We start from the raw sequence: 121,896 nt of genomic DNA, 5'->3' as shown, positions 1-121,896 counted from the left end.
GACCGGGAATCAAACCCATGACCTTTCAGTGTCTGGGCCGACGTATGCTCCAACCAAGAGAGCCACAGAGGCCAGGGCAAGCTCTCTTTTCAAATTGCTGCCTGGCAAACCATCATACAGTTCTTCTACATTCTATTTGACGAGTCATTACTTGAAGGATATTGATGTCTAATTGTTTCCTACGATAAGCCATTTTTTTCCTAGCACACCTCTCTGTGTATGCCTCCCGATGCCCACACATCAGTGATGTTTGGGGTGCCAGCCTATTGCCCACTTTCGGTTTTCAAAGCTCTTGCCAAATCACCCTTTAGAGGGTGTGTGTGTGGTGGTGGCGGCCGTGGTGGGGGTAGGTCTCAGTTTCGGTTCTTTGGGGCCCGTCTGGCCCTGGCGTCTGCAGTGACTGCGGAGAGAAGGCAGCCGAGGAGACGCAGGGGGAAGTTTGTCTCCAGGTGTTGCAGGCAGGGAGGCACCACGGGGCCGGGCCTCCCCGTCCATGGGGACTTTGTGCCTGGGTGCATCCCTGAGCAGGATCCAAAAGCAAGATGCACCCAGGAGACAAGAGCAGCCTGGGTCCTCACAGCCTTGACTCAGAGACACTAAGTTTCTAGGGGTCTCACACACGCAAACATAACAGGGGTTTCGGCAGGGGGGGTTGGCAGGCCCTGAAATAATTAGGTTGTAAAAACGGGAGGAAAGCAGGAAAAGAAGCTGACTACTGACTGTAAAGATATAAAGGGAAAAGGCCAAGCCATTTTGCGTCCCAGGAGAAGGGGGCGGTGCAGAGGGGGCGATGGGGTTTGGGGGGAACCCAGGCCCAGAGGAAGGCCCGTGTGGAGGATCAGATCCGGTCAGAGGAGGGGGCGGATGGCAAAGAGGGAAGGCAGGAGGGACAGGAAAAAGCGTGAGGAGGACGACGACGACGAGAAAGTGGCAAGGTAGGAAGAGGAAGGAAAGGCGGGGGAGGGCGGGTGGGGGCGGGGGGAGGCTGCGTCCCTGTCTGTTTGTGATTAGCACGCAGCTCTGTGCAGGACGGAGTAAACAGAAACTTCTCAGCGTCCCCCACACCCCCCTCTGAGGCAAAGCAGAAATCAGATGCTCCGTGATTAATCGCGGAGCGTTTGGGACAGGACCACGAGCGCTGTGCGGACTTGAAACTCGCTGCCTTTTCCCAGTCCCCATGCCAAGATGGGAGTGGGGGGTGGGATGTGAAGGGGTGGGGGCCGCGCCTGCTGGGGGCCAGCGTGGAATTCTCCCTGGCAGAGCTCAGAGTGACACCGACAATCGGCTGCGCCCAGAGCCGCAGGCAGCATCCGGGGAAGCGGGGCCCGCTGGGGGCGCCCCGGGCGGGCTGCGGGCACCCTGACACAGGCCAGATAAGAGCCCAGCTGCACTATCGGAGTCCCCAGCGCGCCACCCCCAAGACACCACAGAGACGGCAGGGGCGGCGGCGGGCTCCTGGGAGGCGATCGCTGGGGTGGCCGCTCTGGACCGGCTTTCCGCAGCCCTGGCTCATCTCCTCGTGTCCTGCGGTGGCTGCAAGCCCGCGCTTGCTTCAGCGAACAGCCAGGCTGCTTCGAGGAGGATTGCGTGACAGGGTCCTAGAAATCCAGACCTGCTGATGGTGAGTGCAGAGCCACGGGTGCGGGCACTGGACGCTAGAGGGAGGTGAGGGGTGAGGAGGGTGGCGGGTCCTCACTCTCCAGCCTGGAGCTCCCAAAGCCAGTGAGGGGCGTCTGTGGGAGCCAGTGAGGGGCGTCTGTGGGAGCTGAGACCGCATGGCAGTACCTTGCTGTGTGGCCTCGGGCAAGTTCTTTTCTCTCTCTGGGCCTCTGTTCACCTCTAAACTGGAGTGGTAGAACGAGGCGATCTTTAAGGGGCTCTGGCTATGACTGCTATTTCTTGTGTGTCTGCTGTGTGCCAGCCGCCTGGCTGGGCAGTGTAAAACTTCAGCCTGGGGGACCCTCACTGGCCCCCTTGGAGTAGGTCTTCTGGTTCTTATTCTTCTCATTGTCCAGGGAGCAAACAGAGTCTCAGAGAGGTGAAGTGACTTCCCCAGGGTCTCCCAGCTGGTCGGGGGCGGAGATGAGAATCGGACCTTGGTTTTTCTGACTTGACTTTCGCTCAACTCTCCAGCCCGAGGAGTCTGCACTTGGGGTTCTTTGAGCCTGTGATGGTCCCAGGAGGCAGGGGTGAAGGAGGAGGGAGCGTTATCTGGAGGAGGGAGGCCGAGAGCTCTGACAGAGGAAGAAGAGACAGGCTGAGCAGCCTTCAGCTGCTTGGATTGTGCATCAGCCCAGCGAGCCGGCGCACCGTCCTGGGCTGGGCAAGGGCTCCTGACTCGGGTGTGGACTGCCCGTGTCCTCCGCTGTGTAGGAAACCCCTGGGTATGAGAGAAGAGGTTTAATTTTAGGTGGGGTTGGGGAGAGCTGCGGGTAGAAAGAGTGGCACATGCCCCCACTCGGTCATGTTCCAGTTTTATTTTGCTGTTTCAAAAATGTGTTTCAAATCACCCTGGGCCCCCAGCGCTCCTCTGGACGCAACGGAATTGTGAAACACATTCAGTGTTTTCCGCACGCCTCTCCCGGGGGATTCACACATGAATATCATCAAGGGCTATTTGCACACACGTCCCTGCAGCTGTGGCCGGCAGCAGCCAAGAGATAAGAAATGCGCCACAGGCCCTCGGCAGGAGGGAAGTCCCTCGGGTGCCTGGCATCTGGGCAGAGCTGGGGGTCCTGGCACCCAGATGTGGCCTCATGTTTTCTCTCCTGGAAAATTCCACTGCACAGCAGCTCGGCACTGACTCACACCTCCTGTCATTTTAGGGATCGGCCCTGCCTTGGGCTCAAGCCGAGACCCGAGTGGTGGTCTCAGCTCTAGGGTGTTTAACTTATCCCAGAAGCCCCCTTAGTCCCGGGGCAAACTGGGACGGTCGGTCACCGTATCCGCATTATCAGTGCTCCGAAGGGCATCGATCTCTGCTGTAGCTGTCTGGTAGAAATACCAGGTCACGGTGTGCTATGGTGCGTCTCTTCCCAATTCCACTTTTAGTGATATGCAGCTGATAGCCCAATATTGGCCACCTTGGAAACATTTACACTTTAGGAATTGGCACACGAGTACAACGCAGGGCGTATTGTTCTGCTTATTGTCTAAATTCGAGACCGTGAGGGAGAAAAAGTTAACTATGGGGATTAAATATAAACGTCTAATCTCTGTTCAGCTGTTACATTATGAACAGCACCCCAAACTGAGGAAGTTGCGCATTTCATTGACAAACAAGTTAAGTTGCAACATGCTCTTCAGGTTGTCCTTACCCCTTCAAGTAAAATGATATATCAACCCACATTCCTGAAGAACTACAGCTGCGTATCCCTCAGAACGATATATGGACCACAGGTGGAAGAGTCGAGGGGAAGGGGAATTAATGAGAACATTGCGTGTGATTCCATCGATGCTACGAAGTTTACAAAAAAGAGCATCATACCTTTTATTTTTATTTGTAAACTGTGTCCTTTACACCAATGCAATCTGTAATACGCCTGAGTGTATGTGTATGTGCACGCATGTGCACACATATGTGCACAGATTTGTACACACACACACACACTTTCTGGTTGTTGACCCTTTCCCAGTGCACCGCTGTCTCCATGGCACTTACAGATGCTTGTGCCCAGGGTCCCGGAAGTCCTCTCACGGACTGTCCTCAGTCCTCACCCAGAAGGACTGAAACGCCGGCCTGGGGCATTTCCCTCAGCTCCCTCCTCTCGGCTGAAACAAGCCAACAACCCAACTGCCCTGCCCTGGGCCCTGGACTAGATGCCAGGGTTGGGGGGATGGGGTAGGAGGTGTCGTCCGCACGGGCAGCAGCATCCTGGCGGCCCGTCCGTGGCCGCTGCCCGCTCATTCCACTCCGTCTCAGGTCTCGCCCCTGCCATCCTGTGTTTTCATGCACGGCAAACAGTTTTCTAATGCAAACGGCATCTTGGCACAAGCGGAAGGAACCACGAAGCCAAAACTATAGGAAAGTTAAGACAAATTTCTATTTTTAGGAACTTTAGGCGCCAGGTGGGCCCTTTCCAGCTCTCCCAAGCCAGCAAGCACGAGAGGAAAATACTTCTCCTTTCCAAGTTCCTCCTCCCCTCCTGTCCAGGCCAAGGAGGAGGCCCAGGTAGGGACTCTGGCTAAGAGGAGTGTGCTGCGACTGCAGGTAGCGGGGAGCTGTGCCACAGCAACTTTAAAAAGAACTAAAAACAGGGTTTATTGTCATTTTATTTTGCATGGGAGCAAGGGCAATCCTGAGTTCAAATCTTCACTCCAGGTAATCAAGAGCCAGGTGTACCTATTTTTCCAGACCATTCATTCGTTCATATTCATAATTTTAAAAAATGAGATCCCTTTCCATTTTGTTCTGTCTCTTCCTTTCGTCTCCTTCTTCTTCTTTAATTCTCATTCTCATTCTCATTCTCTCATATATTTAGAGAGAAACATCAGTGTTAGAGAGAAACATTGATCTGCCATACGTGCTCGGATTGGGGATTGAACCCGCGACCTTGTGGGGCAGGAGATGATGCTCCAACTGATTGCGTTGCCCGGCCAGGGCCGGCTTCTTCCTTTTTTCACTCAACCAAGTGCCCTGGGTGTTTTCCCTGTTAGTCCACGGAGACCTAAACTGTCCCTTCCGATGCTGGTTGACAGAAGTCCCAGGAAGTCGTGGGAAGAAGTCCCTTTGGATAACCACGTCTCTACTTTTTAGCCGGGTCTCAAACCTTCGTGACCCCCAAACACAGGCATGGAGCTCAGCTGCTTCTACTGTTCAGGGAAAAGAAATTGGACTGGCTGTCCCTTCCACTCATAACCGGAGGCTGATCGCTTGCCGTCACCTTCCAGGCACCAGCCTGGTCCAAGTGGCCAGCAGCTTTCTCTGGACCATCGTCGTTGCCTCTCCATTGAGGTCTCTGCTTCTCGTCTTGCCTCTCTGACAGTCTGCTCTCCCCTTCCAATTAAAAGGAAATTGGGCCCTGTCCCTCCTCTGCTTCCCAGTCCTGGCTCCCACCTCACCCAGAGTCAAGGACAAAGTCCTCACCGTGGCCACAAGGTCCCACAGGATCTGGACCTCACCTCTCTCATTCTCCACCCACCCTGTACTTGCTGTCCTCAGTTTTGCCAGGCACAATCCTGCCTCAGGACCTTTGCACTTGCCCTCCCCTCTGTCTGGACCACTCATTGTCCAGATCTCCACGTGGCTCACTCCCCACCACTTACCATTTATCATCCAACAAACTATATATTTTCCTTTCCTTAAATGTCCCCTAAAATGTGAGTTTCCTGAGGGCAGGGACTTTCTTTTCCCCATCTGTTTTATTCAGTGCTGAAATCCAGAGTAGTCACTCAATAAATGCTTATCACCCAGAGTAGGCACTCAGTACATACTTGTGGAAATAATTGCTTTGCTATGTCGCCAAGGGTGACAAGACAGCCAGCCTTTTGGGAAGAACCCTGTGTGAGCCACCAGGCATCTCTGGTTGGCACCCTGGTTCATCGGGCGGATGCCTGTTTTACCTGCCTGTGCTGACTCACCAGGTGGCCTCTCATTTGCATATCAGTGAGAGTCAGCCACACTGTGCACCTTCAGATGCACCTGTCAGACCAGCCTGGGCCCAGGTTCCGGGTCCCTTCATTTGGCCTCTGTCCCAGGTGGGCCCTCCTCAGAGGACCATGCCCAGCATTGCCTTCCTGACTCACCCACAAAGGGGAGGGAAGATCCTGTGGGGTGGAAGCCTGGGGAGGGGGCACGACAGCTCCCTCCGAACACACCACTGGACACCCCCACTCACCAGGGGCCCAATAGGCTTGTTCCTGGTTAACCACAGAGGGCACGGCCTTAGGTCTTTTCTCACTTACCCGGGTGGGGGGGTCCCCACAGGTCCCTGGTCCCCACTTGAGTTCTAGAGAGCTTCCCTCGACATCTGCAAAACGGACCCCAGGTAGGGTTGAGTTCATCATCGCCTTGTCATCAGACACTGAGAGGTGCCTGATGGCCCCTTCCGCTCCCATCCAAGTCTCACTACATCACTTAGGAAATAAAAAACACCTGTGCACCCACCACCCACCGAGAACTAGCGCTCCGACCATTATTTGTGCCCACTTCTGCCCTCCCTCCCCCGGCAGGCGCTGCTGTCTTGAGTTTTGTGCGTGCCCCCCTCTCGGCACCTCTGAAATGCCAGAGCTCTCCCGTCCAGAAGCCTCATTTAGTGTTTTTCTCTCATGTTTGTTATTTCGGGGGGGGGGTTCTGTGCCGGCTCCTGAAATAGCCCCAAAGGACGCTCCTAAGCCTGCTGCGGCTGTGATGGGAGCTGGGGGGCAGGAGGGGGCAGTCAATTCCACCCCAACCGCTATCTGGGGACCCCAGCGCCAACTGCTGCTCCTAGCGGAGGGAGGTGATGCCAGGTGACAGGATAGCCATGCCCACTCCAGGCTGGGCTGGTCTGTCTGCTTGACCTTTGTGACCATGTCAGTGCAAAGGAGGCCGACCTGGTTGAATGGTGACCGGCGGGGGCCACCTTTGGCCTTGTCTGGGCAAGGCTGTCAGCCGCACATGGGTAGCTGCACACCGCCCATCTGGAATACCTATTCTGAAGGGTAATTCCCAGGGATCAAGCGTGTTTGTGCCTTTTTTTTTTTTTGGCAGGGTGGGGGGTGGGGAATTCCATTTCTGTTGCCAATTAGTTGTGCTTGAGAACAGCTTTCCTCGACACCGGCGCACGCTGGCCACCCGGCCTCGAGTTCTGTTGGTGAGCGCAAAGTGGGGAGAAAACCGATTTTTCTTTCCTTCCTCCACCCCCAACCACGAATCCCGGCTGTTAGTGATGAAAGGGGTCCTGCGGATCACTTCGTTTTCCTTGTCATGACTCCAGGAAAGGCTATAAAAATAATCAGTGGGCCCCGCTGGCCGTAACTGACTGGAGAGAGAAGTTGGCTACCACGGCGTCTGAGTTATCGCAATCGGTTTCACACAGGCCTCTTCTAGTGACACCTGCTCCCCCTCCCACACACATACACAGCGCAAGGTGAGGAGTGCGAAAGGTTGGCTGCGTGTTTCTCTTCTTTCCCAGATTCTGGGGGGCTCCTGGTTGAGGGAGATCGGCACGACAGAGAGGCTGGGAGGCCGTGTGGCAGAGTGGCCCCAAGCGTGGCTCTGAGGGCCATTATCTGCCCCAAATCCCAGCTGCACTGTTGTCAGCCATCGACCTGGTGGCACCAGGGACTTGACCTCTCCACGCCTCAGTTTCGTCATTTTTAAGTGATGATCATGGTCCCATCCCCTGACCTGCCCACGTGTAAAGTTCTTCCCAAACATCAGCTTGGTGTCCAGTCTCAACCCTCCCACCCTTCCTCGGCTGACACTTGAGTCGTACACGGCTGTGCCAGGGCCTCTTCATCCAGGCTCCTGTTGATGGACGTGAGATCGGTTCCCGTCTTTTGTGGTCGCAAATAATGCTGCATTGAATGACCCGTGGCTTTGGGTACCCAGCCCTCCCCAAAGGTATGCGAGCCCCGTGATGGCCCTGGCACTGGACCTTCCTTCCTGTAGCCTGCGGAGGGAAGACAGGTGCATAGGGCGAAGGGCCAGCCCCGGCCTGGCATGCAAACGAACCTGTGCGGCAGGGCGGGGCAGGAGGCTGTGCAGATTCCTCCCAAGTCCCCGGGGGGAGTGAGGTGCCAGGGGATAAGTTTCAGAAGGTTGGGGCAGGGGCCCTTCACCTTCAGGTTCCTGGCAAATGCCCAGAGGTGATCTGAAAAGAGGAAATCTGTGCCTCCCAGGTTGTGTCCATGCTTTGTGATCCTCCTCCTCCAGGAAGCTCCCTAGGATCCCCCCCCAACACCCTTGACGATCTCTGAATGGACTTAACACCCAGGCATCCAGTCCCATTTTGAGAGGGTGGGGGCAAAACCTTAGATGTGGAGTCGGGAAGGCTGGGTTTTGGTCCTGGCTCATTAGGGCCACCACCCCTGTCACCCCCCGGGCCTCCACATCCTCACCTGTGTGAACAGGAAAATAATGATGGTAACAATTGCTCGGGAAGGTTTTATGAAGTCTCAGTAGCGTTCCACATATGACTTGTTTGACCCTGCGCCGGTAACTAGAAATACAAGCTCGTGTGAGGAACACCACATTTATAGGAGGATCCGGGTCTCCCCAAAGCTGCCCATGGGGCTGGGGGTGCTCGTGGGCAGTGGCATCTGTTTTGGAAGCCGAGTTTGAAGGGAGTGCAACCTAACCGTGGGGCCCCGAGCAAGCCCTCCCTCCGAACTGCACTTCCTCTGGAAAACGGGGGTTCTAACAATATGCCTCGTGCAGGTTTGTTGTGAGAATTCAACGAGGCAAAGCGCGCACAGCGCTCTTTGGATGTAGCAAAGCCTCCGTAAACGGTGGCTCCCACGGATACTGCTCAGCATCAGCGTTAACGGCTGTAAATAACCTCCCAGAAGCCGGTGTGGTGTCCAGTGGGCGGTCGGTGCTGTGCGAACACCAACAGATTTACCCACAGTCCAAGTGCACGTGTCGTGACACGGGGTCTGGGGGAGGCGCCCACAGAGGCTCAAGCCTCGCGTTGCTAACCCTTAGTGAGGACAGAGAAGAACAGCCCAGGGCGACCTGCGGCTGTCACCCGCTCCAGCTTATGTCTGTGAAGTGATGGACTGGGCATTGTGGCCCCCGGTTTATTGTGAAGGAAACGGGAGCCCAGAGAGGGCGGCCTCGCCTCGCAGCCCATGGCGAGGCTGCTGCCCAGCCGCGGGCGCTGACCCGCTGTCCCGACTCTCCGGGCAGTGGTCTTCACCCTGACCCCTTGGCCTGTGCAGGAAGTGGACTGCGGGGCCAAGATCCAGGATCCCTCAGTGACCGAAGCCCTTGCACATTTCTGACATTTTTGCATCTTTGGACAAAAGGTGAAGGAACTCAGATGAACTGTTCTGGTTTCCTGCTGGAAAAACACTCCTGACCCGGGTTGGGGATCTTGGCTGTTGGGTTGCGCTTTAAGCGTGGTGTTTCCTGTGTCTTGCTGCTTCTCCCCACCCCACCCCCTCCGCCCCTCGCCCCATTCTACTGCTTAGCAGCAGCGATTGCAAAAAACAAAAAACAAAAGCAAAACCAAACAGGGTAAATCTGGGGATGAACTAGACTTGTTGAAGTGCATCGAACGGGCTGGGGGCTCCCTGCACCGTCGATGCTGGCATCGGTCCCCGCCCAGCCCGCTCCTACAGTTGCCCCAGACGAGAGAGCGAATGAACGAGCAGATATTCCCTGCCTTCACAGGCCTTCTGTGTACCCTCCCCTCCTCCGACGGGGGCGCCAGTCATTGGATTTAGGGCTACCCTCATCCAGCATGGCCTCATCTCACTAATTCCATGTGTGAAGGCTCCGTATGCAACGAGAGTCACATTCAAAGACTCTGGGGAGACACGCCTATTCGGGGGACACGGTTCAATTCACGACACCACCTAATAAGTGTCAGCTGCTGCTTACCCGTCTCTGACCTCGGGGACCCCCTGCAGCACATTCCTGGCTCCTTTCTTTTGTTCTCCTATTTGGCCCTCTCCACCACCTGTGAAGTGGGTTCTGTGATCACTTGTTTGAGGCCCAGAGAAGTGGACTGACTTGCCCGAGGTCACACAGCTGGTGCACAGCCAATCTGGGGTTTGGACCCTTTCTTTCTGACTCCAATGCTGGTAAGGTTTCAAGACCCTGCAACCGTGTCCCAAGAGTGTGATGTCACCATACTTTCTGTCCCAGAATCCCAGCTGTCCGAGACAGGCTTCTCCCGNTTCCTGGCTCCTTTCTTTTGTTCTCCTATTTGGCCCTCTCCACCACCTGTGAAGTGGGTTCTGTGATCACTTGTTTGAGGCCCAGAGAAGTGGACTGACTTGCCCGAGGTCACACAGCTGGTGCACAGCCAATCTGGGGTTCGGACCCTTTCTTTCTGACTCCAATGCTGGTAAGGTTTCAAGACCCTGCAGCCGTGTCCCAAGAGTGTGATGTCACCATACTTTCTGTCCCAGAATCCCAGCTGTCCGAGACAGGCTTCTCCCGGCCCACACCTCTCTGTAGACACCCTGCCTCCCCAAAGAGGCTATATAAAGGGTGGGGGGAGGAACGTCTGTTGAGGGGCAAGCACGGAGCTGAGTTCTGCCTCAGATCCCTGGTGCCTGGCTCTCCCGCGGGTAGGAAGCCGTGTGACCCCCGAGTGTGGAAGAGTGTGCCAGAGGCACACAATTCATCCCTGGCAGCTGGTAACATTTTAGGAGTCTTGACTTGGGGCTACAAATTGAAAAAGGGTCCATTAAGGTGTGATTTATTTGACATGGAGACGATGCTATTAAACGCTCACAACGTGCTTCACTGTGTCAGGTCTGCAGGCCCAAACTTCTCGGGCCAGACCCGGCCCAGACCATCCCGGCAGGACAGCAAGCGGGGAGGGGCCTGGTGGGGCCAGAGCAGGGCCTGACAGAGACAAATGAGTTGCCGCCACGTGATATACGGCAGTTTACTTTTTAACGCGCCTGGGTCGCGGCCGTGGAAAGAACTTGCTTTGGCTAATGAGGGACGTGTGCATTTGGAGCCTCTCGGAGCCCTGAGCTCACAGTCAGGAAGGAAGGATTATAATTTCCAACAACTGCGGCTTCGGGGCCAAGAAATAGTCGCTGTGTCAGCAGGGCGAGCCGGGAGCCTGCCCCCAGCCAGCGAGTGGGTTGGAGACCTCTGGGGAGAACAGGAGTCCCCAGAGGACAAAGCCAGCCTGCAGGGCTTTGCTGGGGAGGGGGGTGGGGGTGCCGGCTGGTGTGTAGGAGCCAGGCACAGGGCAGAGAGCACGGCCTCAAGGCTAGACTGCCTGGGTTCGAATCCTGCCTCCTCCACGGACCAGGGGGCCCTGGGCCAGCCCTGTTTCAAATAGGGATTATAGCATAACCTACCTGCAGGGCGGGGGTTCCTGGGGGCCCCTGAGCTAATGGCACAGAGTGAGTTTCAAGGCAGCTGGCCATTGTTGTCATGGTGGTGAGGGGGTGCTGCTGGTGGTGCACAGGAGGGGCGGGAGCTGAGACGAGAGAGAAACCCTNCAGGGCAGAGAGCACGGCCTCAAGGCTAGACTGCCTGGGTTCGAATCCTGCCTCCTCCATGGACCAGGGGGCCCTGGGCCAGCCCTGTTTCAAATAGGGATTATAGCATAACCTACCTGCAGGGCGGGGGTTCCTGGGGGCCCCTGAGCTAATGGCAACAGAGAGAGTTTCAAGGCAGCTGGCCATTGTTGTCATGGTGGTGAGGGGGTGCTGCTGGTGGTGCACAGGAGGGGCGGGAGCTGAGACGAGAGAGAAACCCTTGGCTCTGAGTCAGGGCCCAGGCTCCTAACTCACCCGGTGCACCCTGGGCAGGAGCCTGCTTCTAGCACTTGCCCCTCAGGGCAATTGGGAGGCCAGCACTGATGTTGGTTGTCACCTAGCTTGGGTGGCCCAGCTGCCCAGCATCTGAGAGGCTGTGGGATCAGCTGGGATGGGGGGGGGACTCGAGGGGGCGCTGAAGTTACCCCCAGGCCTCGACCTGCTGTAGGTGAGCTGCCCATGGCTGCCCAGCAGTCTCCATGCCTGTGGGCATCGAGGGTCTGATTCGCATCCCCAACTCAGGAGTGACGCAAGGATGTGCACCTCTACAGGCAGTCAAGCCGGGTTCGGCATGGCGGGTCCAACTGGGGTGCACACAGACCTGGGCAGGGAGGGCTGGGCGGCGTGCTTGCTGGGGCCGCCAGGTCCTGTGATGTATATGCCCAAGCCCAAGTCTCAGGTTATTCTCCCGACTCGGAGTCAGGCATCTGTTACCATGTGAGGCCTGAAGCCTGGCCCCTCCCCTTTGTCGGTGTCACCCGCAGGACTGACGGCCCAGGGGCTGTGGCCAGGTCGTGGCACTCATGCCAGCTGGCAGTCGCAGTCCCACAGGGTCAGTTTCTGGGGCTATCAGATGCTGTGGCTCTCGGCTTGTTTGTCCTTGTGGCGCCAAGCCTGGCCAGCTTTGGGGCCACAGCAGCCCCCTGGGGAGCATAATCTACGAAGAAGGGACAGCAGAACCCAGTGTGGGGGTGGCAAAGATGCTGAGCATCCTGGCAGCTCTGAGCCCTGGTCCTTGGGAGCCCCAGGAGGAGCTGCCTAATGTGGTGAGAAGGGGGCAGGGCTCCCCCCTGGTGAGGGACCCAGCTGAGGGGGGGACACACGGGCTCTTGGCCTGTGCGCCGGCTGCTTGGTGAGAGCTCTTCACAGCTTCATCCCAACCTGCCGTGTGGGTTTTCCTTCCTGAACCTGTGATCGCCTCCCTTCTCCAACCAGGGGTCCCATCCATTCATCCATCCATTCATTCGTTCATTCACTCATTTCGTCGGTCCTTGCAATGCACCTCTGAGGTGGAAGGGTGTGCTTATTGTGCCCCTTTTAGATGAGGACACACACCTAAGTGCTAGGTCACTGGTCCGTGGATGCAGAGCTGCCTGTGTGGTCTGCCGCTGCCTCGCACAGGACCCCAAAACTGAGCAGCTGGAAACAGTATTACGAGCACAAGTGTCTAGGCCAGGGACCTGGGTGTGGCTTGGGTGGGTCCCCTGCTGAGGGGTCTCCCACAGGCCACAGCCAAGCTGTCAGAAGGGCTTTGGCCATCCCAGGGTCCAGCTGGAGCAGGATCCGTTTCCAGGTTTGCTCCATGATGTGGGCAGGAGTTGCTGCCCGTGGCCTGGGGGCCTCAGTTCCCAGCCTCGTGGGCCTCCCCAGCACGGCAGCCTGCTTTGTCGGAGTGAGCAGGCCAGGAAGGTGTGTGTGTGTGTGTGTGTGTGTGTGTGTGTAGAGAGCTGACTCACGGCCCTTTGTTAATCCTCACCAGAGGATATGTGTTTTAATGAATTTTAGAGAGAGGGGGAGAGACAAGCATTGATGACAGAGAGAAACATCGATTGGTTGCCTCCCATACGCACTTTGACCAGGATTTGCACCGACAGCCGTCTGCCGTTCAGGCTGACACTCCAAGCAACTGAACAACCCAGCCAGGGCACGTCACTGTCTTTTACAACCTGATCTTGGAGGTGACATCCCATCACTTTGTCACATTCCATTGATGAGAACTAAGTCACTAGGTCCACTCACACCTAAGAGAATGTGACCACCGGGAGGCTGCCCACCCAAGGGCTAGGCCAGGGTTTGAACCAGGCTGGGCCTGACCCCAAAGCCATGCCCCTGAGGACTGGGAGAAAAGAATTCTCCCTCCCTAGGCCCATGGATCAGAGTCAAAACTGAAATGTGCGTTTGCCTCTCCCATGGATGTTCACTGAACATGGACCACGTTTCCGACACGGTGCTGGATGCACGGTGTGGGTCCCGCCCCCGGGAGCACCCCCCAGCCCCAGTGACTGACATGGGGCCCATGGACAGGCACTGTCACCTGCGTAGGTGCAGAGAGATGTCTTTTCTTTAGCTCCTGACACCAATCTGAGCTTTCTCACAAACCCCAGTGCGAGAGCAACACGGAAAAACACCAGGTGAAGTGTAATCCGGTCAGTTTGATTGGACCCAGTACTTTGGGCCTTTAGGTAATGCTCAGCTCAGGTCCACTCCTGTGCCGCCTCAGCCTCTCCCGACGATGGCATCATCGGGCCTGTGTGCCCAAGGTATGCTGACAATGAGACGCCCCAGTCCGGGGACTAGCCAGGTCCACAGCCAGGTCTGTTGCCCGGTCGCACTCGTCTTTCTGGCTGCAGCTGGCAGCTGGAGGAGCTTGGGGCCTGGAGCCCTGCCTGGCTCCACTGTTTCCACCCTGGCTCAGACTCCCCTCCTCTCTGCTGCTTCTGGCCCCTGCCCCCGGCCGCCACCACCTGCCCCTGCCACAGTCACGGTGCCCCTCGCCCTAGCTATGTGTCCCCACTTAAGCAGGCACTTCTGGAGCCCCATCCTGGCCAATGGGGGGACCTTGTGTAGCCAGGGAAGGCGGAACATCAAAGCTCCCTTCCTTTTAACCTGCTGCATGCCCAGGGCCCCCACCCCGAACTGGTGGCCTCGGATCTCGACACATGACACTCGACACACGCAGCTTCCCTCACAAGCCCCCAGAGGGGCAGTGCAAAGCCCTGCCTTGTATACTCAGCTTATATAAAAACCACGGAGATGTAGAAATAGCACATACACAGAACGCCTATTATCCATTATCCACCCAAGCCCATTCTAAGCACCTCACACACTAACTCATTTAATCCACACAGCGGCTCTGGAAGGGGCTCCTCTCGGTCCTGATGTGCAGATGGGGAGGGTGAGGCACAGAGAGGCAAAGCGACTTGCTCATGGTGACACAGCCAGTAAGTGGCGGGGCAGGGATTTGAACCAGATAGCCCCGTGTGCATGCTTTTCTCCACTACCCTTCTCCGTGCTTCCATCCTTTCCAGGCTGAAGCCAGGAGGGATGGAGGGGGTGTCCTTTTGTCCCCATGTGCGCTGCTGTGCGAGTTCAGAAGGGAAGAGCTGTCTATTCTCTTACCGGTTTGGGGACATACGTGCCTTTCCTCGGTTAATCGGGAGCTAATGGACTTTTTAAAAATGCTCTCTCACCGTGGTGGCTTTTCATCTCCTGTCTCATGGGAAGATTTGTTTTGATCACCAGGACCTGAACATGGCCACAGTGCTGCTCTGTGGTCCCCTGTACATACCTAGATTTCCCTGGCAGGTGGGTGTCCAGGGGCCAAGAGGGGAGGGCTGTTCACCCAGAAAGGCAAAGAGGACAGCACAGAGCTAGTTTCCAGACTATTACCTGTTGCAGACACGGTCACATGCTTAATCGGTCATGGCTGTACCCACGGTGCCGACAGGGGACAGAAAGAGCAATGAGGGTGTGTGATGATCGTTGCATCTGAGTCAGGCCACTGTGACAAAGTCCCAGAGACCCAGTGGTTAGAGTTGCTGCCATAGCTCAGGACCTGCCAACAGGCTCTGGGATCTAGGCCAGAGGCTCAGCCTTCGTTTCCCCTCGTGGGGAAGAAAGAGATCGGATGAAGGATGAAGGAGACCGTTCCCCAGGGGCTGACCCGGCGTGCTGAAAAGGGCGAGTCCCGAACTAGGGCGGCTGGAGAGGTCATGACTGCCCGCCCTCACGGTAGAAAGGCACAGAAGTTCTGAGGTTGTCCCAAACACCCTTCTCTCTCTCCTCCATCCTTCTTCCTTCCCGCCATGGTGATCAAAACAAGAATGACATGACTGTTACTACTATAACTCCCACTTACTAGGTCAGCCATTGTACAAGCAAATACTCAGCATCGGCCCTAAGAGCGGGTAGTCTTATCATCCCCATTTTATGGAGAGGAAAACCGAGGCTCAGTAGGTTAACAACTTGTCTATGATGACACAGCTGGAGTGAGTCAGGCTAGAATTCGTCCCCAGGTCTATCAGACTCCACAGCCTTCCCTGTTCTCCCGCGGTGGCTGTGCCTTTCACATTCCCAGATTGGGAGGAGAGGGAAGGGGCAGAGAAGAATTTGTCCTGGAAAAAATGTCAGAAGCCGAAAGCCAGACATGCCCAGCTCCGTCAGTTCCATGTCACGGCCCCTCACTGTGAAGGAGCCAGGCTGGTAAGCTGAGCTTGGGAGAGGCTGTGCTCAGAACGTAGAGCAGAGCCCCGATTTTGAAACACTCTAAGACTGGGCAGGGTAGGTCCCTCTGGGGGTGAGTGGAGGTTCTGGTCCGTGTAACTGCAGGAGATGGGGGTGCAGGGGTCTTAACTTGGCTGGTTGGTGGTTAATGGTCCCTCTCACGGGTATTTATGATTTATGTCAATGTTTTTAAACAACTTGAACCAAGCTAGATTCAGTGCCCCAGGAAGCTAAGGAAGGAGCATCCTGCAAACTTTGGGGGGAAGAGAAGGAAGTTCCAGACAATGTGCCCCCTTTTCAGCTCTACTCATCCGAAGCAGAGGCCCTCAGAAGGGGTCTCCCAGGCTTCTACCGTTAGAGAAATTAGTGTTTTTCATCTGCGTTCTAGGCCTCTTGACTTGGCTGGGTCGAAAAAAGAAAAAAGAAAAGAAAAGAAAAGAAAGCCCCAGATGTTCTCATTGCCGTATTAGACAACCCTCTTTGGTGCCCATTCTGGGCCTGACTAGGGAAAAAAGCCAATCTGTGCATAACAGCCCTCTTTGAGTGACCAGTGATGAGACTCTGACTCATCCTGGCTTAACAAGAAAGACAATGCACTGACTCCCAGAACTTAGAAGTGCAGAATTAGGTTGAGCTTCAGGTATGGCTGGATCCAGCAGGGTGGCTGGAAGTGTGGGGGGGGGGTCTTAGGGCTGATTTTCAGCAACCAAGCCTGAAGAAGTTTTTCTGGGCTGAGCTTGTCACGGCAGCAGTCTGATCCGGTGGCCCGAGTGGGCCTCTATGCTCTGTGCTGAAGAGTAAGAATAGATCACTGACTGTGAGAAATCTGGGGTGCTATTAGAGAAAAGCTCAAATTGACAGAGACCTCTTCTTAAACTTTGTGTGATACGATGAGCTCTTAAGGATCTGAGCCATTTCAAACCTTGAGGGACCTTACAGAGCTTCCAGGCTGGGGTGGCCGGTATATGGCACCAAACACACGGTTCTTGCCCAGCGTTCAGTGCATGGCAGGCATTGCCTGTCAGTCAGAGCCCCCTTCCCTAGTGAGCAAAACACGGCCTCAGAATCCATCTCAACTCTGCATGAGGCAACCCGTGCCCACCAGCTGCTGTTAGAACATGAGCCAACACCAATTTGTAACATGTGCTCTGAGCCGACAGCGATACAGAAACCAAAGCTCTGGGTGTTGGTGTGATTTGCCCAGTGTCCCTCGGGGGCTCAGTGCCCAGCCCCTCCCAGCGTTCCTGTGGGGGTCTCCCTGGTCGAGCAGAGTCTGCCCCTCAGGGGAGGTTTCCACTGCAGGCAGCTGCTGCCCATGGGTCGGAAACACACTGGAGGTCAGAGGGAAGCCAGAAGGCTCGGCCGCTGACCCGGCTCCTGCCCAAGGCTGAGCACAGCCCGGCAAGTGCACAGGCCAGATGATGCATGGGGAACCCACCCGCAAACCATTTGTCCATCCACAGAGATCTCCGGGGGCTTTGGCTGCCCTGCCCTAAATACAATAAGACCCGGTGACGTGCTCCACCAAACCCACATTCTTTAATAGGGGGTGATGCAGAGGCAAGTCCCTTCTGGGGCTGGGGGCCAGGGCTGTCTCAGAGTGGAGAAGAAATGGCTGGCAATCAGCTGAAGAAGCCAGAAAGCAGAGAGTAAGGCCTTTAGTAGCTCTTACTCTCCCAGCTCAGCCACAGCCCATCAGACCCCAAACAGGTGCCCGGGATCCCGCTGATCATGTGGCAGAAGGAAGGACTGAGGGCTGCCCTGACCTCCAGGAGCCTGTTGTTCTACAGGCTTCGCCACGTGCTGCTCCCAAAACCACGGGCTTTGCCCGCATCATCTCAATTCAAACTCACAAGACGATCCTATGAAGGAGGTGGATTATTTTCTGCAACGGACGCTTAACCGGAGGCTCGGAGAGGCAGTCACAGTGGAGGCAGGACAGACCGACCTCCAAGTGAGGACAGCCCGACCCTCGTTCTGACTGGGCCACACTCACGGCTGACAGCCATTGTGTAGAGAAACAAAGCAGCGAGCATGAGTCACTTACCCAGCAAGCACACTGCACCCAGCAGAAGCAGCTCCAAGCGAGCAGGTGCCAGGTGGGATCAGAAAGGATGGGGTGTCCACCGCACCTCGGAGACGGAATAACATTGCCACATGCCCGTTGTGACTCCGTGTGTTGAGCTCACGGCCCGCAGACAGGTGCAATCAGCAGTGTGAAAACTTCCAGCCGAGCACGAGCCCCCCATTGTATGGGTGAGAAAACTGAGGCTCAGAGAGGAGCATCGACTTACCCCCGAGTCACACAGCCAGAGAACATGGGACCAGGATGCAAATCTGTATCGTGGCTCTGGTTCAGCCGATTCGACTGGGGCCCCCGAGAAACGGCAGGCAGCCGATGGCAGACATAGTGCTGGGTGTCCGAGAGGCGGGTCCTGGGTGCACCTGGGAAGAAGAGCTGCCTACGGGTGCTGGGCCCCTGTGCCTCCAACAGCTCCCCCGGGGACGGCCCTGCAGTGGTTACGGAAGTGCCTATATGGTCACCACCTGGGCTCAAACCCAGGCCCAGAGCGTTGGTTCTGAAGCAGTGCTCAGTTTCACAGATGTGGCCAATCCTTATTGCTTATTTATTTCCTTTTGGAAATTTACTTTTAATTCTTTTTGGCTTTCCCCTTCTTGGGAGATCTGATTCCCCACGAGGCCGCCCTCTCTGACGACTACAGCAGATGCCCCCAGGTGGGCTGGACACACCCACGTGTCCGGTGGGTCTGGCAGAGGCCTGAGGATGAGAGTCAGGTTTGCAGCTCAAATCCCTTCCTTCATCAGCAGTCAGCTCCTTGCGGCCTCTGGGGGACATTGGGAAGATTGGGAAGGGCTGCCGATTGCAAAACCAGTGGGATGGGAAATTCGAGGGCCCATACTGGAAAAGGTGCCACACTTGGAGCCCATCAGATGCTGGTTCAAATCCCAGGGCCACCAGTCACAGACAAGCCACCTCGTCTCGATGGGACTTGGTCAACCCCCGTAGTGCCCTGCACTGGGTCACAGCCTGTCCAGTGAGTGCTATTCGTCCCCACTGTGAACTAAACTCACTGTGGATGACAGCTGGGCTGCTGGGACTCCAGGGAAAGAACAGACGTCCCTGCCCACTCACAGCTCCTTCTCTCCCAGGACCCTGACCTGCCCTTTGGCCTCAGGAGTTCCTGGCTTCACCCTATGTCCAACCTCCGGAGGGACTCTGATAACAGCAGTTCTGCGGTTGAGAAGGGGTCGTCGTGGGGACAGTGTGTTCCTGCAGCAAAGTCCTAACCTCTTGTCCCTCCTCCAAGTGCTTCAGACCAGGAAAGGGGAGCCTGTCACTGGGACGTGCAAGGACACTGCTTTGAATCCTAAACTCTCCCAAAAGGCTTCTGCCTGCATTGGTGTGGTCTGTGGGCCATAAATCTACTCTAATAATCCCAAATAGAAAAGGGATGCTTTGGAAGGGTTTCAAGATTTCCTCTTGGTTATTAAAAGAACACATCAAACCTCAGGGAAAAAAATCTAATAAAATGAGTTTCAGAAGTCCAGCGGTCGGGTAGGTTTCAGGTGAAGTTTGATCCAGCCACTCAACACTGTCACAGCCACCCAGAGTGCCGGCACCGGCCCTCTCCCACATACATCTGTGTGCTTGTGTGCCCAGCATGGACAGTCCACCTCCAAATATCCGTGACCGTCTACTCAGGTATCTGGACCAATTGGAGTGTCTGGTGTCTCTTGATTTGCACTCCTAAGGGAGAAAATATAATGTCTAGGTCTGCCTGTTGGAGCCAAGCACCAGAAGTTGTATGTTTCTGGCCAGTGAGTGAATGGTCTTTCCTGGGTCCAAGGCTTGTTCAGTCCTCAGCGGCCAGACCACAAGGGTCATGTGCCTGCTCCACCTCAGTGGAGGCAGCATGTCTAAGAAGGGCTGTGGACCAGTCAGTCACCCCAATAACTTCCCAGAGGAGTGGGGACTCAGCCCGTGAGTCCCCCAACACCCTGCCATTCCTCCCTGGCTTGGAGGAAATGGCCCATTGCTCCCATTCTCTAATGAGAGTATTTTGTTTTTAATTAGTAATTCTAGGAAAGTTTTACGTTTGGTTGGGGTTAGAGTTTCCCGCCTAGGTATTTCCCGAGGCTCTGTGCCAGGTTCATGCAGGAAGAGAAACTCAGGCTTGGGTTTAGGGAACGGTTGCACCCCCTGTCCCTGACAAATTTGTCCATAGCCACATGTGCCCGCCACCGGCGAGCCAAGGCTCTGTCCAGATGGGCGCAAACACACTGCTTCTCCAAACAAACACCACATTATTTTGTTGCTCTCATACCAGGAAAAGGGTTTGATCTTCAAAACAAGGCACCCACGTCATTGATGAGGCTGGAAGAACTTGTTTGGCCATATTTAGAACCCACAAGCAGTTGAGAAAATAAATTTAGAACTGAACTTTGGGCCTCGAGGGCCAGCAGTTTTGGAGTCTGGCACCAGGTCTCGGCACTCTGCATGCCACCTGACATCTGGTTGAGTTTTCCCTCTGACTCCTGCGCCCACAAATTCTTATACGGCCTGGCAGCTAAACCGGTCTCTACTACTTAGAAGCTGTGTGGCTCTGGGAATGTGCTCCACCTCTCTGAGCTGTAGTTTCATCGTCTTTAACAGAAGAGGGGAGGGTAATAATAACATGTATTTTGTAGCATGGCTTTAAAGGTCAATTCAGATTTTTCTTACCATGGTAAAACATGCATACCATTCAATTGGCCCTTTTAACCACGTCGGAGTGGACGGTTCCGCGGCATCACGCACTTTCACCCTGTTGTGCCGCCGTCATCCCCTTTTTCTGGATCTTTCTATCTCCCCAAGTGGACTCGGTCCCTGTAAAGAATAACGCCCACCCCCCCTTCCCTCAGCCCATGGTAACTCCCCTTCCGATTTCTGTCTCTATGAGTCAGGCTGTTGTGGGAATTTCATACAGGTGGAGTCATGCGACCCTGGTCCTTTTGTGACTGGCTTACTTCACTGAGCACATCTTCCAGGCTCATCCACTCTGTAGCATATGTCAGGATTCATTTCCTTTTCAAAACCGAATGTCATTCCGTTGTAGGTCTATAATTCTGCATTTTCTTTTTTAAAAAAGATCTTATTTATTTATTTGTAGAAAGAGGGGAAGGGAGGGAAAAAGAGAGGAAGTGAAATATCAGTGTGTCATTGCCTCTCACGTGGCCACCACTGGAGACCTGGACCTGGCCTGCAACCCAGGCATATGCCCTGACTGGGAATTGAACCGGTAACCCTTTGGTTGGCAGCCACTGAGCTACACTAGCCAGGGCGATACTGCATTTTCTTTATCCATGCATTTGTTAGCAGGTGCTTGGGTCACTTCACCTTTTACCAATTGTGAATAATCGCTGCCACGGACACAAGTGTGCAAATGCTGTGCAAATGTCTGTTCTGTGTTTTTAAAAAATAATTTAAATATTTATGTTTTAGAGAAAGGGGAAGGGAAGGAGAAAGAGCGGGAGAGAAACATCAATGTGTGTGGTTGCCTCTCATGTGTCCCCTACTGGGGACCTGACCTGCAACCCAGGCATGTGCCCTGACTGAGAATCGAACTGTGATGCTTTGCTTCACAGGCCTGTGCTCAATCCACTGAGCTACACCAACCAGGGTGCAAATGTCTGTTTAAAACCCTTCTTTTACTTCTTACCCCAAGGGTGATTAAAATGGTTTAGCAAGAGCCCTAAGCCCATTCTTGGCATATAGTAAACATGCAACAGATCGTAGCGAATAAAACCAGCATTAGAAAAATGCCAAGTGAAAATTAAAAAAATGCAAATTGAAGAGACGAGATGACACTTTGCCTGCCGAATGAGCAAGGACTGCGAGGTCACAACCCTCAGTGCAGCTGGGACGTCCATGGGCGATCTCTCCAGAAAGAACTGGTAGGGCTAAATGTAATGTGATATACCCAGGTTCTTGGAAGCCTTCCTGCCATTGACCCAATAATTCCACTTCCGAGAATTCCTGCCGCCCACCCTGAAGACAGGCCCTTGAATGCAGACCACGACTGGGGTCTAGAGAACTTGGCCACAGCAGTTTTTGTGAAATCATGGGGGCAGCCTGTATTCCCAACCACGGGGGACAGTTAAAAAATAACGTCGGTGCAGCCCTGCAACGGAAAAATGCTTATGAGAAAAGTGGAATAGGAACAACAAGGCATAATAATTATGTCTATTTATCCTATAAAAATAGGCAGCATTTACTCCCTGCTGGAGATGGCTAAGCTCTGCGTGTCCTTTCTCTTGGTTACCCTTCCCACAACCCCCAGAGGTAGGTACTACCCTTGCCCCATTGCACAGAGGAGGAAACAGTTTCCAAGTGGTGGTGACGTGCCAGTCAAGGGCACGCCGCCAGCACGTGGCAAGGCTGGAATTCAAACCCCTGGGCTCCAAAGTGTGGAAAAGGGATGAAAAAAACTGCACATGATTAGGCTCCTTGGAAGAGGTGTTTTACTTTCTTCCTTATACTTCTCTGTATTTCTTTTTCCCCCAACCTGGGGGTGTGGGGCGGGGAGGAGCATATTAGATAAAAAGGGAAGGAAAGAAGTAATTAATTGCCTCTTGCTAGTGGGCATCTTCCAAGCAGATGAAACACCCAGGCCTTGGGTCCCACGTCATGAACTCAGTCGGTGCCCATTTTTGTCTGGTTAAAGTAGAGCAGAGTGTCCTGGCTGTGTCTTCTGGCCGATTGCTTAAGAATCATGGACACGCACATGCACACACATGCACGCACGCGCATACACACAGCCCACGCCACCGGAGACAGGAGAGGAGACAAAACCCGGCAGTAGCCAAAACTCTGCTAGATCGATGCAGACTGTTACACAGGCGCAGCTTTCCAAAAAGCAGAGCTCGGTGAAATAAATATTTTTCCTCTGAGAAGAGGCTAAAGTCGGCGATCTTAACAACCCCCAATTCATTCCAGATCCACTCCGAGTGGCTGGCGTCCATGCACCCATCTTGATGTACTTAGGACCACTTAGTGAGTGCAGCGTGCCTCACTAAGTCTCACGAAGTCTCTGGCGGGCTTCTCCCACTGGGCAGCATGCCAGGGACGCTGGGCAGGAGGGCCAGGAGGAGTTGGTCCCTGGGGAACGCTCTCCCCACCCCTCTGGCTCCCCACAACTTCTTGAGGTCCCCAACTTTCTTTTCCTGCTAAACCATCACTCTCCAATCTCAACTGGAGGCCTGAGAACTCAACCTCTTTTCTTGGCAAAGGCCCCATGCTTTTAGCCCTGGAGACAATCTGCAGGAAGAATTTAGAGTCGGGGACTTTGAAAACATACACACGCGAGGCCTGGGTTATCTCAAACGTTGGGCGCTTCACTGTCCAGGCAAAAAGTCATCAATCGATTCATTCACTCACTTTCTCACTCCGCCATTGTTTACTGGGTCACCTCCTACAGGCAAGATTTGGTGCAAAGCTAGCGTAAGGTAGTACAGAGTCACAGGAGAGATGAGAGTCATTCATTCGTCCATCCCTTCAGGAGATACGTACAGAAATGCCTTCTAGCTGCCAGGCACTTTCTGGATACCCTGGGCCCGAAGCTGCTCCTTAGAGCTTATGCTGTAGCTGGGGTGACAGACGACAGGAAAATATCGCGTATGGGATAACAGATGGTATTCGATGCTAAAGGAAATATAAGGCAGGAGGTAGACCCACAGAGATGAGGGGCCAGAAGACGCCTCTCGAGGAGGTGATATTTAAGTCACAACCTGCAGGAGACGAGGAGAGATGATTCAGGAGGGGCGGGCGTTAAATCACAGTGACCCTTCTGTCCTGGTTATGCTGTCGAGAATGTCTGTTAATGGCTTTAATGCCTCGTTGAGACTTTCTGATCTGTCCCCCTTGGAAGCCCAGAGGCCTCGCAGGCAGCTGTGCCCACCCGCACTTGAACGTGGGCTTGTGTTCAGTGTGACCGTTTTACAGTCCCTGCTTATGTTATGAGGGACGGCAGATGACCCTGGTCCTTCATTTACAGTCACCATGAAGCTGTCCTCTTAAAACACGCTTAGTTTTTGAAAAGTGAGTTGATTTAAGGAAAAATACTAAGGAGCTTAGGGTACAGCTGGTACTTGAAGGGTGGGGAAAGTGTGGTGGTGATACATGGGCAAAATCTGGGACACACTGACCTTTGACATGACCCTTCTCCTCAAGTCGCTCGGAGACAGCCTGGCTCCGGACAGGAGAGCCCTGGGGTGACTCCGGCTGCTAACAGCGCCTCCCCGTGAGGGCCTCTGGAAAGGACGGCAGGCCCGATGGCTCTGCTGGGGCCAGGGCAGCGGCCCAGAGGAGGGGCTGCTGGGGCGCTTGAAGGCAAGGGCGAGTTTGGACCTGCCAGAGAAGGTCATGCAGGGCATTCCAGGCAGAGGGAACAGTGTTAAGCCAGAACAGAGAGGATAACAAAGGGGGACAACCCACCTGGCAGCATATGGATGGGGGGGTGGACTTGGAGAGAGTACCCCAACATTCTAGTCCCCCAGCGACTAACCCTCCCACAGACTCTAAAACTTCCATTTGTCGGGCACTGGGTTCTTCTGTTTTCTCATGGGACCTCAGCAGCCCCGCGTGGCCACACTGTGGTCATGGTCCCATTCCACAGCAGGGGCGTCAGGGTCTCCAGCCAGGTCATCTCTGCCAGGTCCCGCCACTAGGAACGGTCAGAACTTTTTAAAAGATCAATTTTTAAGAATCGGGATATAACTCACATGCCATAAAATTCACTGCTTTAAAGTGTCCGGTTCAGTGGTGTTTAGCATATTCACAAAGCCGGGCAGCCGTCAGCACCGTCTAAGTCCAGCCCATTTTCATTTTCCCCAGAAGAAACTCCAGACCCACTGCCTGTCACCCCCGTTCTCTCTGCCCTCGGCCCCTGGCAACCATTAGTCCACTTCCTGTCTCCATGGATTTGCCTGTTCTGGATTTTCATGTAAATGGAATCATATACATGTAACCTTTTATGTGTGGTTCCTTCCACTCAGCATAAGGTTTTCAAGATTCATCCATGTTGTGCCCTGGCTGGTGTGGGTCAGTGGATTGAGCACAGGACTGCGAACCAAAGGGTCCCAGGTTTGATCCCCAGTCAGGGCATACCCCTGGGTTGTGGGCCAGGTCCTCAGTAGGGGGCATGTGAGAGGCAACCACACATGGATGTTCCTCTCCCTCTTTTCCCCTCCCTTCCCCTCTCTAAAAATAAATAGAATCTTTAAAAAAAAGTAAGTGCCAAGTTTAAAGAAAAAAGATCCATCCACGTTGTAACATAGATTCGTACTTCCTTCCTTCACATGGCTGAATAATATTCCATTGTATGGACATACCACACTTTGTTTATCCATTCACCAGCTGATGACTTTTGGGTATTTTTTTTTTTTACTTCTTACCTGTTCCAAATAGTGCTGCCAAGAATATTTGTGTGCAGGTTTTGCCGCACACGTTCATTTCTCCTGGGTGGGTACCAAGGAGCAGAATTGCTGGGTCACGTTGTAATTTTACGCTAAGCCACTTACGGAACTGCCGGACCATCTTCCAAAGCAGCTGCACCATCTCGAATCCCCGCCAGCAGTGTCGGAGGCTTCCAGTTTCTCCACAGGCGCACAAGGGCCAGGCCTTGAGCTCAGGCTTCAGACAGAGGCCCAGGAGGAGAACCCTTAAAAAAATGTCCTCCTCAGGGAAGTCAGCGTGGAGAGATCTCAGGGAAGGAAGTACAGGAACCACAGCCAGGCCTGAGCCGGACTCCAAGGGGCAGCTGCGGGCTCTGAGGCCCAGGCTGCGCCCACTAAGAATGTTATGCACCTGCCCCTACTGCCTCCAAAGTTGGGGCTTTCTGTGTAGGCCCCTGACTCTCCAAGTGGCCTGTGACTCCCCAGCCAGGGATCCTTCCCGTGCGATTGTTAGCGGTCAGCTGATTCCAATCACGGACATGACAGTGCTCAGGCGTCTGGAGCGTTTGCCACACGCCCTAGCGATGTACTCTGCTCTAACATTCCACACCCGTTTCATTTCTTTCTTTTATTCCCTCATTCATTATTGTAGTTTTCCATTACCATGCATTTCATTTCCATCCCCATTTTACAGATGAGGAAACCGAGGCTCTGCGAGGTGAGGGAGGCAGGATGGCCAACATCACACATAGTGAGCAGCATAGTCAGGGTTGGGACCTTGTCTCTAACCACTAGGCCACCCCGGGAGGGCAGATTGTGTAGGAGGCTCCCGTGTAAGGCTTCCTTTACAGAGCGGGCATCGGTGGTCTGTTGCAGTGAAATAAATGGCCACAAGCCTCCTAGCGCCCACTAGAGTGCTGGCCTCAGGAGGCTGGGGGCTCTGCAGGGTGTCTCGAGGCTGACCTTCAAGATATCGGTCAGGCCAAGATTTTGTCCATGGGGTCCAGGACAAACCCACACCCAAGATTGTTCTCCTTGGCATCATTCCGCTTCGTGTGGCTGTAGGGCTTGCTGGCAATCAGCCGAGACCACTTTCAGCTTCCAGCGGCCTCCGATTTCCCTGGCCACGCGGCCTTCCATCTGCAAAGCCAGAAAGAGAGAACCTCCCTCACACGGAATCCCTCTCAGGCTTTCAAGCTCTTTTGCCCGGAGGAGCATAATCAGAGGAGTCATAGCTCATTATATTCGCAGCTTCCACCCACACTCAAACAGCAGAGGATAATTCAAGGTCAGAGTCACTGGGGGCTTAACATTCTGCTGCTAGAGGAGGTCTTAGATCCTAAGGACAGTGATAACGCCAGCTACAGTTTGGTCGGTACTTTCTTTCATTTGCTTAGAGCGTCAGTCAGGGTTGGCAGGCTAGTTCCGCCTCTACCAGAGCCCAGCAGCAAAGCTGGGCGGTGTATGCTTTGCTGCCTCCCCCCCACCCCCACCCCCACCGAAAGGGAGAGGGGAACAAACGTCTGGCCGTCTGGGGCTGGAGCCCAGATCTTCCGACCCCCTCCACCCAGGGCTCTTGGCGCCCACAGCACCTGCCCCTGCACCTCCCCACCCCATGAGAACTCTCAGACCTCATTACTGAGTTTGGACGGGGCGAAGCATCTCTTCCCAGCCAGCGCAGCCCTCGGGGAGCACTTCCTTGTAAACTCACCGCATTGGGTCATTGAAACTCTACAGCTTTTCCAGGAATAGCCACTGGGCTCAGTGAACCCCACCTCATTAAGCGGGAAAACCAATAAACATGAGGAACACAGAATGCAAACAGTACGTACGTCTGCAGGAAGGCTCCACTTGGCCGTGGCCCAGCCCCGGGGGGGAGGGGGAGGTGTCTGGCCCAGGCTGTGACTCGCTGGTCCAAAGCGAGGGGCAGTGTGTCAGGTAGCGGCCCCCACTGTTTCGGGCCTCTGTGAGCCGGACATTCTATTTGGGAGTTGACATGGATGTCCAAGGGTCAGCCCCTGGGTGCCCCGATCTTCTGGACCTGTTGTGGGGTACCCCTTCCTTTAACATTTCCGCCAGGCCAAGACCCCAGTGAGAAACCCAGGTCCCCAGTCCCTTCCTCCTCCACCATCCCCAAGGACGGGATAAGGGGCTTCCCATTTTTCGCTACCTTTGTGCCAATAGGTTAGTTTTTATCTTTTCCCCCTTTACCCCATGCTGGTCACTGCTCCAGTCCCTCCTTTCTTCCTGGGACAGCAGACGTCAGAGGTGGCTGCCGTGAGCTGGGGCAAAGGAATCTGGCCCACAGAAGCTGGGAATGAGGCTCGTGGTGGATCCAGGGACCCAGGTCTGGAAATGGGCCTGAACCAAGGGCCTAGAAGCCTGAGGTGGGTTCACGGCAGACCCTCCAATCAGGGTCTCAGGCGTCCAGGGTGGATGCAGTGCAGCATGGCCCATGTCTCGCATCCTGTCTGGGTCCTTTCCCAGGGAGGCTGTGCCTGCCCTGCCTGGCGTGCCTCTCCTTGGAGAGGGGACCGCGGGGCCCTGGGCCAGTCCTGTCAGACCAACAGCAGCAGGCGAGAACTAAATCCTTCAAAGGAAAACGGGGTACTGTCAGGAGTCCACAGAATTTGGGGTCATGGGGACCCAGGGGGAGCGCGCTTGGAAATAAACTCTAGCGTCTCCCAGTTAAAGTTTCACTGCCTGGAGAGTTTCACTTGGCGTCGCCTTGCCTTCCCCAAAGCCCTCCCCTTCTCCAGCTGCCAATCATCACATACACCTTTCTGTGTTTTCTTTTTCTAAAAAATTTTTCTAATTTAGATTATTTTATTGTTGTTCAATTTACAGTTGTCTGCATTTTCTCCCCACCACCTCCAAACCCACCTCCCTCCCTTGCTTCCACCCTCACCTTTGGTTTTGGCGATGCGTCTTCCCCTACCCGCCGATGCTTGGGGCCCACCTTTGCACATCCAAAGCCCGATGAAATCACTGGGCTAAAGAAAGCATCTTCAACCTGTTATGGGTTGAGTTGTACCCCCCAAACTTATGTTGCAGTCCTGCCCTCCCGCACCTGGGAATTTGAAAAAAAACCCGTCTTTGCAGGGATCATTGGGCGAAGATGAGGTCATTAGGGTGAGCCTTCGTCCAGTAGGACAGGTGTCCTCACAGCAAGAGGGAACAGGCTTGTAAAGATGGAGTCTTGCAAGGAGAACAGCGCATAACAACAGAGGCAGAGGTTGGGGTGATGCAGCCGCAAGCCAAGGAGCGATGAGGAGGCAAGGAGGGGCTTCTCCCTCGAGGCTTTACAGGGAGCACGGCCTCCCCCGCAGCTTTGAGACTCCTCACCTCTGTTGTTTCCAGCCCCCCAGGGTGTGGTCCTAGTCACGGCAGCCACAGAATACACCGCCTCTCGTCTGTAACCTGAGCAGGGCAAAGCAGTGGACAAAGCTGTCAATTGCAGTTTGGGTTTTCCTTTGAATGAGGAGAAAAATGCCTATCTTCACACCTGTAAAGTAAGGTAATTTCAATGGCTCCCATTGTATCAGTAAGGAAACTGAGGCTCAGAGGACAAGTGACTTCTCCAAGTCAAATAGTTAGAAAGGGGTAAAGGCTGGACGTGAACTTGGGTGTTTGGACCCCCAAGCCTTACACTTCATGACGCCGTGGGTGCATATCTCATAGGTTACTGCAGAGTCCCCAAATCCTGGTCCCCAGATGTCCCCCCCCCTTTTTTAATTACAAGAGCTCCCACCTTGGCACTACCCTCGTCCTTCTCCCTGCGGACACCACCTGATCCGGCCACGTTTTCTGTAATCTGAACAAGCCCGTTTTCATTACAACATTCTCATTGCAACATTGGAGGTTTTCATTGCAAAACTGGAGATGCGTTCCCACCGAAATCATCTCCCAATAGACCCAAGCAAGAATGTCTGGCAGAGGGGGATTTCATTGACAAACAGCTTGTCGTACACAAACCCGAGTCAGCCTGGAACGCCTTGTGACACTGTTGGAAACTCTGGGATGACATCTCCAGCACCAGCTGTTGGTTCCAGGCTGTGAAGCCACACAGATCCCCAGCGTGCCTGGGGATCCAAGGGCTCAGGGAGCCTGTTTCTCCCTTTCCCGGGCATTCGCAGAGGCTGGCAGAGCGGGGCTGCGATACCTGGGGAGACCAGCAGGGGGGTCTCCTTCTAACAGGAAATGGATTTCAGGCCGGAAGATTCTAGAAATGCAAGGTTTTGGATTCTAGAAAATAAGGGCTGTTCCTTTGGGAGGAAGTCCCCTGTCCTCACAATGTGGGTTGAGCATCTGGCATAAAGAGGTGTGGAAAAAAGCTGTCTCTTCCTGCCTCCCTGTCCCAGGGAGGCGCTGGCTAGGGTGCACGGGGCAGTCGCCCTCTCTCCCCCTCTCTCCGCCCAGTACCCCGAGGAAAGGAAAGACACACTTCCCTGGGTCGAAAACAAAACCAGAACTGCAGGCTGGCTTGATTTATCTCTTGTAAATTGTTTATCTCGGGACGACCAGATGGCTCGTCTCTTGTTGAACCCTTGACCATTTCTTGTGCTAACGGCCTCTCTCAGCAAACAGCCCCCTCTCCTCTGGATCCCGTGCCTGTGCAGATGTCCCAGGGCCTGCTTTTGGGGGAGCCTCGGGCATTCCAGGAGGCTGACTCAGTGGGCCCTGGGTCCTCGCTAGGCAGCCAGCCCTCTGGGTGTCGTTGTCAGGAGGGGGAGCGGCTCCTACTACCCGCTGGGCTCCCCAGGGAGGGCCCTGGCCCCTCACCCACTTACGGGGCTCCTCCAGGGTGGTCCCTGTACACCCACCTCTCACTTGTCACCTCGAAAGTGCTCAAAACACGTCTGAAAGCCAACATGTTCCGCCTGCCCCCTACCCCACCCCCACCTGGCTGTGTGAGGGTGGGAAACCGCTTCCCCTCTCTGAGCCTCAGGGCTGCAGCTATAAAAGGGGTGGGGGTGGGGTGGGTGGGGCACTGACATCTCTTCCTGCCTGCCTCATAGGCTGGGTGGGGGTGGGGTAAGTGGGGTGATCACATAAACTCCCACCCGTCTCCACCACACAGCTGCTCGTCCTATGGCAAGACCCGGCGGTGACTACATTTTGAGGGGTGGGAAGGGGGCACGGATGACGTGCTCTTGCCTTCCTGGGCAGGTCAGGAGATCTTGGCCATCCCTGGGCCCCCGGACTCCAGCCTTAGGCTCCGCTGAAGGAGGCCTCTCTTTCAGGGCAGTCTGGGTGTGGTGTTCGGGGTGAGATTTTAATTCTAAGGCGAGCCCAGAAGCCCCAAGCCTGGGGTAGGGTGTAAGAAAGCTGATGGATGTTTTTCAAAGCTCACTCCATTTTCTGGTGGGGACAGAAGGTGCAAGGTGGAAGCAGGAGACCGGTGAAGGAGGCCTGGACCTGGGGGAGGGGGCAGAGGGCAACGGGGCAGATTCAGGGTGTTTCTGCGGAGCAGGAGGAAAGGACTCCACAGCCTGGCCAGGGAGACAAAACTCTCACCTGGGGAGGGAGGCTTTGGTGGTCAACAGATTAGAATCGCCCTGGTAGAAGCAGGGAGAGTGGGCTCTAAACTCCCAGGAGTGGATGGGAGATGTGGGCAGACCTGGGCTCAGAGATGGGAGAAATATCTGTACACACACACACCTCTCATTGAGGATGAGTTAAAAGGTGAGCGAGAGGCTGGCAGAAAAACAGGAAAGAACTGCCATCTAGGCTTTGTGGATGGCTCCTTAAAATCAATAAGAAAAATCTAGATGAACTGGACCAAGAAATGCGTCACTTGGTAAATCCCCGAAGAGGCGATTCTAGACACCATGGATCTCTAGAGGCATCTCATTAGGAATCAGGAAATGCAAGTGGACCCACAAGGCCCCCTCCCTGTGTCCCCCCTCCCCCCGCCCCCGCCCCCGCAGCCTTCCACCATTGGGGTCAAGGTGGAAAGCAGAGTAGGGGTACACGCAGATGTGAGGGCGGAAACCAGACTCTACGGCACCAGACTTGGGGGGGGGCAGGGGGGGCACTATTGTAACGGTTGGGACAGGATTCCTGTTTGAGGGCCCCAGCCAGCTTCACTGACCTGTCAGCCTGTGCTCACCGGCCTGTGGCTGAGAGCCCGGGGCCAAGGGCCCGGCTGCCTGGACTCGGCCTCCTCAGCCCCAGGGGCCTGAACGGGGCAGGGTGGAAGCCACGCACCCCATCTCCGTGTGGGTTAAACGAGCAAAGTGGGGTCCCACCTGCCTCTCAGTGGCTGGTCTCTGCTTGGCCAGGGGGAGCTGGGAGCAGGGCGAGAGGGAGGTAAGCTGAAACGGGGGGCGGGGGAAGAAGTCCAAAAGGGCTTCCCTGCTAGATTGGCCTGTGAAGACCCCGGTGGGAAGGTGCTGGGCGGGGGTGGGGGTGCGGGAGGACTGGCAGGGAAGGGCTGTTTGTAGGCAGACAGAAGGGGCCAGGGCTGGTAGAGGGCCACGGGCACCTTGGCTTTCATGGGACTCTTCATAAAAAGTATCGAAGACCACCTAGTATGACTGAATTTGTGTAAAGATGGGCATGTGTAAAGAAATACATTCCGTTGATATATAAACATTAATGTATCCAATATTGTATGATAAGATATCCCCTTTAACCTAAAGGCTTATGGTTTCGTCTTCTGAGTGTAGAACCAACCCAAGCATTTTCACAGGCCCTGTGCCCCCGGGCCCCCCGGGCCTGGCTGAGGGGAGCCCGTCAGCAGGAGCGGGTAGGATTCCTTCTCAGTCCTTTCTGGCAGATGTGTAGAGAGACGTGCTTTGCGGTGTGTGTGCGGGGGGTGGAGGAGGCGGGATCCGTGTCCCTGATATTCTGGAGAATGTGGGTGGCTTGTGCAGCCCAGTGTTGGCCAAGGTGGCCTCCGGGCTTAACCCACCTGGGTTTGAACCCTGAACCCGCCCGTGCTGAGCTCCTCACCCCAGGGCGTGGGCTCCTGCTCCGTCAGGCTCTTTTGGAGGAAAAGGGCAGGTCGTCTTTGGGTTGCTCCTTGCTGCCCGGTGGGGGTGACACTGGAGGGGGTCTCACAGAGAACTCACGTTACAGCGAACAGACCCCCAGGAGGAGCCCAGGCCTCTTTGCCAAGTTCAAGTGCCTGGTCTCAGGCCTTCAGACACTTGTCTATGTCCTGTGCATGTGTGTTCTCCTGTGTACATGCATGAGTGTGCAGGGTGGGCGGCAGAGGCCCAGTGTGAGCTGCAGGCCCAGCGCCCCTTCTGCCATGCCAGTCTACAGCCCCCCTGCCTCCCACACCCTGTCCCTGTGAGGGGAGAGCCTGGACAGAACCGGGGGGCAGCTGAGTTAAGTGGCTTCCGTGTGACTTGTGAGAAATACTCTGTGACGCGCGTCAGGACATTCCATGGACCCTCAGTGCAGAGCTGCCTTGGCCCGAGGCTCCCACGGGAGACAGTTCTGGCCCCCAGGGGGCGAATGGCAGTGTCTGCAGACCTTCCTGGCTGTCACAGCCAGAGCTGGGAGAGCTCCTGGCACCCAGTGGGGACACTGCGAAATACAGGAGGACCCAGCAGCGAAGAATTCTCCAGCCCAGTGTCCGTGGAGTGACGCTGCCCCACAGCCGCGAGCGCCGTCGAAGTGTGCGGTGTCATCAACACTCTGACTGGCTTCGGTGTAGGACACCCAACAGAGGCGCCGGACCTGGGACAGCGACCAGGCTGGCCTCACCCTGCCCTCCCTGGGGGGTCTCTCTGCACGGCCCCTCCCGGTCGCCCTCGCTTTCTCCTCCCCTCCTGCCCTGCTCCATTTTTATCCCTGGTCCTACAGACCAGGGTGCGGGGGACGTTTGGGAGGCGATTCTGCTGCCCCCTGTGCATCCCAGAGCCTCAGCTGTGGTCCCCACCCTTGTAATTTTCCATCTGGCACCAGCATCTTCCCCATCCCGCTCCCCACCCATCCCCCGGACCTGCACACACATGCCCCCCCCACTACCCCCCAGGGCAGCTCAGGATGCTCCCTCCCTGCAGAGTAGCTGTCACTTCCAAGTGACGCTCCCCCCCCACCAACCTGGTGGTGGAGGGCAGTAGCTGGTGATCAGGGCAGGGATGGGCCATTTAAATCAAAACACCCCATGGATATTCCCCAGAAACTGTGAGGCACCTGCACCTCATAAAAACCCCGGTAGAGTCAGCTGGGACTGGAGACAATACTTGGGAACCTTAAAAAAAACACTTTTTTTAAAAGGAAAGTTTCTCTTCTGATCCCAGGCTCACCATGAAAAGCAACATTCTCTAGATAAAAGGACCTGCAGAGCCAGCTTCACGGCGCAATACTGTGCAGCCGGGCACGGCTTGATCCACCTCTCTGTTTTCTTCAAATTAACATTTCCTTCCTAATTCTGCACGACGCACGTCCACCGCAGAGCATGGGAAGCAATGTTTCAAAGTTAAAACTGAGATTCCGGTGGCTGTTGTTTACATCTCACTCGTTTTTATACAACGTCTGTTTTGAACATTTTCACACGTCAATGCTCTTCAACGTCATGTTCCTGGTGGCCACACCAGTGTCCCCCGTGTGGCTGAGCCATGGGTTATTCGACCTCTGCCTTGTCTCTGGCCATCTGTGGCTGCACCCTGCATTCTCACCTGTGAAACGGGTGCAGGTGTGCTCTGAATGCAGCACGACAGCCCACCTGTGCCCTCCTGTGGTCGCTCAGGTGACAGGTCCTTAATGCACCTGCAGTTCTGAGTGGGAGCAGGACTCGAACCCCTCCCCAGCGGGCTGCAGGCTAGACTCCACCAGGGGAAGGCAGCCTCCTCTCCGAAGCGGCCTCCCCAGGCCGCCCAGGCCTCATGTCTAAACGCACATTCCTCATCCTGGGCTGTTTTGCCATTTCCTTTCATGCTAAACCAAAGGGGTTATTTTGGAAACTCCTGTAAGCAAACGAAGCCCTGGCTGGCATTTGAGCGGATGTGAAAGGGCCCTAAGTGAGGGGCTCAGGCATAAAAGCTGCCCAGCCCTGGGAGCCCAGTCGTTAAATTTAGAAGCCTTACCTCCAAATGAGGTGAAATTGCAGGTTCCCTCGGCGGGTGGGTGGCTTTGGCCAGCAGTGAGCCGGACAGATTTAGTGGAGTCGGCTCCGGCTCCCTCCAGCCACACCTTGAGGGAGGAGGCCCTGGGCAGTGCCCAGCGTCTGGGGAGCAGCTGGCTGTGTGCAAAGCCCCTGCAGCTGTCAGACTTCCCTGTGCCCACCAGCTGCACCCCAGTGGCATTGCCAGTGAGCACTGCTCGGGTTGCCAGGCCAGACAGTGACGGCGAGGGACACTCGGAGAGAGGCAGTCTGGCCTGCCACCAAAGGTTTGGGACCTGCACAACTTCTGGGCCTCTCGCCTCTCCCAGGGCTCAGCAAGATCTCTGGCTTGGGAAGGTCCCAGGCCATCCCACAACCCGGCGGCTAAATGGTTAATGCCAGCCACAGCAGGGGTGGTGGGAGGAGGGGACCTGCCGGTGAGTGAGTCCCCAGGTTCCTAGCCTTTGTTCTCTGTGGTCAGAGCCCCTGTCCTGTGTCAGTGATTAAACAGGAATATAACCCTGGGCTGAAGGTGACCAGCCTTCATGGGGGCTGGGCAAAGGCTGTCCACTGAGGGCACCTGAGATTCCAGGGGTCTCAGCCTGGCCATCCCATCCCCAGCCCTCCGGCTGGGCAAGACAGCAGCAGAGGCTGACTCAGGCCCACCGGGGGCCCACAGGCACCAGGCCCCACAGGTACCGGGACTCCTAGCCCCTGCAGCCTGCAGGGCAGGGGGCTTGATTTCCCCAGGCCACCCTCCGTGCTGTTTCCAGCCGGGCAGGTCCCCTTCAGAAGCTGGGGCCCTCACCTCCCTGTCAGCCCAGGTCTGGCTCACGGGAACCAGGGTGCATGTCCTCTGCCGGCTCCTGGGAAGCCAGTGCAGCCGGGATGAAGTGGCCAGGCTGTGGAGTCCATTGCACCCAAGTTCAAATCCCAGCTCTGGGGTATCTTACCTGGGTGACCTTGGATGAGTCATTTCCTTTCTCTCTGAGCCTCAGTTTCTTTATTTGCAAAATGAGGATAATAATAGTGCTTGGTTCCTAGAGTGTGGGGAGAATTAAATGAGTTTTTTAAAAAAAAATGGTTTTATTTATTTATTGTTAGGCAGAGGGGAACGGAGGGGTAAAGACGGGGAGTGAGAAACAGCAATGTGGCCTGCAGAGCCCAGAAGACATGCTCTCTGGTTGTCTATGGAAAATGTTTGTCTGCCCTTGGAGTCTGGCACGTTGCAGAAATTTGTTTTTGTTTTTAAATGTTTTTTAAATTGATTTTTCTATTTAGATAGAGAAAGGAAGTGTGGGGCGGGGAGAGAGAGAGAAACATTGATTTGTTGTTCTACTTATTGGTGCATTCATTGGTTGCTGCTTGTATGGGCCCTGACTGGGGATCGAACCCACAACCCTGGGGTATCAGGATGACGATGCCCCCACAAAGCAAGCTACCAGACAGTGCACCTAGTGGAAATGCTTACTTTTCAAATTCCCACCGTTATTCATCCCCTGCTTGCACCTGGGGCTGCACAGCCAGGTGAAGTCTGGGAGGCGGCCTCTGCCTTTCCGTCACTGTCCTCTGTTCCCATAAAGGTGTGTTTCGAATCTACCTCCGCCCCGGTCTGGTTCCAGAGCCCAGGTTCCCACCCCTGACCTTGTCGGGCAGAGGGGAGGGAGGGCCCAGCCGTCTGAGAAGGTTCACCCAGAGCAGGAGCTGACTGTGCTGAGGACAGGCGGTCCTGGTGCGGGTTTACTAATCAGCAGGGAAGCCTAATCTGTAGCGCTTGCTGATGTCGTGGTGTCAGTATTCCTACCATGGCTGCTGTCACGCCACCCAAACTCCTGCAAAGGCAACAATAGACTCTACAGCGCAGGTGGGGGCTGTGGGGGCCTCCCTGCAGGGCTGGGGCACATCCCAGGGTCCGGGACACCTGACCTCGTGCACGAAGAAAGGCCGGCCTTTCTCAATCAGGCTCTGAACCTGGCGCTGCCCCTTTCGAGCTGGGTCTCTGGGCCAACCCTGTCCCCTCGCTGAGCTTCGGTTTCCTCATCCGTTGTTGAATTAGGTTTGCAGCAGCACCTTGGCCTAAGGGGGAGGTGTGGATTTAATAGGATAATTTACATAAGGCATTTAGCCAGGGCTGGCAAAATAATGAGCCCCCAGTAAACGATGCTTCCATTAGCAGATTGCCTCAGCCTCCCCATCTGTACACAGTGCTGTTCTGGTGTCCGTGGACTTACAGGAGGTGTCGGTCCCCAGAGCTGGGGCTTGCCGCACCGTGGGTGCTCAGTACGCGTTCACCGGCTTCCCCCGTCAGGGCTAGAAGTCAGTCACTGGCTGTTCCATTTCGGCCCCTCACCTTTGAGGCAGGGGTCTTGGTCAGAGTAATGGCCCAGAGTCCCAGCCAGCTCCTTCCAAGGGTCTCTCCTGCACTGTGGGATCTCAGCTCATGGGCCCCTCCGTCCTTTTATAACTGTGATCGCTGAGGCCCAGAGCGTGTGGGTGGCAGAGTCGCAGACAGGATTTGAGCCTGGGTCTGGCTTTTCTGCTCTGTGTTGCCTGTGGGGCAGCGGAGTGGGGGATGCACAGGAGGAGGGCAGACTTGTGGGGGCTGCATGGATCTGCTGGATTCAGAGTGAGGGCCCTGCAGCCCCTGGCAAGGACTAACACCCAAAAGGCAGGACTGGCTGGGTGGCTCAGTGGATTGAGCACCAGCCTGCAAACCAAAGGGTCTAGGGTTCGATTCCCAGTCAGGGCACATGCCTGGGCTGTGGGCCAGGTCCCCAGTAGGGGGCACACAAGAGGCAACCACACACTGATGTTTCTCTCCCTCTTTCTCCCTCCTTTTCTCTCTCTACAAAAAAAAAAAAAAGGCAGGACTGGGCACTAGAGAGATGTGGCTTGAAAGGCAAAATTATTCCAGGCCGAGGCCCCCCCAACCCCCGAACAGAGGTGTGGAGACTGGACTCAGCTGGGGGTGAAGGGGACGCGGAGGGGACGCGGAAGCGGGGGGGTGGGGGGGGGCGCCTCAGCAGCAGGAATGTGAGGGAGTCGGCAGGGTGGGGCTTTTCTGTAGGTTTGGCCTGACCCCGCCCTGGTCGGGGAGGAAGGTATGAAACTGTAGCAGCAGAGATGTAGGTTAGATAGGGAGGCCAGCTTTCCGATGGTCCCTGCTGGAAGACAGCGGGCGATGGTCCCGAGGGATGTGCTGGCGTTTCTCCAGTCTAGGGGTGGTTTGGAAAACAGAGAAGACAGCTGGCGTTCTAGGCTGGCCTCGCTGCAGCCTGGGTCAGACACGGGGCGATGGAAGCCTCTGAGGCCAGCAGGCTGGCCTCTTGTGAATTGGGCTTTGTCACCCCCTGCTCGAAACCCTCCCGTGGCTCCCAGATAGCCTGGCCCAGGTGCGAGGCCGAAGTCCTCCCTGGGGCTACCAAGGCCTTCATTCATGACCCAGCTGTGTGGGCCTCTCCCTCCTCCCTAAAATCACCCCACCTCGTAGGTACCTCCAGGCCTTTACCAGGCTGTTCCCTCTGCTCACACACCCTCCCCTGCCCCTCCTCTCCTCCTCAGCCTTTCCTTCTTGGCTCCTGGTTGCCTCCTCCGTGGCTGAGTCAGGGACCCCCGGGTTCCCCCTCCACTTCCCTATCGGCTCCCTACTGTACCTGTCCCCTGGCTCATTGGCCTCCCTGCAGGACTGGGAGCTCTGGAGGGCAAGGCCTCTGCCTGTCTTGCTCAGTGTGTGTCTCCAGCGCCGTGTCTGGCACACAGTAGATGCTCAATGGGGATTCGTGGAAGGGGTGAGGGTTACTGGCAGAGAGGAGCAGCAGAGGGAAGGGGAGAAGAGCTGGGCTCGGGAGGCACTGTCCACCCCCAACACGAGGATGCAGCAATGCTCAGGCATCAGGAGCCTGAGCACAGAGCACAGAGACCTGGGTTTGAATCTCGCTCCTGCAGTTCCTTCCAAGCAGGTTCCCTAACCTCATCGAGCCTCAGTTGTTTCCTCCGTGCACTGGGAACAGTACCAGCTGTCTCCTCTCTGTTGTGAGGACCCTGGAAGCCATGGTGGAGGACAACCAGCCCTCAGTCAGCTCTCACCAGGAGGTAGTGTGAGGCTGACTCTCCTGTCCTCTCCATGTAGGTGACAGCCATGTCGGTGAGGGTGCGGTTCCTGTCCTCCGGGGACACGGGGGCCGTGGGCGTTGTGGGCCGGAGTGCCTCCTTCGCAGGCTTCAGCAGCGCACAGAGCCGCAGGATTGCGTAAGTTCTGCCAGTGGGGTGGGTGGGGGGCTCCTTCCAGGGCTGGGTGGGGACAGCAGGGACATGGTTTTCCCGCTGCCAGTGACACCAAGGCTCACTGTCATGCCAGCCCTACTGCCCAGGATAGAGTATGTGGCATGTGGTGCAGGGTGAGTGTGTGCATGCGCGTGAGAGAGAGTGTCTTAGCGCTGGGAGAAACCTATCGGGCCCACTTTGCAGAACGGAAAACTGAGGCCCAGAGAGGTAGAGCCGCCCTCCAAGTCACACGGCCTGGCCTGACTGACTCAGAGTCGGAACTTAGCTCTGGGGGCGGGGTTAGGTTGGAATGTTCTTCCTGTTTGGGAAAATGGAAAATGGGGCCACCTCTCCCCTCTCTGTGACCTGGGGCAAGTGACTTCACCTGAGTCTCAGTTTCCTCATGTGTGAAATGAGGATCACAAATGTCCCTCCCTCTCATGGGGTTGTCATGAGGGCAGCACGAGGTGACACCTGGCTGGCAGCCAGCACGCGCTGGCTCACAGCAGGTGCTTGTGGGCAGTTTCAAAGGAAGAGGAGAAGCTTCTGGGTGGGACAGAGATGGACTGCAGTCAGTGCTGACCCTCTGGACGTGAGTTCATGGCCGCTCCGCCAGGTGTCTTCTCCAGCTGAAGGCACTCCCCTGGGGGATGGTGTGTGTCTGCTTCGGGGGCCACTGCCCGGGCCCACCTGGGCCCCAACTCCAGGGCTGTGTGTTTCACTGCGTGGACCTCTCTCCCCTCCCGGCCTTTGCACAGGTGTGCCCTCCCCTGGAACTCTCCTCCACTTTTCACCCTGCCAGTTCCCGCGTAATCTGCTTCACTGCTCTGTCCTGGGAGACCCCTGGGCCCCGGACCAGGCCCTCACCCTCGCATCACACTTTCCCTTGGTTTAACAGGTGCTCATTAGGCCCCCGAGATGCCTGGCCTGACAGTCGGGCCCTCCCAGCTCACTCCCCTTGGCCCTGGGCTGCTCAGCTCCGAGGTGTGCCTGGAAGTGTGTCTCAAGGCTGAAATCCTGGGGTGCTCCAGCAGGAGGCGCCCTTAGGAATTCCCAATTCATTCCAAAAATACGTGTGGAGCACACACTCTGGCCCGCCCTAGGCCCAGGCTCCCGGGAAAGGCCCAGGCCCTGCCCTCCTCCAGGGCAGCAAACAGCAAGCCAACCATCCCCAAGAGGGACGCAGCTGCGGCCAGTGCAGGGCGGAACTGAGCAGGCAGTGCAGGAGGGCTGCACGGAGGAGGCCCCCGACCCCCAGCCTCCCAGGGGAGCAAGTGTGGGTGCTGCCGTGAGGAGGCACACTGTAGGGCTCCCTAAACACAGCTGAGAGGTTAAGCGGACACTGACGGGGGAGGATGCTGCTTCTTGGCTGATGAACCGCGTCTCAGCTGTCTCTTCCTGGGCTTCATCCGGGTCCCCCATCCCATGGTCTGTGATCAGGGCTGCTAAGCAGTGACCCTCCCAAGCTATGTGCCCTGGCATGACGATGGTCCCCTCCAGAGGCACCGTGGGGACTTGTCCTCTGACCTGGCAATAGGGAGGGCCCGCAGACTGGCACAGGGCCCCTCGAGGAGATTTAACTCCCTGATGTCACCATGTAGAACTCCTTTAAGTGTGGAGCAGAGGACTCTGGGCTGTCTTGTGCTCTGGGCCTCCTGAATTCTGTGGCTGGTCCGCCTGCACCTCCCCTCCTGTCAGGCCTTTCGGGGCCTCTGGGTTTCCTGCATCCATGGGAAATGTCCCCTCAGGTCCCATGGGAACTCTGGCCAGAGGGTGCCCCCAACCTCTTGCTGACCCTCCTAGATTCCTGGGATTGGCCCTCTGGGAGAGAATAGACGGGGTCCGACCCCAGACACTAGGGCTCATCAGTCAGCAGGGGGGCAACGTCTGCATTCTAGTCCAAGAAAATGGCCCCCATGGCTGTAAATGTCCTGGGGGCTCCCTCTCCTGGGGGTCTGTCCCCTCTTCCGGGATTTCCAGAGGATGTCTGGCCTTGACTGGTTCTGCGGTCCCTGCGTGGGCACCATCTGGCCTCAGCCTCTGCAGTCCCCTCGCCCCTGGGTGAGGAAGGAGCTGCCTGCAACGATAGGGAAGAAGCACATCTGTTTGTAATGTCCTGTCTCTGTCCAGCCCCAGGGGTCCGGTCCCTTGGCTCCAGGGCCGGATGGCCTGGATCGGGTTTCTGGCCTTATTTCCCAGGTAATTCAACCAGGCGGAAACTCAGCCCCACTGCCAAGCACAAGCCGCTGGTGCAGGTCAGGCAAAATAACCTTAAACGCAAGGCTAGAGAGCGGGGCTCCGCTTAGATGGGCGGGCAGATGGCCCCTTGGTCCCCTGTCCTAACCCTGCTCTGGCACCTGAAACCCCTTTGACAGTGGACACGGCTTTTTGTTCCATAATCAAAGAATTCACTTGGGGAAGTCACCTGGTAGGGGAACTTTACACTAAAGTGTGAATGGTTGCTCTAAGGAAGTCATGTATAATAAGGCAGGGACAAGAGGAGGCCAGGCCCCAACATTATCCCATTCTGCCCTGACTGACAGGCATGGCTGCTCTTACCCGCTTCCTGCCACTCCTCCCCCAGACCGTCAGGCAGGCACCCTCCTGAGCCAGGAGCCCCTTCAGTGTCCGGCAGGGGAGGTGGGCGGAGAACTCAGTGGCAGCCCCTGATTATCCAGCAGAGGAGGTTGGAGAGAGAGTTCGCAGTGGAGGTGCCCACACTGTCCCGTGCTTGTGGAGACACAGACTCTGGGGACCCCAGAGAGCACGTCAGGAGAAATGGGCTGGTGCACACAGAGCAGAGTTTGACCTTTGCGAGGGCTGAGTGCATGTTTGCCATCAGCCTGCCCATTTACTACCGCTGGACACAGGAGGAAAGGTTAGCTGACGCTGTTGTCACACCGAGGTACAGGCTAGAGCCCTGCAGCCGCCAGACCAGGACCTCCAGGGGACTCTCTTTCCACGACACCAGGCAGGAGGACTGCCCCTGCAGCCTCACGTGAGGGCCAGGCCAGCGGGTTGCATGTACCCGTCTGGAATCTTGTCTGGCCTGCCAGGGGCTGTTGAATATTTACTGAGTCCTCCCCGAGCTGGTGAAACACCCGCCCCAGAGGGCGCTCCCTGCACCGGCTGTTGTGACCCAGGGCCAGCCTACAGCCTGATTTCACCATCCGGAGGCTGCACTCACATCGCCTTCCCTGGCTGGGCCAGCCCCCAGAGCAGCTGCCGCACCTGCCCTGTCGAGGCTCAGACACTCAGAGAAGAGCCCTGGGCTCAGAGCTTCCCCTGGAGCGGCAGCTTCCAGGCGCAGCCACAGCAGCGAGGTCTCCAGGTAGATGGAAGAGGGGCCTGGCCAACGGCACACACCTGCCAGTGACGGTGGGCCCCTGGGACGGGCAGGTGAGCGTGGCTCCCACTTCACAGCTGCTCGCCCACCCCGCCGGCCCGCCTGCCCACCTGCCGGGGACCCTCGCCTTTCCTGCCCCTTTCGGCTGGCCCCCTTTGGTGGAGGGTCTATTCCAAGAGGTGGGTGAGGCGGCCTCAGGGAGGGCAAGGGAGGAGGGTGAACGGCCCCTTCTTGGCCTTGGGAAACTGTCACTTGTCGCGTGTAATGCATGAATGACGGCCACAGCAGCGCAGGGGTGAGCTCCGGGGATGTAAGAGGCTTTGCGCCCGCGCTCTCTGCAGGTCCCTTTGTGCCAGCTGACCGCGGGAGCCCTCCCTGCTCACCCTGCTCAAACCCATCATCCTGCCTTTAGCTTTTTCCTTACTACTATGCGCTCTCCGGTGTTTGATGTTTAGAAACGTATCTCAGCTTCTACGGATACAGCGTTTACCCTTTCCCCACACTGTTGAAGCCCTTTACACTTACAACCTCATGTGAATGAATGTCACGGCAAAGCTGCCTGCGGCTCCCATTTCACAGATGAGAGAACGGAGGCACAGAGAGTTTCAATGATTGTGCCCAGGGTCACGCAGCTTATAAGTAGGGGAGCTGGAGAGACAGCCTAGTACCTGGCACTTCCTATGGTCTCCCCCAGCTGGCTGGGCAGCTCACAGGGGAGGGGTCTTGCCTGTTTCGGTCACAGTTGTACCCCCATCCCCTAAAATGGTGTCTGGTGCATAGTAGGTGCTTCTTCAAACATTTGATGAATGAATGATTACCTCATAATGCTGCAGGGCGAACATTCTTATCATCCCCCTTTGACAGATGGGGAAACTGAGGCTCCAGGTAACTACGTGTGACCTCTGGGGCTGGGATTTGAACATGGGCAGCTGACCAGGAGCTTGTATCCTACCTACTTGGCCAGTCCACTGGGGGGACCAAGGTGCGATTCCAGACCCTCCCTTGCTGCAGCAGCCTCTAACGTGGCGGTGCAGCCATGGAGGGGAGCTGTGGGGCGTGGGGCCCGCCAGCAGGGGTGGCCAGGATGACCTCGCTCTTTCGAGTCCACCACAGGTGTTTGCGTCTCTGTGTGGAACGTACAGCATCTGCCTGGGCCGGAAATTCNGCTGCAGGGCGAACATTCTTATCATCCCCCTTTGACAGATGGGGAAACTGAGGCTCCAGGTAACTACGTGTGACCTCTGGGGCTGGGATTTGAACATGGGCAGCTGACCAGGAGCTTGTATCCTACCTACTTGGCCAGTCCACTGTGGGGGCCAGGGTGGGATTCCAGACCCTCCCTTGCTGCAGCAGCCTCTAACGTGGCGGTGCAGCCATGGAGGGGAGCTGTGGGGCGTGGAGCCTGCCAGCAGGGGTGGCCAGGATGACCCCTCTCTTTCGAGTCTACCACAGGTGTCTGCGTCTCTGTGTGGAACGTACAGCATCTGCCTGGGCCGGAAATTCGGCCGGGCCGCTCGCTGGGTCTCTGGGGACCAGGGCGTGGCGGTGTGTGGGCACCCCCCAGGGCCCCCCCCGCCAAGGGCCCTTCTCTGAGACCCGCCGAAGGAGCAGGAGCTGTGTCCCCTGGCCCCCTCCGCCCCCACCTGGCTCTCCTGACCGCAGTCCCCCACCCCCCGTGGACTGTGAGCCCTGGAGGGTGGGATGCTGGCTGCTTGGCCTTCTTTGTGGTGCCTGACCCGGGGAGAGCCATGTTCTGTGAGTGTTTGAATGAATGAACTAGTCCCTGTCCCCGATTTTAGACCCTAAAAAAGCAGCAGGCAGACTGCAGAGGCTCCCAGGGAGGCGTGGGGCTGGTTTTCTAAATAGGATGCCCCCCCCGGGTGAAGCAGAAATGGTGACCCCCCCTAAGACCATGCTGCTCAGAGGGTGGTCCCCAAACCAGCAGCGCTGCCAGCGCCTGGTAACACATTAAAATGCAAGTTCTCAGGCCCCACTTTAGACTGATGAATTGGAAACTCTGGTTGGGTGGGGGGGCTGGTCAGCAGCCTGGCTCTAAGTCCTCCAGGCGACTCAGAGGACTCTGGGAATCCTGTACCTGCTCCCGGCTGCCCGGTTAAGGTCCCAGCTGAGGCCCTGCACACATGTGGTCTGGGTCCCGGCTCTGCCACAGGGTCACTGGCCAGAATTGGTCCTCATTGCCTCTCCCTGGGCCAGGGGAGCAGAGCATATTGACTAACCCAGGTCTGGAGTATGGGTTTGCCTCAGAATGCCTGTGTGTGCAGGTGTGTGCATGCGTGTGCCTGTGTGTGAGTGGTGATCTGTCAGCCACTTCCCTCCAAACCACATGTGTAAAGATCGGGGCTGGAGAGATCCCCCAGGGGAAAATCAAGGCACTATTTTCCTCAAGAGGTGGATGGGTGCTCAGCAGGCAAAGCCAGTAGGGGTCCGCCCCCCATGGGTGCTCCACTGGGCTATGACTTGGCCTCCCACGTTGCTTTGCCTGCATCACCAAAACATGCCAAACAGAGAGCACTGGCATTTGGGCTGCTTGACTGTGTTTCTCAGTGTAAGCTAATTTCTCATATCAGGTTGTTATTATAAGTAGTAGTGGTATCCTTTTAATCCTAAAACTCAAGCCTTCATTTTACAGATGAGGAACCTTAGGCCCAGGGAGGCTTAGCAACTTCCCTGAGACTGTGCAGCTCAGTGGCAATAGGGTGGGACTCAGCCCCGGCCGCTGTCCCCAGAGTGCCTGCCCCTGGGAAACACTTTGGATCCCTGCTCTGACCACCCCCATATCTTCTCACAGAAAGTCCATCCAGAGGAACTCAGTGAGGCCCCGAGTACCTGCGAAGCCCTCCAAGATGTACGGCACGCTGCGGAAGGGGTCTGTTTGCCTGGACTCCAAGACGGAGCAAGTGAAGAAGGTCTTCGAAGCTCTGAAGAGAGGCCTCAAGTAAGGACGGCTGCGTGGGGCCTTTCGCGAGTGGACTCCTTGGCCTCTCGCCTGCTTGCCTCCCCCTGCCTTCCCTAGGGAGCGTGGCCAGGTCTGGTCTGGAAGGGCTGCAGAAGGAACTCCTGGTCATTCACTTAGATGGGAAGCGCGTGCCCAGGATTCCACCCAGGAGGCATCCCTCGCTCTCCTCCCATGATGCACCTGGTGCTGGTGCAGAGAGGGAGCTGGGGGGTGAGCCCAGGGTGGGGACAGCTATCTCCAAGGTGCTCACCTTCCGGGGCAGCCCCTGGTGATTCCTGTAGGACCGCCTGCTTGAGATTTGTGTGGAGTCAACAGCATCCTCTTTTCCCTGGGGAGACAAAACTCCGAGTGAGCTGTGCCTCACAGATAGTGGTGTAAATGGGCCCAGAGAGGGTAAGTCACCTTCCTGGAGTGACCCAGCAAATCTATGATGGAACCTTCCCCCCCAGCTCCTGAATCCAGACCTCAGGTTTCTTGTCTGAGTCTCTTTGGCTGGAAAACACAATGTGAGACGTCCCAGGCCATGGCTTTCGCTGTGCTTTCCGTGATGGGTTTTCCAGGCTGCTCGCTGGGGCTTGGCCCCAGGCATCCAGGCAGCAGGACGGCCTGCCCTTGTCTGTGAGGCAGGGCTACTCCTGTGGGCCTCCCCTGGGGCCGGGGGCCGATATTGGTCTTCAGGGGCCACTGCCTGGTTTTAGGCCTGGGTGCAGCCCTTTCCCTGTCAGGTGACCCTGCGCTGGGTTACTTGTGATCTTCGAGGGCCAGTTTGCCCACCTCTAAGATGGGGTTGATAAGAGTAGAACCTGTGCGTGGGCTGTGGGGGGATGACAGATTTTCCCCATGTTTCACAGTGCTGGGCACACGGCCCACAGGGTGTGGGATCTGGGGGCCCAGCGGATGGGGCGAGGCTTCGGGGTGGGCGGGATGGTCTGCCCTCTGCTCTCCACCCTCTGCCCGCCGAGAACCGCAGCTGCTGTCCACTCGGAGGCCGTGGCTGCCAGCAGTCCAGGACACCGGTCATCCGCCCGTTTCCTTTTCTCTTCTTGCTCCTTTTCCAACTCCTTTTCCTCGCGCTCCTCACAGGGAGTACCTGTACGTCCAACAGGCCGAGCTGGACTACCTGTCAGGATGCCACAAGGACACCCACAGGAATTCCAGGCTGGTGAGACCCCTCCCCGCCCCTTCCCCCTGGGGCAGCCTTGGCCGGGGTTCAAAGGTGGACACTCCCCCACCCCCTTCCCTGCATCATGGGGGCGAATCTCTGGAACCCAGAGGCCTAAGGAAAGGCTTGGCTTTATATTGGGATGAATTTAACCTCGGGGACTGATGGGAAGCTCCCCAGCACCCCCAACATGGCACCGGAGTCCACCCTTCTGACAACCCACCCCCACTCTCTCTTTGGTTCTGGAAGCCACTGTGAGGCAGGCGGGTGGGCGGAGGTGCCTGTTTCAGGGGCCTCAGTTTACAGGCCATGGCCAAAGACTTGAGAATTTTCCTCGTTCCTTACCTCTTACGTGGGGTTTAATTCCATAATCCCATGAGTACGGTTCTGCATAAATCCACACACGAGCAAACACGAAATTTGGGGGCGGAGTTCAATCCATTGTTCCTTTCTGCTCGACACCCTCCTGCACGGTGTGTTCGCCACTCTCTTTCACACTAACACATCTTTCCGTGGTTCTCTCTCGGCCACGTGATCACACAAACACCCGCACCGGTGTGTGAAGAGGGCTCCATAGCCGTGCTGCGGAAGTGGGCCCAGAGCCCGCACACTCCCCCGCATCTTGCCCTTCCCCCCCAGCAGATCTCCAACCTTGCGGAACCCCTCCAGGCTCAGGGACCGTGACTCCAGCCTGCCAGGGCAAACTAGGGCCTCTTTCAGAAACACCAGTTTGTCCACACAGGCCACACCCGTCACCTACGTATTTTCTGGGGCCGATTTCATGCCTCCATGGTGGAGGCCACCTGGCCTGCAAAACCTGAAATACTTACTATCTATCGCTTTATACAAAGACGAGCCCATCTGACAATATATGTTTTTCTTTGATCCATCCATGCCGGGGCAGGGATGGATCAGTCTGGCTTTGCCTGACCACTTGGGTGGTGCCGCTGCCTCTCCCCACCCTCACTTGTGGTCATGGCTGAGGTCGCCCCTCACACAACCAAATCACAATGGTCCCCATTTTGTCGAGTGCGTACTTACTTTGTCTTTATACTCTTCATAGCACCCTAGGGGGTAAGTGCTATGGTGGTCCCATTTCATGTGAGGCAATAGGGGCTCAGAGAGGTTGAGAAACTTGCCTGGGACACACAGCTGGGAAAGGGAGCCCAGCCTGAAGCTGCCTCACCCCAAGCACCTGTATTTGATGTCCCTTCTTCCTCTGCCTGGACCACGGGCCTCAGGATGGAGTGGTGTTGGCTTTTTGTCCTCTGGCCCCTGGGAGGTAGCCTCACGGATCTTGGGGGAGCATCTGGAGACCTGATACCTTCTCCCTCCCCTCTTCCCCCCGCCCCCGCAGGCTTTCTATTACGACCTGGACAAGGTGAGGGAAACTTCCTTTCTCTGCACATGGTGAGCAAGGTGGGCCGCAGCTGGGCCCGGCTGAATGAGAATAACGTCTTTGTTCCCCCCACTCCACCCTCTGGCCGTCCTGTGGGAGAAATACCTGGGGTCCTCCCCAATTTACACATGGGGAAACTGAGGGCCAGCGATGAGCCTTCCTCAAGGATGGTGAGGGGCTAGCCTGACTTTGAGTCCGGCTCACTGTGTCGGGCCTGAAGGAGGGTGGCGAAAGCCAGCAGGTGGTCCAGCTACACTTAAAGCATCTTGTCTTTTTCTGGGAGAAGCAAACGCGCTGCGTGGAAAGGCACATTCGGAAGATGGAATTTCACATCAGCAAGGTCAGCCTGGTTCCTGGGTGTCTCAGGGTGGGGTGGGGCAGCCTCTGTCCTTGCTGGGCCTCTGCCTGGGAGCAGGAGCCAGCAGGCCCCTCTGAGCAGGGGGCAGGCTCTAGAGAAAGCCCGGGGAACAGGAGCTGCAGGGGCTGAGCTCAGAAAGACCTCACGCTCAATCTTGGAGGGTTGAAACCAAGCATCCCATCCTAGAGATGGGAGGGTTGAAGCCCAGAGAGGGACAAGGATTGCCTGAGGTCACGCAGCAAGTCCTTTAAGGTCCAAAGTCAGCGAGTCCTTCCGAGATCTTGCTTTACTCATCCAGTGGCCCAGTGGGTCAGACATCCCGATCCCACCTGCCCCATTTACTATTGACGAATCGGGCAGGGAGAGGGGACGGGCTGTCGTGGGGTGGTGTGTCCCATTCACTAGCTTTCATTGTGCACTGACTGCGTGCCAGCTGCTAGGGACATGAAGTGGGTGAGACAGATGTGGTTCCTGTCCCTGTGGGCTCACATCCTATGGGCCACCAGCCAGGGAGACGAGTGCAGGGGTGACCACCATCAGGGGCTCGGCGGGGATGTTAGCGAAAGGACGTCCCACTCTCCAAGAGGGTAAGTGACGGCGGGCAGGTCTGGGCCTGGCCCCTGCTCTCCGTGTGGGCAGCTCCCACTGTCCCATGCCTCTGGCAGGTGGACGAACTCTACGAGGGCTACTGCATCCAGTGCCGCCTGCGAGACGGCGCCTCCAACATGCAGCGTGCCTTCTCCAGGTGCCCCCCGAGCCGCGCCTCCCGCGAGAGCCTGCAGGAGCTGGGCCGCAGCCTGCAGGAGTGCACCGAGGTGGGCTGCCCACTGTGGGGGCTCTGGGAGCAGGGACAAACCCAGCCTTGGGGGCCCCGGGAAGCTCTGCCCACAGGCCTCTGTGGGGCAGGGCCTGAGGCACAGCCTGGGACTGTGCTGAGTCCTTCTGTGTGGGGCTTTGTAGGACATGTGGCTCCTGGAGGGGGCGCTGGAAGCCCACTTGGGCGAGTTCCACGTCAGGATGAAAGGTAATAGGGCTGAAGAGGGTGGACAGCGGCCAACCTGCGGGCTGTTGAGCCGTCTGCAGGGCCCTGGGACTTCCGCTGAGGGCGGGGCATGGGTCAGAGCTCAGGGGTCCTGGCCCCGCCCTGGGTTTCTACCCTGTGACTCGTGACCTCGGTCAGGTCCCGCCTTCTCTCCAAGTTGGACGCGAGGGCCCAGGCCTCTTCACTGTCCATCACAATGGCTTATCTCTAAGTGTGGTTCCCAGTCTCAGGTCGGGGTGGGGGTTCCCCAGTGAGGGCCCGATGACATGGGGCTGGGGCAGAGGAAGACAGAAATCAGCCCACCTCTGTGTTCCAGGCTTGGTGGGTTATGCACGCCTCTGTCCAGGAGACCAGTATGAGGTACGGCCAGCCTCCAGGATCTGGGGTCCCCATCAGGCCTTTGGGGGTCCCCAGGGCCCCAGCTGGCAGGGAGGGCCCCCATGTGGGTGGCAAGGGGAGGCAGTCACCTGGGGCAGCTGACCCACCCCTTTCTGGACCTTGTCCACAGGTGCTCCTGCGCCTGGGCCGCCAGCGCTGGAGGCTGAAAGGGCGGATCGAGTCTGACGACAGCCAGACCTGGGATGAGGAGGAGAAGGCCTTCATCCCGGCACTGCATGAGAACTTTGAGATCAAGGTGGGTGGGGCCTAGGGGCGGGGCCAGGGTCTCCAGGGGCTCGGCTAGAAACCACCTGCAACTCCTTGCCCCCCAGGTGACTGAACTGCGTGGCCTGAGCTCACTGGCTGTGGGAGTAGTGACCTGCGACATCACCGACTTCTTCACGACCCGGCCACAGGTCATCGTGGTGGACATCACAGAGCTGGGCACCATCAAGCTGCAGCTGGAGGTGCTGTGGAAGTGAGTCGGGTCAGCCTCCTTCCCTGCCCTGCTGCCCCTTCCCAGGGGAAGCCCTGAATTCCCACCTGGAGGGGTGCACACCCAGAGTGACAGCCCAATGGGTCTCACTGGCTCCCCCTGGTGTCCTGACCACACCCTAGCACCCACTCAGGGGCATTTCTGCCCTCACCTCCCAGGAAGCAGGGGCCGGCAGTCACTGAGCCACAGTCCCTGGGGCTGGGGCTGGGCCCCCAATACCTCTAGCCAGGCCAGTGTGCACCTGAGAGCCAGCAAGTTTCTTCGGGGCAGGGTGAGGGCGGCACCCAGACCTGCCCACTCCGAGGGCAGGGTCAGTGAGGCCTTGGCTCCCCAGCCTTACCTGTGACCGGGACTGACAGGGCGGTCCTTCTAGGACGGTGCCCTTCACAGATGGGAAATCTGAGTGGGGTGGTGACGCAGTTTACCCAGGAAGCGACAGCACTGTGTCTCCCACTGGTCTGCTGAGCCTCTCAGGGGGATCTCTGATGGGGGCATCTCTCACATGTGTGAAGGCCAATCACTGCCCCTTGCCCTCCAGCCAAGGGCCCTCGGGGTGGTGGATGTCTGAGAGATGGTTCCAAGAAGGCTGAGAATGTGGCCCCAGAGTCGCCGAGCTTCGCCTGTGATCCCGGGCAAGGCCCTGCCCCTCCCAGGCCTCCACTTCCTCTCCAGTCCCGTGGGGCCTGGATGTGTTGGAAGGCCTCCCCAGGCCTCAGTGACACCCTGGCTTTCTGTTCTCGCCTCCAGCCCACTTGATACTGAGAGTTTCTTGGTGTCGCCTAGCCCCACGGTCAAGTTCTCTGTGGGTAGCAGGAAGGGCTCCTTGTACAACTGGACGCCCCCGAGCACCCCCAGCTTCCGGGAGCGGTACTACCTGGTGAGCGGGCCTCACCGGGGCGGAGATGCTGTGGACTCATGCTGGCACTGGTGGGGGGGCGGCTCCCCAGGGGCCAGTGTGTGGGGCGCGGCTGGGCAGCCTGACAAGCTTTGGGTTCAGCCTCCTTCATTTGGGGTTATTCTCAGTGTTTTCTGTACTTTTTCTTCCTCGATGCTGGCTCCTCTATTCTGTTGTGGGGGGTGGGCAGCTAGGCTTGGCTGGTTCTCCTGAATGCCTAGAACAAGGTCTGCTGGATGGTTCTATCCCCCCAGCCATGGACTTGGCCTCCAATTTTTTTGTTTCAACCTTAAACGGAATGTGTTTCCAGTAGGTAGTACCTTGACATAGCACACAGTAAAGCACCGTCTTCCTGTGGCCTCTAGGGGTCTGGTCCCCTCCCTATGGCTGTTGTCAACTTCCTCCCTGTCCTTCCAGAGATACTGGATGCCACCTGGGAGCAAATGCATCTTTTCCTCCAACGTTTAATCTAAAGCAGCCCCTTTAATCTAGTGACAGGTCAAAGGCATGGGGGGGCTAGAGGTAGGGTGGGTAAATGGAGAAAGACACAGGCCCTCAAAATAGGGCGTGTAAACACCAGATGCTTAATCTAATGAGCTGCTGTTGTTTGTATACAGTGGGCACCTGTTGTGTTCCGAAGGGCAGGCCCTTTCTTCCTTCATTCGCTTCATTCATTCAAAACTATGCGCCAGGCTCTCCTCTGGCTGGGTGGGGACTGCGCCCTCAGGGAGGAAATAAAACGGAACACTCTTGGGGAGGGAGCTCAGCCAGTGCAAAGGCCCTGAGGTGGGAAGGTGGGAATGAACCTGGAGGGTATGAGAGACAGCAAGGAGGCCACTGGGGCTAATGAGTCAGAGCAGAGAGGTTACAGGGTGCTATGGGCACCTCTGAGTCAGCTGGGTGGGCCTCGGGCACCCAGAGATGGTGGGTGTGCAGAGGGGGTGTCTGTGGTGGGAGGAGCCTTGCTGTGGTCCTTGGGGCAGCCAGTGAGGCTGGTCCCGTGTTGTCCCCTTCGCCCCCCGCCTCAGTCTGTCCTGCAGCAGCCGGCGCAGCAGGCCTTGCTGCTGGGCAGTCCAAGGACCACCTCCATCCTCAGCTACCTGTCTGACAGTGACCTTCGGGGCCCCAGCCTGTGCAGCCGGAGTCAGGAGCTGCCTGAGATGGACTCCTTCAGCTCCGAGGACCCCCGAGACACTGAGACCAGCACATCAGCATCCACCTCGGATGTGGGGTTCCTGCCCTTGGCCATTGGCCCTAGCGCCTCCATTGAAGAAGCCCAGGAGGACCCTCCATCCCTGGGCCTCCTGCCAGACATGGCCCACCTGGCAGGAGGCTCGTTTGTGGAGCGGCCTGGCTGGAGGAATTTGGGAGTAGAGAGCCCTAACCTGCCACGGGGCGCCCCACTGCACAACCACACAATGCTGGGCAGCCAGAAAGACCATGATGAAGGAGAAACTGGGGACAGAGTGGAAGGGCCTGGGGTGAGCCTTGAGAGGCCCCTGCAGGAAGTGCTGGACTTACTGAGGTGCACGGGCCCCTCCCAGCCCCGGCTCCGGGAGCTAGAGTACCAGGTCCTCAGCTTCAGGGACCGACTGAAGGTATGCGCACGTCCCACCAATGGTGTGATGACTGGGAGTGGGCCCTGGGGGCAGCCAGCCTGGGCCGGTACCCTGCTCTGCCCTCTGCATCGCCTGGGTGGGCGATGTCTCCTGTCTTGGCCTCAGTTTTCTCACCTGTCAAGTGGGGATAAGGAGGGCCCTCATCGGGCTGGGAGGAGGCCTGGGATGGTGTCAGGGCTCCCAGTGGATAACTTGCTCCCCATCGGGCCAGAGCTCAGCCCCACCCCACATCCCACCTGAGCCGGCGAGGCTGCCACTGGCATTAAAATCCCACACTTGGGGCAACCCCTCGGTCAGAGCTGGCGCCGTGGAAGGTGCCCCACGCCAAAATTTCTCCTGGACAGGGAGGGACACCAGGGGCCGTTCTCATGTGGTTCTCAGAGGTGCTGGCCCAGGCAGATCACCCTTTTTTTTTTTTTTTGGTTTGCATAAATTTAAATGTACATAAAATAAAACGTATCGCACCACCACTTACACATCAATTAATTTATAAAGCCATGTCTTTCGTGTAGGATACACGCTGGCACTGAAGTAACAGCTCCCTACAAAAACTCGTTTCATTTTATCCCTTCCCTGCCCCCAGTGTTAGAATCAGCACAGGTGAGAACAGGTGGGTTTTCATTTTCTATCCAGGAACTTTTAAAAAAGTTCACTATTTTCCACTGCTGTGGTCTTTGAAAAGGATCTGCCTGAAGATTTCTAGAAAAAAGTAATACAAGTAGCTACTTGTTTTCTATTTCTTAACAGCGTTTTTATGTAGAACAATTTGTCAGCCCATCACCTGTAATTTGAAAAATTATACCCACTTTACACACAGATCTTAAAATAATACTGCAATCAGGCGATCATTTTAACCATCTTTGAGGAGGAACCTTTCTTTTCTTGGCAAACCAAGTTAGAAGAATAAAAATGATTACAGGCTATGGTTTTTAGTTTGACTTTTTAAAGAGAAATTATGCCGGCATGTACATGTGCACAGATGTGTGGTATTTAACTACATGCTCATTATTCGTGGGTTCTCTTTTTTCTGGTGAACCCACTGACTCCCTAAAATTCATCTCTAACCCCCAAATCCACACTCATGATGCTGCCAGGTGCAGAGTGACCAAAAACCTGAGTCACCTGGTGTGCTCATCAAACATGGTGGCACTCTGTCTCGTTTCAGCTCTCTTAATGCAATACTGTATTTTGCTGTCTATTTAGTGCTGGGTTTTTGCATTTTTGTGCTTTTCTTTTTGGGGGGATGATGGTGCTGTTGTAAACAGCCCCAGTACAGAGCTGACGTGCTGGCGAGTGTCGGAAGAGCAAGGCGGGGGTGATGTGTCTGGTGGAGAAAACATGTGGGTTGGGCGTGGGTTACATGCTGCAGGCTTGAGTTCGCTGTTAGGCAGTAAACCATACGTGGGAAGTAAGGTGTCTTGAAACAGAAACACACAAAACCCGGGCACCCACTGGCTGTTGGTGGCAATGCTGTGGCCAGGGGCCCACAGCCTCTGCATTTCTCTGGGGAGCCGTGGTGGTTCCAGACTCAGAAACCCGGTGGTCACTCACGGCGGCTTTGCAGACCAGGGCGAGTGATGAGCGTTGCCCGGGTGTGCACCCACAGATCTAGACATGCATCTTTTTTCCTGTTAGGAAAGGAAACCTCTGCAGCTAGCTGTATTCTCTTGTTGCTCAAGATTTTGTCTTCGGACTCCACTTTTCGGAGCCCAGTTTTTGCTCACAGGGCAGCAACTGCTTAGGCTCTGCCTTGTGTGGGACGAGGCCGGGCTAGTGGGCCCGGAGATGGGAACCAGCCCGGGAGTCCGCCACGAGGGGACAAGACGGACATCTCCAGTGGTGGAGACAGAGGCAGCACTGTGGCTCCAATGCTCTGTCCCCTCCCAGTCAGGGGCAGCCTCCCATCTCCTCTCCTTCCATGTCCCCTGGAGAGCACACACCTGGAGTCCACAGGCTAATCTCGCACCCCTGAACCCCCTGAAGAGGTGTTTGGCTTCACTCGCCCATTTTTAAAATAACTTGAAATTAGTTGTATTTGAAAACAGGGCAGCTTCCCACAAAACCCAGCTTTCCAGTTTTTCTTGGGAATGGAACAATCTGGCGACACTGGCCCCATGTTCCCAAGTGGTGGTGTCGGCTGCAGCAGCACCTGACCTCCTGGGGGAGGGCCCCCACTCTCCTGCCTTCCATGGCCCCCCACAACCACTCCCTCACTCCTGTCACTTGCCCTGTCCTCGTGGGTGTCTGTGACTAGCTGTCTTTTCAGATCTGTCTCCCTCGAGTGGTTGTACCCTGCCTTGTCACTTGCCTCTCGGGAGGGTCCTTGAAGAGTGCTGCGCCCCCGTGCCCATCACCCACTTGCAGGACGCTGTTAAAGTGGGGTGCTAGACAGGGTGAGTGGATCCGGCTGCCTTCAGGTCTTGCTCCGTCCACAGCCCCGCGGAGGCCGCCGGGAGCACAGCTCGGCTGAGAGCCTGATGGAATGCATCCTGGAGAGCTTCGCATTCCTCAACGCTGACTTCGCCCCCCATGAGCTGTCGCTCTTTGGGGGCCCGCAGGGTCCCCGGTGAGTGCACCAGCCAACACTGACCAGGTGACCAGCCTGAGCTCAGTGCTTCCTAGCAGCCTCCTGGCCTGTCTCCCTCTGCCCGATTGGTATTTCATTGCTTCTTGTGCCTGCCCTCCCCGCCCCACCCCCACTCACACACTGCGTGGCACAGAGCAGGTCCCCGGGGCCCAGAGTGAGCGAGCAGAGCTCAACCCGGCCCTGGGCTTTCTACTCTGAGCAATGGGCTTTAAAAAAAATCTTAATAAGGATGGAAGACACAGTAGAGCCTCTGACCTTGACCTAACCAATACACAGCAACAATCGTGCTCCCCGACCCCTCTGCATAGCTGTCCACCTCCACTACGACATCACCTTGGCCTCCCTGATCAGAGAGAGCTCTCCGGGGATGAGGGTACCCTCCGCTCTAACCAGAATGGTCACCTAGTTCTTCTCCATTCAACTCAGAAAGGACAGGACCCTGCCCCCACCGCTGTCACTGAAAGAATCATCCAGGGAGCTCACAGCTGGCACCCCCGAGCTGGACATGCTGCTCACGGTCCACCTCCAAGTCTGCAAGGCTCTGCTGCAGGTGGCTGAGGGACCTGGGGAGGACAGGGGGGAGGGGGGAGAGGGGGAGGCTGGCCAGGGGGCCCAGGTGGGCTAGGAGTTCTCCCTGCAAAGGGCTGGCCTTGAAGGCAGCAGGGAGCACAAGAGACCTGCGCCTTGAGAGCCGGTGGGGTTGAGGAGGTTCCCCTGTGGCAGGTCCAGGCCAAGTAAAGGGTCATGTGGCTCTTAAGCAGCCCAAGTCCTGAATCAAAGGCAGTGGCTGTAACTCCGTCAGTTGTCGAAGCCAGAACTCCAGTCCAAACTGGCTCAACCTAAAGAGAAAGCGTACTGGCTCTCAGCATTGAGAAGCCCAGAGGTGGGCTTCAGGCCCAGCTGGATCCATACTTTCAGATGTCACCATGTCTGGGCCTCTCCCTGTCTCCGTTCTGCTTTCTTGTGTGGGTTGGCTTCACTCTCGGGCAGGGTGGTCCCTCCTGGTGGCAAAGACAGCCCCTGGCGGCTACAGCCTGTATCCTGTGGTCTCAGCTGCTTTGGCAAAGACCCCCAGAAGACAGGCTGGGAGCAACCCCTGGGACAGAAAGGATGGGCACAGGGCAGGTGGGGACCCCGGTCAAGACGACGGACATCGGAGGGCCTGTTGGTGCTGACCCGGAGCACCGTGGGCTGTTTCCTAGAAATTGGCCCGTCCTGGTTTGTCGGGGGTGGTTCAGGAACGCCTTTTGGAAGAAGCTGCGCAGCAAAAGCAGGTTCTGGAGACTCTTTCTATGCTGGATTTTGAGAAGGTCAGCAAGGCGACGTCCATTGAAGAGAGTAAGTAACCGCCCGCCACCAGGGGCTGCTCCCGTGAGTGGCATGAAGTGACAGGCTTTGTCTCTCCAGTGTCCAAAGTTAACTGGAGCCCAGGGGTGTCTTTGGCCGGATGGGGTCAGAGACATGCTGCGGGGGCGGGGAGGGAGGCCACACAGCCTTGGAGTGAGCTGCACATGCTCTGTGGTCAGCTGTGGGGCTCCAGGCCAGTGAGTCACCCCCGAGCCTCTGCCCCGGAGGCCTCAAGACACTCCAGGTCCCCAGCAGGAGCTCAAACAGTAGCTGCAACCTCAGTGCTGCCTCTGCCCCATGGGACCTCCCCTTGTCCATAAGGAGAGGTTGGTGACAGTGGTCGCCCCAGGTTATGAAGACTGTGGGTGGTGACCAAGGCAAGGTGCTCAGAGCTGAAGCTTGTCCTCTGTGTCACACTGGAGAGAGGAAAGAGGACACTGCATGTCGCCCCTCAGTGCCCCGGCATCACACCCCAGTGGGGGGAATCTGTGGGCCCCCCGGTGCCCACTTTCCCGCTGCAGCGAGGTGTCTGAGCCTGGGTTTTCAGTCCTTCCACAGGCCGCGCACAGGAAGGACTGTCTGAGGCTGTGGAGAGGGTGCACCGCACCTGGCGGCGTCCTGGCCTGCCCCGCTGCATCGCTCCTGAACCAGCTCAAGAAAACGTTCCTGCACCGAGTCAGGGGGAAGTTCCCGGGACAACTGGAAATAGGTAGCTCCCTCCGCCCCCATGGGAGACACTGTTCGGCGTCTCTGGGTCCTCATCTCAGCCCCGGCTTCACCTCTGAGTGTCTGTGTTCTCAGCAACGAGACTACAAGTCCCCTCCTTTTACTGGGGGGGGGGGGGTGATGGAGGAGCCTGTGAAACTGCAAACATTACTGGGGGTGATTGTTTCTGGGGACAGGCTCCATAGCTTCCACCAGAACCTGAAAGGGGTTAAGAAAGAACCTCATGTCTGCACCATGAAAGTGTCCTGACAGCCCCTCAGGGTGCAGAGCATTTCCTGTGAACAGACTAAGGGTGACAGCCTTACTCCGGGTAGTGGCTCTGGGACGTAAGCAGCCCTGCTCACCTCCCCTGCTGCTCAGCGCCCTGCAGGTTCCCAGGCCCGGCTCCGGCCTTGTGGATGCTTGCTCCCCCAAGACCACTGGAGCCAGGAGCATGCATGCTCCTTCCCTCAGGGACAGGAGGTGTGCTAAGAGACACCCACCCATGTGCCCGTAGAGAGCCTTTAAACTGGCCACGCTGGCTAAGGGGCACCCCCAGGCGAGTCTCCGTGCCGCCTCACGGCCCTCCCCTGCATCTTCTCGCCAGTGTGCCGCAGGCTCCTGGAGCAGGTGGTCAGCTGTGGTGGGCTGCTCCCTGGAGCAGGCCTCCCCGAAGAACAGACTGTCACCTGGTTCCAGTTTCACAGCTACCTGCAGAGGCAGAGTGTCTCGGACCTGGAGAAGCACTTTGCCCAGCTCACCAAGGAAGGTACGGCAGGTGGCCTCAAAGCCACATCCATGGAGCGCTCTGTCCCAGCTCTCGGAAGCCAGCTATTCAGAACCACGGCGTCTTTCCCTTGCGGCTGTTCTCCCGAGAACCCCAACTTAATCGGGCTGCACCTTTAGCCCGTGCGTGTGATGAGATTAGCTCTGGGGAGGAAGGCTGCCAGCACAGAGCAAGGTCAGAGTTGCAGACGGGGGCGCTCCCCTGGCCAATGTCCTTGGAGTGTGGGCTGGGGTTGTGTCAATCTTCAGGGCGAATTTGATCCCTTGCTAGAAAGCCTTCCTGGAGAGTCCAGACTGGCCTTGGCGACCACGTGCTCTTGCTCTGGGATCTGCTTCTCCACGGCTAATGGCAGTGGCCACACTACCCGCAGCAGGGACCCTGGGCCCACCTGCTCGTCTCTTCCAGTGACGCTGGTGGAGGAGCTGCGGTGCGCAGGGCAGGCCAAGGCGGTCAGAAAGCTGCAGGGGAAGCGGCTGGGCCGGCTGCAGCCCCTGCCCCAGACGCTGAGGGCCTGGGCACTGCTCCAGCTGGATGGGACTCCGCGGGTGTGCAGGGCGGCCAGTGCCGCCCTGGCCAGTGCGGCCAAGAACAAGAGCTTTCGGGAGAAGGTACGGTATGAGGAGGGGGTGGCTACCTCCTGGCTGCAGGTGTGGGGAGGCAGAGGGAGGGAGGGGGGCTTTGTTTCTGGGAAAAAGACGAAGATATGAGTGACTGGGGTTGCAGTGTATGGATTTAGGGGTACTCCGAACACAAACACAGCTCTCCTTGCACCATTGCTGTTGGCGGCACCAGCCCTGGGGAGGGACCTGGGTGTGGCTCTGGGCCACCACCTGAGGAACCCACAGAACCACATGCCACGCTTGCCTCACGCACCACTGTGATCCTCACGCAACTCTATCTGTCGTGTTTCTGAGATGTCACTTGTGTGTAGACATTTTTTTCTTAGAATCCCAATGGTCATCCTCATTTACTTACAATGAATGTCTGTGGCTTGTTGGTTCAGTGTGTTCAGTCCATTTGAAAACCAAGAAATTGGACTCCTCCACCTTTTAGGTTCCTGGACCCGTGACTATTCTACATTTAAGGTCCCACCCCGAGGTGCGAGGAGAAGCAACACTAGGGCCTTACCAATAGTCTCTTGGGCTCCTTGAAGGCCAGACATCTCCACATGCTCACAGCTTTGTGAAGTGCCAGCTTTATTTTCCAAAGGAAGGGACTTGGCCTCAGTGATGGCACCAAGGGGGCGGGGCAGAGCTGTGATTGGAGGAGGGTGATGAAGGGAAGATGCTTTCCTTGTGGCCTGAAGGGCAGCAGACGAGGACGGCTCCTGTCTCTGTGTTCAGTTCTTGTTGTCCTGGCTGGACATTGGACTGGACATCTGACTTAGCATTTTCTCTGGAGAGCAGTTTCAGAATGCAGTTCGTAAACAGTATTACACAGAGCTTTTCATTCGATTACCAGCAGCCCCCAAACCAGCGCTTTCTGAGATAAGTTCAATACTGTGATACAGATCTCGGGACTGTGCCCCTGGCCCAGAGATGAATGGGTCACGGCCTGATTTTGTTCAGGAAAAGGTAAGAAGGGCCTGACTTACCGTCAGCAGTTGCAGGATCAGCTGTGAGCACCGTGGACTTTGCTTTCGGCAGCCCCCCTCCCCTTCGTTCACAGCCACCTTATTTCCCAGGCTTTGCTTTTCTACACCAACGCCCTGACTGAGGATGATGCGAAACTCCAGCAAGCTGCGTGCGTGGCGCTGAGACATCTCAGGGTGAGTTTAGCCTGCCCTCGCTGGTGATGGAGAAGCCTGCTTGTGGTGAACGTTAAAGTCAGTTCATTTCCAAGTCCGCCAGCCCCGCCAGCCCCGCCAGCAGAGGCTGTGTCAGCGGCGGCCTCTCTGCAGTGAGCGTCTGCTCTGGTGCCGCGTGAACGAGTGCGGGGCTCCAGGGATTCAGTTCGGAGCTCTCGGATTATGTACGTTAATATCCGCAATTAAAAAAAAATCGAAAAGCTCATTGTAGGAAAAAAAGAGAAGTAAAACACAGAAATGTAAATTATTCATCATCCTAACACTCAGAGGAAATGACTGACATTTTGGTATATTTCTTGTTTGTGGGTGTGTGTCAGCACTGAAAACTGATCCAGTTTAATATCAACACAGTTTGATGGAGTTTAAAACCGGTGAACAAGAACTTCTTGTGTCCGATTGGTGGTAGCTGGAGATCTTTAGGAAGGGTCCACCACAGGTGTACCTTCATTCGACCTGCTCCCCTACTCTCTCCCTGTGGAAAACTGAGGTCCATCCTTTTCATTATAAACAATGTCATTCTGGGCATTTTTTGTGCATAAAGCTTCAACCTCACTGCACTTAGAACTCTCATTTTAAAAAAGAATTGCCAATTTACTAGATGACAGTCCCGCACGGACTGAACTCACCCCTCATTCTGGAAAGATCCGACAGGAAATTCTAGGCCCATTGGTTATCATCAAAAAACCAGTTAAGAGGATCAGGGTGTCCAGCAGAGGGCACTGAAGTGCACCCTGGTTCTTGGCCCTGCAGAGGAGCCTGGGGGGGTCAGAGGAGCCTGAACTGGGGCCCTGCTGCTCCTCTCCTAGTCTGACCTGGAGCGGGGGCGGGGCTGGGAGAGCAGGGGGAGTAAGCAGGTTTTTTCATTTCAAGGTGGCCCTTTTGCTGGTCCGTACATCATCGCTAGGGCCCACTTGCGGGCGGGCATCAAGACTGCAAAGATGAGACATTTGCAATGGGGCTTCTAATGAACCTGAGGCAACATAAGCAACCCAGCTGCCTTCAGAAAAGGAGCTCAGGCCCCAGAGACCACGCTAGGCTGGTCCTGCAGGGCTTATACACGTGGGTTCTGCCAGCTACTCCAAGTGCCCTAATGGATCTTCTCTCCACAAGCAGGGCATCGAGAGCATCGACCAGATTGCCGGCCTGTGCCAGTCTGACCTGGAGGCGGTGCGAGCGGCAGCCCGGGAAGCCACGCTGTCATTCGGTGAGGGCATGCGTCCAACATCTTGTGCAGTGCGGTGGGTTCCCGGGTCCTTAGCGAGGTTGTGCTAGAGCCTTGGCCAGCTCTCAGAAGACATGAATTAGCACACGGGGTGGGCTGGTAGCAATCCATTTAACTGCATTTGGTCAAGGCAGGTTTTCTTCGTGGTTCAGGTGGCAAAAAAAACCCACTTTATTTCCTTTATGTTTCTTAAGAATGAAAGCAGATGCAAGGGATGTGACTCCATCTTAGATGCAGGGGCGAGACACTCCCCTGGTCTGTTCAGCAGCACCGGACACCCAGGTGTCAGTAACGGCTGAGGCCATCTTGGCCTAGCAGAGCAGGACACACTGAGAGGCAGGAGACAATCCAGTGACAAATCCCCTTAATACTGCAGGTGAAAAAGGACGCTTCGCTTTTGAGAAGATGGACCGACTTTACTCAGAACAAAGAGAAGCAGCCTTTGGCCAGGAGGTAGATGTGGAAATCACAGTGTTTTAAAGAACCTATGCTGAGGAACTCACACCTGGCATCTTCGTTTTTGCTGCTGCCCACGGGGACTGAACTGTGGATGGGGGGGGGGGGCACATGGTGTGCACCCCTGAAGGGTAAGCTGTCCAGAGCTGCTCCGAGTCGGTTATGAGGCCCCAGGGTACAAGTGGGGCTTTGGTGCCCAACAGCTGACCTGCTTCCACTGAACCATCAGCTTTTGGCTTTGCGAACCTGTCTTCCCTGGGACGCAGTGCCAGCCACACTATGAAGGAGTCAGGGCCCGGCAGCCGGCTCAGCTCTTGTGGCTCAACGGAGACTGGGGCTGGGGGGGCTGGCGGGCCTGTGGGCTTGCTAAGGGACGAGTGATGTAAGGAGTCATTTCCATGGCAGCAGCTGTCACTTAGGGGACCTGGGGACGTTGGGAAGGCACACAGCCAGGCTTTCCATGGTTCAACTCTCAACCCGAGCTACAGCCCCAACGCCTGCTGCCCGGGGACCTCATGTCCAGCACGTTCAACAGTGAAAGGAGAGCAGCAGCCTCTGTCGTGTCAGGAAAAGCATTCCGTTTGACCTCACGACGAAACCAACCTGAAACTCAACTTTTGAAGCACGTCCGCTTAGGACCGGTTATGTAAATTGCTTCAGAACCTGGTGTGAAGATTTCATGGAGCACGTTGCTTTAAAGGAAGAAAATCGGTGTCCTATTTAAGTCTGTTAAAAAGACCCGAGGGTGTCCCCAGCCGTCTCCGTGTTCCCAGTGCCGGGGTTGGAGCGTGCCTGTCAGCCACGGCCTCGAGGACTCTGTAACTTAAACATTCCCATTCATACTTTCTGTATATATCTTGTGCTTGTCAACTTAGTATTTATTTGCCTTGTTTATATGTTCAACTTTCTGAAAATTTCAAGTAAAAAAAAAAACAACCAACAATTTTTATTAGTGTTTCACTCCACCTGAAAAAAGTAAATAGTGGGTGTTTCTCCAAACACCCTGCTGGGGGGAGAAGCCGCCCCTACTACCCCATAGCCCGCCCCCGAGCAGCGGTTCTCCCACACCAGCACGTGTAAGGGGGCACCGTGACCCGGGGATGCTCCACGCGCCCTCCCCTCAGACCCCATGGCAGCCTTGGCCCCATCCGACTTCTGTTCCAAAATCACACATGAATGTCCTGTTCCCCACACAGGCAGGCACCTCTTCATAAAACCTCAGCTTTTAAAAGCTATGAAAAGCTGTATTTTTGTACGTGGGACAAGACTGACATGACAGTGAGCAAGACAACTACAGCCGAGGCCTCAGCCCTCGGTGCGTGTCATGTGGTCACAGGAGCATGGCCGTGTTTGTCCCCAGGCCCGTGGAACCTGCCAGGGGCCAAAGCGTGGTTTACTCAGCAGCAGTCGGAAAACCCTAAAGGACAGGGGAATTCCTCGCACTCTCTATGCAACATTTGACAGGCCTGAAATTATTTCAAAACCAGAAGCCAAAAAACCACCTTAGGGGAGATTTACCCATAGTTTTGTGCAAGAAAGACGACATGAATTTTGTATTTTATGATTTCTACATCAGTTAAGTGGAGGAAGGGATGGCAGAGAGGCACCAAGACGCAGGTACAACTGCTGTGTCTCACGGGCAGTTGGCCACGGCGCATGCCCTTAAGGGCCGAACAGCCCTTTAACCAACGTGTGTAAGTCTGCAAAGTGACCCCAGGGCCTGTCCCACAGCCCCGTTCATCCTGAAGGTGGGCTCCGTTGAAGGAAGTGGGCTGCGGCCCGACGTGTTCAGGGAGCCCCCAATGGAGGAAAGTGCCCCCAGCCCGCAGGCCTCCACAGCTCCAGGAGGCTCCTGTGATTCTTAGACGCGGAAGTGCACCACCTTGCGTGGCAACATCCGCCTCGAGTCAGGAACGGAAAGAAGCGTGCGTTGCCCATCCTGGTTTAGGCCCATCAAGCAAAGAAATGGGAAGCACCCCAATCCATGTTCTTTAGAAAACAAATTTTTATTGTTGCAACTAAAATGCAAACCCGTCATTTACATGGCGAGCTGGAAAACTGTGCAGTTTGACAGTTCTGCGAGGTCACAGAAGACCCTGAGACGCGCCCCCCCGCCCCACCCGTCATGCATCCATGTACACACACCGCAAAAGGCATCATACCAAACACCTCGCTTTTTTTGTTTTGTTTTTATTTTTGTAAAAATGGTTTATTCCACGGCCATTGTAAAAAACAATGACCCGCTGAGTAAATATTGGCTTAAGGCATATAGCAGAGCAGCTCGCTACTTCTCTAACATACGTGTAACAAGACGGAGAGCCGTCCGCTCCCAGGGATGGGAGGTTAGACCAGTAAACCCACTTTGAAACGCTACTATACACACACCCGAACTACTACATACATATACGGGACTTCAAAGACAAACAGACCCCACTCAAAAACGCTCACAGCCTGGCGCCTCAGCCGCACCCTCACCTCGCCGGGGCTCCGTGGGGCTCTGCCTCGAGTGGTTCCTCCCGAATCTCGCTACACGGGCTTCTCATGCATGAAAGGCAAAGTGTGAAAATGCTGGCAAAAGGGCGGCTGCCTCTTCTCTTGTTAAAATACCACTTAGTGTGGAGGTCGAAAGTCCCCCTCGTGGGAAGAGTCGTGAGCACCATTGGCCTCCAGGGCTCAAGGGAGGGGCGGACACACACCTCGGTCGGCAAGGCCCTCCCAACCGAGACGGCAGCCGGCTGACTCCAAGGGACCGTCACGTCCAGGCTGCTTTGAGAAGCGGTTTCCAACAGCTGCCTTGGTTCCAAATCACGGTTTTCTTGAGAAGAGTGCGAACTCGGGGTGGTGGGGGCTGATCCCAAAGGCGCATGAGCAGGGGTCCTGCTCGTCTAAATGTCCAGAGCACGAGGTGGGAGACTCTGGCTTCCATCCCCTCGGAATGTCTGAGTTACGGCGGGACCCAGCTGGACCAGGACAGGCCGGGCCTCGCCAGGGAGTCACCAGAGTATCATGCCAGGAATTAGGCTAGGCAGGTATCTGTTCTTGGAAAACGTCCTAGGAGCCACAGCCACACAGCGGCCCGGTCACACAAGGGCGGACTGGACTTACAGACGAGGGCACCTCAGTAAGCAGGGGTCTGAGCACGTCAAGCACGTGGCATCCGATCAGGACACAGGAAGAGCGAGCATGCATTCTAGTACACTCGGGGAAAGGGGGGCGGAGGACAGGGTTCTAGCAGATAGGACTGGGGGCGTAGGGAATAACCGGACAGAGTCATCTCCTGTCATGTATGGTGAATATCCAAGTGTTCGTTATATATTATCCCACTGCTCTAGAAACACAGGCCAAACCTCCTCTCACGTTACCCACAGTGTCACCAAACAGCCATGCTCACAGCCTTCCATTTTCCTAGCACTGGTCTGACGCGGCTGGCTTACTGCAAGGTCCTACGTTCCCAGCACTACCTGAGGGTTTATTATTGTAGTTTTTGAGAAAGCCTTTGCGGCAAGGCTGACATCAAAAAACTTTAATACATTATTGGTTTAAGGAAATGCTAGTGCACTAAGGACACCTCTGGGGGGGGGGGGGAATAAAAAAATAAATAAATACGGAGTGGAGAGGCCCCTGCCATACGGCCTCCACGGGGTCTACCGGGAGGTGCTACGCGCTGCCCGCCCGGGGCCAGCACAGGCCGCCTTTCCTCTGTGCCGCCAGCACGGCACTCTCTTTTGCTCTCCTTGAAAAATGGGCTGTGGATTTGGTACTTAAAGGAAGGGAGAGGGGAGAAGGAAGAAGTAAAAGAAAAGGGAGGAAGACCAATAGCCAGGGAGGGTAGTCTTAGTGCGGAGCAAAGGCCCACTGGGTTGTGGCCGGCACACTGTGCGCTGCCCTCACCGACCACGGCTTCCCTGCTAATCAGGAGCAGGTGCCATGGGCGGAGGGGGTCAGATTGTGTGTTGTTGCTGGACTGGGACTGGAATGAAAGCAGACACTTCCAGTCGAGCCCGGACCCAGCCCGATGACCCCAGCATTCCCCCAGATCCCCCCTTTTACTCCAGTGAAAGGGGCTTCAACTTTTTTTACAACAGCCCCCACCCCTTCCAAAAATCACCCCAAGGAAAAAACTGTGTGTTGTCCAACCATCTGATGCACTCAGAGATGGCTGCTTGAAAAGAGGTAAAATTTTAAAATGATCAAAGTCTTAAGAGGTGATTTCCGTGAACACAGTTTGGAGGCTGTCTGCCGCCCCCCCCCCCACTTGAATAGCGACACACCTCTCAGGTGCGCATTTCTACTGAAACGGCATTTCTACTCCAAATCAAACAGAAACTGCTCCTTCCGGACCTCAGTGGCGGGGTGAAAAGAGGGACCTCTGTCCCTGGGGCAGGGGCCTCGAGGAACCCCGCTTTGGAGGATGGCTGCTGAGGGCAGGACACGGCAAGATGGCTGCAACAAGAAGGGATGGACGGAGAAGTGAATGATGGGAGAACCAGTGGGGACACCCTGAGCAAAAGCACAGCCAGGTTTCACACTCCAGAGATGGCCTTTTGCTGTTTTTTCTCCTAAAAATGGGAAAGCTGGCAGGAACTTCCCAAGCTCAGTACATGCACAGCAGAGGACGTGACTGAGCGAGACAGCGCCCTGAACCCTCACGCCCTCCTCTCCAGAGGACTGGACAGTCCTCAGAGTGGGGGAGCCCTGCCCTGAAAAATCAAATAGAAACTGTGTATCGGATTACATCACCTAAGGGTGTAAGAAAGTTTCGCAAGTGCCTAGTCTTGTTTTTGTTTCCCAGGAATAACAAAAAGCTGCTTTTTATAAAGGTTAAAAACAACAATGTGTTGTAATTGTACTTTTTCCAAAAACAAACAAACAAACAAAAGAGAGAAAGAGAGAGAGAGAGAGAGATGTATTTGGCATTTTCTCTACTTACTCCTGAATAGGTTAAGGCCCTGAGATTAGATGCTTGTGTTCTTGGGACCCCACAGGGCTCCTTAAAACCCCAGTGCATCAATCCTCAGTTGTCTCTTGTTAGCCCTTCACAGTTCCAGACTCCACGCTTTTGATCCGTTTCTTCTGAGACTGGCTCAGACCCCCCGCAGCCCTGGACGCTAAGGCCAGGCTGCCGGCCAGCGCCCTCCGTACTCGCGGTCTGGCCAGCACGTCCGTCAGTGGAAACATACCCTGTAGCAGAGGTATGCGCCGGCTGTGAGGACCGTGGCCATGCACATGTTGACCAGAAAGGGCTTCCAGTGAGTCAGCGCCTGGTCCTGCTCCTCTGTGGGTGGCGACGGCTCCCCCTGAGTAGGACCTGCCCCGGTGGCCCGCCTTCTGACTTCAGTGTCTTGACTCGTGCTGGGGGGTGGGAGGGGCAGAGATGGGTTACTCGCTCTGAGGACGACAATGGCAAAGATGCTATAACGAGGATGAGGATAAAGGATGGCTATAAAGACTCCTGGGAAGAATTGAGCCACACGTAAATAGTTTAGTGATGCTGACACTGGTCGCCCACTTGTCACTGCCTCCCCCAGGAGTCCAGGTGACCCTCACACCCAGGACAGGGGTCCAGAGACCTGTGGACTCCTTAGTGATGGTGAGTGGGCACGGGGCTGAGGAGAACCACAGCCACTGCTGTGGTGACAGGTGCTGACTTTGTTCCCGGTCTGCTGTGAGGTGTCCCCTTCAGACCAGGAAGGGGACGTGGTGGGGGGCGCACCCCAACAGATGCTGACCCACGGGGCCTGCATCACTGCTGATGGGAAGACACCACACGTGCCCGGCGTGCCCCGGGCCGAGATCCCCGGCACCGTTCCGACGCTGCCCAGAGGACAGTTCCCAGGCGAGCAGGAGTGATGGTGGGGGAACAATGCACAGCATTCTCGTCCCAGGGCTGTGTCAGGAGAGCCAGCAAAGGCACACAGGCCCATGGGCAGGCTGGGCAGCCAGCCTGGCACAGCCTCCAAGGCAGCCCCTGCCCAGGAGACAAGAGGAGGCCTCCAGGAGCACTTGGGTTTCAGCACCCGCCCTGCCAGGTGCTGGCTGCTGTGCTGGGGACTGTGGGCACACGGGCTCCAACTGGTGCCCAGCGGCACTCACATTCCTGGTACAACTCCATTTTCCCCTGGAGCTCTGTGGCTTCTAGCTTCCCACATACACACTTCCTTACACACCGCCTTCGCACACACTGTGAAGGGCACTGCTCTCGCCACAAGTCTCCACAAATAAAGAAAACAGAACATATGACACGAATGAGACATAAGTCATTTGTAGCGGGTGTCTCTCAGCTTGGCCCCCTGTGAGCCCTCGATGGAGCGCACTGCCCATCCTGAGGACGTCACCAGAGGCCCTGGGAGGCTGGACAGTACCACTGAGGGACAGCCAATGAGCTGCTAGCACATCGCGTGGCATCTGCTCTGGGGGCCCACTGGACGTTTCTCTCTGGACCCAGACCTGGTGTTGCTGGGATAAGGACCAGCTGCACGAAGGACCCATGGACTCAGGTTCATGAATCAGAACTGGGACCTGGCAGTCAGCATTTGGCAAGGTGCTTGGGAGAGAGGCCGATGATGACGTTAACCCGAGGACCCTGAGTGGGAAACAGTGTAACTCGCTCTCTCACATACTGCCACTCCAATGGCAGCTACACCCAGGCAGCCAGGTCCCGCTGTTGTAACAGCTGCAGAGCATCCCAACACGAGGAGAAAGCAGGATCCATCTAATCCCTGGGCAGGTAATCGACTCATCTCTAATTCTCCACCATTACAAACGGTGCTCCAATAAGCACCTCTTCCATACGCCTCTTCGCACACCTATCTGAGAAGTGCCACAGGCTCCTTTTCTAGACGCACGCACATACTGGGTCCAAATGTGCCCTCATTTTCACTGTCCTCCAAAAGGACAGGTACCACAGGCACTGCCTCCACAGTCTCAGGCTGGAGCTAACTCCCAGTCACTCTTCAAGCTTCCACACAGTGCCACCTCCTGCAGGCAGCCTTCCCTGACCACCCAGGGAAAACTGAGTATCTCTTCCATAAGGCTGACCACCTCAGCGTGTACCCGCATCACACTCTTGACCACAGGTTCCCACTGCAACGTACTCCCCACCTTCCCAACAACAGGGGCTGGAGCATAGACCAGGAGCTATATTCTAGTTACCTTAGAATTTCATGTGTATCAATATGTTCTTGATAACCACTCTATGGAAGCAAAATAGCAAACTACTTGGTCAAGACTACACAAAAGGTTAAGTTCCCAAAGGACTATTCTGAGGGGTAAAGGTACACGGTCCAGCCTGGACACCCCATTTCAGGACACGCCGGAAGCCTCGTGGAGGCACTGCCATCACCGGGCAGGAAGATCCCAGTGGGCTGAACTCCTGATTCCAATGAGCACCACAAGGTGGTGCTAGAAACCCGCTGAGGTTGGGCGCTTGCCTGGGCCGACCGGTAGCTAAGTACCGGGGCTTGGCCAGCCAGCGGGGGGGCCGGACAGTCCAGGGGCCCCATCCCCTGGACGTAAGAGCGCTGAGTGCTACCTAACAGAAGGCCGCGCCCACGGGGCCTCAATACCAGCACCTGCTTCTGAACAGAAGCCCATTTCCCCTCACCCCCAGCAAGCCGGGACCCCCCCACGTTACCTTTCCAGGCTGCAGGGGACACTTAAGGGGGTTCGGGTGTCTTCCTTGATTGGGCCATCTTCCTTATCCTCCTCGGACTCATCCTTTACCCACTGGTGGTTTGGGAAGAACTCCTTGCATTTCCCATTGTGTGGCTCCAGGATACGTTTGGGCGGCCGGGGAGGCGGGGGGACCTGCTCGGGTGGGGGCTCCAGGTCCTCGTGGGAGAGCTCCTTCCACTGCTCCTGGAGAAAGCAGCAGCAGAAGGTCCATCAGCGTCTGCGCCCAAGGGCTCTGCCTGGAAGCCCGGTCCCTTTCAGGGAGCAGGCGGCCTCTCTCCGCTCATCGGGCCTCCAGACACACACGAAGACGGAGTCTGGAGAACAAACTCTGCTCTCCCTATCGGTGTTCTTCTCCATGGGAGCTCTCCAAAGGCAGAAACTAGAACCTGGCAAAAACCGCCACAACATTCTAACTATTTAGACCTAAGGACAGCTATTTGCCCTGGCACACGACGGTGTTTGAATCTTCACAACGGACAGCTAGGTCCCTTCTTCAGAGACAAAAATTGGAACTCAGCACACACCCAGCTGGGAGCCCGCCAAGACTGACCTGAACTGAGGAGTCTCCCATGATGTATTTGGCACCTTCGATCACAGCTAGGTAGGAGAAACGGAGCTGGTCTGCTGTCTGGATCAGTCCCATCCGAAACTTCCTCATTTCTAACAGAACTTTCTTGATATCGACAGAAGAAGGGTCTTTCCTTTTGTCCATCTGAAAGCCAGAGAGGAGACACAGCTGAGCCGGCCCTGACCCTCCAGCGCCTGCCCAGGAAACAACCACGGCGGGGAGGGCAGAACCCCGGGAACCACGAGCGCCTGCAGCAAAACCGGGACCACGTGAGCACACGGGAAAGAAGGAAGGACGGAGGGATTTTTTGGACCTCTATGGATTTCACTTTAAAATTAAGAACATTCCTCATAACAAAGTTATTAAGGGTAAAGCTATTTTTACGGAAGGGAAGTTGCAGGAAGGGAAGATCGAAGGTCACTCCCCGCGGAGACACGCCCAGAGTCGCTGTGGCCGGGCCAGAGTAGAGGTGTGCACGTGGTCCTTTCTCTTCCCAGGTCTGGGGTCTCCTTACCAGCAAGAGACAGGTGTCGGCAAGACAGAAGGTCCCCGACCTGCCGATGCCGGCACTGCAGTGCACCACGACGGGGCCGTGCTCTGTGCTCAGTGACCCCGACTCGCGGACTTTGAAAAGGAAGTTCAGGAACGAGGCTGGCGATTCGGGGACCCCGAAGTCAGGCCATGTGGTATAGTGGAAATGTAGGATCTCTCGAGTTTCCTTAGTCTGAAAGAGAAAAATACTCATGACGATTCCAAGAGAATGATCTGTACAGAAATCACAAATTCCAAGTAAACACCAAGTGGCTTTCCACCCATTCACCGTAAGAGCAGCTTTACTTCTCAGATTTTCTCCCATGGGCGTGTGCCCTGCCCCCCCCCCCCCCTTACAAACAACAAGCTCCGCTGGGCCCTGTGCTCCCACTGCAACTTCGTTTCCTTTAGGATGGAACAGTCTCGCCCGCCTCTGTTCTCTAGTGTCCCTCTCACCTTTGTTGTCTTCACTGGTTTCAACTGATTCCTCTCTGTCCCACAATGACGCTGCACTGCCGCCCATGACAACCATGTCACAGAGCAGCACAAGGTCTCGCCCAGAAGAGTGAAATCGTAAATCGCGTGGACGGGGCAGCAGCTCTGGGTAACTCAGGGCCTTACAAGACTATCTGGACATCTCAGAGGATTGTCATTTTAGAGAAAAGGCAACCAAGATGTCAGCTCCCTGAGCTCTCACACCAGCCCTTCTAGGCGTGTGCTCCCATCACTCTCCCCTCTTCAGATTAGGAGACTGAGGCTCGGGGCCAGCCCTCCATGAAGTGGGGGAGCAGGAGTTTCAGTCTAGGCCTGCTTAACTCCAAAGCCCATGCTCAGAACCTGTTGTAGTCACTTTTGAAAGGGGCACATTGGCCCGTGTCCCAGTGTTTGCCCCCCAGCCCAGTCTGCTCCTGGGAAGAATGGCCTCTGGTGCCGCTCCCAGCCCAGCTCCTTCCTCTTAGCCTGAGAGTCCACTCCCAGAGGGGACCCCTGGTCCCCAGGAACAAGGATCAAAATGCAGTTCTTAGTGGGGAGAGAGCGCTCATGAGCTTTACTAGGCTGAGAGCACAGAGCAAACGGGAACCAGGCACTGGGTGAGCAAGGCCTTGCCACAGCGGGCACAGGAAGGGTTAAAGGAACCTTGCCAGCCGTGAAGGTCTCCTACTAAGCGGCGCCAAGGGCCATGGCAATACTTCGGTCACCTGGAGAGCAGCTGACAGAGAACGGCTTCGGGCCAGAGACCCGCTTACCAACACCGTCTCCCTTCGTTTGGCAAACGTCCACAATGCACCCCCCTTGTGCCGGCCACCATGCCAGGCACACAAGAGAAAGACACCACCCCCGCCCTCCCGGTGCCCACAGCTTAGTTGCAACAACACCCCCAACCCTCATGTGATGAAAACGCGTGAAAGGACCACAACAAACACCAACGACCTAAAATCAGAGCACACCACCCACATCCACCCCTGCACCAGCTACTACACACCGGGACCTTTCTGCAGAACCGGGAGAGATCTGCCTATGGTATCAGGGTCGTTCACAGAATCCTACCAAGTAATTCCACACTTTCCTCCCTGGGAAATGATATCCTGATACTTTAATGCCTTAACAGAGAAATGCCTCTTCTATTTTTTCAGAGAAAGAAAAACACTTAAAGATATGGTTTAAAAATTGAGAAGAAAACACGTCAAAAGTTGAGTTCTTTCTTTTAGTCCTGAAGACAGTGGGGATTACGTCTTATTTATACCTGGCCTCACAGCAGCCCACCCCTTCCCGAGAAACCCATTCTGGACCCGTGCAAACAGGTCCCCCTAGCGAACGTCAGGCCCCTGAGCAGGCCGCATCTGCCCCGACAGCACAGACCTCTTCTGCTCCACCCAAACCCCATTTCCCTCAGCAAGCAGGAGAAATGTCCTCAAGAGTTTACCAGAAGTCACTCTTAGTACCTTAGTCAGGCTTGCAGATGCTGAAAAGCATTTAGAAAGTCTTCTGCGTAACCCTCCAGGCACATTCCAGCCTGCTGCCAGCACTATTCCTGAAAACCCTCTCAAACCTCTCCATAAATCGATGGCAGGCGACAGGGCTCGAGGCTGGCATCACTGGGAGGGGAGGGGAGAGACAGCACCCAGAGAGGCCGCACTGCCACATTCCTCAAAAGCCACAAGATTTTAACCTGTCCCCTGCCGCGCAGCAACCTACGCTAAGCTCTCCAACTGCAGGGGTTGTGGTGACCGTAAAGCGCCTCAGCTGTGAACGTGACTCCAGAGCAGATCCTTCCTCTTCCTCCCTGCCCCGCAAACGTAGCCCATGCGGTTGCCGTCCCCCACTTCACTCCAGACTGGCCGTCTGTACTGCTCCTCGGGTGATCCCAGGTGACTTCCCCACCCCCCACACCGCGAACCCTTCCCGAGCACACGCACTGACCGGTGCTGCTGCTGCTTCACAGGTACTACCTCCTCCAAACTGACAGCAGAGGAAACAGACAGGGCGAGCCACGCGGCTCTGCCTGGAGTCTGACAGTCTGGCTGATCACCACGACTGAGGGGGTCCCCAGGAGCTGCTCCTTAGCACGTGCCTTGCCATGTTCCAGCACCATCTTTCAGTAATAGTCAGCAGGTGGTGGTAGCAATTCTTCCCCCAACAAAACACCCAAGACCTTACCTAGAAAACCTACACCGGCTATGACACTAGCCTCAGCCCCGGAAGGGCCCCTTTCCCCTCGCTTCAGAAGAAAGAGACTGTGGACTAGGAAAGAAGGCAGCGTGCTCTGCTGGAATTTAACTCGAAGGCCACCCCTTCAAAACCCTCTGTGGTGGCAAAGACAGGAATAGGTAAGCTTTAGGTAAGAAACTCCTTTCTCCCACAAGCCAGTGCCCCCTAGTGTTAAAGTTGAGAGGGAGAGAGCGAGAGCCCTGTGGGAAAGGAGGTACCTATGACCACCTCCCCTCGTGCCCGAGGCACCCTCGCTCACATGGTGAGGAGGCAGGCGAGCTCTGCTCCCCCCAGCGCCAAAGCCACGTTTTGCTCAGGGCAGACAAAATCCACACAAACTGGCCTAGGTAACAGCACCCAAAGGCAAAGGCACCTCAACCGGCAGCTGCCGGAAGTGCTGCGGTGCACGCTGCACTCACCGCAAGGTTCTCCAACTCCAGCTGCCTTACTGTATAATATGACTTAATGTCTTCAGAGATCAGCGTCAATTTCAAATTTGTGTCTTCGAAAACCATTTCTTTTTCTTCTTTTTGTGGCCAGTACTGTGCACATTTTAACTAGGGGAGAAAAATAACACCAAATTATCATGAGCAACGGACTATTTTTCTCAGACAGAGGGTTCGAAGTCTCTTCAATGAGCTTTATAACAGCCCAAAGGCCTGAGGGTTTCGCCCTGGAAAGTCACCATCCACATAACCTGCCTTCCCTTTGGGGAGACGGGAGTCTGTGAAGATTTGGCCAGCCAGTGCTGGTCGTGCAGGCAGGGAGCAGACTTCCAAACCCAGCAGCTCCCTGAGAACCCACACGATGAAGTGTTTGAAGGGTCAGATCCTTTCGTTCCCTATCACCTACCAGGGGAAGCCATAGCGCACAAAAGCTTAGGTCTCTCCCAAAGTACTTTATGTGGCCATTTCAAAGACTGCCAAGAATCTGATCGGTGCTGCTGGCATAGTGAGGACGCTCTGCCCTGGGGAAAATATCAGGCTAATTAAAAACACGGCTGGAAGAGACTCCATGTGAAACACTTGGAAAGGCTGAAGGGCTGTGGTCAAGCAGAAGGCACTGAGCGAAGGCCTGGAGAGGGGCTCCCCCGGGGCCTGGGATCGCACTCGGCCTTGTTCGCTCTTTCCCTCTGGTTGGTTCGGTTCAGGAAAATACTTTTGATGTTCTAGCTGGATAATTTCAGAAACTACTTGATGGCCTTGGTTTAAATGTAACATTAACCTTAGAGCCGGCAAACTCCCAAAGATTTGGTTTCATTTAGAGTTGAAAAGTCAGAATGACTCAAATTTTATGGCACACTTTGCTGGAGCTAAATTTCTGTGCCAGTCACCTACCATTTCTGCTCGCTAATAACTGTTCTGGAAGAAAAGCCAGTGGATGGGGACTAAGCCACAAGATCTATGAGCCGGCAGGATGGACAATCGGCCTAAGCAGAGGGAACCTCAAAGATGCTGTGTCTTCCATGAAACGAAAGATCAGTGTGTGTAAATAGCTCTTTGGGAAATGGTACATATTCAAGACACTTGCGATTCAACATGCATTCGCCCACTCGCCACCTCCGAAGCAAAGGATGACTGTGTCTGAAATGCCACAGTAAGAGGTGGCAGTCCCTCCGGGGCCAACTGTATGTCAGGACAGATTGTTCATGCCCGGCAGTGACAAGGTGGCCCAAGGGAAGGGCTGTGGGGGAACCGCTGTGCATGTGCCATGGGAATTCAGACGAGGTAAGTGTTTCAGGCCGGCTGAGGACACAGGCCCGTTTGAAAGTCTCGGCCACTTTTACCCATGTCACCCCACTCCACAATTGGCGATGAGCTGCCAAAGACGAATGAGGCCCTAGAATGGGGCCAATCTGCCAGCACCAAGGCAACTCTGCCATTCAGGACACCTTGGAAGCGTTACCGACACGGCATGCCTCCTTGTTTGGCCAGAGTAGGTGGGGCAGCTGAAAAGGAGGCTTTAGGAGACCTTTAAAGGAGGCATCTACTCCCAAACTTTGAAGAATTAGACCTGCATAATTCCTTAAGACCCCAGAAACAAAGAGAGTGCCCCGTGTGGGCACCCAAGGCGGCAAGGAGAACGAGAACAGGGCAAAGTGGCAGAGACACAGAATAGCTGGTGGCCACCAAAGAGGCCAGCATTTTCATGTCTCACGGGCAGGGCAGGTGAATTTTTAAAGCTCACCTCTGTAGAGCAAGCGCTCACTTTCAAAATCAAATATAAAGCCCAGTGAATCTCTGTAGCCTGGGTGAAGACCAAGACTCTGGCACTCTACAGCTGAGGAATTCTGGTAGCACTGTGTCAATCAAATGTTTATTTGTGAAAACTCTTAGGCATCTATAGTAACATGCCACACTCTGCTCTGTCATTTCCTGTAGAAATTTTTGTTTGTTTTAGACACACAAAATAAAGCAAAAGAAAGCACAAGCTCACTGTTTCCTGTTATCCTATTAAAGCGACACAGGCGGACTGGAAAGGGGGGTAGTTGGAAAGTGGTCCTCCACCAGGACTCAAACGGAGGCCTTGGACCAGCACGGAAAGCTGAGCAGCAGGGCTGTCCTGGGCCATGAAGGTGATGGGAGAGGGAGAGAGTCCTCGGGACCTTCCACAGCAGATAGGCCAGGCAACTTGAAGAAAAACCTACGGAAGGCATCTGGGCGCCCCTGTAACAGGGGATCTGGCTTTCCCAAAGAATTAGGAACACAGAGAACTAAGCAGAGTATGAGGGATGGAAGAGGCACAAAAGCACCTGAACTCAAACGGCATCTTTAATAGGACTTCAGGAGAGAGACAAAGATCCTATTTCCGGAATAGCGAGGTAACCTCGCCTTGTTTACGTCCCCTGCCAACAACTATCTGCACCCTTACATGTACACCACATTCCAAAATGACACTCCTCAAGCCAGCACTGAAATCAGCCCACTGAGAACTTCGGCCACTTGGATGCCCACAGTCTGACACGCACAATCATTTTCTGCACACTGTTTTCCAGGAAGCACGGGGTCCCAACAGGGTAACAGGCAGGTTTGCCAAAAATAAGAAGAGAACATCCTACACTATTTGGTGGAGGAAGGAAACCAGAAAACAAATGTACATTAAATGGAAACACTCTGCAAGCTGGTTTTACCAGGGGCTGTGAGGATAGTTTATAATTAGATTAGCTGAGCAAATAAGACATTGTTTCTTCTTATAATTTTTCCCAGGCAGCCCCATGGGGGTGATAATGTTGATGCTGAATTGAAAATGTCAGGTCACATGTTGCTTTTCACGCCAATTTTCATGCCCCGACGACCCCGAGTGAAAGGAACTGTCACAAAGGAGAACAGGGACTGCTGCCACGTTACGTCAGTAACGACGACAAAACCAACCAGTCGTGTTTTCGTAACGGCCAACACAGCAACCCAAGGAAACGCCGTTACAGTGGGTCTGCGGTCCGTTTGGGGTCAGCCTGGGGTGGACACAACCCGGAGCAAGGCCTGGTGACGAACACGTAACTGCAGTGCTAAGACACCGCTCCTTGTTGCACCGTGACAACAGCGGCTGAAGCAAACCGTGCAAAACAACAAATAAGTTTTTACCAGAACTTTTGGCAACAAATAAATGAAAAACAAACGCTATCTTATCTGATGATTTTGAATAAATAAGTCTTCATTTAAAACTCCCAACCTTTAACATCATCTAGAACAGTCAACTAGGAACAATTCTGCCTCTCCGGACACTCCAAAGTGTCTGGAGACACTTTTGGTTGCCACAACTGGGAGTGGGACGCAGCGAGTGGCGGGGACCAGAGAGGCTCCCGCCCAAATGTCAGGGGCGCCCAGGCTGAAAGGCCCCTGATGGAAGCGGAGCACCGGCAGAGGCGGCCATTTCACTTTCCCTTGTGGAGAGGGTATGCTATGGAAACTTAATGTTCTGTTTCTTTATTCAAAACTGCTGACAAGAGTGGTGACAGGTGGGGATTCACTGCACATTTGCAACTTCACATTTTACTAATCAAGCCACTGAAGCAGGAAAAAATTTAAATCACTTTCACTGAAAAATTTTTTTCCTAAGAAGCATTAATCAATTTCAACATTCAGGTAAGCACTTCAATATTATTGAGCAAATAAATACTCTCCTTTAAGAATTGGGGACTGAGGCGAAACACATGATCTTAAACATGTGCTTCGGAAGGGGACTCCTGGCTGTAACTGAGACCGTTTCGGGGGGGTGGGGTGGGGGGCTTTGTGGTAAATGCCTCCTGTTTGCACTGCTGAAGTTGCCTTTGATGTGTTACTTCTGTGCACTTTATTTCTACTCCGTGGGGCCATGACTGTGCTTTCTTTGGAGGGGTGGCTTCTCTGGAGCCCTCCCGTCCTTCTGGCAAGCCCTGTCTACATCCCAAGGCGGCCGGAGAGTGAGCGCAGTGCCCGCCGAACCCCGGAGAGCACAGTGCCGGCACCCGGCCTGGCACACAGTTTCCTGCTCCCGAGCGCCCACTCATACAGGTCTCTGGAATCCTGAGCTCACCTTCTTCTGAGGCCTCATCTCTGGGCTGCAGAGCCCCAGCTAAGCTGGCGGTGTCTGGGGAGGAGGGAGAGGCCCAGGGGCATGTGGGGATGTGGCGTCTATTTGCTGTGTCGAATGCCATCCTTGTGCCGGGCAGGCGGGCACTCTCTCGCAGAGGCAGGCCTTTACCAGGCAACCCCGCAGAGTGAGCCATGTGGGAAGGGGCAGCACAAGCCACGGCTGACCAGGCGGGGAAGGGATCTGAGGACGCATGGAAGTGGTGTGAACGTGGGCACTGATTCGGGTCCTTCTCCTAGAGAACACGGCAAGATGGCAGGAAACTTAAAAAAAGAAAAGGTTTGTTCAGACTGGAGTTTGGAGCTGGAGGTGGGACAGTGGGGTCCAAATTAACAAGGGCCCAACCACAACTGGTGCCATGTTTGACCCTACAACCACCTTACATATTACTGGAAAACAGTGTGCAGAAAAACCCCAGAAGGGTTTTCAGCTGGGAAGAGGTGTGGAGAGACTGGGTACAGAAAGATCATTCTGATGTAAGATCAGAACAGAAAGAGGGGTGTGCATGTGGCCTCAGAGACAGATGCCAGGGGTGACGGCCTGGGCAGAGACCTCTAGTCCACGTGCCACCCCAAGGGATGTTTCCAGAGTTGCAAATAACTTGGAAGTTAAGGGTGGTGCAGACCCTGAAGCAAACGTAGAAGCAGACAATGCCCGCGCTGAAGAGCATCTTGGGAAGCCAAGTGGCTGGGATTTCACGGAGGCAAATCCAGAGTCCAGCTGCCCCCACAGTCAGAGGACACAGCAGACACCGCCTTCCCAGATGAAATGATGCTTCCACAGCTCCACGAGGCACGGGCAGCCGTGCGGGGGCCAGAGGGGAGGGCGGCGCAAGCAAACACGCTGAACTCTGGAGAGACTCCCTGACAGGCCGGGGGGAGAGTGGGGGGACAGGGCAATTTCACTTTTGTCCCCCTTTTAACTCACTTATTTATCTGACCTGCTTACAATAAACATGTATTTATACGATACCTTTTAAATTTTTTAAATAAAAAAGGCGGTTCAAAGACATCCAAAAGCAATTCAAAGAAAGACACTTAGACAAACTGTTACCACTGTAACGGACGCACATGCAGACGGATACAAAAGTAGGTGAACCTGGGGGGTGGGCTGGGATGGGAGTAAAAGACAGAAAACTGTACTTGAACAACAATTTAAATAAATAAACAAATAAATGAATGAACAAATAAATGTGGGTGTATATCCAACTTACCGATCCCTTCTCCATCACTCTGTTGAGCATGACCACGCCCCTGCTTTTCTGCTCCCAGACCATCTCCCAAAAGTGACCGCACGTATTAGGCAAGGGGCCCTGCAAACACACAACCCACAGAGTGCATGCCATTTACACGGAAATGTACTGCAGTGTGAGCTCATCACCAACGATTAAGAGGGTAGCAGTGCTTAGCGGCAGACCGGTGGCAGAGGCTGGGACAGGGACCCGCCGCTTGCTGCCTAATGAATGAATGGTCAGTAACCACAATGCTATGTTCTAGAACGTGGTGAAAGGTCATTTCCACGTCTCAGGGCTGGTGCAGGGCTGGTGCAGGGCTGACCAACAGAGGAGAGAAAAGTGCCAACTCTGCTTTCTGGTTGGGGCTGGTTGGCCAAGGGGCTGGCTAGAGAGATTGGGCGAAAATACCACTGCAGGCAACAGGCAGCACCTGGAAGTGATCGGTGGTGATGCTCCAGTGGTCCCGGTTCCAGTTACTTATCTGTGTGCCTGTGGACAAGTCCCTCTGCCTCTCCTATCTCAGCTCCCCAACTACCTCACTTGACTGACCATCTACGCAGAGGGTTCTGAAAGTTAACTCTGTTCACACACATAAAGGCCTCCCCACTGTATCTGGACCAGAGTAAACAACCACTAAAACGTCAGCTATCATTATTACTGTTAATAATGGTAAACCTGACCGCAGACAGCCTTCATCCTTGGACCACGATGCTGACACACAACTGGTTAGTCAGGTGGCCCAAGGGGCATGGGGTCACGGGGGCATGGTGGGGTGACTGCCAAGCAGCTGGCCTGCCTCCCTCTAGCCCACCTGGCAATGGCAGAGATGTTTCCCGGCTACAAGGAAACATCTGCACAAAGGTGTTTTAGTAAGGCCTGGGAGGGACATCGCCCGTGACCTCCATGTCAGAAGGCGTCATCTCCTCCAGCCAGCACTGGGATGGTTTCTGCTCTCACCTATTTTCATCCAAACTCCCCGTATTCTTTACGTGTTTGCCCTGGAATCTCACGCCCTCCCTGCCCACGCAAACCCTCAGTGTTCTCATTCTTCCCTGAACTCGCCCCAGTCATGGGGTGTGGGGGTGAGGACAGGGGGCAAATGTTTCCACATGTTCCCATGGTGATTTCCTTGCTCCATCTGACTTGATACACCCTGCATGTCTTTGCTTTGGGCTTCTTAACCCCACACCAAACTTGAAAGGCTGAACTCAGGGTGTAAGACTTGGCTTCTTCTACAAAGAGAAGTTCCCAAGAAGCCACTTTTGCCTCAACCTCTTCTTCACCAGGGGAACCCACCAGGGGTTTCCCTCCTCGTCACCGCACCCCAGCCCTCCCCAACCACCCCAGAGGTGCTAGGTAAAGGCCTGTCCCTACTCACACACCGGGGACTCACTCCACAGCCTCGCAGAAGTGACACTGCGTGGCTAACATTCCACACCAATTGGGAGGCGTCTGGGCCGATTTGGTTATGGACAAGGGAGCAGGAACAGGACAAAAAGGGACAGAGAAGAAGGGCCACAGTGCGTACGCCCTCCTCCCGCCCCATGGCCCAAAGCAGCCCTTTGTTCATAGTGCTTTCTGGCTTCCCCATCATTTTAATTTCCAAATATTAGGCAGAATCCTGATGTTCACACTCACCCTACAACCCAAAGCCATGGGTTATTTGAAATTAGAAAACAAAAAGAGAGAAACTTAGACTGTTTAGACCACTTTACAGGTAACAGATTAAGACTTGAGAAAATTCATCAAAAAGAAAGTCCTTTATCCCGATTCTCAGATACCCATTGTTGTTGGGTCATATACCAGTAAATGTTTCACAGGAAGAACAATTATTAAACTACTTTTATGATTCTTTGCATCAAGATGCCAAAAGCTGACGGGAACATTAGAAAAGTTCAGACGATCCCGGGTTTACCTGAGTAAGAATGTAACTTCTTTGCGCTTCTTCCATCTTTATCAAACTAGCATTGATGTAGTCGTTATCTTCTTGATGCAGTTTAATCCGACTGTGGTCAACTGAAAGGCAAACCAGGGGTTAGTCCCGGGTGACCCGAGTGTCCGCACAGGCAATGCACCCTCAGGGAAAGCAAAGACGGGGTGGTGGCGGCACTAAGGGCGTTCACAGGGGATAGCCTGCTTTTAACTTGAGACCGGGCATCCAGACGGGGATAACTCGCACTTTCAGCAAGGCTCCTGGAGTGTCTGAAACTTAATGCTGAACAGCAGCAGAGGCAAACCGCACTAAAGCGTGGACTGGGTCCTATCTGGGAGAGCTGTTCTCAGGCCGTATCTTCCCACGGCACTTACTGCTGTCCTCACAACTTGGCAGGCTGGGGAGGGGGTCGCAAGAGATCTGTTTTCTGATGCCTAATACCGGGTGGGGCAAAGGCAGGTCTACAGTTGTTCATATAGAAAACAACATAATAATTAATAAGTAGATAATACAGGAATAAACTCTGTTTCATGGACTCAAACTGTACACCTACTTTCACCCCTCTGTATATATACTTTCATAGGTAGGATTTACAAGCACACCTCAACTTAACCTACATCTAAAGGCTTAAAGATTAAACGGCCTAAATATACAACAGTGTGAAAAGTCACAGCTTGAATTCGGTTTTTAAAGTTCAAGCATAACATTTTTAAATGATTCTAAATCTTTCAAAGTCAGACTCTGTTATGATCAAAAACATCTGAAAGATAGTTTACCTGAAAAAAGTAACTTTTGAGTCCAAAACACTGAAACTGTATTAAATGGAACTGGCAGAATAGTTTTTAAAAATAAACTCATTCGGAAGCTCTGCCCCAGAGCCACCTGTTCCCCTCCAACCACGACTCTGTCACAGGCACGATGGGTCCCCCAGGGCCACTTTCCTGAGCCTGCCAGTGCAGCTAACAAGAGCAGACGGGCATCGCCACTTCGGGTACAACGCAAAGGATGATGAACTGAGGTGACCCCCCGTAAGCAGGACCTTCTCCCTAAGCCCACGGGAAAGGAAAGGTAAGCAGGGACCAGTGGTTTGGGGCTTTTTGTTCTAAGAATCCCCAAGAGACGCTCTGGAAAATTAAGCAGTATTTGGAACACGGCTTCTCCTTGTGGAGGGCTAATGCAAACCAAAATGCTTTGGTAACATGTGCGTGGATCATGGAGATAAAAGACCTCAACAATATTACTGAGTGGCATTGGCGGGCTCTGTGAGCGGGTTCCCACGGCACTGGACGGCCTTGGGCAGGGTCCTCCACTTGCCAAGTGGAAGATAACAAGATCCCTTCTACCTTGACCCTTTCCCCCGGTCCCTACAACCTTAAATGCACATTGCTTCTTCTACTGGGGAGTGGAGGTAGGGGAAACAGGAAAAAAATGTGAGAGCCGAGACTGGGGGTGGAAAGTTTCACGATGTTTCCCTGGAAGAATGTTTTAGATGCTTTTTTTTCTCTGTAAAACTGGCTCATAAAATCATTTGGACAAGCACTGATCAAAGATGTAGGAAAGGAGTACCGAGCACACTGTCTAAAGGAGACGCTTCTAAAGGAGCACGCCCTCCGCCACGCCGCTGCCTAGACGTGCTGCCTCAAGGGCCGCAGGTGTCGGGGCACGGCCGTCTGTCACCCGATGAGCTAACATGGCACTTTGGAAGTTGCCGGCGTGTGCCTCCATTCAGTCAGTGACGAGCTCCACTGCCACCAGCACCCAGAGAGAGACGCTGGGCTACAAGGCCGATGTCCCTGTATTTCATCTTCACACAATCCAACAGATCGGCGTGACGGCTGCTTTACTGGCGGTCAGAGGAGACCAACGCGCCCAAAGGCGCCGCCGAGCTTTAAGTGGCAGGCCGGGACATGGGCAGGCGGCGTGGCAGTGGTCAGAGGCAGGCTCTCCGCACCAATCCGGGTCCGTCTCCACTCCCCTCCCAGGAACCTGGGCTGTGCAGTCCAGGGCGGGAGGCACTGCGGGCTCTCCCGCAGAGGGCACCGAAAGCCACCACCCACAGCCACGGGGGCAGTGAGACCCAGGAGGCGAGCAGGAAGCGCCTGTCTGAGGAATGACCCACAGAGTCCTCTACCCTGGCAGAGAAGACCGCCACAGGAGTGTCGGCAGCTACAGCCATCACTGACCAGCGGTGTCTAAAACCCCCGAGGTAAGTCGCAGAGGCTCTGCTGGCCGGCAGGAGATGGTGAAGTTCACGTTCTTTCCTCAGTTCCAGCGCGTCTTGCCTTATATACACTCTGACGTGTTTACTTATTTACTTTCAAGGTTCTCAGCAGACTGAGAGCCACGTGCTCAGGAGGCAGGGGAGCTGCCAAGGGCCAGCAGGCAGAGCGAGAGCTGATGGCAGGACAGAGCTAGAAACAGGATGGCGGCAGGGTGGAGGGCGGGTGGGACTTGACACGCAGAGCGGACTCGAGCCTTTCGTGGAGGGGTGAGCAGCTCCCCCCAAATGCCTGCACAGGGCACCCCTACACTTCAATACGAGGTTCGGGGTCCAAGAATACTGCTGCTGAGTCACCCAGAAAAGGTTATATTATATTGGCTCTACTCTGCTTCAGCTGGTAGGAAAATGATTCATCAGAAAAACAGTCAAAGCTAAAAAAAAGTGCTCTGAACTTAGCTGAATTTTCCAGAAACTGAAACCTTACCCTTCTACAATGGCAGAAAAACGAACCATTCCTGTAAGTCTCTAATGTCTTTGTTAGAGGAAACAATCAAGTCATAAACCTCTGTTGCTCTCGCTTTACTACCGAACGCCAGGGTGAGGAGTCTCGACTGGGAGGCCCTGCCGCTGAGCAGAACCTGCAGGAAGAACAGTGAGACCGGTAACCGTGATATGAATACTTACAGGGACTGACATCTCTGTACCTGTTTCGGTTTTTGTTCTTGGGAAGCTTGGCCACTCTGCAAGGGAAGTCACTGGCTTTGTGTCGGATATCCTACGAGAGAAGGATAAAGAGTTCTCTTTTCAAATTGCTGGCATCGGGAATTCATCCAGACACTGAACCGAGCGTGGGCGACGTGCCAGGCGCTGAGGGAGACCCAGCGCAGAAACAGACATCAAAGAGAGCCAGGCTGTGTGGGAAACTCAAGGTGACGATTCAGAGGCATGTACAAGGTCATGAGAGAAAAAGAGAAGAGGAACAACCCCACGCCTGGCGTAGGAGGAAGTGACATGGGGCCGGGAACTGGACGCATGGGGAAGAGGGCACAGAGATGGAAGGTGTGTGTGCGGGCTGCGGGGGACTCCACTCAGGAACACCCAGCAAGCAAAGGCACAGGGCTGAAGTTCACATCTAGTGCAAGGAGCAGTGAGTGGGCTGGTGGGGCTGAATGACAGACGGCTGGACCACACAGGTGGGTGGGCCAGGCCTTGGAGAGCCTTGGACGTCAGACCTGCAAGTTCCCCTGTAACTTTTATAAAGGTACTGTTATTAAGAGCAGATAAAAGGCACTTTATGCCCGCAACCTATCCAACTGCTTTCCTAGGAGACAGTAAACAAACCCCATTACATCCAAATGTCAGAAAGAAGTACCTGCATCACACCTCCTGCTAGGCTGACAACACAGGTCCAGTCGTTCCCCCCAGAACACCACCATAATCGCATTCAAAAAGCTCTCCTTTTTAATTTCAATTTTATTATTAAAAGACAAACACACACAACAATGTGAATGCACTTAATGCCACTAACTGTACACCTAAAAATGGTTATAATAATAAATTTTGTCATGTGTATTTTACAACAATTAAAAAAAAGACAAACCCACAAAGGGAGAACGGGGAGAAGAAAACAGCAACAGAATTTTGGAAGCTGGAAATCAGACTGATTAGGAGCTGCCGAGACTTACAGAGCAGCAGCGGGGAAAGCAGAGCACCACCCTGATTTCCAGGGCAGAAGCCTCCACGGGCTCAGGCGGGCCCGCCTCAGGAAAGGGGGGTGGGGCTCATTACAGAGGGTGTCTGTCAAGGGTGGAGCTGTCCCAAAGGAGCAGGATCTCCGCCCACCCTGCTTCCCCTCCTGCCGCCTGCAGACTGCTGCCTCAGGAGTCTGCAGAAACCTGGAAATTTTCTGGAAAATGTGTATCAGGAGGTAGAGTGCTCTCTAGGTTATGGAAGAGTGAAGACCAAAAGACGCCATCACCACGGTGTGCAACGGGCAACTCCCCCGAAGGCCCTGGGGCTGGAACAGCACTGAAAGCCTCCTCCACCTGCTCAGAGCTCGCAGGTGGCTTTGCAAGCTCCAGCTTGTCATCGTGCGAGGACAGCCGCTGGTGACAAGGTGTACGAGGAAAGCCTCTAAAGTGAAAGAGATTTACAAGGAAAAAAAGAAATAGGAAAAAGCCGTTTTAATAAACCACAGAGAAAAGAAAGCTTTAAAAATATATACTAACGTACTAAGAAAGATAAGAAAAGATAATATACTCAGAAAGATAAGATATTGTATCCATGAATTAAGAACAGGATGTTACATAAAATAAACAAAAAATGTCACCTGGAACTTAAAAATGAGATAGCAAAAATGATAAGCTTAATTAAAGAGTCAGAAGATAAAGACAGAAGTTTTCTCAGAAAGTAAAGTCAAACAAACAAAAAAGCAACCACAATAGAAAAGTAGGCAAAACAAAACACACAAAAAAGAAAACATCAAAAAATAGTTTGAGAGAATCTTCCAGACTCACCAAGTGCTCACCATAATGCTAAAAGCAGACCCACTCCAGGACACATTGATTTGTCATTCCAGAATCCTGTCATTTCAGAATCCTGAAATCCTTAAATTTCTGTAAATTTCCACGAAGAAAAAGACAAATCACCTTCAAAGGGAAAGGTGATCAGAATGGCTTCAGAGTTTGCTAGGAGAACACTGAAAGCTAGACCACAACGGAGCAATGCCTTCAAAATTCTGAAGAAAAATAATTTCTAGCCTAGAATTCTACATGTACCCCAATAATCAAGTGAGAAAGGACAATAAGAACATTTCCAGATACACATGACCTCAAAAACTCCACCGCCCACGCTCCCTTTGCTCGGCAATCCACGGGAGCATGTTTTCTACCTAAGGGGAGATCAATCAAACAGAAAGATGTAAGACTTACAAGGAAAACAAATCTGACATAAGAGCAAAGGCGAAGGAAATTTACTCAAAAAGCGTGGGAGGAGGAGCTCCCAGGGTGGCACCCACGTGCAGACCTCGGAGGCACGCAGGCCAGATTAAAACTCAGAGACAGATGTATCAACACCACATCCTTGTACCAAATGTGACCGAAAGGACCAGAGACAGGTGAGGGAAAGACCTGAAGTCTACAAAGAGGGAATTCCACCGAGAAGAAAAGCAAAGGAAGCTTCAAGAGGACATGGCTGCGTGTGGCAGGCCTTGGGCCCAATTGCACGGGAGAGAAGGACGGGGTCTGTAGGGGCCGTTTCAAAGGTGAAACGGCGACCGCTCAAACATGCTCTGTGCGGTACAGCAGCCACTAGCCACGACGGCCGCCGAGAGCTGGGGGCACGGCCAGTCTGAAGAGAGAGGCTGCATAAAGTATGGAACATATGCTGGGTGCTGATGACTCAGTGCTAAGAAGAAGAAAATAAAATGTCTCAGATATTCTAAATATTGTTTGTTGAAATGACATGTTGAACATATTGGGTTAAGTCAAATATATTCATCTCATTTGCTTCTTTTAACCTTTTTCATGGTGACTAATAGAAAAGGTAAGATTACATACAAGGTCTTCCGGAAAAAAGTTCAGCCATTGTTAATGTAAGGAAAACGGTTTGCACAATATTGATGTAACCTGGCAGCCAAGGAGAGCAGACTGGAATACACATGCATGGACAACGATGGCTTCACTGTACTCGTCAGTGGGGCGGTAGACACTGTTGAGTGAGTGTGTGTACTGTGTGGCAGTCACATTCAAAATGACTGAGTGAGCAGAGCAATGGGTCTGCATCGAATTTTCTGCTAAGCTTGAACATTCCTCTGCAGAAACTACTCCGATGACTCAGAAGGCCGCAGCTATGGGCAGCTGGTGACTGGCAGCTTCATCACGACAACGCACCTGCTCATGCATCACGTCTCGTGCAGAGTTTTTTGGCGTCAAATAACATCGAATTGCCCAGGTGACTAAGCCTCTTTACAGCCCAGACTTGGTGCCCTGACTTCTGGGTTTTCCCAAAACTAAAATCACCTTTGAAAGGGAAGAGATTTCAGACCATCAATGAGGTTCAGGAAAATACAATGGGGCAGCTGATGGTGATTGGGAGGACTGTGTGAGGTCCCAAGGTGCCTACTCTGAAGGGGGCTGAGGCGTCATTGTCCTGTGTACAATGCTTCCTGTATCTTGTTCGGCAAATGTCTCTATTTTTCATACTGCATGGCTGGATACCTTCTGGACAGACCTCACAGAAGGGTTGCATTGTGTTTCTATCACACAGCTCTAAGTGACCTCGTGGAAAATTGTTCTGAGAGGCTACCAGAAGGTCTGGGAAGAATTAGCAATGGGCAGAAAAAAAGAAAACTAATGCAAATGAAAAGCACAAGGCAGTTATTAACTGTAGCAAAATTTTCCAAAAGGAAGCACAACGGCACAACACTCCCTGTGACTGCTACAGGCGAGTAACGCAGTACTGCTGGTTTTACTAGACAGTGCACTGTACTGGGAGGGTGGCGAGGGGAAGCAGAGGGGAGGAAAAGCAGGACATGGCTGTTTAAGAAAAGACAATTCACTTTAGCAAAGGCCTAGATGAGTGACTCAAACACGTTCCTTAGAGATGTGGATGCATACGAGCTCGCACCAGGAGTCGAAAATGGTCCTGCGGGGAGAAGAGACTGGGGAAGGGCCTGGGGGGTGGGCAAGCCAGTGCCTGGATTTTATTACGAACCTGTTCTGGTGCTGTTTGTCTCTGTAAGACATGTGTGTATTTAACTTGGACTAAAAAGTTTTTAAAAATGTCCACATCCTACAATTCTACTTATTTAAAAACCTACAAAATGGCTGGGAGGAGCTTTTCACTCATGCTAGAGATAAGCCAATAATTTAATAGCATGATGATAGATTATAAACCTATCTGAGATTAAACAAATTAATCTACAGTAACATATACATCACATCTTTTATAGATGAGAGTAAGCTTTCAGGGAAATGCCACAGGACACAGGACATAACTTTAAGGAATGAAAATCAAAGTCTTTAGCAGGTTGTTCTACACATTACTTGGAAACATTTAGCCATAGATACAAATTCTGCCTCGTGAGTCTGTGAGTCCAGCTGGCGTGACTGGATAACGATGGAAGAAATAATTAGTAATGTGGATACACTGTCACATACTAAGTAAGCAAGCACCCAAATATCCATAGTAGCGTGCAAGTGATTCAATTCAGCTAAAGGATTACTAATATGCACTTTTATGGGGCTACAGAGAGAGGGAGAGAAAGTAAAACCTGGATAGGTCACCTAATAAAGGGAAAAATTAAGAGGTGTTTAAACAATAGTTTTTTAAATATAGATTTTAGAACTGAGGTATACTCAGAGTAAAATGCACACATACTAAGTATGTAGTTCAGTAAGTTTTTCTAATTAACTCTGAGGTATAACTTACAAATAATAAAAAATACCCTTTTAAGTGTTTCTCTATTTTAGAATGGCCTCTGGGAAATATATGCTGGCTCTGAATGCAAGTGCTTACATTTCATTTAGTTAAAAAAAAAAAGCCAGAATTATAGTCTTAAAATTGAGGAGTGATAAACTATCTTTAAAATTAAAGGTAATTACCACCCTGACTGGTGTGGCTCACTGGACTGAGTGCCAGCCCCTAAACTGTAAGGCTGGCGGTTTGATTCCCCGTTAGGGCACAAGCCTGGATTTGCGGGCCGGGGGCCCGTCAGAGGGGCGAACAAGAGGCAACCAGTTGATGTTTCTCTCCCTCTCTTTCTCCCTCCCTCCTCCTCTCTCTGAAAATAAATTTTAAAAATCTTTAAAAAATAAAGGTAATTACCAATAGTGGTTTAGAAGAAAGTAAGTAAACTACAATGCCATAATATTTTATACAGAATTACAGCAAAACAAGATTCCTATATTCTAAAACTACCAAAGGTAGACTTAACCTTCCAACAGCTCCAGGAGGAGATTGCTCACTTCCTCCACAAGCATAAAATATCCTACTAGACCTTTATTATATTGATCTAGGAGTAACAACTAGCCCACCAAGTATGTAAAATTTCCACAAACTGAAATAAAAGAAAGCCTTAAAACTGCTGATGAGAAGCTGAACGCTACATAAAGTTAGGAGTCAAGCCAAAAAGGAAATCACAAATTTGCCATGGAACAGGTTCCCAGAACCATGCTCTAAATAAAAACGAAGAACAATTCCAGAGTCATTCAAATGCACCTCGGCATTTCAGCGGTGGGATGGCACCGACTTAACACGAGGGCGTAACAGGATTATGATCGAGTTCTGGTAACAGAATGAACTCATGCCCAGAGTGAATTAATTTCTGTATTTGTTCCGGAAAGCTCATTATCCATTATTCAAATGCCTCCCAAATCCAATTAGGCAAAAAGTCAAACAGGTGAAAAGCTGTCAACTTCTGATCTCAGATTTCTGTTTTTCCAGAAAACACAAAGGCACAGAAGCCAGTGCAGCCTGCAGAAATACGTCCATGTTTACGGTAAGTCCTTCAGTGGGTTCAGCAGAGAAGTTCTGGCTTTAACACCCCTCTCTTTAGTCTCCCAAGTGGCTGAATGTCCCGCATTCGTTCTGTGGTAAAACGCATAATTCATTTTAAAATTCGGACAGGTGACAAGGTAGAGAGAGCACACTGCACCCCTTCAGCAGTGGGAATCTGAGAAGAAGGGTCTGGGTTCTCACCTCTCCACCCCTCCCAGCTCATGCCCACGCCCCGAGTTAAGTGCTCGACTTTGCTGACTGAATTAATGAACAGTTCTCAAGGCTCCCAAAGTTCCAAGTCCTTGATTCTATTCCCAATATGCTTCACTGTATGAAACAAGTGTTCCTGAAAGGGAACACGTTTAAGCAAATGTCGGGTCCAATCCCATTTTCTTGTTATAATTACTGGCTACAGAATGGAGGTTACTGGAACAATAGTAACAAATATTATTATTTTGCTTTATAAATGGGCCACACAGCCCCCTGATAAGACAGCTCCAAAATACTACAATATGGATTCAAAGAAGAAAGAGTTATTTTTAAATAGTTTGGACAGTGATATGTTTTAAGTCTCAAGGAAGAAAAAATTCCAATGACACCTTCTATTCAGTAGGCCTGTGGGGAATGCCAAAGTCCCTCAACACCTTAAACATCTTCTATGCTCCCCTCACCCCATTTTGCAAATGGTTCCCTAATTTGATTGTCTGAGCTGTTACCTAGTACTTGCCGGCAGCTGCTGGCTCTCAGAAATGGACGGAGGTAGCTGGAGTGAAGGGAAATGCAGAAGTACAGTAAAGGCAATCATCTAAAGTGCAGTAAGGGAGCACACGGGTGCGCTTCCTGGAACTCTAGCAGAAGTTGCCGCTGAACAGGGAGATATATATAGAGATGGGGGAGGTGGTGTTGGTCTCAACTTTTAGAAACCAAACCTTCAAACTAGCATGCGTTGAACAAAACTTGTTAATCATAAATCTCATTACGAATGAGAACATAAGATTTCTACATAACAAATGAGAACTATACAAATAATCAGAGGTTAAATGTCTGTCAAAGTTGAAAGCAAGGCTGTATCCTTTATATATGAAAATTAATGGAACAGTGTAATTTACTACAAAAACCTTAGAAAAATATTTTTATTATATTGCAAATGCAAGAAGTTGCATACTCAATAAGACAGATAATAAAGAAAAATGCTTAAAATTTAGCTAACCAATACCAACCTTGTTTTGGCTTAAAATTTTAAATGATTATGTAGTGAATTTTAAAAAATGCTGGAAAGGAAGCCAAGCACCTAAGAATCCTCTGTGGTAGCTACAAGAGACACGGAGAGAGGGGGAGGAGGCCACGAAAGCGATCAGCACTTACGGCAGCAGGATGTGCCCACTGTCCCTGCCAGAGCCGGGGGAGCGTTGGGTCATCCTGCACACTGCTCTGGGCCCAGGTTAAGAGATAATGGAGTTACAAATCACTAACAGGACAGTTACACACATTTGGAAAACGACATGGAAAAAGCATAATCAAATTGCTTTACGAATTCCCCACAAATGAGAGGATGAGCGCAGGCACGGGAGGTATGAAACCCCTGCGTGGAGCTGGCACGGGAACATCTGGTGCAGACGGTGGGACTGATTTCACGCTCTGATGTCCACCCTCTGCCTGGAACACAAAGCAGTAGTCCATTAAATACGGAGCAAAGCACAAAGGCACAGAGCTGGGCTCAAAAATAGAACCAGAACAAATGAAAAGGAAACAAAAGGCCTCCCACTCGAAATGATCTGTAAGAACTGAATCATTTTGAGCCAAAAAAACCAGAAGATAACTAGTTCTGAAAAAGCCATCCAACACAACAGCTAGAACAATAAACCTACTCCCACATGAAATTTATTGTATAGCCCATCAGGCACTTTAAAAATACATAAATCAGGGATAAAGGAACCATGTGTAAAAAAACGTTATGAATAAAAACAGGGAGAACTACAGCCAGAATAAGTAGATAGGAAAGAACAAATAAGATTTTGGAAATGAAGTTGACTGTCACTGAAATTTAAAAAATATTTCTCGCCAGAGAAGGCACACACTACACTGAACACAGTTGCTACACTGAACACAGTTCAAGGATGAGTAATTAAAGGCTGGCACAGAGGGATGCCACATGGAGAATGAGGAAGCAAGAAGGAACAGGGCACAGAGAGGCCCAGGCGCGCACCCCAAAGCTGTCAGCCCAGACACGCTAGGGTGAGGGTAAAGCCGCACAATCCTAAGGACACAGAATCTTCAAAATAAATTACAGTATCTTTTGGCGGCTTAATAGAGCTTTAAGACCGTCACTTACTTAATTTTTAACAACCCTATGGTTATGCAACCGAATTGTTCACAAAGAGGTATAAAATTGCTTTTTCAAGTGTCACTGACTTTACACCTTATTTTTACAGTCTTTAATAGTATCTGTTTTTTTTTCATCACTTATGTTTTCTGTTTAACGTCATGAATTTCACCTTGGGCAAAAATCAATAGGTAGAAAATGAATCAGACTTACAGTAATTGATGTCAATAAAACATATTGGAACCAGTATCTGTTTAAATGCTGAGAACCACAGAACTCACAAATCTATTCCTGTAAAAGAAGTGTCTAAAAAATTGAATCTACTTTCACTTCTGTTTTGTTTACCTTCTGCTTTCCATAAGGACAGCCGAAGTGTCTCGGGCCCTGTCTCGGGAACGGGGCGCAGCTGGCGAGGCGCACGAGTGGCCGGCAGACACCTGGATGGAAGTGAGAGGTTTGCACCTTCCTTTCCAGGGAGTCGACTGCCGACCACCAGCTTCCCCTCTCCATGGTCGGTTTCCCTGCGCTCGGTGGTCACAGGGAGGGAGGGACCCTACCACACCCGCATGCTATTCCTGCTTTGAAACGACCAAGAATCCTAATTCTCAAACCGGTGTGACGCCTCTGTGCCAGAGAGTTAATGGGCGGAAAACACGATGTCAAAGTGAAACCAGATCTGGTTAAGAATTTCTTTAATATTCTAAAAGCAGAACAAGGGTCTGTTACCATAACCAAAGAATGGACTTTTGCATTATTAGTACCAATCAACTGTGTTTTCTAAATACTTTCTAAGATGTAATGCGGCACATTTGTGTAACACTGTTTGAGGGATTAGGGACGAAGAAGGAAAACATGGCCGATGCCCCAAAGCATGAGGTGACAGTTCCTCAGCGAGACCACAAAAACAAAACGACTTGGGGAAGGGAGGAAGCAGGTGACCGAGCTCTTCCACTCGGCTTTCCGAAGAACTCGGGTGTGTGGACTAGGGAAGAAGGTTTAGATTCAGTGTAGGAGTCCCTTCGGTTCATCCAAACCCCGGGTGTGGCAAGAGCAGGTTTACAGCCGTACGTGAAACACAGTTTATTCTTGTATTATTATCTATTAATTGTTGTATTATTTTCCATACCAACCACTAAACCCCCTTTGGCCCCATGCTGTATCTATTGAGCATGATAGATACGGGGCGGGCACTAAGAATATGAAGATGCATCAGAGGCAAAAGCCCCGCCACCGTGTTCCAGTGTGAAAGGCAAGCTAGAATGCTAGGCTCTGAGCTCAGTGCCGTCACAGGTGACTCTCACAAACACACCCATGACGAGACATCAAGGTTACAGAGAAGTAACAGTGTAACTTCTGATGAAGTAAAGCCCTGACCAAGCGGGCACTCCTCCTATGCCCCCTCCCCACACTAGGATCTGGTCACACTAGACAAGGCAGAATGAGTGTTCAAAAAGCCCCAATGCGTACCTGCGCCCACATCTTTCTTTTTGCTTCTTCCTGCGGGTTAAATTAAGGATCCTCGCACTGAAACGTGCCTAAGAATGGCATCGGCTGTGCGCATAACACTACATACACCGTCCATTACGGACAAATTCAGACTAAGCTGGTCCACACAGATTTCTCGTCCTTTTTAGAGCGCAGCCCATGAGTGAGATGTAACACTACTGACATAAAGCTGGCTCAGGTATTGCTTAATAAACCAGCAAGGACTTAAAAACTGTAGGGCTTCAGAAAAAAAAATTGCTTTGGGCCAATATGGTGAGAGAAGACTTATTGACAAAATCTAAAATCACCGGGTTAGTGAATGCTTACTGTTTACCACGCCAAAACTTGAGGTTACAAGAGACAAACCCCATTTGAGTCCATAGCCTGTGGCTGTTTTTCCCCACCAAGAACTCATGTGATTCTCAGTGTTACTTGAAACTCCTACTCAAGAAAACCTATTTGAATGAAGTGAAAGTAACATCGTAGAAACGACTTTGCTGCCACTCTGACTTAGTTCTTTCAAAGTAACTTACAACACCAGCACTGAAAAGTCAGTAAGTGGCACATGTCACAACTGCTCACAAGACATCCGAACAAGTGGCAGCACTGGAGCAAGGAGCCATTGCCACAGGCCGTGGGGGCCCTTCCAGTGTCTTGGAGGAAGGTTCGTCCTCAGTGTTGTAAAACCTGTGTTCCGACACACGTAGAGTGACATGCACTCACCACTGCAGTATTACAGAGTATTTCCACTACCCTAAACCCTCCTGCACTTCATCTATCCACCTTTCCTTCTCTCTCCGCAAACCCCTGATCTTGTTCATCTCCGTAGTTTCGCCCTCTCCAGAAATGTTATATAGTTGAAATCATATCACGTGTAGGCTTTGTCCATTTTCTTTTCTATTAGGTTGTGTCTCTTTTTCTGAATGCTATGCAGTGCTCCTTATTTATTCCAAGCACCAGTCCTTTGGTGGTCATATGCACTGCAAACACCTTTCTCTGTATCAGCTGCCTTGTGCTGTGTATCAAACCACCCCAAAACATAGCAGTTTCTCACAGCTGCTACCGAGTTCATGATTCTAGAGGTCGGCTACATGGGCTGGGCTTCACTGGGCTGGCTAATCTGTTTCACGTGACACTGGCTGGGCTCTAACATGCACTGTGGTCAGCTGGGTAGCCCCATGGTCCCACTCATATGCCTGATGCTTGGCTGGCTACTGACAAGGGTGATGGCAGTGATCAGGCCATATGGTGCTCATCCAATAGGTGAGGCCAAGCTTGTTTGCATGGTGGCAACTGCAAAATTCTCAGAAGCAGCCAGAGTGGGTAGAGGCCCAAGATACAAATCCTTTCTGATGCCTCTGCTCTGTCACAATGGCCAACACTCTGCTGGCCACAGGAAGTCCTGAGGCCAGGGACAAACTCCAAAGGGATTCTCTGCCTCTTGATGAGTCACATTCAGGGGGGCATGGAGACAGGGGTGGGGGGAATTTGGGACTACTTCTATGGACTAATGGTGTCTTAAGCTTTTAACTTCAATATAGTTCCATTTATCAGTCTGGTCCTTTGCTGTTAGCTAGTTTTGGAGTATCTTGTTTTAAGAAACATCTGTCTATCCCAAGTTCAAAAATACATTCTCCTACATTATTCTTGAAAGTTCAACTCAAGAAGAAAAATATTTTTCTGTACATTTTAATTTGTATCTTAATCATACCTTAAATCACTGAAATAAAACACACAGGCGACATGCGGCATGTCTGTCCCTCCAGGGGCGGTTAATGTGCACAGCAAGCACAACTTTAATGAGGGTGCCCACTGTCCGTAGTCTGTGCCCAGTGTCTGTTGGACGAGGCACACATAGTGTGGTCTGTCTCCTTCTGCACTGCGCCTGCCCATCTTTGAGAATGTGCTTTCCTTACTCACGTAAGCACCTTACGTGTTTTAAAACCATCGATTCTTTGTCTATGGGGGAAACCACTTGTCCAATTTACCTGTTTGTTCATCAGAAAAACCCTGTGTGTGGGAAATTCAAGTGCGGGAGGTCGACCATAAAACTGTCAATACGGTGACGACAGAGCTGCTCGTGATTGGCGGGACTATGAGTGATTCTTATTTTCCACTGTTACCCATTTTTTTCTACAGCACATATGCATTATCTGGGCAATAAAAAGTTTAAAAGTAGTTTTAAATATTGATGTGTTCAAACCTACTGACCTTTTTCCTTTGTAATTTCCTTTATTGCTTCTAACAGAAAGTGTTTCTCCTTGGTATTCTCCCTCACTTTTTAAAAACATTTCATCTTAATCCATCTGGACTTAATTTTTTCCTGTAATTTTCAACCATGGCCACTCATTGCCTTTAAGTCTCACGCTACGCTGGTTCAGTCAGCTGAACAGCCCCGTGCTCAGTGTGGTCTCTGTGTTGCCTGTCTCAGTAGCTCGGCTTGTACATTATAGACAGCCCCTCCCCCTCCGTCCCCTAACTCAAATAGGGACACAACGCAGCTGGCATCTGGTCATTCGAATTCAGAATGAATAAATTACTATTTTTCAGAAATAACTGAACCACTACAGCTAGGTAGAGTTTTTTGTTTTGTTTTAAGAAGATAATGTAGGCTAGATTCATTCTTTGCAGCTATTTAGCAAATTAAGGATCAAGGAGAATACAAGAGATTAAAATACAGAGAATTAAAAAAAACCACAATAGTATTTCTGTAATTAAAACAAACAGTGTTAATTCGTTCTTCTGCAAGGAGAAAAGGGCGAGGTGGCTCCTGGACAACCCCTCATATTTAGCTGGTGTGCATTACTGTGTGTACTGTGTACCATGATGTGTCAACACAAGGAAAAATCGAAACATGACAGTATTTCTGTCCACTGTGTTCATAAGCAAGTCTGTTAAAACAAACAGACAAAAAGTGCACTTTTCTCCTTGTTTGTTACCTGATTTCTAACTTTCTAACTTCACTGGAAGCAAATTCTTTTCATTAAGTATATTTCATTAAAAAAACAACTTGCACAGTAACTACTTCAAATTATACCCAGTGTGAAGAAGCAGTAGCTCAACACATTCCATTAGCACGTGTCCCGCCTCCTCAACGTACTCAGTGAGATGGGATCTTTCTTAAAGGCTCCACCTCTTCCTCCGCTCTAGCCTTGGGCAACAGCTGCATGATCTTTTGGTCATCTGCCTTCTTAGAACTGAATGCATAAAAATACATTTGCTTCCTATACAGTAGAAGGAGGTGGTAAACCTTTGCTAATAATACACAATCAATTTTTAGAGGCTTTTGAAGACTGACATGCCAAATCCTTCCTCAAGAGGATTTGCTCAGTATCTCAACGCCACAGCAAACCTAGGGACCAAAATCCACACACTACATATATATTGCCTAGATACAGACTGGTGGGGGGGTCACTATTACCACATAGTAACTGAAGCTGGTACAGAGATGACAACCTTTAAAGATATTACAATTAGCTAGACACTCTTCCTCCAAAAGCTCATAGAACGATGATATCTAGGTTGGGCTAGAGGAAAATAAATCCTAAGGATTAAATGGAGCAATAATTAGCATCTGCTTTACAAAGCCTAAATAGAAAGAATTTTAGAAGTGCTAAATCTAATGACATTTTCATGTAAGGGCACCACATAAACTAAAAATAAATCACTATTAGAAGCTTGTTTTCTTACTGTGCTAAAAAGCAATTTTCACAAGATTACGCACAGTAAACAGTGTAGCATTTCACTGAGATATGTTCGTTATAGGACAGAAGAGTTAAAGAGCCAAGACTGTAAAATTCTTTTAAAGGTAATTGGTTTTACCACCCAAGTATATTCTGTAAAGCAAATTCTTCCATTCTGAGATGCTAAAGTCAAGTTCTGAAAATCACCTTCAGAATCAAGACTGCAATATGTCACTGTACAGGCTGCTGATTTTTGTCCTTGCATTTCAAGTGGTGCCAAGTGTCGACAGGGCAGGTCCTCGTGCTCCCTGTCCTCAGTGAGTTTCCACTTACCGGGAAGGCCACCAGCAGCCACAGTAAACACTGTCGAGTAAAAAGCACTGACCACAGGGGACAGCTATTCCACAGGAAGAGGGGAAAGCATGAAGTTGGCTAGTAAAAACTAGGGCAGCAAACTCGGGAGTAACCGAGGAGCAGCCACACCCGGTACAGAGCAAAGCATCTTCGTGGCACTGCCGATCAGTCACCTCGTTGCAGACCTTGGTTGGCGCCCATGGGAGAAAATAAATTATGCAGCGATGCTCAAGCTGTTCTGCCCAATCTGTTCCGGCACCGTTGCTTGAAAGGAAAGCTCAGCAATGAGGACGGGGCTGAAGAATGGACAGCCATTCCTCACTGCAGCGACCTCAGGAGCCTGCTGCTTGCGTCACTCTTGAAGCCCTTGCCTTCACATGGAAGACCAGGAAGGAGAGACTGGACCTACTCCATGCGGCAGCAGCCTGCAACCCACGTCGGTGCGCTAGACTCCTACAGGTACGTAGGATACACATGACACTCTCTAAACTTCTTGTCTCTACTTAACAGGGGTGGACAGGCTTTTCCAGAAGAGGTGCTATGTGAGCTTCCCCAGCTCAAAGGAGCAGACACTCGCCAGGTCTAGCCTGTTCACCAGCGCAGCACAATTCCTGCAGACAGAGGGCCCTCAATAAAGATTTACTGAATGAGTGTGCTAAACAGGTCAGAAAGAACTGATGTGAGAGCTATGAATCTAGGATAAGAAAACAGAAATAGCATGAGAATGACGGTGGAAAACAAAGTAGCTCTGGCTGGTGTGGCTCAGTGGATTGAGCACCGGCCTGCAAACCAAAAGGTCACTGGTTCAATTCCCAGTCAGGGCACAAGCCTGGGTTGCGGGCCCAGTTCCTCACTGGGGGTGTAGCCAAGAGACAAATGATCGATGTCTCTCACACATTAATGTTTCTTTCCTTCTCTTTCTCTCTCCCTTCCCTCTCTCTAAAATTAAATAAATTAAATCTTTTAAAAAAGGAAAAAAGAAAACAAAATAACCACAGACTACATAAGAAAATACCAATGACCCAACTAACTCTGAGTCTCTGACCTCCTCAGTAGAAAGCTCATGGATGATTTTTCCAGAAATGAGTCACTTCCAGCTATGATACCCAGGAAATGGCCGAGTGTGACAGAAACATTCCTTGGAAGAAAGTGCCTCTCCCTCCCTGCTCCCGCAGGCTGCACCGTTTTCTGATGCGGCACATTCCTGGAGAAGACTGCGTTCCATCTGTGACGGCATCTCGGCTCCCTGTGTCCTCCCTACTGACTTGGGGAGGAATGGGTCAATGGCTGGGACATCTAGAAAGTCTGTACTGGGAGCCCCCGCACGGGGCGGACGACGGACTCAGTGTGGTACAAAGCCCCCTCAAACCTTTGAAAGCACCCTGGGGCTCTCGGCTGCGAATGTTCAGGCAGGATCAGCACGCACTGTCTTCCTAGCTCCTTGCGCTACAGAGACTGGCGTGAGGGGCGGCTTCCAGCAGGCTGTGCTTGGAATGCACTTCCAGGCTGACGGGCACCTCAGCACAGACCCTCGATGGTATCACGTCCTCTCCTTCCCGAGTCCAAAGTCGAGATGGTCTGGTTCCTTTGACTCCAGTGTTCAAAAAGTGCTTCTTTTTTTAAAAAAGTATGTGTTATGATGCCAGCATTTACTTCAAAACAAATCAGAGCTAGGAGAGGTTAATGGGAAGGGGTACAAATGAAAGAAAAGGGGCCATGATTTTAGTAATTATTGTAGCTGAGTGATGGATATACAGGCACTCAATATGTTAATTTCTATACTTCTGTATGTTTGAAAGTTTTCATAAGGAGTCTGAAGACTCAATTTTTTAAAAGCGGGGGTAATGACGTAACCAGGCATGTTTCTGAGAGGTGGCTCTGGCGTTATGACTCCGGAGACATGGCGACAGTAGCGGCATAGTTTTTAAACCACCCCGAATTCCTCCATAAAAATAAACAGAGCAGCAAAGACAGGAAAATGGGCACAGAGAGCCCCTCCCTGGGACGACAACGAAGACAAGCCCAGGGGCCAACCGTCATTGACCAAAACGCCGTTACCCGGTGCATGACAGTAGCAGCTGACTTCATTACTGCTCACAGGAGGGAATCACAGTAATACCCCAACACTCAGGGCGCTAAGGGCAGACAATAAACACGCTAATAAAGAAGGAACCACTGGAAAAGACAAACACTCCTAAATACCAAGAGACTTAATCATTTATAAACTTCTTTCTCAAAAATTATAAAATCACATTTCTAGTGTACATCATACACTGATACAACAAAGGAGGCTTAGTCAATTTTAATAGTCTAGTAGAGTCTACTCTTCCACACTTTCCTCCAAACACATGCAGACATAAATAATGGCTTCTTACTGCTTGTTCCTACATAGGTCAGGTTGCACTATACACATTATTCTACAATGTCTTGCTATTTAGCCATCTAACCTACCTTCACTTACTCTTACTGTTTTCTGTATGTATTATTCACATTGGCAAATAGAATAAACCTGTCACTCCCAACATTTTAGCAACAATTTAATTTTATGCCCTGGCTGGCGTAGCTCAGTGGATTGAGCGCGGGCCTGTGAACCACACTATCGCGGTTCGATTCCCAGTCAGGGCACATGCCTGGGTTGCAGGCCAGTTCCCAGCAGGGGACTCACGAGAGGCAACCATACATTGATATTTCTCTCCTTCCCTTCCCCTCTAAATATAAATAAATAAAATCTTTTTAAAAAATTTAAAAAAATAATTTAATTTTCCTACCTTGTTACTTAATCTAGACCCTCCAGAACAGTGTTCAGTGAAAGCTGGCAGAAGTTAAAAATGACCTCAGAATTGTAACAGGTTTGTTAGACACGCTCTCTCGTTTAAGCAGCTTCCTTTTATTCTTATGTTATGAAGTTGTAGTTACTAAGAGCTGCTGTATAAGTCCAGCTGATCTCAACAGCTATCATTCTCTAGGGAGGTGAGAGAACCCGTCCTAGACAGAAAGCCCCCCCCCCCCCTTTCTCAGTGCCCCAAATCCGACCTGGCCATCACACCTAACTGGATTTTCTTCCCAGGTGCTTCCAGTTCGCTTCACCAGAGTCCGGTGGCAGTTATCTCCTGCGTTTTCACACTTTTCCCAGTTGCCTCTCAGGCTGCTGTGCTTTTAGCTATGCCGCACTACGGGACAACCGGCGCCGTCACCTCGGCTTCTCTCCTGTTTTCTAGATTCAGTTTCCCTAAGAATTCTTTCTACTTTTCATTTACCAAGTGTTTCTCTCCTTTTAACATGCCAAATTGTCACGGGGGGTATTTTCTGGTTAATATTTCTCATTTTGAAAATAAAAGCAACACTGAAAATCTGACCACATGGGAAAATCATACGACCACTGCAAATCAACCGACCACACATGTACCGACCAGGGTGGTAAATATATTTTTGGTTATCTGTCCCATGGAGGGGGGTTCAGTGAAAAAGTCAGACAATCTATTACCGCCTGAAAAGAACATTCACTCAAAAGTGAGAGCGAGGGTCTCAAAGCCTCCTTTGTCACGGGTACTTTCCCTGTGCATTTATTCTCCTACTCCGCTCCGCTTGGATGACAGGCACCTTGACATTTCTGTCACTGTTAGGCCGTTTTCAGAGAGGCTGACACTTGAGCCCACTCTGGACGGCACTTGATGGTCTGCTGGTACGGCACTTCCCCCACAGTTAAATGAATCACGTGTGTGACGCTGTCCTGTTGCCTTCCTCCCAGGAGTGTAAAAGAGACCACGAGCATGTGCTCCCGATTGTTCTCAAGTGTGTCAGCACCTAGCACACTGCTTGGCCTCTGTGGTCGCACAATCGAGTTGTAATGAATTAAGTGGCAACATAATTTCTATGAATTTACAGATGACCATCATAACGGATTACAGAGAGAATTAGGAGTCTACTGTTCAAGAGTAATTGCTAGGCAGAGTATTCTCAAGTGCCAAGCCCTTCATGTGGTTTACTCAATTTCACAAACATTTCTGAAGGATGCACAGAGGTACCCCACCTTATTCGGCAACTCTGCAGTTATCAAGAAGACAAAATTGCATATAATTAAATTTAACCTTGGAAAGAATACTTTACTCTGCCAGGACAGAAGCCTTAGATACTTTAAAGCCAAGATCTTAATCTCTTTTGTTTCTCTTTCAACTTTAGCCTCCCTTTCCCTACAGAGGCTATCAAGGTGTGGTCTCATGGGTCAATGCAGTATTTCAAGAAATTTCTCTCTCCTCCTTCTCCTTTGGGGAAGGGCAGCACATACAGTTTAACTAAGGAAGGTTCCAAGTGCGTATGATGTGACTCCACAAGGCAACACGAAGCACCCTACCTCAAGTGCTGCCAATACAAAGGTGTGAAAGACAAGATCCCAAATTCATAAATAGTTCACAAGAAGAAAGTAGTATATAAGCAACAGAATACAAATATCAATTCATATAAATCGTGAGGTGTTAAAAAGGAATAGCATACTGCAAAACAAGTGCCATTTGGCATGGCAGAAGATGGATGTGTTTCTTCTAGCAGCTTTCTGCAACCAAACCCTCATTTTCTAGCCCCAGATGGATTCCTCAGGTGCATTAGGGAAAAGGTAAGAGAGGCAACAGCGAAAGCACATTAACATCTGGCATACAAATACAAAGAATCTAATAGAAAAGTTGGCTTACTGTGAGAGGCATGTGCCCCACTGAGGCAGGGCCTGTGTGCTGAAAGGCAGATGCTGGTGGCGGCTCAGGGAAGAGGCTCAGGGAAGACGCAGCACCAGTAAGGGTGGTAAGGACTCCAGCTGGAGCGTGAGGGGAAGGTGTGGGGGGTGGGAGAGGGCCAGCTGGGATAACTGGGCCTGCAGTGTGGGGGGCACTTTTGTCCTCATCTGCCTTAAACACTTGTGTTAGGTGAGGCCAAGGAATCTGGATGCTATACTCTTGGGAATGCTGAGCCACTGAAATTCTCAAGTAGGACAGTGACTTTGCTTCTCTGACTCAAGAGAGACAGGATAAAAATGAAGATGCTGAGCTGAAAGGCGACTGGAAAAGGCCAGAGATGAGGAGGACCTGAACCAACGCAAGAAAAGAGGGTAAGCAGAGAATGAGGTGCAGAGGCACGCTTCAAGAACACAGCTGGGGGGCTCGGCAATCAATCGTATGTACGGGTAAATTAAAGACCTGAAGATTACTTTAGGTTCTGAGTTAGTGCAACTAAGAATAGTAACATACACTAATTTGTAAGCTTGTGTGTCCACTGATTCTATAATCAATGTATTTCTAAATACAAAAAAAATCCTTACTGGTTAAAAATATGGAGGTCACAAGACAAGACAAGGCAGTGCTTTACATTGCAAAATATATCCTCTAAACAAAAGCACGAGAGCGTCCACAGAAACCTGTTTTATATAAAAAGACATTAGAAAATATAAATTTTATGAATAATCCATTTCTGATGTATTTTTAAGAAGGCAACATATTTGCAGAGGTTAAAAATGGCTTAAGTGTTTTGAGTGATTTTTCTGGCAAAAACAATTATTTTTCAGAAGAACTTCCAGTAAATGAGAGGAAAATCAAAACTGTCATTTGAGTCAAATTTGCTAAAAGCAGAAAGTGCTGTCTCACATGACAGCTTCCATGGTGAGACAACGCCCCCCCCCCTCCCCCCCCCNACCCCCCCCCCCCCCCCCCCCCCGTGCTCAAAATTATGAAGAAGAAAATGCCGGAAACCCCCACCGCACTGGCCAGAGCGCACTTGTGGGACAACCTACAGTTCTGGGGCATAGCTGTGTTTCAGCACCGCCCCACCTGACGTATCTGTGTGGTTACAGTGATGCCAGAGTGAGCTTTTCAGAAGTGGTACATCAAACCTGCCTTTCTGGATGGGCGTGGGTGTGCATGGGTGCCCCGTTCTGCTGAGAAATGAGAGCAGCTGTGAAATCAGGGACAAGCGCTGCATGCGAGCAAGCCGGGACCCCCCAGCTCTGCAGCTCTCCACAGGCTGACTTAAAAGCACAAACTGCAAAAGAGAGCGCCCCAGGCCTGCTCCCTCCATCAGACAGCAGCCCAGGGCCCAGCACGGCTGGCTGGCTGCACGTGGCTAGGGACAGAAACGGGGTCCAAGTTGAGGGCCCGGAGGTTCCAGAAGGGCAATGGAATATTTATGGGAGAGGAGAGTCCTAGAGACAAGATGATTTGTTCACCACACTGCCAGGGGCAGGCCCCAGGCAGTGGGGCCATTCCCAGCCTGTCCTAGGTCCCTCGTTTCGACGGTCTTGGGTCTGCCTTTGTACCATGTGAAACATGAACGGATCCCTCAGAAACCACAAATATGGCAGACCCACAGGCCTGTCTAGTCTTCTGGCATGAGAAACGCCTCGGGGGGTGTGGGGGGCGCTTTAGAGGGTTTCGGAAGGAAGCACACTGGACGGTACTGTCATGAAAAGGTCTCACCTGAAAACTAATTTTAATAAGAAATATGATCAAGGGAGGCGATGTTAATTACAAGAGCTGTTGTAGTCTACAAAGTGATGCCCAATAGAGGAGAATGAGATTGAAATACATGCACAGGTTTATAAAGATTGGTCTTCTGGGATTCTCTAACTTCTCGCAGCAAAATTAACACACAGTAACTCTGCCACAACACTTCATTTAGGAAACCTTTAAAAGATTATATGTTTAGGGTGGAAATGGGAACACTGGGGGGTGGGCGGGCTGGGATGAGAGTAAAAGACAGAAAACTGTTCTTGAACAATGAAATTTAAAAAAAAAAGATCATATATTTAGTCCAAAAACAGGAGATTCTGAGAGGACATTCAGCTGCACACAAGAGGCAAAAGACCTGGTCAAAAGCAAAGAATCGGTAACCAAGGGAAAAACAAGCCAGTGCCCCGTGGCCCGAGCAGAAAATAGAAGGCGGTGATGAAGATACAGCAAAGCCCAGCCAGCATCCCTGGGAGCTCACTGTCAGTGTTCTCCAGCCAAATCCTATCCCCTGTGGCTCGGATCTACCCTTAGCGCCCCAGAATCCACCCTCCCTCCACAATCCGCGGGAGTCAACGCCCCCCAGACAGAACCCAGAATGGTTTCTAGTCATAAAATCACTACTTATGTTAAATACTGTATGTAGTAGTCATTATGCTACATAGTAATAATATGGCAAAATTTCATATTATCTTAATAGGACTATTTCAGGTGTTCTGCATATTAAATATGTCTGTGGGGAGCTTGGAACCTAACCACCATTCATAACACTGACTCTACAGCAAAATGTGCCCTGTGTCAGACAAACCGACCTTCCAACTTCTGAAGGAGACACATTTGTGTCCTGGGGACCGCCTGAACTTTCATGCTTGGTCACTATTTTGACTGCACACCAGACGGAAAAGTCCACCTCAACTCTGTTCCTGTGAAGTGACCCAAATAAGATGCAAGGGGACACTCAGGAAAGCGATGATCTTTGAGCCTCACAAGCCAGATACTCCATTACACATAAGACTAGCTATGGCTTTTACCCAGAGCCTACGGATCTAACAAGGACTATCAGGGATACTGAGAAACAAAACTCATGAACACAAAATCTTGCCACAAACGGACCCCGCCAATTTCACAGGCTATTGCAGTTAGTTGTCCGGCTGTTATTAACATCTCTCCCAAGTTGCTCAAGCATATGCTTCCATCACCCATCCTCTTCAGCTGGCACTGGGAGAGTACGGATGTGCCATTACATACAGAGGCCAACAGGGAGGGAACCCACAGGGTCCTGGTTACCGTGCAGGAGCCCCACATGCCCCACATCCTTACACGGAAGTGGCCCCAAGATCCAACATGTGGGTAACTGCTAGTGGTGGCTGTGGTAGCCATGGTGGGACAGAGTGGTGAGGAGGGGGAGCAAGGAAGGGGAAAACGAGATGAAGAGTGTAACTGTGGGTGGCAACTCAGTGACACACACAGAGTACAACATGGGGACTGAATAAGCACGTCTGAACCCAGCACGTTGGAATACAAACGCTTACTTACTGCTTCCTGCACAATCTTCAACGTCTTTTCCAGGACTCTGGCCGAGAACCCTGTCTTTAAAGCTTTATTTCCACTTTGTTCTCAACTGTTCTACCTCTGGCCTTCAGTCTTGTTAAAAGGCATTTTTAGGTTGAAATGATCTCCGTCAGTAACACCGAAGGCTCAGAACCACCGCTCTAACACACACGAGATGTCCATTCCGCCTGAACTCAGTCCCCCGGACGACAGGCAATCCTGGGGCTTCAGGAAGGCAGCACGCCTGGAGGAAAGCACGCTGGACTGGGAAGAAAAAAAGGGTTCCCGCCCGGGGCGGCCCTGGGACCGCTCGTGGTGCCTCCATTCTTTTGAAAAACAAGCCTTGCCCCCAGCCATTCACCACGATGACTTATCTTTACAACCAGTCACAGAAAAGTAATCTGCAAATTGTGAAGCTGGGTGCTTTTATTCTAAATTTAATTACATGCACATAAAAATTCCCAGTTAAAAAACTAAAAAAATAAGTTGAATAGAATAAGAAGCCAAACTAACCCTAAATATTCCTTCACCAGACTAGACCCGCTCTGCTCCAAGCTATAAAGGCAACTTGCCAAGGCAAGAACAAAGCTTCCACACTTATTTTTATTCTTCTCCTTCTCTTCTCCACTCAAAAACCATTCATTTTGTAAGATCCAGAAGGTGAGGGAAAAGCTGAAATCCACAAATAACAATCTTCAGGGCTGAACTAAAAATAACATTAAGGAGAAAAGTTAAAAACAAAAACACCGATTTTGTTTCAGATGCAAATGCTTCACCTGCCCAGATTTTTTTGCTATGAACTTTCTGGCAAGATCAAAATCTCAGGAAATTCCAAACAAATGAAACTCTAAAGGCAAATTACGAAAAAGGGCCTAACTTTAGAGCCCACACCTGCTCCTCCCATTCTCGTCTGGTCCCTCACTTTTAGAGAGGACCACTGAACGAACCACAAAATCATATGCTAACAAGAGCTCTGCTTCCTGCAAGGTGACAGCTCTCTGGCTTTGCATAAATGCCTCTATTTCCTGTCAGCATTGGTCAGTCCTAGCCACCAAACCTATGAAGTCTGAACAAAAAACATTCTCATACCACTGGCTCTCCTATACTTGGCCAGCACTCTGGAACACAAGAGCTAAGAAACCACAGGGAAACTGCTCCTCCAGAGAGGCGTGGTCCGTGCACGGATCAGAGACAGGCAGGTGGGGCAGACAAGGATGGATTATGGGCGAGACTCAGTTCCATCACACACATCCGGAATGAGGCCCACTGGGAGGAAGACCGACTGCACACAGGCCACCCTGAGGGAGACTCGGAGAATCGCACCTAGTTCTCGCTCAGAAGCAGCCTCTAATCTTACTGGGGAGGTATACCACAGAGAAAATTAACATAAAGGGCAATAAAGAAACAGTGTGTGTGCCAAATTGATGGTGAGTCAGTGTCAATGGTTCACACAACACCATAGACTCGATGACCTCAGTTTCCAATTCCTCAGTTTCCGATTCATGAACATTCTAAATAGCACAACGCATGTCTCAGTCAGCAACCAGTTATTAGGGCCTTTCTATATGCCAGGCGCTACACTGAGTAATGGGAAACACGAATGACTGGAGCGAACGAAAGCCGTCCTGCCCTTCTCACGCTGGATGGTTACGGGGCAGAAGGTGAGTAAACAGGTTATTAGGGAACAATGGGTGTCATCTCAGTATAAGCACACGAGGTGCTGGGAAAGGGGGAGTACAGGAGCCGCGGGAGGACCTAGGAGAGGCACCTTAGACCTGGGTGGGGAAAGGGGAAATTGGAGAAACCATCCTCAAACAGGATGGCTGAGATGTGACCGGAAGGAAGAGCGAGAACCGGCACAGGAGAACATTCCAGGCAGAGAAAACAGCATACGCAAAGGCGCTGCAGGAGACAGGGAGCACTGAAGGAACTAAAGGTGCTTTCAGAAGCACCTTTGTGTAGGTGCTCGCCTCGAAGTGAAGGGCCATTACTACTTCCTGCGTGAATAAATGAGACCACTGAGGAAGAACAGTCAGAGGAAAGGGCAGGGGTGGGAGGGGATCCCTGATGAACTCCACCAGTAAAGCGAGAGTTGGGGCTAGTTAGAGAAAAGAGAAGACAGCAAAGGAAGAAGGGAAAAAAGAGTTAGGGAAACTGGGATAAGAGGACATTCAAGAAACAAACACAAATCAACCATGTTAAAGGGCATTACGATGAGGATTCAAACCACCCACTGGATAAGCAACAAGGAAGCTAACAGAGACCTGTCAAGAATTATTTTAGTGGCTTAGTAGGGTGGAGCCTAACTCCCCTACTGGGGAGTGACAGGGAGGTAAACAAGGGACTCAGTGACCTATTATTTCAAACATGTCACCTGGACAAGGAAAGGACACAGCAGTGGCTTCGGGGAGAACTGCAGTTGTAGGATGCCTCAGAATGCTTAAACAGTCCAAGTAAATTGGCAACAGAGAGGGAGGGCTAAGGACACACAGCTAAGAGAGTCTCTACATTGTGACTTTACGCCACAGCCACAGGGCGCCTCAGACAGGGACAAAGAGAGGCTCCCCCTCCGCGGGAGAAACGAGGCAGAGGGGATGGGGGGGCGGGTACAACGGCCAGAGCTGAGGGCGAGAGATCCGAGGTTACAGACTGGATTTCCAGGGCTCAGTCTATCCAAGGGGGAGATTTCCTCCAGCAGCACTTGGGAGCCTGGGCCCAGGCGGAGAAAGGCGGGCATCTGGCCTGGTGCAGAGCTAGAGTGGGTCAAGTATGCCGAGGCTAGAAGGTGGGCAAAAGGGCTGGGGGTGCTGGAGAGGCAGCACCTCAAGTGACTGACCAAGGTCTTAGGTGTAGAAGATGAGAAGCGCACTCAGGGACAGGAAAGGGGCCGCTGGAATCCGGATGCAGAAAACCCAGAGATGGGGAAGCAACCAAGTGAGCAAGGTGGACGTGCACGAGGCTGTGACTGGAGAGAGGAGGGGCTGGGCCCGAGGATCTGTCAAAGGCACGAAAGATCCCAAGGCCAGGGCCTGCCTATGGGAAGGAGACTTCAGAACAGGAGGGCCAAGGGGAGGATGTGGGGTCAGTCAGTTGCCTGACATGGCCAAGGGGTGACAGCAGCCATGAAACAGAGGAACATCTGTGAGCCGAGTAAGTTATGGGGGGAGGGAGGAACGCAAAGGGGCCCAGCTAAGATACAACTAGCATAGTACGGGCAAGAGATTAAACAGTTCCCCAGTGCAGTGCGGCAATTCACCGACCGGGAAAGCTTGGGGGACCCTCTCTGTGACACAGGCACACTCACAGCTTTATCTCACTCCCCACAGCGAACCTGAAGACAGCGCATAACCGCTGAACTGGGGGTCCCATCCAGAGGATAGACTTCTGTTTTATAAAGAACGCTTTTTTATAATCTTTCTTATTTGCCCCTGTCTTAAAAACAATTGCTTTCCCGCACAATACCTTGGCCATTTAATGGCTCCGTTGAGAGGCTTGTGAACTACCGTTTTTCTCCTCCACACACGTACTTCTGCTGTGTAAATGGCTCCAAAATAAAACTAGGAGAAAAGCCACTTTAATTGCCCCCCATCATTAAAAGAAAACTGGTCAAAGCTTCTTTTATTCTGTTTTGTTACCCCCTGTTAGGGGAAACTCTCCCCTTTTCAAGTCTTTAATGACTAGTAGCTGACAATTATTTTTTAATTGTTCAACTTCCACACGTAATCTTCACAGCTGGAATCAGAAGAAGGAAAAAGGAGATGTTTTCACAACTTTAATGGTTTGCGATATCTAATGCTGACTGCTTCTATATGGCAAGAAGCATTTAGTGACTGTGAATGCAAAGCAACATTTACTAAGTCATTTAGAATTCTCAAGATAATTCTGATTTAAATCAATTATAAAAAGTCATAGAATTTATAACCACATCCAAAATATACAAATGCCTAAAACTTAAAGCCTGTCGCTAAGCCATTAAAACTCAGATAATTACGGGTAACTTGGTTATTTTATAAGGTACTTAACCTGAAAGAATCACTCAAATAAAGCCATCTGTGTATGAAGAACTGCTGATAAACAGACCACATACTGGGATAAGCCGGCCAGGATCATTACACATATCCTTTAAAATTCACAATGAATAAATGAGACCTTTATTTTCAAAGTATCAGCTGCAAATCAGGGGGCTAGCCACATATTTTCAATTTATTCTTAGTGAGTCAGGCTTACACTTAAAGATCCTTTTAAAAAAATACCCTGCACAGTAAACAGAATTCTATTTTTTGCACAGACTGAAGACAGTATCTGCAAACACACTTGGATAAGAAAAATAAAACTCTTTACGCAAAGTTATCAGTTCATTGCAACAAATACCACACGACCTGCCTACAAAGTGTGCAACACTCCCCGGTTGGCCCTCCAGGGCTCTAAGACTCACCAGCAAACAAACATCCTGGAGGAGACACCTTCACAGACGACCTCACTACACGGTTGTGTGAGGTCAATGCCTCAACGTAACTGCCACTATGTCACCCTATTAGAAGGGTTCAGAGGCCATTACCACAATCAAGGTGAGAAGAAATGGCAGAGAAAATAGAAAAGGAACAGAGGGAAATATATATACACCTAGATAAGGGCGGGCAAAAGTAGGTTCACAGTTGTTTAACCCCACCAACCAGGTCTTCCACCTCTTCTTCCTGCCCCCAATTCCCATAAGCCACCTCTTCCTGAGTGTCCCCACAATACCTGCAACCCAGGGCTATGAGAACTCTCAACACTCTGAACTGGGATTCGCTCTGTTCAGCCCTTCTGTTAACTGGACTATTAAGTACTAAGTTTTCTAAGGGACCAGAGCTTGCTCACCACTTATCCTCCCTAGCTGGCACAGAAGCTGGCCCCTAGGACCTGCTCATGTACTGGCCAAGTAATTCAATGAACGCATGCTGCCTGCAAGCAGCTTCTGATCTAGAACAGAGGAGGAGATGTAGGGGAGATGAAAAGCTTCGAGGAGACACAGCTCTTCAGTTGCAGGTTTTTGGGGTTTTTTTAAAGGTTTTATTTATTTATTTTTAGAAAGAGGAGAAGGAGAGGGGGAGAAACATCAATGTATGGTTGCCTTTCGTGGGTCCCCTGCTGGGAACTGGCCTGCAACCCAGGCATGTGCCCTGACTGGGAATCAAACTGCGATCCTCTGGTTCACAGGCCCATGCTCAATCCACTGAGCTACACCAGCCAGGGCTCAGTTGCAGGTTTTAATGTTGTATGTACAAGACAGTGCAAAGGGGCTACGCTATTGGGTCACATGATTCAGGAATGCTAGGGTGCCAAGCTGGTTTTGTCCTTTTGAGATGCAGCTTCAGGAAGGAAGGTACAAAACTTAGAACAAAGACTTGATTGTTTCATAATGGTAAAAAATCTGCCTTAACTATTGCTTGTTCTAATTTGTCATATACAACCTACCTTCTATGAAATAACAGATGTTCAAGAAGGACCAAAGAAAAAGCATGTCATGCAATATAATACGTGCTTCTGCTGCTAAATGGAAATAGAGACTTTGTAACCTAGATATCTATTTTATTTTTATCATGGCTATCACTTATTTCACCCCGATAGAAGAGGTAGGGTAGAGAAACCATCTAAACGTGAACTCAGACAGGTGACAAACAGTATGATTTCTAATCATAAACAAGTATATTTGGGTAAGTCATTGCTTTTGACCAATTCTCATAGGGACCACTCAGTTCCATTTCCAAGTTGGTCATCAAAAATAGTTCATGGAAATAACTGAACATGACATAAAAATACAGTCACACTCAGCTGCCCAAGGTGGAAAAAAATGGTGGCAACTTCCAACTTCCTCAAAATAGCAGAAGGGGGCTGAGGATGAAAGGAGGAGGGAAAGCATCTGGGCTCCGATTGCATCCCGGAGTTTAATGTCAAGGGCACTCTCTCAGGCGTTCTCACACTAGCCACCAATCCTTAACTCTGGCTCATCTTCCCTTGCTTAGGAGGCTAAAGCAGCTTTTAAAAACTATCTTAAATCTAACATTCCTATCAAACTCCAGGCAAAAAAGCCAGCCTGGAGTATAGAGGTGGCGAAGCCCAGTGCCTCCAGAGGCTGGGCAGCACACACGAGCGAGGACAATGCGACTCACCAGGGAACTGTGAACTGAAGAGCACACCCGGGTCCGTCCAACAGGAGCAGGGTCCCCCCGCTCAGCAGACGACTGCCAAGGGGGGCCAAGCAGTGTGGTTTTCAGGTTTTTCAAGCCAGAAGTCTGGATTTGTAGGCGATTCCTCCGGATTTATAAACAATGGCCCAAAACTAAACTCCTCTTTTTGTTCTGACACTGGGAGAACCAAGTGAAACATGACCGGGTGGCCAATTTGTGATATCTAGGGAAGGTCGGATGTCATCTAGATCTGGGCAACGGTCAAATCTACAAACTAACCCTTCCTTTGTCCCAGCAAGCCACAGAGGCTCAGCACAGCCCCTCATCTCTCTCTGCAGCTGTGCAGCAGCGTGAGCAAGCAAAGCTGGCTTCAGGACAGGGGGTCTCAGGCAGACAACATCCAGGCTCTGACACCTAACTGTCCCCCTAAAACATTTCCAATTAAAGGCCAATTTACGGTGTCTAATAAATGGTACTGCATGAAAGCATTCTGCACTGTGCCTGGGGCACAAAACAGAATTCAATAAACTTCAGCTATTATTGAGTTTTATTATGTATGAGGGTAGAACAGAGACCAGACTGTGCATTTCTCCACTGAATGGGAGTTTTTGAACCAATTATAAAACCCAATAATCCCCATTAAAGATGAGAAAAATTTCAAAGGGGACCACATTCATCAATGTGGCACTGGGTGATTTTAATTATGAAATTTTAAAGCTCTGCCCCACCTTTAGATAAAGGAGAAGACAGAACGTCCAAAACCAGCCTGAGATGGACATGAAACCCCATTTTTTCCCAAAAAGGTTGCCCCACTTTCCTGGCTCCTCTATGACCATGTAGTTGTGGAACATAGACCCAAACCACGCTGCAAAGCTGTCTGGTCTAATCAGCATGTTTTACAGATGCCCCCTGTAACCCCTCCCTGGTTCCACAGCCGTCACAGGCAGACTCAGAAGCCCCAGCCCTGTTTCCATCACCTCACGACCCCTGGGGGCATGTATGTGTTTGAGGTGGTTGGTTACGGGGAGCCCACAACTACAGCTTTGAAACCAAACTGCTCTGTGGGAAACCCATCATCAGCTTTGCAGACAGACACTACCCCCAGCCCTTGGGAGCAAGAGGCTCTCCCATCTAAAGGGGCAGGCCAGGGAAGGGCCCCTGTGCCCAACCAAAGGCTTGCTCTGATGTAGCTCAGGTTGGTCGGCATCTTTTAAAAATCCTCTAATATCAACTATGCCGGGGGCTAAAACCACTGGCCTGGAACAAGAGTTCCAAACCTACGTTGTTTACTGGGAAAGCAGATTCACTAAGCAAAGGCATCTATGATTTGCAAATAACGTTACTATGCTTCAAACTGTCCAACTTCCAAAGCACTGAGAGGTATTTTTTGAAATGCAGCCTAGGTAGAGAATATAGATTGTGCCCTACATTCAAAATTCGTCTTTCTAGAAAGCATGTTTCAATGTCAAAGGATAGAAAGCAAGCCGTGAATAGGAGACTAAAATTAGCTCAAACCACAAATAACCTAACACACTTATCACTTCCTTATGATCAACTACAAAAATCAAACACTGAAGGCATTTACAAAACTGAAGGTGTGGTGCCAAATTAATCCTTTACCTTCAGCTGCATCCCTCCCTCCTTCTAAAATGGACCTGGTGTGTAAATGTTACCAAGAAGTGACATGTTATTAATGTGGAGGCAAGTGCAAGGGGAGCCACTAGAGCGAAGTTTTGCTCCGTGAATAAAACAGCCTGCACCGCGCAGTGCTCAAGTGGTTAGAACGGTAACCACCTCCTCGCACCGAGGATAAGAAATTTTCCACGTCGGACCACACCCACCTCCAGCTGTGTTTCACACCCGGCACTAGGGGTGCACCAGCCCCCACTGCAAACCAAAGCTCACCTCGTCTCCCACAGCCCTGTTCAGTCCCTACTCTGAACAGCAGCATCTTCCCACGAACGTGGGAAGACGTGTGCGGGGAAACACTAAGGCTTGTGGTCAACAAGTAGTGGAACAGGTCGCCAAAGGAAGTTTAGTTGACAACTGTGTGTTGGTGAAGAAAAGGCAAAGGGTCGGCTCCACTGCACCCACTGCCACAGAGGCTGTCTCTGCAGGGTGACTGTGTTCCCACAAGCTGTCTGGGTGAGATTCAAGCTCAAGATTTGAACGATGGGTGGAGGGGAGTGCTGAAGTCCAGGTGAGTACAGAAGCTACTACCTGCTGGTGGAGACTCAAGTGTTTCTCAAACTCTCAAAAGCATTTAGAAAAAGAAGGGAAAGTAGCAGACCTGGGTAGTTATTTGTGGTGAGAACAGATGAAATGAAACACTGCCAACGACATTAACATTCCTGGGATATATCAAGAAAATTGTCAGTAGCACATGAGGACTATTTAAACCTACTTAGAAACAGGAGCACGACTGGTACATGAAGGACCCACTCCTTGGAATCCCAGCATCACAGAATATTCAAGGGATATAAGGACCAGCTGATTCTTCTGTGTAGCCAGGTCACCTGGTGTACTGGGGGCTGCTCCAGCAATGTGGCTTGGTGCCTGCAAACCCCATGTAGCTTAAGGCAACTTCCTGATCTTGCTCCATTCTGTTTCACTCCATCTCCAAGAGCGATCCTAAAGACCCTGGCACTGAGGAGGTGGTGCCCAGGTAGTAGAGAATAAGAATGCCCTTCTCTCTAAGATGCTCATAAGATACAGCCTAAGTCAGGGTAAAAACAACAAAGCAATGTGAATAGAAAACACAAAACAAAATAACCGCCTCCACAAAAAGGCCACTGGGTATCTTCTCGGAGGTCCCTTCTTCCTGCACAAAAAGGAACCTCACAAGTATCTGTGGCCCCGTGAAGGGACACTCTGCCCTTATCCTAGCAGAAGCAAACTAAACCCCGACTATCTGTGTGGTGAGGTAGCACAAAGTCTGAAAGGAGCAAATCTAAGAGTGACCAGTGTCTAACCACCAGGGAGTGTAAAGCTAATCTATCACACTGTGCTAAACGCGGCTTGCGTATGTGTTCTCCTGAGTGAAGTTATATTCAGAATCGATTTCACCCGCACCCATTTTTAAGTACGCCCATGTTCTGAAGAGAGCTCCCACTATCTGGAATAATTACGGATGTCCACTTTCCTGTAAGCAATTCACAATAGTGTTCGATCCTCCGGGTTAATCAGTGCTCATCAGAATAAAAACTAGCTAAGCTGTCTGCTGGAATTCAGCATGGCAATGTTTAAATGAGATTCTCCAAAAGGAAGAGAAGCACCAACAAGAGACCCGCGAAGAAGGGGAAACAGGGAGAGGTGTTTCATAACAGAGTAACGGAGGCAGGGAATAGTTTTCTTTCTCTAATCACTAAACAATACATTTTCAAAGTACATTTTTGGAAACCCAGCTTTGCTATATGCTCATCTTATCTTTGCAAGTGGTGTTGCTCACCCACAAAAGCCACAAACACAGCCGAGGCTTATCCTCCTTCATCTGTACAAGAAAACATGCCTCACTTGGTCTTTGGGAAGAAGCCTCTGCAGTAAAAGAGAAGCAGCCCACCGAGGACACAGACCACTTGGGCCCAGAGCTTCCCATCAACAGTGGTTACATCTCAACAAGGATCTAGAATTTCCTGGCACAGTACTCTATTAATAGTAGTGGGGAACATACATATTCTCCAAAGAAAATACAGGCCTCGAGTGTTACTTAGCTAATAAGCCACATTTGCTTTTCGAGTCCACACTAAAGAACTGAGTTCTGGAAGCACCATGGTGCACCATAAAACTTCACTGCCTTGGCAGAAACACAAGCATTCAGAACTTCTCATTGAATCATGTCACTTAAAAAGAAAAAGACTGAAAATCACTGACCTCTAAGATGCTCTTACAATACAGTTATTACTGTGTCTGCAGTATCACTTGTACCACATCCCAAGGTCAACTCACTGGTGTGTGTATATGTGGGGGGGTGTTAAACTTTTCTTTGGCTATTTATTTGGGGGGGGGAATCTTCCACATAAAATGGTCTTGTTTCCAGTTCTCAGACATTCCACACTTACAAACTGTCAGTCACAGACTCATGGTTATGCTGAGCTGCCTTAAAAAAGGAGAAGACAGCAGCTAGCAAACTACACAAAGTACAGCATTCTTTCTAAAATGCTGGAGACTTAGGTACTTTCTTCTCAAGTACTGCAGATATGTAAACCATCACACTATTCAAATGAAGTTTGGACCAGATGCCGGTTTCTTTAAAAAATTACAACATAAAGGGCAGCTACTCTTTACGTACCTAGCTAGGGCTGGATCTTTCGTAAATTCTCAAGAATCAGTTCCTCTATCTTTTACAGGAAAAACCACCCAATTGCTACTTAAGAGAAAAAATAACTCATGTGTCAGGGCTACTCATTTTCCCACATTACTAAATCAAATGAAGCCTACTTATTAAGAATGCTTAATTTAGTACCTCTTGGGAAAAAAAACCAGTCAATTCTTTCACATCCTTAACTATCCTCACAGAACTAATATACATTTCTTAGCCTAACTGCACCCACTAAAGCCCACAGGTCCTACAAAACTGAGAACCCCCTGCAGTGTTCTACAAGGGTTTCTTCAGGAACACTGAATTCTCTTTGAAAGCACATTGAAGCCTTTTACCACTGAAAGTGAACTTGGTGATCAGTTAGCCCAGGATAACTTTTACAAAGGGAGGGACTAAGCCCAAAGAAAGGAAGAGACCCACTCAGCATTGTTGGAGTTAGAGCCAAGACCATAGAAAAAGCAAAAGACTAAAGCACTCTGTTGGCCTAGAGGGGGGTCTGAAGAATGTTAGCCTGCAGCACGTACACTCTGAAACAAACCACAGACTGCCGATGGCTGTCACTACGGCGAACCCTATTTTATATCTCACAATCCAAAAACGTTTTACAAACCAACTACATTCGAAGCCCTTCTAGAAGGCACCATGTGAGAATAAGTCAGGAGTGATGAGGACAGAGTAATCCAACAATCCTTAGAGAGACAGATACACCACCTGCAGACTTCCCATCAAGTTCACCAATTATCAATTTGATGTTCAAGTTCCTGTGAAAGGAACCGGAGGCACCAACTTCCACTGGGTAAGAAAGGCTTGAGCCTGTCTTCCCAGTCACCAAGTGGGCAGTACAAAGAAAGTGCTTATCTGGCCACGGCTCACAACGGGGCGGGGGGGGGGGGGGGGGGGNGGGGGGGGGGGGGGGCGCTTTCTCCGAGAGTGACCTCTGCTATCAGTACTGTCTTCCCTCGCCCCACTTGTGCCCTCCCCGCCCCCTGCAGAATGGGAGTTGAGAACTATGTCTTGTCTGTCTTCATACTGTCAGGGCCTCGGAAGTGCTGACAACAAATTCAAGGCCAGCACTTGTTAGGCACTTACTCTGTGCCAGGTGTAGAGGACACTGAGATGAATGAGAAAGAGACTCGCCAGCCTCAGGAAGCTGGGACTGGGAGGAGATAGGCCCGGATCTAAAGAATCAGCTGCCATGAGAGCGGGGCTTCCGAAGGGGTAAGCATGAAGCTGTACACAGACGCACGGGCGAGAGCGAAGGTTTAGCACGAGGAGGCACACTCCTCTGAATGTCTGAGTGGGGCAGGCAAGTCAGACACAGCGTGGAGCCAAGGAGCAAAGGGACAAAAGAGGGGGTGAGTCTGAGAAACGCCGTGCCTTCCGGTGTGGCTAGAACAGAAGGTACCTGGGAGGGGATGGCTGGAAGCTGGCTGCCATACTAAGGAGCTTGGACCTTACAAGCAACAGGAAAGCACCGGAAGTAGTTAAACAGAGGAGTGGCAGGCTCAGGTCTGTTTTTAACACAGTTACCAGCTATCACATGAAGATACACATGGCGGGGTAGGGGGAGGTGCGGAGAGACTTCCAGGGACCATGTTAACGTGAGACTGGTCTCGCTCATTTCTAGAGACGATGGTGGTATTACAGGCAAAGTTTGAGAATCTGGGCCGCTGGGCTGGCAGCACGGATGCCGCAGCGACCGATCAACAAAACGTGGTAGGGGGAATCAAGAAGTAGTCCCAAGTCCCCTGCACTCCTTGATACTCAAAACACACACAGAGTGCCTAACACCAAACTACGCTGGCTCAGAACAATGACCCAGTTAGACTGTCCGTGTTCCGGAACATGGGCAGCAGCAAGAGACACGCCAGGCCTGTCTGTCAGTGCTAGCTGGTTACCGTGAGCGAACGAACACCGTGGGGAGGAATGCCCGAGTGTGCGAAACCCACGTGGGTTCAGGTAGGCTCAAGAAAGGCACCTGCAATTAAAAGCACATCATGGGACAATATTTCCACACTCTAAAACACCAGAAAACAGACAATACAAAAACAGAAAAAGGAAAGGAAAAGGCACAATCATTATCCCAACAGTTTACACTTTGAGAACCCCCTATGGGAAATTTCGTATGCATTCCTTTCATGAAATTCAGTGTATATTTAATCGCATTATTCAATACCAGGTGTTTTTATAGGTTTAGTGGAGTTATTCATGCTAAAATGCAAAATGCAGTGGGAAGGCCATGGAGCCCAACAGCAGATCCCTAGCAACTGAAAATCATATGCATTACCATTGCCCGCCCAGCCGCCGGCCTGTGTTCATGCACTTCCAGAAGTACAAAGTATCCCTATAAATACACCAGGGATGTCAAACTAACTAATAATGATAGCAGAGAGTTCCCTCCACTGTTTCTCCTTGTGCTTCCAGTTAATTCAATAGGAGCCCAGACAATTATAAAGGGCTTAACACCATTTCCAAAGCAGTGATCAGACACCTAAATTTAGTTCACCCAAACCAGGGCTAAACCAGAACATTTAGATCTAATGGGTCACTCAAGATGACTAGTACTTCCCAGTCTCTCCATGTCATTTCCGTCTGTCTTTTTTTTTTCTTCTAAGTGAAGTGAGTCACAGTGTATAGATCTGTCTCCTCTTCACAAAATACAGCTTTTCTCTGAAGAGAATGGTATTTAAATAAGCATTATTGAAAATTTTTAATATTCATCTCCTTGGACTAAAACAACATAAGGTGTGCATAGAAGTGAAAAATGTTAGTGAACCACTGTATAACATGGTCTTAACCTAGACAGGCATTAGGCCATATTGCATAATGAAAGCAGCGATGAAGCAGCTATGAAAGCAAATGTCAATTGGAAGACTGGCCCATTTTATAAAGCCTGACTCTAACATGGGCCTGCCTCAGGCCCCAAGCTACAGTGGCAACCTCCTTTATGTTAAACAATCAAATCATTCACATTGAAAAGTAGTGAACAGTGTGAGAGAATCAAAGACTTTAGAGAAAGAGCAAAACACCTTACCCAAACCTTAAAACTATAGGTGGAAGGCAGCTTATCACTTATTTTCATTCTTCCAAGCCCTGTCTTCTCATTCTAGCTCCAAAAATCACTCCTTTTTCTCTTTCTGCGCTCTGTCTCCTCTTGGACAGTCAGACCAACTCAAACTCTAAGCTCGTTAAGTATTACTTCCACTTTTCAAATCAGGCATACAGTTGTTTCAATGATAGAAAACAATTTTTAAAGCCATCTACATGTGTTATCAAAGCAGAATTCTTATAGACCTACGTGCACACTAGTATCTACGCTATTGATTAACGCTAACAGGTAAAAACATGGTTATGCTCACAGGTTAAGTTTGCATAGAATCTTCGCCCAATACTTTGCTTTTCTAAACAACCATGTTCCTCTGTGTTCACGTTTACTTTACCCCTTGTTCATTTCCCAATTGTTGCCAAGTTTTTGGATCTTTTTTTTTCTAGTTACAAATGTTAGTGTCTGAAAAGAACTGCACTGCCTTGTTTACAAAATTTTAAGTAGAAATTATATTTTTCTAATCACAATAGACTAAGCAAGCTCAAATTGACTTTGTACAAGACTGTCCTCATAGTGACCCCCTGTGAATTGTTAATTTTGTTTAAACTTCCACTTTCTCCCAACCGGAAACACATTTCTTGGAATTCCTGAAAAAGAATGATTTTGGTAAATTGACACACACTTTGGAAAGTCTGCTACTTTCAATTCAAGGTCACTGGAACTCTGTTTTTAAAAATGCCACACTGCCCAATAAAGGCCACTTTCAATTCAAAAAGAAGAGCTTCTGATTTCAATTTTAGAAATGAAAAATACTTGTATGGTAGAGGTTTTCTAGAAAGCCCACAACGGACAACTCTCTAAGGTCAAAAGAAGGCACCTCCAGGATCCTGGCAGTCCATTAGCTCAGGGAATCTCAACACACAGCAATCCTGACAGTCTTGGAGTTCAAATGCAGTAGGGCCACTTAAGAACAATGAGGGAAATAAATACCAACATGCTCCAAGCTCTGGCCTAAAACGGTAAAAAAATCAAATTCAACTAAGAACTTTTTAGAATATGAATTTGTTGCTAACTCAGTTTTGGGATTCGAGATTTTCCCCAGCACCTTCTGGGGGCCTGCGCTACTTGTGTATCGTGCACCACAACATCCAGCATTTCAGGGCGAGTTTTTCATTGAGAGCCACACCAGACTCCATTGCATTCACTCTGACATAGACACCACATCTACACATCCTCAGAGTCACTAGGAAAATTCACTCAATTTCTTCTGGTAGACTAGACACAGGATACCAATTGGATATATTTACCAATCACTCTAATACAGACCATAGTGGCTATAAATATTAGTCTATCAATAACAAATATACACTATAGTCTGAGTAAAAAGAATCCTGTCAAATAAGCTGGATGCAAATGCACATGAAACCAAGCTGCCAAAAAAAAAAAAAAAAGGATTTTGTTAGTCAAGCATACCAAAGAATTGCTCAAAGCGTTTTTTCTTTTTTAAGTGGAGCTCAAAATAGATTTTAATACTACCAGCTGATGGATCTCCCAATTTGCCTTTGAGCCTATAAGCTGGTAACAGAATCAACTACCTTCTCCCTTTACACTGGTCACAAAATCTATTCTGTGCATCGTTTATTGAAAATACCGTGTGTGGTTTTGGTTAATCCTCACAACCCCCGCACTGACATTTAATCAGGAGCACATATTTTCTTGAGAGGATCTAGCTGCCTGCGAAGGCAGACGGCTGGCTTAGGGTTTTGAACCCGAGGTTTGAGATGTATGTCAGGAACCTTCCTAACTTTTCTTTGTGAACCACCGATAATAACCCTCACCGCAGAAGAGGGCTGGGAAGGGTCCTATCATTTCAGTCCGAAGGAGAAGATCGGGGAAGGGTGCTATTTCAGAGAGGGTAAAAACGTCAACTTCCCCTGGCCCTGCCAGAAAGGGTAGCACTTTGGCCCCAGTGAAGTGGGCACTCGGGCCTCCGGGCTGGGGAGATCTCTGGCCTGATACTGCCGTGGCTAGCGGCAGCTCCTCATTCAGCTGGTAGAATGACTGTCTCCCTCCGACAGACCTTCCCTGATCCGCTTCCCCGAGCCGGCCCACCTCCCGCTGGAGGGTTTTGTTTTCTTCACTATCTGACACTATCTGCTTGTGTGTTGGACCGCCCTATTCGACTCAAAGCTCCACGCGGGATAAAGGCTTGTCTGTCTCGTTCCAGAGACACCACCTCCAGCGCCTAAGCAGTGCCTAGCTCGGAACCGGCACTCCGATTCCCGTCCATTAAATGAATGAACAGGAAGGGGGAAGGGGGCTGTCATCCTGGGGACTCCTGCCGCGCGCTGAGGCTGGGGGAAAGGAAATGTGAAAGAGGAGGGGGAGCAACCCTTCCCCCCTGGGAGACAAAGGAAGAGAGCCTGAGGTGGTCCAGTCTAGAAAAGGAAGTGGTGGGGGTGTTCGACCAACCCCAGGGGACAAAGAGTGGCTTGGAAGGGGGGCGGGGCCGGGGTGCGAGGGATTCGCGCCGAGAACACAGACCGGCGGCCTCCGGGCGTGAGAGGTCACCGGGCTGGAGGATGCGAGGGAAGTGCGGGATCAAAGGGGACTGCGAGGTCCGGGGAAGACGCAGGCCCACCCGAGGGACAAAGAGACGCGGAGCTGGGGGGCGGCCTCGGCGGCCGTCGGATCGAATCCTCAAGCGGCAGGGCCGAGGCGGAGGTCGAGACCCAGAGAGTGAACGGAGCCCCGGGTTCTGAGGGTAGGTTCACGCGGCCTAAGCAAAGGGCCTGCCGCGCTCCCGGGCGCTCCCGCACCTGGTAAATGGCCGCCCAACTCCCGGCCTTGTCGATCTGCTCGAACTCCTTTTCCATCTCCATGACGGGCCAGGGCGGCTGCTGCGCCTCCTCCTCTGCCCACTGCGCCGTCTGCCGCTCTAGGCCGCGTCGCGCACTCAGCCGGGAGTCCCGCTGCTAGACTCGACTCCCGCCGCTACCGCCGCCCTAGCCGCTGCTTCTTCATGTCAACCCGGCAGCCGGAAGTACGCACCGCGCTACCTCGGCCTCCGCCCCTTAGGCGTGAGAGCCAATCAGTGGCCGAGCACGTCGGCCAGCACTTCCTCGGGGCGGAGCTAGGGGGAGGTACAGAGGGAAGCGGCCTCAGCCCCGCGAGACGTCTTGCAGTGCTCGCTCCCTCCTCCGGTACCGGACTCGAGGTTTGGGCGTGGCGCTCGCCCGTTGCCTAGGCGACCGTGGGAGCCCCGCCCATAGCGCGTGGGTTTGCACGGCCTCCGCGGATCGTGAGATCAAACCTACAGTGGGCCCGTTGAGTAACAGGGTGGCCTTGAAGTAGTCATGTATTTTCCTGCAGCTCCAGGGCCCAGGCCTCAGTGCTCCAAGCTGGAGAATGGGCCTGAGAAGCATACTCTGTTTCCTCCTGCCTCCCGCCTCTGGCCAAATGTCTGCTAATTTATTTTAAAGATTTTATTTATTTATTTTTAGGGGGAGGCGGGGGAAGAAAGA

The 121,896-nt window shown here is 52.3% G+C and overlaps 2 protein-coding genes across 5 annotated transcripts; one reads left to right on the top strand and one right to left on the bottom strand.

The window, feature by feature from the left end:
* Window positions 1–1,066: 1,066 nt before the first annotated feature.
* Window positions 1,067–61,944, top strand: RIPOR3 (RIPOR family member 3). 3 transcript variants are annotated; one of them, XM_037059891.1, is made up of 22 exons: window positions 1,069–1,621; window positions 38,304–38,422; window positions 44,593–44,739; window positions 45,844–45,922; window positions 47,280–47,303; window positions 47,608–47,661; window positions 48,345–48,494; window positions 48,640–48,703; window positions 49,038–49,081; window positions 49,230–49,355; window positions 49,432–49,577; window positions 50,343–50,472; window positions 51,519–52,088; window positions 54,545–54,675; window positions 55,123–55,246; window positions 55,899–56,034; window positions 56,591–56,752; window positions 57,356–57,517; window positions 57,941–58,143; window positions 59,220–59,303; window positions 60,456–60,546; window positions 60,941–61,944. In XM_037059891.1, the coding sequence occupies exons 1-22, from the start codon at window positions 1,619–1,621 to the stop codon at window positions 61,042–61,044; spliced, it is 2,853 nt and encodes a 950-aa protein (XP_036915786.1). In that variant the 5' UTR covers window positions 1,069–1,618; the 3' UTR covers window positions 61,045–61,944. The 3 variants fall into 3 exon arrangements, 2 of the variants coding, with proteins under 2 accessions (XP_036915786.1, XP_036915787.1); XR_005068501.1 differs by lacking the exon at window positions 60,941–61,944 and having other exon boundaries at window positions 1,067–1,621; window positions 59,204–59,303; window positions 60,456–60,544; XM_037059892.1 differs by lacking the exon at window positions 38,304–38,422.
* A 3,632-nt stretch (window positions 61,945–65,576) lies between these two features.
* PTPN1 (protein tyrosine phosphatase non-receptor type 1) lies at window positions 65,577–121,428 on the bottom strand. 2 transcript variants are annotated; one of them, XM_037059893.1, is made up of 9 exons: window positions 121,192–121,428; window positions 83,144–83,234; window positions 80,221–80,321; window positions 78,285–78,383; window positions 72,922–73,059; window positions 69,777–69,986; window positions 69,245–69,406; window positions 68,654–68,877; window positions 65,577–66,408 (listed from the first exon to the last, which is right to left on the bottom strand). In XM_037059893.1, the coding sequence occupies exons 1-9, from the start codon at window positions 121,252–121,254 to the stop codon at window positions 66,186–66,188; spliced, it is 1,311 nt and encodes a 436-aa protein (XP_036915788.1). In that variant the 5' UTR covers window positions 121,255–121,428; the 3' UTR covers window positions 65,577–66,185. The 2 variants fall into 2 exon arrangements, with proteins under 2 accessions (XP_036915788.1, XP_036915789.1); XM_037059894.1 differs by having other exon boundaries at window positions 65,577–66,372; window positions 121,192–121,427.
* Between the last annotated feature and the right edge of the window lie 468 nt (window positions 121,429–121,896).

Source organism: Sturnira hondurensis, unplaced genomic scaffold (genome assembly GCF_014824575.4).
Source record: "Sturnira hondurensis isolate 20B ecotype Veracruz unplaced genomic scaffold, ASM1482457v3 Scaffold0011378, whole genome shotgun sequence".
NCBI classification, from domain to species: Eukaryota; Metazoa; Chordata; class Mammalia; order Chiroptera; family Phyllostomidae; genus Sturnira; species Sturnira hondurensis.
The sequence above is the reverse complement of the archived record's forward strand: the minus strand, read 5'-3'. Positions and strand labels throughout refer to the sequence as shown.

Bases quoted from the DNA above. Each gene is read 5' to 3' on its own strand.
- PTPN1 (XM_037059893.1), bottom strand. From the start codon at position 121,254: ATGGAGATGGAAAAGGAGTTCGAGCAGATCGACAAGGCCGGGAGTTGG. The intron at 78,384-80,220 runs GTAAACCCGGGA...GTGTGTTTGCAG, and splicing joins GAAGTTACATTCTTACTCAG to GGCCCCTTGCCTAATACGTG. The intron at 66,409-68,653 runs GTAACGTGGGGG...TGTCGTCCTCAG, and splicing joins GTCCCCTGCAGCCTGGAAAG to AGCGAGTAACCCATCTCTGC.
- RIPOR3 (XM_037059891.1), top strand. The intron at 48,704-49,037 runs GTAATAGGGCTG...TCTGTGTTCCAG, and splicing joins GTTCCACGTCAGGATGAAAG to GCTTGGTGGGTTATGCACGC. The intron at 57,518-57,940 runs GTACGGCAGGTG...CGTCTCTTCCAG, and splicing joins TGCCCAGCTCACCAAGGAAG to TGACGCTGGTGGAGGAGCTG.